This window comes from Melopsittacus undulatus, chromosome 2 (assembly GCF_012275295.1).
Source record: "Melopsittacus undulatus isolate bMelUnd1 chromosome 2, bMelUnd1.mat.Z, whole genome shotgun sequence".
Lineage (NCBI taxonomy): Eukaryota > Metazoa > Chordata > Aves > Psittaciformes > Psittaculidae > Melopsittacus > Melopsittacus undulatus.
In genome coordinates, this window is record NC_047528.1 from 2,624,227 (window position 1) to 2,768,357 (window position 144,131).

The window sequence follows — 144,131 nt, forward strand, 5'->3', positions numbered from 1 at the left end:
ATATCATGAACAGCTCCTGTTTCTCCCTGTTTTCACTCTCTTTGCTCTTTTACTCATGTTTTCTTTCTCTCATGCTCCTCATCCCATCCAGAATAACAGAACTGGCAGGAGTGGTCTCATGTCACTTCTCAGTTGCTTATGCTACTAACAAATCCAAATGAGCCATGCTGTGCTTTACTCCTGAGGTTTATTCCTCGAGAAAGCTGTTTCTGCTCCCAGGGAAGTCAATGGAAGTCTAGTTAGTCCCAGATGTTTAGTAATAACAAGCACTTCCTTTTGGTAGGGCCAAACAAAAGCAGTGTTAAAACCGTTAATTAAATGGGTTTGGCTCTGTCATCAGTTTATTAACTAATTCCAGTCATGGCAGCCAAGCTAGTGCTCAGAAGGAGATATAATCTTGCCATGCTTGACACAAAAGTGAACTCAGTGTGTGGCTAAATTAGCCCACATCTGGGCTCACAGCTCAGCTTGCTTCCATAGGAAAGGCAAAGCTCACCAGCCTCAGTACTGGGCTTCCAACTAATCCCTGGCATTGCTGCTTGTGTAGACTTTCTCCTACAAGAATAAGAGCTGGTGACAATGGGTAACATTGGTTCTTTGTAAATGTTAGATGAGGCTCTATTTCCGCAAATTCTTGCCTATGTCTTCAGTAGAACTTGTTCCCCATTGGTTGCACTCTCAGAGAGAGGCTTGGAGATAAGCTCTCTATGAGAGATCTTATCTCTGTATTCCAGTATTTAAAGGCTGATTACAAAGAAGATGAAGACTCCCTTTTTACAAGGAGTCCCATGGAAAAGCTGAGGGATGATGGGCACAAGTTGCCCCTGGGGAGATTCCCAATGGACACAATAGGAAAATTTTTCACACTGAGAGCAAAAAGCCATTGGAATAATCTCCCCAGGGCATAGTGACGCCCCAGTGTTGGATACAGATAAGATTAGACACTGTTAAGACTGGGCTGGACATGGTGCTGAGCATCTGGTCTAGGCCATGCTTTGCCTGAAGAGTTTGGACCAAATGATCCTTGAGGTCCTTTCTAGCCTGGGAGTCTGTGATTCTATTCTATTATCCTATGATTAAGATATAGAGCATATGTCTCTGCTTTAGAACAAGAAGTTAAAGGTTTAAGGTGGAGTCTGAACACCACAGAAAAATAGAAAGACATAGCTTTTCATCTGTGGAGCATTCCAAGCTGGTGCTTTAATATATTCACAACTCTGTGCTTTTTACAAAATTCAAAGGTGTTTTTATTGTACAAAATTCCACAACGAAAACTACCAGCCAGTTTCTTACATAACTGCTTTAAAAATAGAATTATACACCTTTTTGTAGTGTTAATTTTGACATTCACTAGCTGGAAGAAACAGAAACGAAGCAGCAATTTGAGTTATTTACCTGGACAGGTTTTGGTTTGACTTCTATTTCTCCTATGTGCCTTAATGTAGAGTTCCTGGAATTAACAGAAAACCTGATACAGCTCCTTTCGAAGCCATTGAACCCTGTTAATAGGTCAGGCTCACACTGTTGGTGAGCTCTATTTTTCACTTCAAAAGGGTGAATTTGCTGTCAGAGTAAGGGACATAATATATGTCAGTGTCAGCTTTTAGCAATGCAACAGGTTGGCCAATGTTAAAACCATCACAGAATGAGGATCTGCATAACTTTTCTTGCAGCCAGTCCTCTAGACCATAATAACAGCTTAGGGAAAAACAGTAGACATCTGATCTGATTAATGGCCCAGGTCTAGGTTCCCTGTGTATTGTTTCACACTTGTTTTTCTTTGCTGTTTAACCTCCTGTGACCTTTAAAAACAGATGTATTATTCTCCTGCATTGAAATACAATTGTATGCAGTGAGTTCCCAACGGTTTTCCTTAGAAATACAAACATTTCAGTCCAATGGTAGCTGATTGAAACTCATTCTCCAAGATTTCCCTTTTAAAAAGCCTTCACCCCAGAGATGAATTTCTTCACATTAAACCCAGTTAAATATGTATTGCACACGAGGGGCAAATTTCTCCTCTTTGAGTTAAACTGTGGACCTGTGGCCTTCTGAGCAGATCTGGGTAATGCAGAGTGCAGCTGTTTCATGCCTGAGATTTCTCTTGCATCCCTCGTGGGTATTAAATGCCAAGACCAATTGACCTCATCTACCTCTTGTGTCTTGCCCTGGTGGCTGGAGCAACATGCTACAAGCAAAGGGAGGTATCTAAAGAGATTCTTACCACCAAGGTCTTTGGTTCCCATGGTCAGCCATGGGTTTTCTAAACGGCAGCCACAAACACAACAGACACAAACTGTTATTTCCTTTTTTAGCTAAATTCTTGTTGTTTTGGAACTCCTTGGGAAATTTGCAACCAACTTCAGGGAAGAATTGTCTTTTGGCCTGCCCTGCCATAGGTTTGTTTGATTTCACTTTAGGAAGGACTAGGAGCTAACCGGTTAGGAAAAAGCAAAGCTCAGACCCATTCAAAATAGCTTTATCTCAATAACTTTGAGAAGGGCATTTCTACTCAGCTGAGATCATCAATGACTGTCATAATAACATGATTTGGATACAATGCTCCATTTCCATGAAGTCTTTCTGTAAAGGTGACATCACAAAGCATCTCTGAGCTTAGTGAAAAGCCTCAAGACCTTGGTCTAGTTTAAACTCCGTATCCCTCAAAACACTTTACAGTGGCCTCTTCTACCACTGCATACACTTTTTAAGCAGATCTGCTAGAGCATGAAGCAAGTGCAAAACAGCAAATTCTCCTTCCAGTCCCCACAACCCAGAGCCCTGTAGTGGTGCAGTTGAGGGGCACTTTGAAACCATCTTAAAATCCACAGTTAAAAATCAAAGATGAGAATTTTACCCTTCATTTCTACACAGCGGCAGTGTAGCACCTGATTTCTTCTGTTTTCAAGGCATTTTGTGTTCCTATGCTTTAAAATGATGGCTAAAGTTCTGCCTGCGGAAGCAAAAGAATGAACCCACGCCAATGATAATCACAGATAAAACCAACACAAACGTTAATATGATAAGGAAGTTGATTTTCTTCAGATCCTCTTTTTCACAGTTTTCTGGTCTAATGTTCCCGATGTGCATTTCTTCCTGGTACCCAAAGTTCTGAGTGTACTGGCATGTTAAGTGCTCCACGTTTGGGATCTGGACATTTTTGTTCTGGATCATTGATGAAAGCCAGATGTTTCCACAGCAGTTGAGTGGGTTCCCAGTGAGATACAAGTTTTTAAGTGAATTTTCTAATGCTAAAATATTGCTGTTCTGTAACGTACTAAACCTGTTGTTCCGTAGGTCTAGAACTTCCAATGGAGAGTCACTACCCCACTTAGGCAGCCAGTTCAGCTGATTTTCAGAGAGGTTTAAATGTTTAAGGTGACTAAAGCAAGGCAAGTCAATATTTAAATCTATGAGGCTATTGCCATGTAAATACAAATATTCCAGAGACTTTTCCAGTCCTGATAATGCTTTAGCTTCTATTTTCAGCCCGGGGTTCATGGAGACATCCAAGACGACCAGAGAAGTCTTGTAGAAGGTGTATGCTGGTAGGATGCTCAGCATGTTGTCAGCTAGGTATAAGTACTGAAGATTAGGAGAGTCAACAAATGACACACAACCACTTTCCTCTCCAGCAAGTCTTTGCTTAGCTAATCCTGAGTACATGCTGCAAAGGCTGATATTATTGCTCTGTAGATTAAGCAGTCTGAGGCTATGGAGGCTGGAGAAGATATCAAATTGTAGGGTCTGAAGATGGTTGTTTTGAATGTAAAGCTCCTTCAAATTTGACAGGGTGCCAGCATCTAGGAGAAGGTTGTGCAAAGCATTGTAGCTCAAGTCGAGGACAGTTAGGGAGGTCAATGCACTGTCATAAGTTACTGTAAATGCCTGAAGACAGTTTCTACTGAGATTAAGGGTGTGAAGGGACAGCATTGATTCAAAGAACTCATCTGGAAAGGATTTGATTTCATTATAACTTAAGTCTAAATATATAAGGTGGGATAAATAAAGAGAACTTTTGTTTCTGCTTTGCTTCTGATCAAGAAGATGAAAAGAAGCATCTATCCATTCTTTTTCCATATAATCCATTTTATTATGAGGGGATTCAGCAGTGAGCTGGATTAAATTCTTTGATAAATTCAGAGTTACCAGCTTATTTACCTGGGGGAAGACTGGGAAGTGAAACAGTTTGTTTTCACTCAAATCCAAACATCTTAAGCTATATTCATCATCTGATTTTGTGGTGTGGAAGGTCTCAATGCTATTCCTGCTAAGGTCAAGTATCTCCAGCTGCCTGAGGTTGAAATCAGAGATGCAAGTAATTGAATTCATGGAGAGATTGAGCTTGGAAAGGTTCACTAAAGTTTCAAAAGCACCTTCTTCTATTTCCATGATGATATTACGCTGAAGATCTAGCTCCACAAGACTAGGAGATCCCTGAAACATCTTGTGTGATATCGTTATAATACTGTTGTCTGCCAAGGAGAGATACCGCAGTGCTGGAGCTTGTTTGATGAAGTACTCAGCCATGCCATTGTACAGACTGTTGTGGGACAGGTCCAGTACTTCCACCTTGGGTAAAAGTCCAATCCCTTCTGTCCCATTCTGAGCAAGCTCATATAGGTGATTGTTGGCTAAGTTTATTTCTAGCAAACTCGTCATGTGTGCAAAGACTCCAGGCGTGATGAAGCTGATCTGGTTAGAGCTTAGATCCAGACACTGGAGGGAAGTGTAAAATGATAACGGCATTTCAGGGATGCTTTGGATCAGATTTCCAGACAGATCTATTTTGTTTACATTCGGATACAGCTCATGAGGGATTTGGTGGAGGTCTCTGTTGTGGCAAAATGCCTGTGAGTTTGCCTGCCAGAAAAAGAACAGAGAGAAAAGGGGTTGTCACCTGATAAATGAAGAACATTGTTGCATGAATTATAAAGACTCATCATCCAAGCAGATCCTTCTTATGGAACACCGATAAAGCTACATTCCCTGAACATTCAGACAGCAAGAACAACAACCCTAGTGCTTCTTTGCACTCAATTAATTTTAAAGACATTTCTGACTTACAACAGTAGAGTTTTATCTGCATGTGATACCTACTAAATGTTCTCCCTTTCGTACCTTTCTCCTAGGCTCATTTTAACTGACCCACTGAAGGAATTTTGCTGCTTTCTATTGTAATCTAACATAATTTCCTCACTTTTGTTCTGATGTTTTATTTTCTCAGCTTCATTATTAGATTTTAGTATTAGATTTAGATTTTAGTATTAGATTTAATATTAGATTTTAGTATTAGATTTTGCAAATAGGAAGAAATACATTCAATAGGAAGCAGAACTTAAGAGTTTCACTCTGCTGGCAGCGTAGCTCCCGAATCAAGGAGATGGAGAAGTGTATAAGGATGCTATAGCACAAAAAACATCTATTTCCTTCTAAGTCACACTCTCAGGTATTTGGTTATGCCTTTCTGGCACAGGTTGCCCAGAGTAGCTGTGGCTGCCCCATCCCTGGCAGTGCTCAAGGCCAGGTTGGACACAGGGGCTTGGAGCAGCTGCTCCAGTGGAAGGGGTCCCTGCCATGGCAGGGGTTGGAGCTGGAGGAGCTTTAAGGTCCCTTCCAACCTCAACCATTCTGTGATTCATTCTATGATTCCTTTAGCCATGGCTTAGTTAAGCAATGTGTCTTTACCCACATGGGTCATTCAACAACTGAAACATTTCTGATGCAAATCTCCAAACTTTTCCAGCTTTAACCATCCATGCTTATCCTTTCCCTAAGGCAATAGATCCCTTCTTCTTTGGTATGGGGAGCATGCACCTATACAAGATACCCATGATACAACATGGAAAAACCAAATAATGTAAACCCATCTTTTGAGAGAAAAAAGCTGTGATGTGCAGTGAGGGTCACGACTTTTCAGTCCAATTCTAGCAGCAAAGTAAAGTGTTAAATTCATCTTCTAGGTGCATGTCTGTTTAAGTGCAGCTAGGGCTGAATCTGTATCTAGAGCAAAACCTGGAGTGTGTGCTGATAAGCAAACATGACCATGGCCATCCTTGTATAAATGTCAAGCCGTATTTTGTTATCAAGGAGAACATACAGCAGCGGGAGGAAGTGGAATGCGAAAGGCTTAGGCAGCATTTAATTTATTGGAGGAAAACTCTCGTTATGAATGTATTTGGGTGACTGGGTCATGTACTGTTTGTAGCAAGATCAGAAAGAGAAGAAAGGAAAGAATCTGTTGAATCTTAACTTGTGTGGAGCAGCAGAATCCAGATTCCATGACGCACAGCTTTTCAGACATTAAAGGGACTTTAGAAGTAAAAAATGCTAAAAACCATCTGCTTCATGTGAACTTTGAGGTGGATGAAGTGGCAGGTCTGTTTAGAAGAGGGGTAATAGTCAGCATTTCGTGAATCCCTTTTGCATCATGTGAGCTTTGGAGATGGCACAAAAATGTGCCAGAGAAGTGTAAGTGCTCATCCAAGCTCTAGATACACACAGGCTGCTCCACAGTCCTTCTCATGATACATCTTTCCCAAAGATCCCCAGTAAATGGCCTAATAAAGCCTGAATCCCTTCCTATTTTTCCCCTCCAACTCACTAAATATCAGTACAAAAGTGAAGGGAATTTTCTGGCTTCTCCCTGACATTATCCCTTTCCTGCAAAGTCACTGTACAATTACTCAGTTTGAGCTAAAATGTACAAAGTTGTGTTTAACTCCGAGGCCCAAATAACAGAAAGTCTCTTGTTTGGTTTGTGGAAGAAGGAGAAACCAGCAGGACACAATGAAGAAGCAGCAGCTGCTTTGCAGCCTAAGGGTGATACCAGGTTTCTTCCCACCCTTTGAGTCAACAAGAATGGAGCATCCTCCACTGCCCTCTGGGCACATCTTAGCTAATTCCTGATCCAACTCCCATAGATGCCAGTGGCTGGTTTCCACTGAAGTTAATGTGGGAGAGGTCAGTCTCAGTTCACCATGTATCTTGCAGGATTAGACTTTAAATCTGCATCCACTGAACCCTCCCAGTGATAAAAGGGAGAGATAAAATCTATGCCTCCCACTGTCTGCCATTTGTTCCTATAACATTTTCCCTCCCATATTTTAGCTTTCATTCCTTTCCAGTGACTATTTTCATCCTCACTGTATCTCTTGTCTTGTCTGTTCTGCACCATCTTTTTCTCCCCCGAGGCTCAAACTGCACGAATTCTGTTCTCATTAGCACTTGGAAGAAAAGATGAAGCATTTCTCAGTGGAATGGAGCAAACAGCATCTGTTTGTGTGTATCTCCTCTCCTTCCACCCCATAGCTCAATGGGTTGGCAGCCTGAGGCTGGAAAGGAGATTTTTGCTGGTCTCACATTCTGACTTCATCATCTCTGATGGTGCTGCCACCAGTAGTACTGCAGGATGGGGGCACTTGGTCCCTTGCTGTCTGGTCCCTTCCAGGTGCTGGCAAAAAGTGACCTAACAGTTAATAAGTTGAGCATCATTTGGGTTCTGACTCCACTTCTTCCCTGGTCAGTTGTCACCCACCTTAGCAAGAGCCCCAGCAACAAAGCAGCTGGATTCAAGCCTCTACTTGTGCTCTCCTGTACCAATTCATGAGCATTTGAACAAAAGAATTTGGTCTGGAGCCACATGGCACTGACTTGCACTTGCACAATGTACCTGCATGTTATCTAGAAGAGCTACCCAGCTACATAACCAAACCTTAGCCATTTTCATATCAACTGACCTCTGATAACTGATTATGCACATATTCTTTCATGATCTCAATGCAAAGTGATAAAATTTGCTAAAACCCCATCCCTTATATTAAGTATTTGAAATCTCCTCCTTTGCCAGTTATCATGGATTGACAGAAACACCTTTCTTTCCGGTCGCATCCCCTGTCCTTGGAAGGCAACATGAGTTAGGAAGAACATCCTGACATTGAAGCTGTGCCTTGTTGTCTTGCAAACAGGTAGATTATGCAGTAACTGATTGTATAATCAGTGCAGGGGGCTGGTAGGAACTGCTTATTTCCTAAACCCTCTTCTAGAAGACCTTGGTTCAATGACAGGAGCACCAGCAGTGAGTCAGAGAGGCGCATGGGTTTCTGACTCACGCCTCTTCCATGAGATCTGGGATGAAAGTTTCCATTTCTGAGCCTTTTGCTGTTTTAAAGGTGTCACCACAGGGAAAGTACTGTGTAAAACAGCAAGGCTCTGATGAAAAATGATGCTGTGAAGTAAGCAGGGCTCTCAGTGAACCCCTCAGCTCCTTCAGTAGCTCCATCTTTCTTTAAGCTGTGTTTGGATTTACACTGGACCAAACACTCAGCAAAAGAAGATGATCAACATCGACATCAGTGATGCTGAGCTGTTAATTTGTACCATAAGAGCATCCCAGCCTTTGACTACAGTGTGTTTGCTGTTGGGGCCAAATTTATCCTACCCTGGTTGCATAGAGCCTTGGGTTGTTGGCTTGATAAAAGCAGCTTAGAGGAGTGGTGGAAGCAAGCATTTGTTTATTTCTCAGCAATCAGCCTGATCTGTGACCCACCAAGGAATGGGATGGAATGGATTTGCTTGGATTATTACACCATGTGACTATGATACATGGGACCCAAGCTGTCATGTTTACAGTGGCTTCATCAGTCTTCCCTCCCCAGCCAATGAATTGAGCTACCCAGTCACCTTCCCAAGATCTTTTTATATATACTAGGTCTTAATTTCTCTGGAATTCAGGAAGTGCAGCAATATGGCAGGGTGGGCAGGAATGGAATGAGTCCCATAAGGGCAATGTGTACAGCTAGCAAATTATTTTCTTTCCCTATTTTGGAAATTGTTGAGGATTTGTGCGGAACAGCTTCAACATCCAGGGAAAAAAACCAAGAAGATGAGTATTTTTAAATGTGCTGTTACAGTCAGAAGCACTTGGATGGGGAAGGAAGAAAGTTCAGCTGTGAATAGTGTTTGTACTATACCAGGTGCTTGCAAAACTACAAGGAGCGAATTTCAAGGAGGAAAAGGCTTTGTCACTTCTTCTACCTCCAGCAGAAGTCAGGTACAACTCCCCTGGCAGCAATGCTGTGTCAGGGTAGAGGAGGTCAGTCTCCTGTTGTTACAAAAGGGCTGATGTAGATGTATTTCACAGAAGATGCTTTATTTAAAGCACAAAGAACTTAGGCCTGATATAAAGGAGTTGGTTTTAGGTCTAAATTCTTTCTCTGTTGCAACCACAGAGTCTCTGTACAGTGTTGGGGAAATCAGGTCAAATTTCTTTCAACCACCTCTCCCTTGGAAAAATAAAGAAGATAATGTCCCTTCTTCTCCCAGCTCCCTTGATGTACTCTCACAACAAGGACACAGCCTGAGAACAGCCTGCTGGGCATTCACTGCTGCAGCTAAGCCCACCTCTATCATGGAAACCCCAGTACTTGGAGGGTTTCCCTTCTCAGAGACCATATCTATTTGTGCCTGCAACATGGGGGTCCCAACCTCATCCAGGATGTCAAGGGACCTGAGTATGGAGACAGCCTTACCATCTCGCAGGGCATCATCCCCTCTGTGGATTGATTGTTGGAGGTTCCTCTGTTCACCACTGCCAGGAAGAAGATGATGTACAGTTTCATGGTTCTGCAGGTAAAAGTAATTCTGGTGAGATTTCTGATGTGACACAGTGAAAGATCATCATCTAACACGGAGAAACACTCAGTGCAATAAATTAACCCATCTCTGAGCCTACAGCAGTAACAACCTACCTGCATCCCTTTGAGCCTGCTGGAAACAAGAGGTTCACATGAGGAAGGTCCAAGGTATTTAATGGGATTGCCCCAGTGTGATTTCAGCTGCTACCCAGATGAATACCCAGCCACCCAATGAAGTCCAGATGCTCAAGATAGGCAGTGAGTCTGGCATCATGGAGAAAGACAACCACTGAAGACCCAGTTACCTTCACTCTCCCCATAGAGGCAGCTCAGGTACTTTCAACTGGGCTGGAGATTTGGAGTGCCAAGTCCTGAGCAAAGCAAACGAGTGACACTCGGAGGCATCACACATTGGGAACAGTTTATATTTCCATCCACAGCATTTTCCATTCCTCTCATCTCAGAGTGTCAAAGAGATTTTACATTCTCATCCAGATTTGTTAATATAAACAGCTGAAAGAACAGACTGGGAACTTTTTGTCCAAATGTTCGTTTTCCATTTCATACATCCCAGGTATGGGCAGGCTTTTAAATACATTTGAAGCAGATGCCTTACAAGGAGACAGATATAAAATGGAATGGATTTGTGTGAAATGAAGGATTCATTAGAGTTTAACTGGAAAGCAATCAGGAAAGAGCATAGGAGTAACTACAAAAGGAGCAAAAATACTGGGAAGACTGTCACTAGACAATGGAATTAAAATGCAAAGAAGGCCGAGGGAAAGCATTTGTCCTTAAAATGCCTTGTTTCTAGATGGACACTAATGAGGTGTCTGGCTGAGTTCATCACTGATGTGAGCTCCAGTTATCACTTCCTTATGACAGCCTCTATTGCAAACTTGCTGAGTCGGTGTGTGTTTGTATGGCTTCTTGAGGCAGATCTGAGCTGGTTCTGCCCGCATCTATAGCCACTGAGGCACAGGCCAGCAAGGCACACGCCAGCTCCCAACTGGAAGCTATGCGACAGTACATAGCTAGCACTGCTCTTAAGTCTTTCCAGGCGCAAGCCTGTATCTGCAATCTCCAAGCACACGCCAATCCCATGCACACGTGCCTCCAAGAACAGGCATCAATGTACTGTTACTCAGCGGCTTCCACCCACAGAGCATCAGGAGGCTGGAAACAAAAGAGATGGGATCATTCCCAGCTGGTGGGGATCCCTCCGCTTAGTCACTGTTTGAGGGATGCAGCTGATAGCCATGCTTCCATGCGGTAATTGCAGTTGCTGGACAACAGTGTCAACAGGCTCACTACAGAAACCTGCCTGGTCCCTCCACTTCTGAGCCAGAGAAAAGGGCTGTGTACAAGGAAGAGCAAAACCGGGGAGGCTTAGCCCATGGATGTTCTATTTTCTGATTGTATATTCATTACATCATAGGATGGTTTGGGTTGGAAGGGACCTTAAAGCTCATCCAGCTCCAACCCCTGCCATGGGCAGGGACACCTTCCACTGGAGCAGCTGCTCCAAGCCCCTGTGTCCAACCTGGCCTTGAGCACTGCCAGGGATGGGGCAGCCACAGCTTCTCTGGGCACCCTGTGCCAGCGCCTCAGCACCCTCACAGGGAACAGCTTCTGCCTAAGAGCTCAGCTCAGTCTCCCCTCTCTTGGGCAGGTTCAAGCCATTCCCCTTGGCCTGGCCCTCCAGGCCCTTGTCCCAAGCCCTTCTCCAGCTTTCCTGCAGCCTCTTTAGGTACTGGAAAACTGCTCTAAGGTCTCCTCTGAGACCTTCTATTCCTTCCAGTTCAGGGAAAGAGCTGGTAATGAATGATTATCTGGGACCCCAAGATGAAAGAGTTTGGAATTTGCTTTTGGAGCTTAACATCAGGATCAGAAATCTGCTCCTCTCCCCTCTAAAACAAAGCTCTAAAACATGAATGTTCATTCTTGACCCTTTTAATTACTGTTTGTACAGTACACTGAAGTCATCCTCTAGAAGAGGAATTGCTGACACCATCACCTATAATGTCTCTGTTGTCTCCTGCCTGTTCCTCATTCCCCAGGGCTTAGAGGAGTGAATGCCTCCTATAAGGAGGAAAAAGAGTTTCAGCATTTGGGTATCAGTCTGCAGGAACTGAGATAAAAACCAAACATACCAATGATTACAAAGCTTTATTCAGAGCCCTCCAATAGGAATTGTTTCTGCTTAGATCCAGTTAATCAAGTTGAGGATATCTCCATGGATATTACCCACAACAGGGCACCACCCTGATGGACAGCATGTGTCCCATGTGCTCTGCAATGTCCTTTATTTGACACACTGCCAGTGCAAAGAATTGTCCCTTTGCTCCTTAAATAATAAACCTGACACAGTGCAGGCTCTTGACATGCTTTGAAACTTTCTAAGCTGTAGGCTTATAAAGCAACTGAGAAATGGATGTGTTTGAACACAAATATGTGATTTAATGGCTTGCTGTGTAAGACATATCGGTAGTAAGCAAGGATGTTGTGCCTCAGGGTGTTTCTAAGGTGGGTCTCACATCCTGAAGCACTAGGATGTGGTAGTCTCTTCCAGCATGAGCCCACATGAGCTCTGTCCATAGGATGATAAAGCTGCTTCTCATGGTACAGAGCATGGAGATGCACCTTCCCAAGGTGGCTTTCAGCTCAGCTGCCCAGCTGAGGAGCTTTTCCCACCTAGCTTTTCTCTATACACCCTTTACAACCGCTCAGCAGCACCTAGCATGGCACAGCACCACATTCCCCTCCTTTCTGCCCCCCTCACTACCCTCCCAGTGCAGAGCTCAGGGCTCACAGGACCCGCATTGTGCTGGTGTCAGAGAGCATCACTACTAACCCCTGCCTGCTGGTGCTGGCACGGATGTCTCGAACCACAGCTTATAGAAACAATCCAGGAGCAGCAATAGCAACAACTCACCCTAAAAGAGCTTTTATTGCTCTGATGCTTTCCCAGCTTCGTGCTTGGTGCCACTTTGCTCCCACTGGCAGCTGTGATAAAAATCCCAGCATCCCACAGAGCAGGATTGAGCTCCAAACCCCATTCAATGTCACAGCTTTCCATCACAGTACTTCAAAATCACCCATCCCCATCCCCAGCTGTAAAATATAGGTGATTTCTGTGAATAACACCCCTGAGGAGCCTTATTAAATGGGTCAAATAATTTAGCATCTAGAAAAAGAATAGTACCCAAACCACATCAGCATACCCACTTAATAGATGGGAGGGCAAAGGCAGAGAAGAGCAGTGATTTGCCCCGAAGACACATGGAAAACAATGGTATAATCAGGGTTTAATCCCAGTTTTCCCTGTTTCCCCTTCAGAACAAGTATTTGCCCCCATCTCTATTACAATATTTACCCTAAAACCACTTCATAGATGCTGCTTGTAGCTACCAACAGCAGCACCTTCTAAATTTCCCCCAAAGGTAATTTTTATTACTACTTACACAATTAACAGAGACTTTATCCTGTGCCAAAAAGAGGTTAAATACAAGAGAATACACCAAACACAAACCAAACTCCTGAGGGTCTAATTGCTTTTCACACTAGACCCTTGCTGCTGAGTTGGAGCCTTCAGGGTTAAAAAGAGTGAGTATTTCATGTTTACCTTGTTTCAAGGGTTTTCCGCTTCCCCAAACACTGCTTATCATGTCTTTAAAATGCATATCCAGCTCTTCGAAACCGGTTCAGTCCTGGTACCGATGAGGTTGCCCGTCAGCTTCATGCTCACCCATTCAGGATGCCAAAAAGCTCCCTCTTAACTTCAGAACAGAGGCATTTTCAGGGAAATAACCTTATTTGGGACGGTGTCTGCTTTAAATTATGTTGCTTGTCTTCCTCCGCACTCCTCTCCAGGCTCTTGCTGGGTCCTAGCCACCGCTGTGCTCCGGATGGAGTCAGCTACTGTGTGACATCCTGAAGCCCTTTGCTTGGGGCAGGCGTTGAGAAACAGGGGGATTTCTTGCCAGAGAAACTTGTCAGGATCGGGCCACGGGGAATAAGTGACTTATCATTGCCGATGCTATTGTTTAGCTGCATGTGTGGTGCAAGGCAGAGTGTTTACTTTAGGGTTTTGTGTGTGCGAGTTGCATTCCTGGAGGGTTGCAGCCTCCTCACCCTGTACCTAAATCTCTCTCTGCATCTTTAGGAAAACAGTGTTTGAGGACTGAAGGTTTAAGATTTAGGGATAATAAATACAAAGCCCAGAAATCTGGAAATGTGTCCTGGAAGAAATAACTCTTTGTAGTGATCCCACTGATCTGATTGTGATAACAGTCCGCAGACAGGACAAGCGTCCAGTGCCAGCTACAGTGTACCTGAATTGATGGGTTTTCATCACACAAGGGAGGAATTAGGGACCTTGATAAAGGTAAAGGGGTCTGAAAATCAAGACGAGTTGCTGATTTTTTGGCAGTGAGTACATAGTGCTGAACCGAGCAGACCTACAAGGAAGAATTCCCACTGTAAAAGAGGAGTTTTTATCATGCAGAAGGTGATTCCGGAGTTCAGCCTTTTATTTATTATTTTGTGCTGCCCTCTAGGGCTGGAGCAGCTGTTTAATTGCTGGTTTCCCCACTTCCTTTTCCTAGTTAATCCTGCTTCTGGAAAACCCACCTTTCCATAGATCCCTCCATTGCTCTCTCCCAACCTCACAAGCCTCAACTGCTGCAATGCACTTTTCCCAGGGTTGAAATAACATGCCAAAGATTTGGGCTCTCAGCATCCCTTCTGTTTTGCAATGCATCCTGAAATGGGAGGTGTGAATGGTATGTATGTGTATAAGTATGTGTGGCGGGCATGATTAGGTGCAATGGATGGAAAAATCCATGTTTAACTCTCCAAAGAGCAGTCTGCCAATGAAATTATCACAACTCTGGACATGTTCCCCCTGGCTGGGCTCTCATCAGACTGGTTTTGATCACCTTCCCCTAAGCACATCATGTCTTGAGCTGTTTTTCCCTTTGATCCCTTTGGCACGCTCCCTGGGGTAAGCAGGAAACTTGTGTTGAAGCTGAGGACCCGTGTTGGTGTCCAGAGGTTTAAATGCCTTTGGATGATCTGGATTTGCAGTCCACCTCGTCACCAGTGTGCAATAGTATTTGCAACACACAGATACTTTTGCAAGGAAAACCTCAAATATTTGAGGTCTTCAAGAAAACAGAAGTACTTTATATATATATATATATATATATATATAATAGGATATTTTGATTTGATTTGGAGATTAAATACAAATATCATGCCTATAAAGAAGAGCAGTGAGTGTCCTGCATGATGACAGCTTCACTTATTTCTACACCTGGATGTTCAGAGGACTTTGGGTAAAAATAGCAGGGTTTTTGTTGGTTGTGCTTTTTAGAGCCAGCTCTGTTCCTCAAGCTGTTCCACCGAGTGGCCAAGCAGCTGTGCCAGCTGAACTGTGAAGAGCCTGGACAGAAACAAATGCCAAAGCAGGAGGGAAGGGCATGCACTGATTCTGCTGCTCAGGACTTTGCTTCATTAAAGCCACAACCTTAGAGGACACTGGGAAAGATCAGTGCTGTCCTTATCATCTTTGCCCTTTCCTAAAGTGGATCTGACAGCAAACAGTTCCAAAGATCCTGAAGCATTTGGCTGACTTCCCATTTTCATGTTTTGGGCTACCCAGCAGTTTACTCCTTAAAGTGCTGGTGAAACATCAGCATGATGGATGTGCTTGGGTCACCTCTATACAACACGATTGGATCACCTCCATTGGGCAGACTGGAGAACCGAGGTCTTTTGCCCACCTGCATAGAATAGCAAGGGTTGCCCAATCCTATAGATGCCAAAGAGTTTGTGCCTGCAGCTCAAACAGATCATGACGTTCCTGATTTTCCTGTGGTCTCCTGAGCAATTACTGCCTGCCTGGTTTCTGGATTCCACCCCACATCACCCAAAGCTGATGGCACCTCATCAGACTTCCATTCTCCTCCGAACCCTCTTCCCTGCATGGCCCAGAGCAAGGAAGAAAAGCTAATCTCAGCTTCTGGCTCTCATGAGCTGGTCTGTAATTGTCTGCAGGTTCCCAAAGGGTTTGGATAAACAAGAGTATGTCTTGACGATCATGTGTCTTGAACCTCCAGACCTTTTGGAGTCTGTCCATCCCTAACACTGCTGCTTTCTAAGGCAGTGCTTTTGGGTTGAGCCCAATGAATCAAACTCTCCAGAGAAGTAAACAAAACAAGCTCCCTCCTTAGAAAGTGGGTCTGAACTGCAAGGGCAGGACTGGGAAGAGTCTTGCTCCCTTTCGGCTGGAATAGCTCCCTGGTGATTCATCCCACTGGGAAGCTGGAGACAACATTCATATTAAACAATAAATAACCCATGCCATCCTCAGCCACAGCCTTTGTTCTATCTACTTCTAGAGGTGCAGCTCCAGCTCATGGCACCCATAGCATCTCCAGGAGCTTCTTCTGTCATCAATTGCTCATGTTATCTACACTGTTCTTGGTTTTATGGGCAGATGCAGCCTCCTGCCTCTCTGGCGTCAAGCCCATGCATTAAAATAAGGACTCCTACCTCTCCTGTAATCCCAGCATGGCTTTTGTAATGTCTTTTGAAGCTGCTGCCTTCCTACCTTCTCTCTCCATCGTCTCTCCATGCGCACCTCTATCAGGTGGTCAGCATTTCCCTACCAAAAATTGACATTATTGGACACACAGCATTTAGCCAGTTCCCCTGCTTCATTCACCTTTTGTTCTACTCCTCTCTCCAGGAGAGAAGATGTAAATGAATGAGAATTGCGTGAATCCCACCAGGCTATGGACTTTGTGAGCAAGGAGTGGGCAAAGGGGCAGCAGCAGATGGGAAAATGAAAACACTTCCATCAACAAGAAGTGACACATCCTGGCATTTGCAGTTTAAAGTCTCTGAACTTGAAATACTCTCCCTAGAAAACAAAATTCCTGGAGAAACTCGAATACAGGAACCAAACCAGAATCTTTTCTCACTAACTTTAATCTAAGTGCAGGAAAAAGAGAGAAAACCCAGCTTTTCATTCAGCAATATTTCTTTTATTGACAGTGGAGTCAGTGATTGAGGAAAGGTGTATTCAAATTATATGATCCAACAGGAGATAAAATGAAGTGAGGAAAATGATTTCTGATAGATCTGACTTGCATGATACTGATACCCCCCTTGAATCCATCCATCATTGTATCAGTAAAAGGCCATGCATTAATACAGTCACTAAGCTGTAACCATCTGCTTTAAAAAGAGATGACTAATGGTGAACTTTTGTTATTGAAAACTAAAGGTTTTCAGCATTTTATATTAATCAGGTCATTCTAAAGTTGAAACGATTGCATCTTAGTAAAAAAGCAAATTTCCATTGTTGTGGAAAGCCAAACTTTGGTTCTATTTAAGGCAAATATATTTGTACTTTTATCAAAAATACAACAGGGTTTGGCTTTAGAAAACTGTGTCTTTTTACATAAACCAGGATTTCCTAAAACTTTGTTAATTGCAAATAGCACCAAAACATTAATCCCTCATAGTAACAGCCCAGATGCAGCAAAATACTATCAGTAAGTCATTGTTCACCCAAGGTGACATTCAAGCTGTCAGGCTCTTAAGAGTAGAAAAATAACCCTGCCATCTCACACCTCGTGCTCCAACAGGGAGAGTTCAATGACAGCACTGATAGTAAGAAGAGCAGAGGAGCTAAACGGTATTTTGCCCATTTTACCCCAGGACTGTGTGATTTTCCCAGGGTTATATTAGGATTCAGTGTCGGAGAGCTGGATGAACAGCATTTAGTCAGTGCACAATACTGATCTCTGCAGCACTCGTGGTTCAGAGTGCTATAATGCAGTAATACCATAAATAGACTAAAGTCCTGTGAAGAAAGGAGAAAAAAAACCCCAACCCATCTCCCCATCTTCTATTACTATAAACACAGAGAATAATAACAAAGCAAGCACATGACAACTGTATTGTTATAAACTAACCGGTGCCTCCTTAACGTAAAGGCTCTAACTCGCTGCAGCGCAAGTCCCTGATGGTTTAAATATACAGCTGTGTGGATAAAAGCATCGGCACAGTGTGTTTAGGCAGTTCCTCAGCCTACTCATAAACACTGTATATGTTATTTAGACAGTACCTTCCTCATCTGGGTTATTTATAAAGCCTGCAGCCCTAAGTCACCAGAGCCCCCAGTCCAAAGCTCAACTTTCCAGCAGGCTCCCGGTTTCACACGCGTCTCCACGTACCTGCTCTGTGGCTGGAAGAGGAGGAGGAGGAGGAGGTTTCCCTTCTGCTTGCAGCCTTCTGCCTCCCGGACTCTCCCAGCAGCCTTTCCAGCTCAAGCTGAGGAAGAGTTTCCTTGGGGAAGTCGTACCTCTGTTGCATGCCAGCTGACTAAAACTCTGCGAGCTCCGAGAGAAGTTTGAAGTCACAGGGTAAAAAAATGCTCCCCATAGACTGGTCCTTGAATTCATTCCTTCGCAGTCATGGGCTCTTATATATTCCCAGGCTCCCACGAGCACGTGAATGCATACCTCCGTAATGGCTTTAAAATGTGTGTGTCCTCCGCGCTTCCCTTTAGTTTCCATTTCGTTCACTCAACCTTGGCTTGTTTCCTGCAGTTTCTCAGCTGGTAATTACGCTCTCCTCTCGTATTGACACATGAAACACACTGTGAATGCCACAGAAAATCCCCTCTGCTGGCTACAGGGACACGTGCTTGTCTCTGAAGTTCGCTGTGCCTGTCCCACAGATGTGAGTGAGAGCTTTCAGCCACATGGACCTGCGTGTTCTTGGGGGCAGAACTTACTGGGGTGGGGGTAAATCACAGGGATTGAGCTGGTCCCAAACCCTAAACCCCATTCTGTGCAGGGTAGGGTGTGAAGGAAAAGGGTGTATCAGAGGGCAGCATCGCAGTAGGGCAAACGCATTGTGGTTGATGTCCCAACAGCTCAGGTGTGTCTCAGTGGCTCAGCAGTGGAGTGGCCAATGCAGCCTTGGGGGAAAGGATAAATTCAATTTAATGCTCGAATGGGTAATAATGTAAATGCCTTTTAAAAAGGGCAATGGGATGGAGTTTTATTTGTTTTCCTTGGGTGTGAAACTCCCTTTTATTTCAGAAATTATGCTCCCATGTACATCGGTGGGAGACCTGCATACTGCTGATGTTGTCTTACGCTTAGACATGTCCTGCTACTTGGGCAAGTGTCTGCTAGCTCCATGTGTTCGCTTATACAAGTACAAACCTCTTATAAGGTTTTGCCACCTCCTGAATGGGTGCCTTAGGACCAAACCAACTCTTTGTTTCACCAGGCAGGACCCAGCCTCCCCAGGCCACCTCACCATGATGCTCCCAAAGGCACCAGGGACCACTTCAAGCCTTCCACTTTCTCCCTTTTAGGTGCACCTCCAATGAGCAACCTACCTCTCAGAGGTGAAGCTTGGCTTCAGCATCAGTTATTTCCCCTACTTTAAATCGAGATGTGCAATGACGGCTAATCGTTAGGGACTGTAGTGACAGAACAAGGGGTAACGGGTTAAAACTTAAACAGGGGAAGTTTAGATTGGATATAAGGAAGGAGTTCGTTACTGTGAGGGTGCTGAGGCACTGGAATGGGTTGCCCAGGGAGTTGTGAATGCTCCATCCCTGGCAGTGTTCAAGGCCAGGTTGGACAGAGCCTTGGGTGCCATGGTTTAGTGTGAGGTGTCCCTGCCCATGGCAGGGGGTTGGAACTGGATGATCTTAAGGTCCTTTCCAACCCTAACTATTCTATGATCCTATGACTCCATGATTCTATGTCCTTTGGGAGTTGGAACTAGATGATCTTAAAGTCCTTTCCAACCCTAACCTTTCTGTGATCCTGTATTCCTTTCATACCCTATGTCAAGAAGTCTACAAATGTGAAAGCTGTGGTAAGTTAAACATTGTAGTAAGTATATATACTTTGCACTTGTTGCGATAAGTACATAACAAGGATAATAAATTCAGTGATAATGTGTACATAATGATAAAGTACACAATAATGATTTTATTACTGTGATAGCTATTGCTTGTGTACATGTATAGCTGTAGATGTATATTTATTAAAGCCCAAATGGCTTAACAATTAGTAAATGTATGATTTCTTATTGATTTTTCTTGGCAACAGAAGCAGATCCTATGGATAAGCTTCTTTGTGTGCAGCGGTCTCGAAACCTTATTGATGTTCTTAGAATAGCACTTTTATGTGACATAGGTGGTCTCAAGAATACAAGGAAGTACCAAAGGGTGAGCCTGTGGTCTGAAAGCTGCATAGCCCAAACAAAACCATGTAATAGCTGTCCACTATCTCTCCATCTCATGGCACCATGCCTAGTGAATATGTCTGCACTGTTCGGTTTGGCATTAGGGTTAGCTTGACATTGATGTGTTGATGTGCATCTCCTACCCAAGCCAAAACTCTCCTTGTGGTCCATGGTAGTTTATTTGGCTGGGACTGACCCACAAGGAAGGCTCACCAAGGCACAAGGATGTATTATATCCCCTCCTGTCACCATGCCAGGGCAACCTGATGGCCAACTTGATGTCACAGCAGCCAAGCCTGGAGGATAGCTGTGGATCAGATGCTTGCAGACAGGGGTCCGATTGTATATTCCAAGTGGTGCATGGCTGGCTAAAAGGAAACTGGCCAGAAAGGAGAAGAAGTCTCCCAATAACAAACTTCAGACTCATTTGGAAGCAGAAAGAATTATTCTCATAGATCCTGCTGTTGTTAGACCTCCATCTCTGATGTGTGTGCTGCAGAAGCATTGGGTCCAGCTATGGCTGATCCCCAGTGACAACTGAGTGCTGATGCTTCACCAGTTACACCTCTCCCACTAAAGATGTATCTCCTAGGGAGCGATCCTTGGCCTCATCTGCACAGAACTGGCCCTACTCTAGAGCAGCTTGACCATGTCCAGGCATGCTGACATAAGGTATCCAGATCTGGATGGTGTCCCCACAGCCTTGAGGTCATTGTTTCACTGTGTCATCTCTTTCAGAGTGCTTGAATAACGTGAGGACAAAAAGCCCTCTGAAGTAGTGTAGGAGGACAGCGTGGAGGAGAAGCAGACAAACCTGATGCAGGCCCTGAAGCAACCCCCAGAACTACACCCAGCTTGGAGGGAACAAGCTGGTTTGGTGGGGAAGGATGCCCATGAGAAGAGCTAACCCTCAATGTCGTTGACTGTGGGGAGCCAGGTTATCTGACATTGTGGATGTATCTATGCATACTCCATTAAAGAACCTGAGGACAGTCAAAGGGACAACACACCTTGAAGACTTGTAGCATCATGCCTCCAAAACTGCTTACGAACACCAATCCAGCCACTATTTCTTCTGGTACCTCCAATGCACAAACCCTATATGCATCTACACAGAAGAAGCAGGATGTGGTAATCAGCAAATCCTGCTTCATAGAGAGAGACACAAGTCAGTGCTGGTCACACAAAGTCAATTCTTGGCCGTGTCCTACCCTCCAAGTCTCATAGGATTCCCAGTCTTCCATGGGAGAGGTGAGCAGGCTTGATTGTTGGGGCTGGCATGGAGACAAGTAGAGCAGCATGAATAGAAAGCAAAACTCCCAGCTACTGAAATGCTCCAAGACATCACTGCCAGTATAAGCATCATTATCTTGAGCTGACATTAGCCCAGTTGCTTTTTAGAAATGACACTAAAAGAAAAATAACCAAGAAAGAAACCAGCCAGGAAGAGAAGAACTGGCAGTTTTTAATCACTAGTAAAAGATTAGAGGTTGACCACGTGCTCACCTCACGCTTAAAATAGGTTGTATCATGTCAACAGGATGCCCATCTCTAATTATAAATGATATTTCCCCAGACTAAACAAAGTTTGATATTTATGCTCCATTTCCTCCAGCTCCGATTATAGCCTGTTCTTTTAGAAAAATACATGAGGAACAAGAGGGTCAGGAGCTTTTTTCTGGCCAATCTCTTTCTGTTCCTGCTGCTGATCAGGGAAGTTGGAGGCTGGGAGCACAATGATGCTTTACACGCTGGCATTTTAGCTTGCCTTGGTGCTGATGTTGGTTGTGAGCAGCATGGGGAAGTTGTCCTCATCAACAGGTTAGCTGTGGTTCCTGTCCCATTTCATCCTCATCATATGATGTCTGCAAGTCTGTGTCTTTAGCTTAACTCAAGGAAGATGCTGGGCTTTGCACCTCTCTGGACTAGAACTGGTTTATTCCCTGATACCAGCCATGACCTTCCTCAGGTCCAACTGACTTTGGTCCATGAAGACATTGGCATAGCAAGATGCTCTACTTAAAACTGCAAAAGAGACATTCCTTAGCTAGCTCCAAACCATCTACCAGTAACCCCAATAGCTGTGAAATTCACCCAAAAACAAATGCATAGTGTAAGTAGGTACAAAGGGGTGAAGTTGTGCCCACATTATGATGCAGGGATTTCCAGGATGGGTATAGTTCTGGATTGTCTTGTCACTCTTGGGTGCTTGGTGCCCTTGCTTGAAACTCCCAGTGTGAGCAGGTACCACCACAGGACATAGATTAGGTGACTTTGGTGATAACACAAATACAGTTGAGGAGAAAACAATGGCCAGATGTGGGATTTGCTGGGACATGGGGCAGAGAGACCATGATAGGAAAAGGAAAGGAAAAACTCCCAGGCAAGGAAAAGCATATTGCAGGAGCTGCAGAGAGCCCCATCACTTCTGGGGGTTGAAAAGAGGCAAATGGGATTTGTGTTTGGATTAGTGAGGGGGAAAGCTGTCTCCAGGGTCCTCTGGTTTGTATTTTCCAATGGTTATGGGCCTCAGACTTACACCATAGCCCAGTGAGACTCTGAGCTATGGCTTGCAAGATAAATTGCCAGGTTAGCATCTCAAGAAGACAGAGATAAGGGCAGAGATTTTCTGCCTTGATCTTTGGTGGTCAGAGGCAGCCTGCATCCAACCCAGGTTTAAGTGTCTCTGGGCTTTGTCTGCTCCTCATTCCATCTCCAGTCTTCCAGCCTGTGCTTGAACCATCCCAAGCTTTATCAACAGGCTGAGGAAACCCTGCTCCCTGTGACGAATCTGGTTTATCTTGAAATGCAAACAGGACCAGACTGATGCGGTTTCTCTTGCAAATGTTTCTCCTATCTCTGCCATTGCAACAGCAGGAGGATCTGTGAATCAGGTAGTGTCTAAGTATGTGCTAATGGGGTTAAAGATCGTGCTTCTCTCTTTAGGTCTCCTACTCCATCCATTTATCTTTCTATTCATTTTCTTTAGGGTGAGAGAATCAAGAGGAAAGTTGATCTTTTCCCTTGGTGTTTTCAGTCCCTGTTACTGACTCAGACCTTATGAAAATGACTTTAAGCTATCAACCACCACTGAAATAATCAATTCTCCCTTTTTGTTGCCCATTCTCTTTCCACTTCTTTATCATATTTCCCTTGGGTAGGTGGTGTTTTACTACAAGGAAGCTATAGTGAATGTATTACTGGTATTATATCTGTAAGGCCTTGAAGCTGACCATGAAACATGTAATTTTCAGCTCTTGTGGTAAAGGGTTTCACCACAGTTGTTCAACAGTGTAATCTGCCCTGGCCTTTCATCCTTCTATGCTGGCTTTTTAGGCAAACACTGAAAACCAAGAAGGTTGTAATCATAGAATAGAGTTGGAAAGGACCTTAAGATCATCCAGTTCCAACCCCTGCCATGGGCAGAAACACCTTACTCTAAAGCATATTGCCCAATGCTCCATTCAACCCTGCCTTGAACACCACCAGGGATGGAGAATAATTTTAGGAAGAGAAGAAACGAGTTAAAAATGTTCTATTTTGGTCATGTTCCTTAAACCCTTTGATCCTTCCCATAGACCCTTGATCCATCACTACGTCATCACTTATTGAAAGCAGTTTTTTATAGCCCGCAGCTGGTTTCTGGGTTCTTTCCAAAATGTCTTTGCTTCCTGCGCATGTTTTGGCTTTTCTTGAGTCATTCAACCCCTACCCCCAGTGATGTATTTTGGATTATTTGGCATGAAGGAAAAATGTTGAAACCCTGGGTTAACTCCTGAGCAACATCCTTGTTGTACTGACCCCATCACCGCAGTCCTTGTGTATAGTGCTTCAGGTGGAACATACTCCTGGAGGTGAAAGGTACCTGCACCATATAACAATCTCTTTGGACTAAATAATGAAGCAAGGAGGTACACAGGGGGGCATGGGGGAATGTTAGTGTTATTTCAGTGGGGAGAGCAGGCATAAGGCAACAACCTGAAGGAAACAACACCGTATAATCCTACCCATCAGCTTCTTTGATTTTTCCAAACACTGAAAGTTTAATTTGATCTGAATCATAGAATCATAGAATGGGTTTGGGTTGGAAAGGAACTTGACATCTTCTAGGTTTCAAAGGTGGGATGCATTCAACAAAAACATTGGAGCTATTACACTGGGAAGCTTAGTGCACTGAAATGGTGAAATATGGAGAATACAGAAAGGATGCATAATTATGCTCGAACATATATCATGCCAAGCACAGATAGAAGAAACTACAGCAACAGCACTGTAGAGTAAACTCCTGGTCTCCTTTTTCTTATACACCTTTGTAATCCCAATGATGCCATAGGTGAAAAAGATGAGATATCTCTGATCAAACATAGACATCTGCAAGGTCGGCATCTATCAAATGAACCACTGCTCTTATTATCCTTCACAGCTCATGGAGGGAAATGGAAACCCTTCTTGCTCATGACTCATCTCATTCTCCAGCAGATGAGTCAGCTACAAGGAGCTACTACTTTCTCCTGCGAACACACAGGGAGTGGTGAGTGACTAATGCAGACACAGATTGAAAATCAAAGGAAATGAGTCCTTCCCGCAGTCAGGAAACAACTCGGCTTTTTGCTGGTGGTGGGTATACCTCCTGCTGGTGTAAATCCCAGCATTCCAGCCCAGAATGGGCATATCAATCACGTAAAGTACTTTTTGAGTTTCCTTGGGAAAAGTCACTTGGGAATGGTATTTATGGATGTGTTAGAAGCAATGTGATTCTGCTATTCTGGTGTTGCTTTGAGGGTATGGCACCTATTACCCCCCTGACCAGGATTCCTGTCCTGAGGAGCCTCTGTACCCCTATAAAACAACTCCTTGTATATGATGCAAAGATCTTTGTTAGCAAATTGGGATGCAGTTTATGGGGTTATACTGCACATCCCTTTTCTTCCTCAAGTCAAAGGCACTGGGTTTTAGACAATGACCCTTACGGATCTCATGACCCATCATATCTAGAAGAACTGTCTGTTCCATATCATAAGCATTTCCTGGTTGGTGAGCGTTCTACTTAGGATTTACATTCTGCCTTCAAGACCCCTGTATTTCTATCCTCTTCATAGCATGAGTGAAAAGAACAGAAGCTCTTCTTTGTCATCATATCTTCCCAGAAGGTCCATGCTCCTGCTAACACACCTCACATCCTAATGGATGAAATAAGACATTCCTAGGACTCAGGACTATGAGAATGGTCACATTGCTTATTGGTTCGTATCAACATCACTAGATTTAGATCTCAGTTATTTTCAGTTGTAAGGTGAGACCGTCTTGATAAATAAGACTTTAACATATCCCAGAAGGGACCTTTTACTGTACATCAGAGAATATCCACTGATTGAAGTGGATTAATAATTGTTGATGTCCATTGAAAAGTGGAGGCATCTAGCTCCCACTGACGTTTGCCTCTCTTCAGACATGTGTCAATATCCATTCCTCTTTCAGCTGCAGCACTGAGGAAGCTTCTCACCTTTCACATATCCCTGGCAGTGTTCAAGGCCAGGTTGGACACAGGGGCTTGGAGCAAGCTGCTCTAATTGAAGGGGTCCCTGCAGGTGGCAGTGGTTGGAACTGGATGAGCTGCAAGGTCCCTTCCAACCCAAACCATTTGATGAATCTATGATAATTCTATGATAATTCTATGATACTGGAGCACCTCCCATATGAAGACAGGGTGAGAAAGTTGGAGCTGTTGAGCCTGGGGAAGAGAAGCTGTGTGGAGACCTCAGAGCAGCTTCCAGTATCTGAATGGGCCTATAGGGATGCTGGTGAGGGACTATTCATTAGGGACTGTAGTGATAGGACAAGGGGTAACGGGTTCAAACTGAAACAGGGAAAGTTTAGATTGGAGATAAGGAAGAAGTTCTTTACTATGAGGGTGCTGAGGCACAGGAATGGGTTGTCCAGGGAGGTTGTGAATGCTCCATCCCTGGTTGTGTTCAAGGCCAGGTTGGACAGAGCCTTGGGTGCCATGGTTTAGTGTGAGGTGTCCCTGCCTATGGCAGGGGTTGGAACTGGATTATCTTAAGGTCCTTTCCAACCCTAACTATTCTATGATTCTATGATGCTATGATATGACTCTCCCTGTGCTTACCCCATGATAGGCTGCTATCAGCTCAGCCCATTTCGTCCTTAAAATTGGAGAGAATTTCTAAAGAAACAAACAAACAGCTCATTGTGCAACTTGAGGTTTTCATAAAGGTCAAGGTTCAGGGTAAGAAAGTCATTGGAGATGGTAGAAGAAAATGTTGGTGATACCTTTCTGCCCACAGAATATTATGCTCTTTGACGTGTGCAGGGAACACATAGGACAACCGATTTAGGTATACTTTGCCTGCCCTCTTGTGGTGAATGGCTGCTGCATATTTATATATGCACACGTATATGCACATAAATATGGATGCACATGCACATCTGCATTGATATATATTTCGCAGAAAATGTGTTCATCTGAATTGATTCACCGTGAATCTGAATATAACACATGTAAGTAGTAGATAATTATTGTCATTAGCTGTAGTTGGTCTTTTTAATGCTGCAAATTTCATCCCTTAATATGATTGTGTTAAAGTTTTATTCAGTTAAAATGGTTCAGCGTAAAAATAATAGTATAGCTAAATATTTGCTTCAGCTTGGAGAAACCAGTGAGCTCTTCATGTGTCTTTTTCCTCTCTATATATAAACTCTGCTGAAACTGGGTGAGCTGCACAAAATCAAGACCAAAATGTTTTTCTAGGGCCAGTTCTTAAAGCAAATACAGGACAGCATAAAAATAACCACCACAGCATGGATGTGCTTTTGTCTACACAATGCCAGTCTGGGTTAACAGGGGGGCACAGAGAGAAAGGTAGCCTTGGGCTGAAAGCTTGGAGGAGATAGATTCCTCCAGCCCCATGGTGGGGTTTGTTTTCAGTTCAACAAGGGTTTGACATCATCATTCCATTCATTTCCATTTGTAGCTGCAAAGGACAGAGGGATTTGCCATGCAGCCCTCTGTTATCTCCCGCAGATGTGTCCAGCACCATGAGGTAGTGAGGATAAGCATGTTCAGCATCTCAGGACCTACATAAATGTCAGAGGTATTGCCTAAACATCGTGTTCCAGCCCTTTCTCTTGGGATGACCTATTGCAATAGGAAGGGCATCAAAGGAGGCTTCATGTTGGTAGGGTTTGTCTAAATCTAGAGGGAAATGAACCAGAGAAACTTCTCAACACCCTCATTCACCATTCAGCATTTCCAAGTAGAACTACAGCCTTTCTCCTTTGGGCAAACAGCCTTCAGCCCTTGAGACCTGCAAGCCCTTCTATAGATTATTACCCTGATTCCATAACTGGTTTTGCTTGTCTTTTGAGGTCATGCACAGGGATGAGGACAGACACATGTAGCCTTAGGCAACATGAAGTTGATGTCCCCAGTGTCCAAACCCACCATTTATAGTACACTGTGAAGTGGCTGTGACAGTACTTGTCTGCTTGTCTGTCTCATGGTAACCATCTGAACCAGTGATCTGTTCCTCGGTGCTGGATTCAACTGTTATATTGATGCCACCAGTGATCCCTAGGAAAACAAACACCACCCCAAACAATCTTGGGGCATGTCTGGAGCCATAGTTTGGGTGTTTAGGAGGGGAAGGCAGTTTATTAGCTGGCTCCAGTGCCAAGGGAGTGTGTCAAGTATGTGTTGTTGATCATGCAGGTCTCTCTGTTGCTTTCTGAGGAGCATTCATTTGTGCTTTTCCTTTTTTAAGTCCACAGAAGCACCATACAAGGTTCCTTGCTCTCAATGCTCAGGGACTCCTGTTGTCTCAGATATCATAGAATCATAGAACCAAGGCAGGTTAGTCCTAGCTGAATGAAGCCCTTTTTGTCTTCTAAACTCACCTGGTCAGGAGGTTGTTATTCTTATGTCTCCTGTCCCTCTCCACGTATGCCAGTGTTGGACAGTCTGCACCTTTCCCAATGCTTGTCCATCAGGACAAAGCTACAGCAACAACCATAGGTAGGAGAAGGTTTTCAGGCTCTCCATAGCATGAAAACCAACATTCACTGGATCACCCTGCAGCCAGGACCTGAGGTTTGGACTTTCCATAAGTATTGGGTTGTATTCCCCTCTTTTCCTGATGGTGTTGGAGCCCTGACAGGTTCAGTCAACCAGAGCAGCCTCAATGCCATCTCTCCATCAATAAACTTTGGCACCTTCTTTGGGTAACAACCTATGATCATTTCCTGCAGTGCTTTCTATGGGATGATAGTGTTTGGGGAGTGAGAGTTACAGATTTGGCCAGGCAGACAATCACCTCCGCAGGGAGCCCACACAAGTAGGTTAAACAAAAGCTTTATTTCCACACAGTGTTCTCAGGACACGGTGCCAAGATTTCACAGACTGCTCAAAACAAGGATTGGCAAGGAATGCACTGCTCCTGTGATACTTTCTTATTGCAAACAGCCCTGGGTCACAAAATACACGTTCAGAGCCAAGCCTGAACTTCCTTTAAAATCAGAAGTGTAAAGATTAACCATTTTTAGGTTCTTTAAAGCAATAATGTACCAAGGCAGAGCAGAGGAGCTTAATCGGTTTCTAGAGCTCCAGATTCTCAATACGTGATCTTAAGGTCCTTTCCAACCCAAATTGTTGATTCTATGATTCCATGGTTCCGTGATTCTATGATTAAAGCTGTTGATTGCACTACAATTGCCATCACATATTACTCTGTGCTTCATGATGTTCAGACTTCACATTGCTCCCAGTGAGCAGAGACCTCAAGACTGCAGCTTCTGCCATACAAGAGCATGTTTTCTGCCTCTTCCTGCCCCCAGTTTTCTGACTAGCATGGAGAAAGGTCACTTGGTTTCCTGCAGGATTTCACTATTTTGAAATGCTATTTCAGTTCCAGCTTTTGGACTAAAAAAATAAATAAAGAAGGAAATTAGATGTGGATGTTGGATCCAAGACATCTGCCTCCAGGGCTGCTTTGCAATGAGGCTGGAGTTGGTCACTGAGATAGCCCAGCAGACGGGCAGTGGAGGTGTCTGGCATACAGACTGTTAGGAAACCAGACTGTTTTCCATTGGAAAACTGCAGAACATTTGCAACTTGGCAAATTCTAACAACAATAGCAAAAAACACTCTTTCGATGCTAATAAATGCCTTCTGTTCAAGAGGGCTGGAATTTCATGGATCATATTGTGGCTTCTTTCATTTGGACATGAGGCCTATGTAGATATAACATATTTCAGCATTGCTCCTTGGCCCTATGTCAACTTTTCCTAGGCTTCAGAATTCCAGCTTTATGAAAATGTCTGTATTTGTTTTCAGTCTGTTGTACAGTTCTTTTAACTGTGCCTCCTGTCTGTACTATGTAGTTTGGCTCCCAGACAGGCTGAGAAGAGATAACGGCAAACATGGGATTTAATCCCTTTGATTGGAATGATTTCAATGTGTCAATCAAATTAGTCAATATAAAACAATAAGGCAATATTGTTTTTCTTGACTTTAAGCAGATATCAAACAGGTCCTGTGCAGGAAAGGAGACTATTGCACCAAGTAGTGACAAGGTGAAGGGTGATTGTCATGGATCAAGACTGATGTGGAGGCAGGAAACAAAGGGGAGTATTGCATGATCAGGACTCACTGTACAACAGCAGTTGTGGGTGGTCCTTGCTGTTCCCCTTCAGCTCTGCTTAGCAGAATTTAGAGGTGCTCAGGGATGTTTGTCAGGGAAGGAAGGAGACACAAGGGATACTGACATCTGCATATATCATTAAGTCAGGCTTGGGGAGGGTGATGAGGAACTCCAGTAAATTAAGAGGAAGGTGATGAATGAAATTTAGTATGAACAGCTCTAAGGTGATGAGCATCAGAGGAGAAATGTGAGGTGCTTCTTACACTGCACAGATATGAGATGGTTTCACCAGCTCAGAGGGCCCTCTCCTGTGGTCACTGCAAGAAGACTGCGGGAGTACCCTGGTGTGAGACTAACACAGAAAGCTTCATCTGCTTTCTTAGCTCCTGGTCCAGGAGCATTATGTGCTGCTGCAGGAGGCTGGAGGAGAAGATTGCAGTGACTCAGGGTCTGGAAACCATCCTGAATGCAATGGCTCTTAGTGCATTTTGGGAGGTCTGGCCTAACTCCATGTGCTAACCCAATCTCTCTTTACATCAAGCTCTTTGTCTTGTACAGCTCTGTCCCCACAAGCTGATCTAGCAATCCTATAGGTCTTCACCAGGCTGTTTGGCCTGCAAGAGCTTTACTTAAGGCTGCCATTTCACTTAGAGTCATTTTGACCATGAAGAGCTGTAGTTCCTCTGCCTTCTCCTGCCTATTCCTTCATTCAGACACAGATGAGGTAGGTGATGAGAGTCACAATAGGACAGTCATGACTGAAGGGGAATGAAAGGATGTGTGGTTACAGCAGTAGGAAATCCTTAGCTCACCTTCACCATGATGCTCATGGATTTGCATCCTGTTCCTATATATGAGTGGGTAAGTGGAGCATGGTAGGGGTCTACCTATGCATATGCCATTGCCAGACCATGTTTATTGTAGAAAGGAAGCAGGTTGACCTGGTATCTCCCACTCATTCAACAAAGGGACAAATCCACTGCTGGTGTGAGGATGGAAGGTTGCAGGGAAGGAAGAGCTCCTGCTGCAGTGACCATGGAGCTGTCCCTGACCTCACCACTGAAGGACACATCTCTACAATGCCAAGGTAAATAACCAGAGCTTTGGGGAAGGCAGACGTGTTGATGTTTGTGCGTGAGGGTGTCAGGACAGAGGTGACATAGTTTTCTGAGTTCAAAGAGGGGTAATGCTGCAGAATACTTGCCCTCAGCCCTATTTCTGCCTTCCTGGGGCTGCAGTCCCAAACCCCAGAGGAACATCTTGGTATTCCAATGAGAAATGTATTTGCATATTGTATTGCTCCCTCCCTGCTTTAGTATCCCCTGTCATGGGAAATGTCCCTAGTCATGGATCCTTGCAGCTATATGGACATCCAACCACAATGTAGCTGCTCTATACCTTTCCTGGCTTCCTCTGCATTTCCTTATACCTGACTTTTGTATGATATTTACCCCCTCTGCCTGACTTTTCTGCCGCTGGCTTGTGTATTTTGAGCCCTGACTCTACATTATTGGGTGGAATATGTGAACAGGGGTCTCGAATCTGCACAGAGAGGACTGAAAAGTAAACTGAGAAGTCAGCTGAAAGCAAATATCCAAACAAGAACAAGACTTTCAGGTGGAGGGATAGGTCTCCGAGGATCTTTATTGGCATTTGGTTTTAATTCACTGTTAAAAATGCTGTATGAAACATGAACTCTATTCAGACAGTGTATATTGTGCATATATACATCTTCTACAGCTCTCAGCGGGTTTGCATGATTACACTGAAATCCACCCTATAACATTGGTGGTAAAACCTCCATCATTCACATGGTAGGTTCTTGCTAATAGTGGTTTCTAGAGTGTGGAAATCCACCAAGTGACTTGCCCACAGTCACCTTGGAAGTCTGCTGTGGAGCTACAAAACTTATATTTGCTGCTTCCAGCCCCTACCTTCTTCATCACAACATCCAAACACTAGTTTTAGGAGTGAAATAAGAAGAGCCTGATGCGGTAATCACAGTTAGCATGGGGAGGTATCTCATGAGTAAACTTAAACCTGTCTAAACAGAACAATGCCAGGGAAATAGGAATATATTTTATGGCTTTCTAACAGCAGAGGTTATCACACTCAGGGATGAGTCCTTGGCCTCTTCCTGTTGAAATTAAGAGGGAAAAAATACCCCTGGCTTCAAAGAGAATGAAGAACTATCTGGGGATTACTGAAGTCGTCAGTGATTAGAACTTTGCTTCTCTCCTTCCCTTTCCCACAGATTTACTATTTTATTTCTTTTCTAAATAAATTCCAGGAATGTTGTTTATTTTAGAAGACTACAGGCTGAAGAAAGAATCCCAAAACTGTGGACAGAAGGGCGGATTGAAATCCTCTTGTTTAAATCATCTTCAGCTGGAAAATTTAGGTTTTGGCTACCCAGCATTTTCTTAACATGGTCTTGTTTTGGACTAATAAAAACACTCAAATATTATTTCTTAGTGGTTGTGTATGAAATAAAAAACAAGGTACCTCAACACTGAAATATATATGTACATATGTGTAGATGTTGAAAAGGAGAATATATGTATAGTGGTACACTCAAGAGGTGTGTTGGTTTTGGTTTTGTTGTTAGAAGTATTTAATATATATATCAGAAATAGAAGGCTGCTGTCCCTCCTGCTCACTGTCATATTACCAACTACATGGATCAATGGGAGGTTTTTCAGGGGGCAAATTGCTTCTCACATGTTGTTTTCTGCTCTTCCTTCTTTCCTGAGGGGGTTAACACGTATAGAGAAGCCATGTGGCAGTTTCCAGGCCCAGGGAATAGGTCAGGGAGTCCAGCACCTCCTCTGGAACCTTTGATGATAGCTATATGGGAGTAAGATTCACCCAATTCTACTTTATCCACTCATGATGTAGGTTTCTTCATCTGAGTTGGTCAGTGCAGCTCCTGATAGAGTTGATAGCAAGTGCTTTCACGGTATGGTTCATCCATCTGAATGCAGATATCCAGGAATGGATTCAGTTTTGGGTTAAGACACCCGAAAAGCGTATCTCATTAAAAATACCTGTCCAGTATTAGATCTTAGGGTCTGCTCTCTGGTATCCAGCTCCACTGCAAAAAGAGTGACTTATTTATCAGCTTTGTTGGATGTTGTATGTACTTTGGTGCATCTCCTAATGGCATTAAGAACCTGTGTTTCAGCAGCTGGATTCTATCACAGATATCTCTAGATATCTCTGCATGCATCAGGCTCCCATTGCTTGAACGAAGACTGTGCTTGCCACATGTAGGCACCCATTAGGAGATTAGCTGGGTCATTAGGCTCCTTGGACTTTTTGACTTGATGTCCATGAGCTGGGAGCTGACAAACTCAGCACACACAGAGGTATCCACATGTAAGAGCCTAAGGAATTCTTCATTATGAGGGCTCTGAGGTGCTGGCACAGGGTGCCCAGAGAAGCTGTGGCTGCCCCATCCCTGGCAGTGCTCAAGGCCAGGTTGGACACAGGGGCTTGGAGCAGCTGCTCCAGTGGAAGGGGTCCCTGCCTATGGCAGGGGGTTGGAGCTGGATGAGCTTCAAGGTCCCTTCTTTCTGCCTGCCATATCTTCCAATTCTCTTCAGCCAAAGCATAAGATCAGGAGATTGAACCCACTCCACTTCATAACAGAACAGCACTGATCCATGTTTTTAACATGGAATATACTAGAAAGTACATTAATTTTGCAGGAATTGTTTGATTTTAAACTCACTTTTGCACAGACCAATCCTAATAATGTCCCTCCCTGAAACTGTATATTGAGATATATTGGTGACACAATTGCCTGGCCCAGGTCTCTTCCACAGGGCGTTATTCCTGAATGAATCTGTGAGCAGACAGTGAGCACAGTGCAGAAGGTGAAAGCTTTCCTAAGTCCTGTCTGACAGCCCAAGTGTCATAGAACAAGTATATCTTTTAAGGGCCAACTTCTCCCACCTGGAATATCAACTCTCATCATTAAATAGACAAAAGTTTCTTTCACAAAACCAAGTGCACCAGAGTCAAATCTCATGATTAAAGACCATAGATAAATTTCCCTTCTATTTCTACTTTTCAGTGGCTTATACCCCAAACAGCTCTTCCTTTGACAGCACAACGTGTTTTGTACTTGCTACGGTGAATTAGTGTGAAAATAGTATGTGGATTCTGGCTTGCCTCATTTCATGAAGATATCTGCAACACAAGCAGGCTTGGCAAGTGGTTGTTGGCTCTTAGTCATCATCTGAATGATAACAAATCACTGTATAAGGAAGAAATTCTTTACTGTTAGGGTGGTGAGACGCTGTAATGGGTTGCCCAGGGAAGTTGTGAATGCTCCATCCCTGGCAGTGTTCAAGGTCAGGTTGGACAGAGCTTTGGGTGCCATGGTTTAGTGTGAGGTGTCCCTGGCCATGGTAGGGGGTTGGAACTGGATGATCTTGAGGTCATTTCCAACCCTAAGTATTCTATGATTCTATGATGAGAGGAGTTCAAACTGAGTTTGAGAAAGGTCTCCGTGTTTTCATTGAGCACATTCTGGTGGTGATATTGACTAAACTTGCCATATCTGCTTTCCCCTTCGACCTTGCATAAGATAGAAGAGCAATTCCCAGAAGTTTGTTAGAAGCCAGATGTTGAACAGGAGTAAAACACCTGGAAGAAGAAGTGGCCAACAACAAAAGGATTCAGCCCTGATGAAGTGTGCTGTGTAAAGCCAAGTGCTGTCCCTTTGCAGAAGGGTATTTCTATCCACTGGGATGCTTACTTTGAAGACAAGTGCCTTTGAGACCTTTTGGAGACTGGGGAGGACGAAGAGTGATGTGGTTTAGGCTTTGCACTGCCTAACTGATGTACTTTGTGTTCCCTCAGCCCCACTTTTGCAGGAAAGAAAATTCATCTCCTATTAGTATTACTCAGCTAAATGAACTGCAGAATGTCATTCTCTGCATCTCAGTTTTCCAATATCCCAGTGTTCCATTTTCATCCTTCTTCGGGATGAAAAGCATGAAATGTTTTAGTTATGCTCCATGTGTGTGTAAAGCAAAACAAAATGTTCTTCCAGTTTAGATCTGGAATTGCGAAGATGACATATTTTGACATTTTGAGCAGAATCATTTTGGCATTTGGAAACAAATATTGATTCATACCAAACTGCCTCATTTCCAAACTGTCATTTCAGCTTGAAAATGGCATTAAAATGACATTTGCAGCTGAAATGTCAATTGAAAAGAAAATGTTTCAGCTTAAATTGACATACAGGAACAAAACATTTTGATTCAAAATTTCCCCTTATGGCAGAGTAAAAAGTATTTTTTTGCCATTGTCAAAACCATTTTCTCCTGAATGGCATTGATTTTCATGAAACCAGTTTCCTACAACAGCAGCAACAACCTATTGAATGCAGAACAGTTAAACCCCTTTAACACTTGGCATTGAAATCAGGCCAAAATGCAGCTGGACACTTTTGTGTTGCCATGCAGACCTAGCTAAAGTATTCTTTGAGCTCATCCTTGTATCAGATGCTGATGAAGAGCTGGCACTGCCATCACCATCGCTTTCCTCCCCAATGGACCCCTGCTGAAAATGCACACATGCAGCCCTGTGTGGTGCTCAGTTTCACAAGAGATGATGGTCAGGATCCATCTGCTTGCTGAGGTTCAACCTCTACAAGAGCTAAAAGGCTTCATTGATTGTACTGCTTTTGGCTGGAAGGGAATTAAACGGAGGGTGTGAGCCCTTCTGCTGGGTTGGCTTCAAGGTGTCCATCCTGACTTCATTAGTTCTTTGCTGTGCTCTTCTCAGATGTCTTCCTCTTCACTACTCATTTTGTCCTCCTCTATGCTCCCCATCTCTTTAAGTGTTGCTTTCACCAGTGTCATCTTTGTGATCCTCAGGACAGTTTTGAGTTTCCTGGCCAGTACATCTGGCCACTTGCGGCTGTAGAAGAGAGAAGAGAGGAGGAGTTACCAGCCCTGCTCACTAAGGAATCACCTTTCATTCTGCATCATTTTGTGCCAGACAAAGCAGAAACATTACATGTTCTCAAAGCCACCCAGAGGCATTGGGCAAGTAGGGGTGGTGGTAAAGAGCTGTAGAGCTGTGGTCCCAGTAGGCCATACAGCTGCTGGAGCTAATTGTTGTATAGGTTAATGGGATACATAGAGGTTTCATCCTCATTCAGTTTAGCAATGTTAGTTATATCTACATAAAAACAACCATAGGGCTTCAGCTGCTCCTGAAAAACATTCCTAAACTGTGCATCAGAAGTCTCATAAAGCCCCTAGCTGGTAATAAAAGAGATTCCTTTTTATTATTTATAATAATTTCTTATTTATTAGTATTGTTATTTATTATTTATTATTATCTGTTATTATTCACTATTATTTATTCAACCAGCTGGGCTTTTCTGGGTTTGAGGCTATTCAATGCCACCAATGAGAAATATGAGGGTCCAGCTGCTAGGACAACCCCATGATCTCACCAAGCCCAAGACAGGATGTGCAGAGAGAGCTGACATTCATCTCAGATCCAGGTGTGGTTTTGCTGCCACTGCTCCTGACAGAATGAGCTCTGCTGAGAACCAGGACTTAAGAGCTGGGCTAATTCAGAGACTACATCTATATCCACGTTAGTAAACTGATGTGATGGAGCTGAAGGATATCATTTGCTTTGATGCTTCAAGTGTCCATGATGCCCAGGTTCTACCATCTGTCAGTGTTCATAGATTTATTATGACATAATGGGGTTTCAGACACAAAACGAACATCAAGGATTTGTAAAAGGCCAGAAGCTGAGTGAATGGCAGAGTTTTAGGGAGGTCTGAACTCTGCAGCTGTCCTGTCTACAAAGCATCATATGAAATCAAACTTACTGTGTATAATAGGAGAACTTATTACTGTTGTAAACCAAAATAAAGAACCAAATGCTAACCCATACCACTATTATAGTTATATTAAAAACAAATAGTTGAGAAATTGTTGTGTATACATATATATGAGTTTAAACTGCACTCATCATTGCTGTGTACAATGAACAAACAATTACTATAGAACAAAGTCTGTAGACGACACCAAGTTGGAGTGTTGGTCTGCTTAAGGATGCAAGGCTTTTCAGAGGGATCTGGACAGGCTGGGTCAGTGGGACAAGCCAATTGTATGAGGTTCAACAGGGCTCAGTTCTGGGCCCTGCACTTGGGTTATAACAACCCCATGCAATGTTCCAGGCTTTTGGAAGAGTGACTGGAATCTGCTCATGGGAAAGGAGCTGGAGGTGCTGACTGATGGAGCTGAACATGAGCAGCTCGTGCCCAGGCAGCCCCCAGCATCCTGGCCTGGATCAGCACCAGTGCGGCAGCAGGGCCAGGGCACTGGGGAGGCTGCACCTGGAATCCTGTGCTCAGCTCTGGGCCCCTCACTGCAAGAGAGACCTTGAGGGGCTGGAGTGGGGCCAGAGAAGGGAATGGAGCTGGTGCAGGGCCTGGAGCACAAGGGTGATGGGGAAGGGCTGAGGGAGCTGGGGGGTTCAGATGGAGAAGAGAAGGCTCAGGGGGGACCTGATGGCTCCCTCCAAGTGCCTGCAGGAGGATGGAGCCAGGAGGGGCTGGGCTCTGCTCCCAAGGAACAAGGGATGGGACAAGAGGAACCGGCCTCAAGCTGCACCAGGGCAGCTTTAGATGGAGCTGAGGAACAATTCCTGCCCCACAGGGTGCTCAGGCATTGGAACAGGCAAGGCAAAAAGCAGGAAAAGGATCTAAAGGCAAATTGCTGAATCTTTAGAAATCACCTAAATGTATCAACCCAATGTGATTTAGGATTCAATGGAGGACCCACCCTGAACATTCTTTCATTGAACTTTATAAGAAAGAGCTGATGCCCTTGTCAACAGTTATCCTAAATAGACCATAAGGAAACAAGGAAAATAAGTAAATAATTTGGTTTTGGTTTGGGGGTTTTGTTTGGTTGGTTGTATTTTAGACCTTTCTGGTGTTGGACAAAGATGTCTCTTCCAGTGTGTTGCTGGGAGGTGTCCCTGCATACCAAGAGAGAAGTAGTTGATACAGAGTGGAAGAAAGGAGGAAGAAAAGAAAGGTATAATGGGAAGAAAAAGCAGTGGAAATGAGTGTTTGGTCTCTGCACTTGTGGTTTTAATTTTTGGGGAGATGATGCAGGCAAAATCATCTGAGAGCATCCTTGCAGTGGGGGTGAAGGAGTTTCTGTGGGGGTTTCACCTTTAAGGGCAGAGAGGATCTTAATCAAAACCCCTGTCCTGAATGACTGCTCATCAGTCACACCTTGCTAGTCTATGGCTTGCCCAGCAAGATGCAATGATTTGGGTGTTTGTTTCACAAAGAAGAAAGAACCTGGAGGGATCTCTTGTCATTGAGCTGAGTTCATGGGATAAGAAGCCAGAATAAAGGGAGAGGCAAAGCCTTGATAAGAGAAATAAGAGAAAATAACATTAAAATCTGAGCCTCAGGACTTTAAAGTGATCCCAGACTGGTTCTGTCCATGCAGGACACACAACCTGTATGCTGATACATCTAAAGTCAGCAAAGAGCAATACAGGTGATGCTAAGATCTATACATCCTGGATCCCTCCATAGACACAGCAGCTACCAACCACACTGGGGTGAAATCTCATCCCTTTGAACTCCACAATGAGCTCCAACTGACTACATGGGATCTGTGCCTCATCTCCAAAGTGAGATCACAAGGGATCATTAATATCTCTATGGGAGAGTTCTTTGCTGGATCTTGAAGGAAAGAAAGAAACCCCTTTATCCAGATTGGAAGCACTATAAGATTCTGGGGGTGAGATTCAGGCGCCTGAGGATGCTGTCTACCAGTGTTTGAGATGCTGTGGTTTATCCTATGTGATCTTCATCTGCCAGCCTTGTACTAGTGTTTCTGGTGCTTCAGGCTGAATCCCAGTTGGATGAGTGGTTTAGCAGGTCCATGCTACAGTCATAGATCCTACTGCATGACAGAGTATAAGGCTCACTAGTGGTATAGCCAGGAGTAACTTGAGGTGCACTATGGTGATCCTCATGCTTTGCTGCATGTTTTCATCCAGATCCATTCAGAACCATCATTTCTATTCCAAACCATGTCCACCAAGGATAACAGAGTCCACAGTCATTCACTGAAGGTTAAAGGATTCATTTTCTAAGTATGAGAAGCAGGCTTTCCTCTAGAGTCCAGGCCAGGTGAATACTCCAAAACATATAAATACTCAAAGATGGGTATCCCTATCTTACTATAGACAGCAAGGACCCTGTGAGACTGTTAACAGTTCACAGTCTTAGAGTAATGGGACTGTAAACTGGGTGAATGGACTATATATCACTACATCTGAGCTCCTTGTATAGTGGTTTTTTTATTGCTACCAAGGAAAACAAGGTTATTGATGGCATATTCCCTTTTATTATGAAATGTCTAAGATAGATTAGCTGGAAACACCACTAAACCACCAAGCAGGCATATGGGAATAAGTGGTTGTTGAGGACATAATTGCCTCCATTGGAAGCTTCATGCACACAAGAAGAATTGAACAAGGAGTGTTGAAAAGCTCCAGGTATAAAATGCCTTATTGATTTTTCTGCTATTTCCCCATGAATCGAGCCAAGTGGGCTAATGAGGACCTTCTGCTCTCCATAATGTACTGCTAACCAGCTTTGCTTCAGTGCAAAAGTCTATGCTATGTGTGTGGGTGATATACATCCTACATATTTTCTGTATGTGCATTCTTTGTCAAGCAGGGCTAACCCAACTGAGAGATCCTCTTTGTCTCTGGCCTTGGAGGAGCTCCTTGAAGGAGATCTTAGGTGTAGATCTCAGGGTGTTCTTCTGTGCCTTGGAGCTTACGTTTAACACTGAGTGCTCACATATGGTAATGCTTATGCAGGTCTCTGCACAGTGTGTCCCATATTTAAATCTTTTTATAAAAAATAAGGAATTTCTGCCCAGTTTCTAGAACAGGGAGAGCCTCAGACAAATATTTAAGGATCTCTTAAGGGAGATAAAACAGCCTAGTAACACCCCCTGAATCTTTAACAGTTGTGGCTGGGAAAGAGGAACACAGCCAAACGTTCTCTGCTGGGTTTTATCCTTGTGAGAAAACAGGATGGAGCTTTAGAGTAATCTATCAGCTGGATATGGTGTATCTTAGGGGAATGTAACCAGCCTGTATCTCAGCACTCTGGGCTTTCAACCACCTCTGCCTACATCTAAGAAGGTGGAAGCTGAGTAGAAGTTGGTTCAGAGATGTAGAGCAGAAACATTAATGCTCCTTTCAGAAATATTATGTAAAAGCCCCCAGCCATAGAGCACTTTGATGGGACATCAGACCCTCTCTATGCATCTGTGCATCTGCTTGTTTATATTCCAGCCTTGTTCTGGTAACACCTATTAGATCAGGTACCCTATCTCATGCTGTTATACTCCATGTAACTTCTGAATTCCAACCAAATCATCCTAAATCCACATTTATTTCTTGTACCACAGGAACCAGAGTGATGAATAACAGAGCTGCATCTTGTTTCATGTCATGAGATACGGAATTACACTAGGCAGGGGATAGGCATTGCAAGAAAGCAGCAACAGACAATTTGGATTCTTTCAGGCTTTATCTCTGTGTTTACCATGGACTAGGCTCATCCTGGTACAGTGCACATAGACATCCAGTGGATTGATAATACACTGCAGGTGAACACAGTAAGACTGTATGTCTTTCAGGAATGAATGTGGTAATAGGTCATAAATTTGATAGGAGATCACCCAATAAGGTTACTATTATCTTTAGGCAGCTTTGCTGCTGTTCTGAGCATCTTTCCAAGGAGACACTTTAAAAGAATAATACATATTTTTGGCCAAATAAATAGAAAAATAAAGCATGACACTAAAACCAGCAAAATGCAGACAAACAACACATAAGCAGGCTCTAAATAGCAGCGCTACATTGGGACTGTCCTACAGCTACTACCTCAGATCTAGGCCCTTTTGCCAATGAGTTTTGCAGCTTTCCTCCTTTTGAACTCTGCAATTTCTTCCAAGGGTAAGCCATGGGCTTTAGACCTGCAGTGAACATGTAGGCCATTAGAGAAAGAACCAGTTCAGTTTCATCTGCAATAAAGAACAGACTGTAACGGAGACTGATTGAAAGGGAAGTGTCTTCTGGTGTGAAAAAGGAAAACAAGTATTGGGTCTGGTTCTGATTTTTATTTATTCCCCTCCCGTTTCACTTCATCTTGATTTATAGCAAAGGGTGAGATGAGCTAATTTAATTTCTATTGTCCCAAAGTGAAGTGCCTGCTCTGAGACAAGCATCTTTTGCAATCTGTATAGCCAGGCGCATCCAGAGGGCTCATCTTAGACACTTCTCCCAGGATGAGATGGATGACTTTGTTGATTGAGGAGCACAAACTACATATCTATCATGGATGTGTCCAGAATCCATTAGACAAGATTATTTTGTTATTCCTCTGATCCTCTCCCTCATTCATCAAAGGGAATAACAGAACAAAACTGCTGTGAAGATCTTGCCTTCGGTTAGTTCAGCTCCCACCTCTGTGCCTCTTGGTCTTCCAGGGGTGTTGCTTTCAGAAGCTCTCAGCTCTCAAAGCTATGGGCACATTTCCAAATGGAAATCCTATTTAACTGTCCTTAGGGACAGGCAGTTTTCGCTGAAAGCTTAGCACAGATTTAACAGCCTTGCCCTAGGGAGATCAGAATCAACTTTCAGCTCTTTTGCCAACTCTGTCCTGCATATGGAAGCATCTCACCAAGCTGTCCTTCCACACCTTACTTAATCCTCAGCAATGGGAATACCTTTCCTTTCTATAGAAACATTGCTCCCTGCTTATAAACCTTCCTGTGAGTGCTGGAGCCTTTAGGGATAGGTCCTAAAGACAGGGAAGCCGTGAGGCTATAATCCTGATGGGCTGAAGGAGGAATAGATTCCACAGGGAATCTACAGCTCAGGTGGGGTTCATCTCCCTGAAATTTAGATACCTGCAGCAGAGATGTCTCCATCTGAGCCAAATTCCTTGGGCACTCTTCTGAGCCAGTGGAAGGAAGCAGGCACTGCTGGGCTGTAGATGGGGCCTATCCCAATGTAGATGTCCTTTGTGGGGCAGAAGAACTGCACCTAGATGTGCCTGCTTCTCTGCACTGACTCTGATGTGTAAATGAGCAGCTCATATGGAGGTGTCGATGCTATCTTTTAATAGGATTAAATCCAAGGAGTTGGAGAGGGAAGAGGAATGTTTTTTCTCATCCCTCTTTATGCAAGCAGCAGCAAAATTCAGCCACAAATGGGTAACCATGAAAGTCTTGTTTTTTGAGTGCACCCAGCAGGACTTCATCTAAAAGGGAGTGGAGGAAATTGCTGCCTATTTTCGCACAATAATGCAGCAGGTTTGACCTGATGGTGGCTTGAGGTTTATTATAAGACAATCAATCAGATGTGTTCTCTCAGCAGCTTCAGAAATATCAGCAGGGGTTATTATCACAGGGCCATGAGTATTAACCCAATCACATAATGAAATACTTCATGTTTTCAAGTTTGCTGAAGTTTGGCTTCTGCATATAAACTCACTTTTGTAAGGTCAAGGACAGCTCCCCATGTCTAGGGTGCTAAGACTACGGCAAGCACAATAGGATAATGAAGCTTGATTTATCCTTCTATGAACAGCTCTATGAGCTACTTAATCATAGACCAGCTCATGACTGCCTATCAGAGCTGGAAAATTGCCTTCACATGCCAAGAAATCCTCCTGCTAAGCGCTGTGTTTGCAGCTTTGATTGGCTGATGGGTTTTAGGTCATGGGAAATAATAAGAAGCTAGCACTGTTTTCTAATGTTACCTGCTGTCTTTGCCATAAAACACTGCATTGAAGGCCTGAAAAACTAAGTATTTCAAGGGCTATGACTGGAACTGGATGATCTTAAGGTCCTTTCCAACCCTAACTATTCTATGATTCTATGGTCATGGCAGTATGGAGCATTAACAGAAAGTTAATGAAAGTAAGCTCATCAAGTTGTCCATATGAGATAACTCATAACAGATACAGATATTTTTATTAAGATTAAATCCTTATTAGATTAAATTTTCCTTAGGGCACCTTTGACCCCTTTCTCCACACAGCATACCCACCCATAGTATCTGACCCTTAAATCCATGGCCAATAGGTTTGTTTCTCCAGTACAGCCAGGAGGCCAAGCACTATTTATTAACCTTCTCTTATTAAGCATCACCTCTCAGCAAGACCACCACAACTGCCCATGTTTAGGCCACTCAAGTCACAAAATAAAGCATGACAAAAAAGCAAACCCTCATAGACCTCATGTAAAGGAAAGACCTAAATAGAAGATGAGTTGCTTCAGGACAGGATGAAAAGATGAGTAGAAGAGGAATTTATTTAGTACCTCCTTCTTCATCTCAAGAGCTTATAGATGTGGAAATTCCTATAGAAGTATGAAGCAGTGACTTGAATCTACCACACTGGCCCATATGAAACAACCTTCAGCCTCTCATAATCTGGCACAAAACTGAACTATCAAGATAAGGCTGGAAAAACAGTACATAATGTTTGATATCTACCCGATAATAGCACAGCATATGCATGAGGCAATTCCCAAATATTTGCTTTGCTTGAACATCCAGTTAGTTCTCTCTGCCTTTTGACATATGACTTCCATGCAGTAGCTTTCATTTTGGCCCTTCATTAGGTTTCAGTTTCATGTTTCCCTCTGATTACTTTCACATTTGTTCAACTGCTGTATGATGAGCTATGGGAACAGCAATACTGCAAAAGAACAGTGAAGATCAGGGCCTTGGGATAAGAGCAGACACCTCCCTCTCTGCAGTGTTACTGGTGGGTTCTTTTGAGGTTACACAAGGATGCTTAAGATTCCCTGATCCTGGGTACATAGGAAAACTCTTTTCCTCCTCTTATTGTCCATGTGGACCTGATGTATTGTCTGTCATTTACAATCCATGCTTAGAAACAGCTCTGATATAGCTCTGCATAGATCTGATTTTGGCACAAGTATCCAGAGGATAGGATCTTTGAGGATTATTGAAAGAACCTCAGCAGTCAGCAGAGGCCTAATACATGACTTTTAGATGGTAAAATCAGCATGAGAAAAGCCTGCTCTCAGGGTAGAAGTCTGGGTGCTTCCTTGGCTGCATGGTGAGGCAATCCACCTTGGTAATCTGGCAAAACTCCTCCCAGTTTCATATTCACCATGAATAATGCATCTGTGATCTCAACACACATTACTCAATAGCTCATTTCCATCAAGGCCTCCAGGCTTAAGAAATACTGTGCCTCAAAATTATCTTGCAGTAACCTTCTATCTTCCAGTCTGATTGACACCCAAATAGCTTTAAAGTTATGGCCCCAAATACTGCTAATTCCATTCTACTCCAGGAAAGCTCTGGGAGGGCTCTGAGCACATGGACTGCCCTGTATTCAACTGCCCAAGTAGTTAACCATGATCTGCAAAGGAAGATTAAAACCATTTCCATTTTACTAAGAAGAAATGAGGCAAAACATAGAACAAGATTGCTAAGGGAAAGTCAAAGTGAAAACAGAGCCTGTTTGCTGTCAGACATCTGTCTCTGAGCTAGTCTTTACAGTCAACAAAACTGGCATCTTGTCAGGATAATTCATCTTAGGATACAGATGTCTAAGCAAGCAAGTCAAATCAGACCCCTGCACATATATTTCTCTTTGTTGACTACAAAGGGAGTCAAGGTTGAGTAGCTTTAATATGGATGACCACACTGTTCCTGTCAAACAAATCTCACTCCTGCTTTTTATGGCCTGACCACAACATCCTTTCCAGGCATACAGAATGTGAGTATTCCGTTTGCAAAGCCAAGCACTGCAAAGCTACTGAATGGCTTAATGAATTTCAAGTGCTCAGTCTTTGCTTACCACCACTGGTATGGAAACGACATTTTTGTGTCTTTAGTTGCCTAATGGTGATGTATTTTTGCAACACAAAGTGTACTTATTGTTCTGTTCAAATGAACAATGTTAGAGGGAAGAAATGTGTTTATATAGTGAATGAGGTTGGTGTTTTCTGCAGGAGAAAACGCCTTTAGATGGAAGAAGAGAAAAATCTGAGTGTCACCTATATACAGATGACACCAGAGACCTGAAAGTGTCCCTGCTTGTACATCCCCTATACTCATGCAGAGCAGGAAGGGGATTCAGGGCAATATAGGAGGGAGGCAGCAAGTTTCCATGCTACTTCTTGGGAACTGTGATTAAGGAGAGGAACTGAAGAAAACACACTTCTGAGTGTATTACGCCTGAAAATGTAAGTTATCTAAAGAAAATGATGTAGACTCTGCAAACAGGTAACTTTGAAAGACAAATATTCAGCCTGTGAACTCCAACCTTTTAATGAATGTATTGAACGGTGAGGAAGTCACACTTACCCTGGCTTCATTTCAGGAGGTTTAGGCAGGGGCTTCAGAAAGCCTTTTTTCCCAACTAACCAATATGTGTCTTCTACTCCTTTGCCCTAAAATGAAAACAAAAATCCAGATAAAGAGCAGCTTTCTGACCACCCTCTGCTCAATACATAACCACCTCATTGGGCTTCGTATACATCCAGAGACAGAGCATGTCTGGAAACCTTGGGTTCTCCCTCATAATGGCTGAGATGATTCGAATTTCACTGTCCTAAAAGAGGCTCAAACTATCATAAAATCCCTCAATTAATGATGTTTGTTCTACCAAATAAGATGGTTATGGATGAAAGGCATCTGATGAACTACAAACTCTGATATCAATGATCCTTGAAGGGAGAAGTGGAGGAAAACAGACACTTCTTGAGTGACATTCACCTTCACATAAACTGGACCCTAAAAGTCAGGTTAATAATTTCCTAAAGTGCCAATTCATCTCCACTATGTAAAGGTTTCTTTCCATTGACTAAACTAGGAAACTACCTGTTATCTCCATTTGCAGACATATGCAATCAGTTGAGATGATTTCACTCATCATGAAAGATCATTGTGGAACCTGAGGTCATATTCAGCCCTCCTACTCTAAGTGTTTAAGGCAAAGATCCTACTGCTATTGGCTATGTAAGGGGAGAAGTGATATTTTGTTTCGACACTGAAAAGTAGCAGCTTCTATCAAAGGTGGGTTAAATAGAGTCCTAAATAAATAGATCCAGCATATGCAGCTGATTCCTCGATCCCACAGTCTTTCAATAATTACCTTATGTATTGAAACAACGGATGGGGACAACTTGGGAAGGATCCAAAGGTAGATTGCTGTTTGAAGGCCAAACAAGAGCACAACAGGCAAATTCCTCAAGCCAGAAGATTCCCATGTGTGAAGTATTTCACACAGCCCTGGCCTTCTTACCTTGAGCTCTGTTTTTCCCCTAGGAACAATTTCATAGCCTTCATTCAGACTCCGAAGCGTATCCACTGTACTTTGGCTGACATGAATTCTGTAAGCTGGGAATGGAAAGCAAAACAGCTGGATCACTATACTGCACTCACATGCAAAGTGTAGAAGTCCAGCTCCTAGTAAAGATGGCAAGTGGTTTCTCATCAACATTATCAGCTGGAATCAAGAATGCTGTTTTTATCTACTGCCATAGAGTAACTAGAGAGTAGGGAAGAAGAGAAAGATAACCAGCTATTCTGATCCAGACATCCAACGTCATTTGAAAGTGATTTGAAGAGATGGAGGTCACAAGAGGACATAACAAAAATGTGGATGTTCATCTAAAGCCATCTTGGTTTTTCAGTAACTGGTTCCACCCATAAGCTGCCATTAACAGTCTATGAACAAAGAGGGTAAAATTCCCATCTCCCCCAGTTTGTTTCACAACCATTGCTGGAACTCACTGGAATTTGTTGGTTTTCTGCTGATGTGGACAAACTAAGGGATGTTTCTAAACATTTTGCCACAAAATAGTTTTATTTATGGTTGTTTTCTTTGAACTTCTATTTCAAATGCATCAATGACATTCCCTTCCCCCTTGAAGGATGGGAGGTGAACCAAATTATTCAGAGGAAGACCAGACAGCTCTGAGTTACATTTCTGGGACACCAACCTACAGTCCTCCTATTACTGTGTATCTATATACATGACTTTCTATATGCACTTCTATCAATGTATAAAGGTGCTTTTGTATTTGCAGTGCTCCTGCTGTCTCCAGTCTCAGTGGGACTTCAAGGGTCTAAACCTCAGGGTTCTTCATGTATAGAACCATAGAATCATAGAATAGTTAGGGTTGGAAAGGACCTTAAGATCACCCAGTTCCAACCCCCCTGCCATGGGCACAGACACCTCACACTAAAAACGTGTATGTGTCTTGCCATTAGAAATCTGCTTTCAAAGTATTTCCTCTTTTCCATTGCCTTCCAAATGCAGTGCATGCTTCTTAAAATGAGCCAGCCATAATCACAAAAAAGGCAATTTTCCTTAATTAATGATTAGCCTGATTATTAGTCTTTATTAGTCTAATCAAAATCACCAGAGCCAGAAATGTGGCTATTGTATGGAAGAGTGGAAAAGTTCCAATGTGGCACATATGCTGCAATGTGTTTCTAACCTGGCAAGACCTCAAGATATTAATACTGAGTATCCCAGGCTTTGTGTAGCTTGAAAACCAGACACAATGGGTAATTTCTTAGAGCTGTTGAAAATACCAGAGATCAAGGATGAAAATGTATGAGACGTTGCCTTTGGAAGCCAACTTGTACCAATAGCTTGAACATCAAAAGGGAATTCAGAACACATTCAGGGCTCTGGCACTGCTGTCACTAGCTGTCCAATGTACCATCCACAGTTCAACCACTGTGGTTTGCATATCCATTAGCCAAGGATAGCAAAGCAACAAACAGTAGATCTGTGTACACATATGACTGAAAAACAGGTAAATGCTCCTTCCCCACCAGCTTTTTTTATATGTCTACAAGTCTCCAGCCATGGGACAATAAGAACTGGCTGGGAGATGGTAGTGTCTTATCTGCTGCAACTATTGGCTCTGTGCATGTAAGACTTGTTTTTACAACTGGAAGCCTCAGTAAAACAAAGGTAAGACCTTCAGGGGAAAGTAGTCTGAACATCAACCCATCAAGAAAGACATCAAGAAAAACCAAAGAGGAAGGAAAGCTTAAGGATTTTGTTAGGACCTTCCGACACTTGTTCATGGAATTGTTATCATTGATTGTGAAAGCTATCACAAGTGATGTCTTTCATGTTGTAGGACCTGGTTGCATGTGATCTGCTTTCCTCCCCCTCCAGCACAATGGAAGCAGTGCCCACATGTGCTTCAACCCTTGCCTTGTCCTAACCATGACAGGCAAGTGCCTCATTTTACTGCGCAAGAACAGCTCTGAATTAAGGGTTTTCAGCACTGAAAGCAAGACCCAACCCATGTAGGAGAAATCTAGGGCAATATCCATGTTGATTTTGGTTGATGGGATCCAAATCAGAGGACTGTACCTGGAAGGCAGGGTCTTCAATGCAGACCCACAATGTCAAAGATGATGCCTTCCTTTCAGGCTGCTTTGAATCTTGTTGTTTCACTTACCACTTCCTCAACAGCTGATTCAGTTGTGATGCTTATAACCAAATAATGCTCTCTATAACATCTCTTCATCCCTCTTGAGAAGTTCCTTTAACCACCCACCCCAGGGGCTGTCCCAGATACTCACGCAGGCCCGTGGACTCCATTCGTGATGCAGTGTTCACTGTGTCTCCAAAGAGGCAATACCGTGGCATGGTGAGCCCCACCACGCCTGCCACACAAGGCCCTGAAAGACATGTGTCATCTCTATAACCCAGATGGTACTGCATGAATCAAGGGATGCATCAACAAACACATCTCATCCTCCCCTCTGATATTCAAAACCCACTTAGGAATATAGGAGAACGAGTGTTAAAGATCTCATTGGCCTTGGTGCTTGCTAGAGATGAATAGAAATTAAGCATTTCTATCTATTGCACAGTGGTGTTTTATGCTTGAGAAAGGTCTTGTGTGGTAGGACCTCAGTTCACCGTCATCTAGGAGAAATTTGTTCAGAATTCATAGAAGCCCAAGAACTGTCACAATCTCATTTTAAAAAGACCTCATTTTCCATCCAAGAAAACTAAAGTTCAGATCTTATGACATGCCCTGTATCCCAATGAAACAGGATTGATAATCAGCCTTGGAAGTCCAGAGATGCTGGCAGCATGCTGGACCACCCTGTGACCCCTCCTTGGAAAGAAGGCATATTAGCTTGTCTGTCTAGCCAAAAACTTGATTTTCCCTGTTTCTCATTCCATAGACAAGATCCACTCCCTTTCAAAGTAGCTCCCAAAGAACTGGTGCCAAGTTCTTGGGGAGAGGTATGTGTGCAGGATTTACATGAACATAAAACATACATGGAGATAATATGTGACAGCCAAACAGCACAGGCAATTGTCATCTGGGGCACTGGCCTTAGCTGATGTTTGGACTGTGGATGAGATGAGGATGAGATGCTAAATTTCATCACCCACAATTAGAGATATCAGGATTGCAAAAGGAATGCAAAAGAGAAAAAGATAAAAAGTGAGTGCTCTCAGCAATATAAAGGAGGCTGCCTGCAGAGAAAAGGCTATGCCTTCCATTGGATGTATTTATGCCATATATCTCTTTAGGCTCTGCCTGCTTTTTCAGTGTCATAATCCTTCTGGATTAAGATCTGGCAAAGCTGACAACAAGGAAAACTTTTCCCATGCAAGCTTACAAGAGATGTGAACGTAGTACAACATCAACAGTATCTGAAATGATGGTATAGATAAGGTTTTTAAATGAAAAAAGATGTAGGTCAAAATGTTGGTTTTAAAATAGTAATAATATTGTTAATAACAATAATACTAACAACAGCCTAATTTAGAAGTGATCATGGAATCATAGAATGGTTTGGGTTGGAAAGCACCTCAAGATCATTCAGTTCCAACCCCTTGCCATGGGCAGGGACACCTCCCACTAAACCATGGCACCCGAGGCTCTGTCCAACCTGGCCTTGAACACTGCCAGGGATGGAGCATTCACAACCTCCCTGGGCAACCCATTCCAGTGCCTCAGCACCCTCACAGTAAAGAATTTCTTCCTTATAACCAATCTAAACCTCTGCTGTTTAAGTTTCAACACATTACCCCTTGTCCTGTCACTGCAGTCACTAATGAATAGTCCCTCACCAGCATCCCTGTAGGCCCCCTTCAAATACTGGAAGGCTGCTCTGAGGTCTCTATGCAGCTTCTCTTCTCCAGGCTGAACAGCCCCAACAAAGCTTCTTCTGTAATAGGTGTTGCAAACACACAAAGAAGTGGTTCTTGTCAAAAAACCAGCCCTCAACGAGGAGGATTTAATTTCAGTTAAGAAGCACAAATACAGGCAGCTGAGCTCCTACGTAGTCATAGAATTACAGAATGGTTTGTATTGGAAGGGACATTACAGCTCATCCAGTTCCAGCCCCCTGCCACGGGCAGGGACACCTTCCACTAGAGCAGCTTGCTCCAGCCCTCACAGCGTCTCCGTGGCCTCCTCTAGACTTGCTCCAGCAGGTTGTGGATGGTGTGGAAACAGCTGAGTCAATTGTGTTTTTAGTTTGGGAGCCCCAGCCAACAGTTGGTGGAGGCCAAGTCAATGCAATCAACTGAGCCATGAGACCCTTTCCACTCCTGCATCTGAAGAGCTCTCCAGGGTCCACTTCAATGTCTACCAGATCTCCATCAACCACAAAATGAATTCATTCTCCCTAACCCTCCTGGAAACACCTCCATTGGGGTGCCTGAGTTTAGGTTTCCTATTTAGTCAATACAATCATCCAGTCATTGAATCACAGAATGATTTGGGTTGAAAAGAACCTCAAGATCATCGAGTTCCAACCCCTCTGCCATAGGCAGAAATCATACCTGCAAAACTGATGGCAAGATTCTTTGAGTGAGATACAATCATTCTAGAGTACAGCTTTTAAGCCTGTCCTTCTGCTGCACAAAGTTATTAGTCCAAAAGCAACCTTGCAGTGTAAGCATTCCCAAAGGACTTCTCCATGTTGAAAGCATCCAGGAGTTCATTCACTTGCTGCCTTCACTGCCTGTGTGTGTTCTTTATTGTCTAGACAGCTCCAGCAAACGGCTATCAAAAGCTTCCAGCCATAAATCTCTCACAGCAGCAAGTTACAGAGGAAACCAGATACCCCATGATGGGAACATTATGGCCTCGTTGTTTAATCATACAGGTTAGTTGGTTTGTTTTGGAATGGCCCTTTTGGAATGGCCCTTTGCCAGCGTTTGCAGGGTCAGTTAATGAGTGGTGCTGGGCTAAGACTACAGCAACCATCAGTGGTGCCATGGAGGTTCATAAACTCAATTGGAGTGTGGGGCTGCTTGCTACAGAGCCTGACTGATAAACAGATCCTTTAAGGCTCCGGAAAAGCTTGTTTTCTCACCACTGCTCTCCCTGAGTGTTATTCTCCATCCCACACATGGATGGCGTGGAAACAGCTGAGTCAGCTGAGTTTTGCTGGACATGGAGTTAAATCCAGAGAGGAGAGCCAAGACTCCAGGGTCAGTTTAAAGCAGGGCAGAAACTGCAGAGCAAACACTGTTCTTTTTGTCCTCTTTGTCTTACTGATGTATTACCACAAGTGGGCTATGGACATGGACCAGCAGAAGCTCCCAGGGGTGCAGCTTTCCATTGAGTTGGAGGGACATGGGCAGCCTATGCCCAAATGGCATTTATTGCTTTATCAGAGAGGGAATCACAAGCTGTTTGTGACACCAGTTTCCAGAGAGCAGCTGGACAACAAAACTGGTGTTCACACCCATTCTCCATCCTTTCCAGGGCAGTGAAAGTGTTAGCAAAGCCCTCCTCTCCCCAGGCGAATCTTCAATGCCTTCATGATGCTGGTGATTCCCTCTTCATGCTTCTTTCCTCAGGAGAAACGGGGTCCAGGGTTAATCAAACTCTGCTGTCAGCTCAACGGCTTGGAGATCTGGTTTGTTTTGGAGCATACATTTCTCACTGCTCCCATGAGAGAATGAAGTTGCCAGATCTGTGCAAAACATGATCTGACTTCTGCTTCTTTAGAAAGAAAACCCCAATTCCTTCCCCTCTTCCTCTTACACACCACACAACAGCTCATTGCAACACTGCTTTCCAGATACCCAGAGTTCATGAAACCAAGAAGGAATGTAACTAGCTCCCATACACATCACCTAGGGATAGATTTTTGGCTGGGTGCATGGAAGACACATTGCAGAACTGCTGTCAACAGGCAGCAGCAGATGTTGTGCACTGAATTCCTCTCTTTCCATGTTGAAAATGTGCTGCTTGTGCTCCTGCTCTGGGTGAGACAAGCTGGGGCCATAGCCTCATCTAATTTCTGCCAGAGTATAAAACCCAGTGTTCCTGCAATCAGTCCTTAGCCCTTTAGGCTTCTGTGAATGGGCAGCTAAGACCCCTAAACTGCAAAGAAAACAGTAGGGATAATAGTTTTCAGAGGTAACCCCAAAAGAAGAATATATATGGTCTAGGAGATATGAAATATCAACCTTTAATATGGGATATGAAACGTCAACCTTTGATATGAGGTATGAAATGTCAGAGGTTGCACCAGATGATCCTCAAGGTCCTTTCCAACCTGTTATTCTATGAAATAGTGATTTTATCTCTGCTCTGGGTGAGATGTTTCCTTTTCTCTGCTCTTGTTTCCCCATGTGTACAACAGGAACTGGGATATTGACTTCTGTAAAACGCTTGCATTCCAAAGCTGCCAAAATGTGGGCATTATTAGATAGGCAGAAGGATAAAACCCCCTCGTAACATTAAATCAGACTCCTGGACAATCTTACTCAACGTTTGGCTTCCCACTACGGGCAAGTACCTGGTGCTTTAGAGGAAGACAGAAGAACTCTGGTGATGTACAGCTAGGAAAAATGCATTAATGAATGACTATGGTATAAAAATATGAAGGTTCATATCTTGTCTAAAAATAATGATTCTATCATAACAGCAGATGTCTTTTTTATTAAGATCCCAGTCATGCTTTCACTTACATGATGCAGTCCTCCTGTCTTTGTTTTGGTTTGTTTGGGAATTTAATTACACTTTGTATAAAGAAAAGAACTTCCTCTTTTCTTTGTAAGGAAGCCACTTTCATGTTAATTGAATAGATGATGACTTCTACATTAGAGATAATTTACTTACTTTACAACATAACTTCTTAATAGCTGTATCACATACCCTTCAAGTTATGTCCTGCCTGTAATAAATCTCCACAAACTTTCATTCTTTCACTCTATGTGTCTGCTTTTCTGTGCTTTTTTATTTCATAACAGAGTTACAAAGGCATCACTGGAAGTCCCCATATCACACCAGTGAAGATCCTGTGGCACATCAAAGAGCCACCCTTTCAACAAAACCCTTGTGACTAATGTGTCTGATGTAGTTCCTGACTGGGACAGAATGCACAATCTCACCCCCAGATGACACTGAGCCATTTTCCTCCTCAGGGTTTTGTGTTTCCATTTTAATGCCTTTGTTGCTATGGAAGACTTTAAAGCATCTTCTAGGGGTGCTTGTTTTGGGGCAGGCAAGGTGAAAGCATTCAAAGCTGGAAATGCATTTGCAGAGTTCTTTGATGTTCAGGCGCTTACCTGTGTGCAGCCCAATCCGTATCCTGAGGGGAATGTCTGGCATGTGTCTCATTTTGAATGACCCCACCGAGCTGAGGATGTCCAAGGACATATTTGCTATCTCAGCTGCGTGCTTGTTTCCATTCCGTTTTGGGAGCCCTGAGGCAACCATATAGGCATCACCAATTGTCTCCACCTAGCAAACACCATTAGATTAATAAATAGGGGGGGGAAAGATGGAAAAGAGACATAGAATAAAACTACAAGTGTATTTGACTCATAGACAGTTTGATTCTCACCTTGTAAACATCATGGTTTCCAAGAACAGCATCAAACAGAGTGTAAAGATCATTCAGGAGGTCAACTACTTCGATGGGTTCACTGAGGGCTGAAATGGTTGTGAAGCCCACGATGTCACTGAAGTAGATGCTCACCTGGTCAAAATACTCTGGCTCCACAGTGCCACCAGTCTTGAGGGCTTCTGCCACTGATCTGTAATAGAATCATAGAATAGTTAGGATTGGAAAGGACCTCAAGATCATCCAGTTCCAACCCCCTGCCATGGGCAGGGACACCTCACACTAAACCATGGCACCCAAGGCTTCATCCAACCTGGTCTTGAACACTGCCAGGGATGGAGCATTCACTATAACACAAGCAAAGATGGCAGGGCACAAACCCCTTTGTAGTACATGCTCAAGAGCTCAGACACTCTTGCCCCACTGTGTTTAAAAGGTTTGCCACTAAATAGAAGGTTCTATATGGCTGTAATAAGCATTGATTGAAGTTTCTTACTTTGATTGGAAGGTGCTTGCCAAAACTGGAGGTCAGCCCTGCAATCCTGCTCACTTCTGGAGAGCAGTTCTGTCCAGTTTAGCTATGGGTTTGGTTTATTTTTACCATCTAAAGTACCAGTACTTACGGGGGGAGCATCTGTGACAACAGTTTCTCTGTCTTCTGTTTTTCAATCTCTAGCTCTTCAGTTCGCTCCCTGATTAAATCTTCCAGGTTGCTCGAATACTGCTCAAGCATCCTGAGCATTGAGTCAATGATATTGGTCTTCTTCCCTCTGTTGATGGTTTTGAACTGGAAAATCAAACTGGAGAGTTATTTCTCCATCTCATCACACCGTTGTAGCACAGTAAGTTTGGAAAGGAACAAAACACAAACACTTATTTCAAAGGGACAATGCTAAAGACTGGCTTTGTAAGTGGCAGGAGTTCAACAATAAAGGTTGAAAGGTTGGATAGAGGGTGAATTTACATCAATGACTATGGAAGCTGCCCAGGAGCATGTTGCTCATGTATGAACTTCCAGTGAGGGTGAAGTGAAACGCTCTAGTTGTTATGGAGTCCTATCATGCTGCAGATTTGCACTCTGCTTTATCCAATTACCAACCTTTAGGGTAACTTGCAGCCATTCATGTGCAGATGTGCAAATTGCAGGGAAGTAACAATACTTACAACCTATTTATGTGTTACTGGCCTTAAATCCATCTTTGTACAGTGGCATGTACGTGTACTGCCACCTCCCATCCCTAATTCTTCGTTGAGTTTAGCTCTCACCTCTTGACCTGAAGATGAGCCTCTGGACCACATGGAGAATCTATGGCTTTAGAAGCTGCCATAGACTCAACAGTGGAGTCATATGGGTGTAAAATTATTCACAATTTCTTAGAACAAAAAGGTAAAAATCATTATTATTGGTTTACCTACTTTGGTCTTATAAGAACATAGGAACAGTAGCACTGGATCAGGCAAGGGGTTTATTTTGTCAGTCCATGAGATTGGCCATGAGATTTTCCCAGATATGTCTGGGAAAGCTGTTGGAACAGGGCTCAGGTATAGCCATGTTTCTCTGGAATATGCTTTCAGTCTTCACCAATCTACAGTTCAGAAACTTCATATGCCAAATAGCTATATCTTTGTGTTTAAAAGCCTTTGGTGAATTTTCCTTTTAAATTAATCACCTTTTAAATACCTTAGAAGATCAAAAACTATATTAATCTGAAGGTGCTATCATAATTTACAGATCTCGGATCTCCACCAGATCATCGGTGCAAGGTACGCTGCAATTGTGAAGACACCATCCCATGTTCAGTCTGCTTCACACCCCAGGACAAGGTGTAAACCAGACATCATGACCCATAAAATAACCCAGTAACAAAGGCAAAACGAGAGCTCTGGGACTTCTTCAGCCATTTCTTAAGGGCTCACTTGAAGGAATAAAACAATTCCCTGCCAACTTCAAGCAAAGGATTGAACCTGCTGCTTTGTTCACTGACCTTAAGAAATACCTCCTCAAAGGTTGGACGTCGTTCGGGGGCTTCACCCCAGCATTCCTTCATTACCTGGATGCACCTCAGGGGGGCCAACTCAGGGGCTATGTTTGGACGGCACAGGGGAGGGGGTTTCTTCACTTTCCTGATGATTTCTGTGACAAAGAGAATGGGAAGCACATTGTGAGATGCAGGGTCCTGGTGGGGGTAAAGGACATGGATCTTTGCACCTATCCCTTGCTCGCTCCATCACTCATCACTGTTATTCCTCACCATCCAATGGCTGGTTCTGCTTTCCACTTCCAGGAGTCTCTTGGAGGATTTAAAAGACAAGAGATTCATCTGCCACCTTGTTCCCTGAGAACCAGGTTATGAGCAATAAAGTGGTTGGATGGGGAAAGGATATGTGACAGATGAATGGGTGACAGACAACACTGCAGGGTTGTGTTTAATGAAATTGCCTCTGACTCTCTTTATTAGGATCTGCAGTCCTCTAAGAGAGCAGAGGGATGTGGCTGAACCCAGACAGGAAGGACAACAGCCTGTGATGCTCCATTGTTACTGGGAACCAGTATGTAGGAGGTTGATGGGAATAGAAACAGTGGAAAGTATTTTAATGGGGAGAGTTTGGGATCATAACAATGTCTGGGAAGTTACTCCCTATCCAGAGGTAAAATAAAGACTAACAAGGAACAGGGCTTGAGCTTTTAGACCTTAAGAAGTCAGTCCTTGAATCTGCAGCTTTTAGATAAAACATCATTACAGAGAAGGAGTAAAGCTGCAGGTTTCATTGACAGCTGAAGGATGGAGGATTGTGATGTCTGAACCCAACCCTGACTTTAATTTAGGTATTTCTTACTAAGAATATCCTGGAGGAAAAGTGTTTTTTATACAGTAGAACTATACTTTCCTGCTTAAAATAAAAACTCCAAGTGATTGTATTTGAAGGTTTCATTTTGTGTAGTGCAGAGCAGTTAAATGGAGTGAAAACCACCCTGTTTCTGGCAAGAACCCTGCATTTCCACAGCTGTTACTGTGAGGACCCAAAGCTTTTCAGTGTTGACAGTTTACTATAAAGCTCTTTGGCTCATCCCACCAATCTCCACCAAATAAACTAAACTAAGCACCTGGCCCAGATATTTCCAACGGGCTGCCAAGGGGAAATGCCTTCCCCAGTCAGTTTTAAGGTTCATGCCATGAGTGAAAGCTCCTTGAGGATTAGAATGCAGTGAGGAGAAATTCATCATTTTATCAGGTCAACATGATGCTCAACATGGGCTGGAGGTTCCTCAGGGAGAATAGGTAGGGAGACACCTGCTAATTACATCATAGGCTACATTAAAGGTCCAACTCTGAATTACAGAGTGGGTTAACCATCATCATCATCAATCATAATCATGATTGTCATTGCATTGCTGCAGCTGCTTGGCCCCAGTTTTTCAGGCAGATGCTGAATAGCCATATCCCACCTACTGACTGTCCAGTTTAAAACATATTGAGAATGGGCTTTCACTGAAATCAGCTCTTTTTTGATCATTATCATTCCCTCCCTGTTCAAGTGCCTGTGACATGACCCTGACCACAGTGTGTTTGCCCTTCCTATGTATGCACAACATGGTTTGAAGTAAGGAGATTGTACCATGAGCAGTTCCTAAGGAGTGCACCTATTTCCTGTTTCCAATACAAGCCACCTTATATAGAAGTCAGTGATGGATCACTTTGGATACATCAAGATACATAAAGAAAAATCGATGGACAGATGGATGAAATAAGATGCTAATGAGGGGTCCAGCTCAAAACTCACAACCTCTATGACATAGAGAAAAGGGCTGAAGAACGGGAAGCCAAGGAGTTTCCAACATGTGGGAAGCCAAGGAGTTTTCAAGATGTGGGAAGCCCAGGAGTTTCCAAGCTATGGGAAATTCAGCCATCAGATTCCACTCCATACTGTGATGAAAAGTCAAAGTTTGGACTGGGAACTGGTGTGGCTGCAGTGGGTTCAGTGCTGGCCAGATCTGAAGCATCTTAGGGGTACCCAGAGCCCGAACCCCATTGATAGCACTGATGAGTCAGTGTAAAAAAACTACTCATTTTGATGTTTATTTTGGATGTTTTGTTGCAAACAGAATTCTGTCACTGAGAAAGGTCATGAGATTGGGACATTATTCCCACTCTAATGTTTTACCAAAGGGGCTTGGCCAGAACCTTTATGAGCACTCAGTGTAAAGCCTTACAAATGTACCGAAATGATTGCCTACCTTCAGCTGAGAGTTCTGACATGCAGTATGGTGGACCACGAACAACCACTTCTTGTAGGATGATGGCAAAGCTGTAAATGTCCCCTTTGAACGTGCCCTTTCTGCGCATGTCCGGGTCCCTCAGCAACTCAGGAGCTGTCCAGAGCAACTCTAAAAGATGCAGGAGCATCAGGTTTCTTACACGCGAGTTCAGACTATGGCAAATTGGGTGCTTAAATGAACACTTCATTTCAGTCATATGAGGAAAGGTTGGAACATACTTCATTATTTACTGGATCAAGTCCTCTATTTCTTGTGAGGTCTTAGAAATACTAAACAACCATCCTGACAAAACATTTGGATTTTCCAAATTTCATTCTATGTTCTAGAAATTTATTGATATACAACAACTTATATCCTATAACATCAGCCCTGAACTTCAACATAAAACATCTTCTCACCATTGCCAAAGGCTTCAACACCTTTTATTGCTTGAAAACATCACTCAGACAGAACTTTGGCACTGAAGCCTGGATTTCTTGCCCCTGTTGTTGCTCTTCCACAAAGCAACACTTCATAAAATATGTTCTGTAGCTCTTCTTAGATGGAAGTGGTTTCTGTAAAAGCAGTTTGTGGCAGTCTGAAGCACAATCAGTCTTTATAATCCCATAGTTCAAGTGGTGAAAGGCACGGTTGTAAAACATACCCAGCTTCATCAAGAAATAAATCTGCTTCAGACTGGGATATTGTTACCCAGTGCATTGTGAGTAATGGGAATAAGGAACATTTCAGCTACTGCAATATATATCACTTATGTAAAGGGGGAGGAGAAAGTCTTCTGGCAGTTGTCCTATCTGAGACACTGGAAATGTGTAGGAATGAAATCATGAGACAGAGGGATTGGAACACTACATACTACTTGAAACCAGGTTTCAAGAATGAACTGGGATACCAGAGGAACCCCAAGGCAATATACAGGTGAAAGAAATCCTGTCCAATTCTCCAAACCTGGTGCCATGAAATGCTGTCTTAAGTGGTGGGAATGTCATGTGGCAGCCTTCAGTGACTGGCATTGGACCTACTTCAAAGAGACTTGTATCATCTTGAGTCTCAGCTTAATTTTACAAAACAAAGATCTTTGTATTTAGGTTAACCTAAAACTTCAAATACAGATTTGGGGTTAAGGATGTAAAGCCAGTTCTACCAGTCACAGACATTCAGGACTGATCAGGACTGTGACCTCACTTGGAGCATTGTGTGCAGTTCTGATGTCCTCAACATAAAAAGGACATGGAACTGTTGGAACAAGTCCAGAGGAGGCCATGAGGATGAGCAGGGGCTGGAGCAGCTCCTGTATGGAGCCAGGCTGAGAACATTGGGGCTGTTGAGCCTGGAGAAGAGAAGCTGCATGGAGACCTCAGAGCAGCTTCCAGTGTGTGAAGGGGGCTCCAAGGATGCTGGAGAGGGGCTCTTCATCAGGGACTGCAGTGATAGGACAAGGGGTGATGGGTTCAGACTGAAACAGGGGAAGTTTGGGTTGGATATAAAGAAGAAATCCCTTACTGTGAGGGTGCTGAGGCACTGGAATGGGTTGCCCAGGGAGGCTGTGAATGCTCCATCCCTGGCAGTGTTCAAGGCCAGGTTGGACAGAGCCTTGGGTGCCATGGTTTAGTGTGAGGTGTCCCTGCCCATGTCAGGGGGGTTGGAACTGGATGATCTTAAGGTCCTTTCCAACCCAAACCATTCTATGATTCTATGATCAGATTCCAGGGGCTCTTCAGTTCTTTTCCAACTGCAACAAGCTGAAGTTCTGTCACTGCTTGCAATAAAATCCTTTTTCCTTGCCATGACACTCTGCTATTCACTCCACTTTCAGGAAGTCCGAAAAAAGCTTTGCTTATCCTTTCCTGTAACAATGCATTTTATACAGGTAACTACATGTTGTGAGATATATTGAGGACATAAATCCTTATTTGGCCACTGGCCTGCAATTGCATTAGGACATGTTAAATCAATAGATAAATGTATCTAAAACAAATATTTCATTATGGCACCTACCTTCTGGGGGTGGCTGAATATATGGGCATTTCTGTGCTTCTAAGAGCTCATTATAACCATAGTCAGTTATCTTCAACACAAAGCGGCCATCCACAACACAGTTACGAGACTTGAGACGTCCATGGGCAAAGTCTTGGTGATGCAAATACCTAATTCCCTATGAAACACAGAAAAGATCAAGGCTAGTCCTTAAGAATTACATTAGCCATCTATCCATCAGCATTCAGAGACAGAAGACCAAATTATCACCCTATACAGCATCAGAAACAGCATTGGCTCTGTCATATGCAGTCCTGATCAATGCAAGAAATTATGGGAAAAGGTCAGAAGTGAATTAGGAATGAGAATTAGGATCACTGCACCCTAAAGTAATACTGGAAAGGACTTGAGGAATAGTTAAATGTCTTCTGTATAGCCCTAGGACTCATTGCACTTGAAAGTTGTACTTTGAGGCAAGCTTAAGAAGGTGGGCACAAGTGGTACTTAATGGTTAGGTCAAGGGAAGCCATTAGGAGCCCTTACCCAGATCACTTAAGGAGGATCAGAAGGTTCATCATGGGCTGTAAGAATGATGCTGGCAGTCTACCCTCTGTAGGCCACCTGTCCCAGATTGGTAGTTCACCATTAGGGGGATAACAACATGGGAGATGACTGGAAGTGTGTGAACACTCTTTTAAAGAGGCTGTATGTGCAGCCATCCTGTTGCAGCGGATGGATATGATTTGGTTCTATGCTGGATGTATTTTTTATTTATTACAAGAAGGAGCCCTTGGTACTTATGAATTTGTCACCAGTTTCACTGTTCAAAGTGATCACTTCTAGCCTGATGTGTAATTTTAACCACTTATCCTGCTGCATAGATGTAGTCCTATTACCCCAAATAGTGCTATCTCAGATGGAAGCAAAAGAGGAGCAAGAGGTCTGCATTAAAGACCCTGTATACCAGTATAATTACATTCACACTGTTTTTTCCTGCATTACTATAACAATCCCAAAGTTGTGGATAAAATAGCTATGAGAATGTTAAAGTCACATGCAGGTCATGCCTCAGAAGCAGCAATGAGTTTACTTTGATTAGATCCATGACGAGAGAGGACTTGAACATCCAATCCAGCTTCATATCTTCATTCCTCAGCAAGTCCTCCAGGCTTCCTCGGGAGCAATACTCTGTCACTATGGCAAAGATGCCACAGTCAGAGAAAAAGCCCAGGAACAGATTCACATTTTCATGACGCAGATGTTTCATCTGAAACAAGACAAGGGATCCCAGCAAGACTGAGCCACACAGATACCTTTTGTTCTTAATATCTAGTTCTTTATAACGTTAGATGTCCTTATCATTGTACTACCAAACAGTTGTGCACACAATGGAGAAGAAAATGTCTCTGCTGCTTACTTTCAACTATCTTACATCTAAGCTTTCCTTTTCTTAGTCTATCTATTAAGACAGAGAAAGCAAGACAGCAAAAGCAAACTGAAGACAAATTTGTTTAAGACAAGCTGGATTGGATCTTCCACTAGGACAAAATGGCTTCAACTGGGGTAAATTGAGTTCAGCACATAGAGTCTTGCTCTAGTTTTGATATGGTCTGGAAAGCAACACCATGCCCGGAGGATCCAAAGGCATCCATCAGTATATATTTATATATACTGATCCATCAAATATATTTATATACATAAAAATGCCACTCCTGTGTTAGCAGTAGCTGCCAATGACTAATGGTCTTGAATCTGGAAAATGAGTATATTTGCCTGTCATTTAGTGATAATAATCAAATTAAAGACTAAAAGTAAAACTTCTAAGAGGCGTCTTAGCTGAAGACACAAAAATCCCAGAGAAATGCACAACCATGTTTGTGCCACATTGGTAACTAAGAGCACATGAAAATAGGCACCAGTGCATCACCCTGCCCTGACACAGGCAGGGATGATGCCCTCCAAACTGCTGTGCTTTCATAGACAAGGTCACTTAAAGAACTCCTTGTCCATTCAGCATTGCACCAGCTTTGACATGGGTAGGTCCACTGCAAGCTGCTGCCTCTGACACATGGGTCATTGGTAAGTCAAATGCAATCATGCATGGTCTGTTCCACCATACTTAACTGGGCAAGACTCGCTGACAGCCATGACCTTTGATTCAGTGAATAAACAGCAGATAAGCAGAATAACAACGTGCTTCAATCACCAAAAGTCGAGTCCAAGGTCAGGCTGGGCAGACCCTTGGGCGATATGGTCTAGTGTGAGGTGTCTCTGCCCATAGCAGGAAGCTGGAACTGGATGAGCTGAAGGTCCTTTCTAACTCAAACCATTCTATGAGAAGTCCCCCAAACAACCTTCCCTTCACACCCCACAATCCCCTGTTCCTACCTTCCTCAAGATGCTGGTGGAGCTTTGCCGCGGATGGTGAACTGCTCCCATCTTGAACTTTTTCAGCCATACCCAGTCTCCCTGTCCACAATACAATGGGTGAATGATAGAGAAAGTCTTTGAGCAACAGTTAATACTGGGATTTGGGTCTGAATTCCAAATCCTTCACTTTGAAAGTGGTTGGGGATTTTCAATGTTCTTGGCAGTGGATGCTTTCTATACTGCACCCAAATAAGAATATCCACAGGAAACCCTCAAAAAATGGGCAAGCCAGGACCTTCATCAGGATTAGAACTTCATACCTGGAAGGTGCATTTGCATCTCATAAGCAATGATAAACTGACTAAAAGGTTTCCCAGAGAAGCTGTGGCTGCCCCATCCCTGGCAGTGTTCAAGGCCAGGTTGGACACAGGGGTTGGAGCAAGCAGTGGAAGGGGTCCCTGCCCGTGGCAGGGGTTGGAACTGAATGAGCTTTAAGGTCCCTTCCAACCCAAACCAGCCTGGAATCCTATGATCAAGGAAAGTAACTCTCTCCAGAGCTTCTCTCTGACATCAATGATCCAGTTTATTTTGCTCTTTTTCAGGAAAAATTGACAAGCCTTTTTTTCCAAAAGCTGCATTTTTAAGAAAGAACTGATGGATGGGGTGAGTTTCCTTGGCCATTGCCTCTGCTTGAACACTTTACAGTCCTATTGGCACAAAGGGGAATTTGCTACCCTTTATTCTGTGTGTTTGGATCTTTGCCTTGTAAGAAAGGTCCTTGTTGGAGATGTTACCACCTAAAGGCTGTTTTGTAAGAAAGATTCTTCATGGGGTCTTTAGGTGGTGATACCTCTAATAGGGACCAGACCTGGAAATGCTACATATGGATGCTGAATACCATCACCCCACATGCCTCCAGGTATGAGGGTGAGGGTTGAAGTAGAGTCACCTTAAACAGTGCTTGAGAGTAACTTGTTTTCACCCTTAAGGTCCATCAGCAGCATTCCCATGCTGGGACCTACAGTACTGCAGCCCAAGACTTCCCTCCCTTGAGTAGCTCAGTGGACAGTACTGGTGGGAGGAGGCTTCCTGAGGTCCTTACCTACCTCATACAGAGCCACGTTGGAGGTTTCATAGGTGGCAGCTTCACTCTTCAAGGAGGAAGAACGGGTTATGGATTTCAGGCTTCTGCCATCTGTTGCTACACTGTTTGCTTCAGTCAGACTGTCCAAAGTCATCCTCTGGAAGGCAGGAAAAGCAGGTGTAGGACAGTTATCACCTTTGGTTGTAACCCTCTCCTCCAGCTCTGCCTCTGGCCATACATTCACCCATGTTAGCAGCCTCCCAAACTTCCCATCTCACCCCTCTCAGTACCTTTGCAGGTCAACCCTATGAGGCTGAAACACTATAGCAGCACTTCAGGTGATGGAAATGCTGTGGATTGAGGGAAACAGCAGACAAGGCAGGTGTCCCTCTGAATAAGGCACAGGGAAGTGTTTCCTTTGGCATAGGCAAGGAGCCTGAATCTGTGCCAGTGACCTAGGCAAAGGGATTGCTCCACAGCAGTCCATATCATTGGCATGGTCCTTGTCTATGCCAAGTAACACCCTCCCAGGAGATCCCCAGCTATGGGCAGGAGCCAGCACAGGCCAGGAATGGTTCCCAATAAGTGGTTCAGATGCAGACACTTTATAGGGCAAGATGGTTTGGTTGTATGGACATGAACTATGCTGCACCATCCAACCTCAAGAACAAAGAATAGGGCCTGGCTGCTGGAATAAAAGCAACCAAGGGTATTTTACATCATCATAGCAGCTCTGACATTGCATGTGCATCTAATCTGAGACTCAAAAGCACTCTGCATATAGGAAATCTTGTGATATGCAGGTAAAAAAGAGACATGGAGAAGTGAAGAACTTTGCCAGAGCTTCTTAGGTATGAAAATAGCAAAGAGCAAACCTGGTTTTGAGGGTCCCACCAGGTTCCTTACAGGAGTGGAAGGACTTACCTTTTTCTGTAGCTCAGGGTTGATGAAGATGAGGTCATCCAAGGTCAGTATGATCTTGTTGGGTCCCCTGAATAGCTGGCTGTTCAAGATACTGTGCCTGCAAGAATTGGAGAGTCTCAGTTAACATTTGTAGGTAGCGACCAGTTTACACCACCTCTAAGTCTCCCACATCTGCCTTCCCTCAGTATTCAGGGGCAGTGGGGATGGGCATGGGTGAAAGCAATGGGCAAATTATGATGCCCTAACTTGGACCAAATCCCTCTGAGTGAAGGGTTGTCCAATTCACAGACTACAAAAGCTATCATCTCAAAGGGTCAAATAGATGCTTTGAGTTATTGTGGATGCAAATATGAATTAGATGTGTAGGTCATGTTTACTTTGCTTTGCTCAGTTGTATTTTTCCTAACCCAAATTATTCTCCATTAGGAAAGAATAATAAGTTTTATTAGAGCAGCCAATGTGTCTGGTGAGCAAACAGCTCTCAGGCACACCAGCTTTTCTTAGGAACTGAAACTGAACCACAGATAACTTATAAAAGGTGCCTGAACACGTTACCATCAAAATATGCTGGTTAAATCTCTATATTGTAGCATGGTAAAGTAATGCACACAGCAAAATACCTCTTTGTCATGACTGTGAGCTCATAAAAAGGGAAAGCTATAGGGGATGAGCAGTTTGGTGTGCATAGTATAGTGCAATGCAGCCTGGAGGTCTTAGAAGCAGTATTGATGAACCAGTGCTGTTTGTCTTGGTCAGGAGTAATTAGATCAATAAGACTGTGCTGATTCAGACCTACTTCTTCCAGGACCTGAGCCAGATGGGATGTCTACCACGCACTGTGTAACACAGGACAAATGTGCTCCTGGCATCTCCACAGGATGCTGTGCCCATTTTCCAAGGGATGACTCTCTGCATTCCTTGATAGACTATTGGATTTGCAGAATTGCCACAGGCAAGAGAGAAAGTTCAGTATAGTCATCAGACCACCAAAGACACAACCTGTTCCTTAACTGCATCCTTCTACTTTCTCGGCTTCCCTTTCATTGGCAAGGCAAAAGAAACCACAAGGAATGGTGTGTTGTCAAGGACTACATTCACAGCATGGTTTAAACAGACTGATGTCCACTTCATGCAAATCATTATGGAACATTCCAGAGTTCCTGTGTTAGTTTTTAGCTGGGATACATCTGACATTAATACCCAGCACATGGCTACTTTAGGGACTCATGGAAAGTCAGAATTCACACACCATCATTCTGAACCCACTGTTTCAATGGATGTCAAGGTTTAACACAGAACACAAAGCACACTACATGTATTAGACAGTCAGAAACTCATTAGGCAGGAAGAGAGAAGGCAAATGAAAGCTCCCCCATTGCTCTCAACGTCATTTTCTTCTTTAAGGAACTTTGGTCACAGTATAGTACATCTGATCTGCACACACCTAAGATTTTTCCTGATGAAAAGGGTGCCTTTTGCTAGCTGCTGTAGAGGTAATCCAGTAAAATATCCATACATCACCACAATTCACTTTTGGAATGCAGGTGTCACTCTGGGCATTTTATAAGAGCACAGACAGCTTTTTGGAGTCCATCATAATCATAATCCATAATAAACTCATCATTTATGTACCTTTCACCTATCCACCTGAAAACCTTGCTTGGTCAATCACATCATCTCCCCCAAACGTGGAGGAAAACATCCCTCTGCTGAAAGCAAAGCACAGATTGCAGAGCAATTCATTTAAGGTCATACAGCAGATCCCTGGCAGACCTAAGACCAGAGCTCCCACATTTGAACTCAGACCATGCTGTGGTTTAAATTTAGTTCCAGACATGCCTTTCCCTCACATAAATCATTGTCTGAGTCATGCTAGACTTCTTTTCTTCCCTCGCAGACAGCCATACATCTTTATTTACTACTGAGCCTTCCCAAGAACAGTCTGGTACTTGTGGAACAGCTTACAAGTAAAGTAGGCAGAAAGATTGTCTTCTATTTACTTAATTGTAGAGGCTGGTAGCCAAAGGAATAGAGCAGGGTTTTAAAGCGCAGATGGATGGAGCAACCTCCTCAGTGTCAGCAATTAAAAGATACCAAAAGCAGCTGTGTGTCATAAGGGAGAAAGCTGTTTGGGGTGTTGCTTGCTGGGTGGCCTGATATCATCTGGGTTAGGAGGGATGATTCAGAAGTGGAAGGAAAACACATTCTGGGAAGATCTGAGAGGCAAAGCTGTATGGGACAGTCCAGGAGCTTTGTTCTGCTGAACTCAGTGCTGCTGAGTAAATATGCCTCCTAATTTCAGTCTAATTTCACTCTAATTTCAGTTGTGTACCATGTAGACATCAATAATGAGAGACAGATTACTCCAAAGCCTATTTTGGAGCAGATTACTTTAGGTTATGGCCATAGTGTCCCTGCTAAAGAGCAACCCATAGCTCCTGGACCAGCTAGGTCATGCTGGATTATGTCTGCCTTGGGTACAGAGTGAGGACACAGATGTGACCTATGCAATTATTTGAAACTGTCCCTTCCCAAGCTTCATTTGCTCCATAGATCACATGCCCAGAATAATATAGATACAATGTGGATGACCAGGGAGCTGGATTCCAGACCATAACAGGGAGTGAATCAGCTTGGTAACAAAGAGGTATTCTAATTAATTGCTCCAAACCCTCTCTAGAGATGTTCTCTTTCTCCTTAATACATGAAGAGGAGAAAGTAAAGAGGGTCAGCATAGGTGCTTCATGGAAAACAGGATTTTATTAGGGACAGAAATCCAAGCAAAAATGATCTGGGTAAGGAAAAGACATTTAACACAGCAGCTCACTCAGTTTCTACCCCAATATTCTCAAAGCAGATTCCTGTCTTTGATTTGTGTGGCATACTTTGCACTTCCAAAGTGATAGCCACCTTCTTAATGCTTCAGAGCCATCATCTAGCCAGTCCTCCCAGCAACAGACTGCAATCCTCTTCCAAACCTGAACTGGTTTAAGGCTACAGTGGCTGCTCCTGAGACTACAGAACCAATTCCCACAGTGCTCAGGCCACTATCACTTAATAAAGTTGAATTGAGTTTGTGCTTGGAGCAGAGGAAGAGTGTGAGGATCCTCCCCTGGGGAGGAAGGGACTGCAAAGACAATGTGTGATGAACTGATCATAATCGTGTCCCCCTGCACCACTGATGGGGAGGAGGTAGAGAATTCAGGAGTGGAATTGAGCCCAGAAAGAGGGAAAGGTTGGGAGAAGGTGTTTTAACATTTGGTTTTATTTCTCATTATCCTACTCTGATTTGATTGGCAATGAATTAAACTAACTTCCCCAGTGACCACAGCCAAGCCTGCTATGTGTTCACAGACTAAACTGCTGGCTAAAGCCTCCTGCAGAAACTAGAAGTGACACCAAACCAAAGAGGTCTTGCAATTCTCACCTGATAAGAGAAGCCAGGCCCATAGCAAGAAGCACCAGGGCAAATATCGCCATTACTCCCAAAATGATGACTGTAGGCTCAATTCCTGTGCAAAAAGGGGGAAAAGAAACAGTGAATTAGAAAATCCCTTTCACTTAGGCAATAATTTTACAAATACATCAGTATCAGACCATTTGACTACAAAGTCAAATATTCAGCCAGAAGAATTATAGAAAATAGGTGTTTTGATGAGAACTTTTACATGAGAAGGACATGGAGCTGTTGGAGCAAATCCAGAGGAGGGCAAGAGGATGATCAGGGACTGGAGCACTTCCCTTATGGAGACAGGTTGAGAACATTGGGGCTGTTGAGCCTGGAGAAGAGAAACTGCATGGAGACCTCAGAGCAGCTTCCAGTGTCTGAACGGGACCTATAGGGATGCTGGAGAGGGACTCTTCATTAGGGACTGCAGTGATAGGGCAAGGAGTGATGGGTTCAAACTGAAACAGGGGAAGTTCAGGATGGATATAAGGAAGTTCTTTACTGTGAGGGTGTTGAGGCACTGGAATGGGTTGCCCAGGGAGGTTGTGAATGCTCCATCCCTGGCAGTGTTCAAGGCCAGGTTGGACAGAGCCTTGGGTGCCATGGTTTAGTGTGAGGTGTCCCTGCCCATGGCAGGGGGTTGGAACTGGATGATCTTAAGGTCCTTTCCAACCCAAACCATTCTGTGATTCTATGACTTCAAGTACTGTAATTATGTGTCTCCATGAGCTCTTTACTATACCAGCCCTGGAGCCCTGAATCAGTGGGAAAACTAAAGCCTGTTCTCACAGGGAAGTATTTTGCTTTAGAGGCAGCTTCTGCAAAGTTCATAACTCCTCAACATTTGACCCTCTTCTCTCCAGGAACTGAAAGGCAGAAAAATCTTTATCATGTGAGTCACCAGCCCATCTGGGGTTTTTCATTCCCTGCCACACATTTCTAATGCTGGAAAGAGCAGAAAAGGAGGAGGAGAAGGTCGATGTTTTCCTCAATGGGCCCATCGATAGAGAGCACTGGAGATTGATAGTTTGCTTATGAGTGTCTTTGTTAGAGAGCTAAGGAATGCCGACATCAGTGGATGAGCTAAATTTCTATGGGAATTCTTTGCTCTCTCTGCCTCTTCTGTCTTCTTATTTTTCTATTTTTGTCTGTATTCAGAGATTCTTAAACACAAGTGAGCATGGAGAAATTTGGGTTGATAAAAGGTTCATAACTCTATGTCACACTTGTACCTGAATCACATGCCCTTCATTCAATCATAGAATCATAGAATAGTTAGGGTTGGAAAGGACTTTATGATCATCTAGTTCCAACCCCCCTGCTATGTGCAGGGACACTTCACACTAAGCACTGAAACCTAGAGCTCCCAAGCAGAAAAAAAAAATGCATTTTTGAAAGTATGTGTCCATTTCAGGGAAAAAAAGAGATTTTTAGCTGATTTTTTTCTGCCTGCTTTGGACAAACTTTGTGCTTCAGCCCAAGGCCCCAGTCCCTGGTTGTTCTCACACATACACTGGCACAGGGTGCCCAGAGAAGCTGTGGCTGCCTCATCCCTGGCAGTGTTCAAGGCCAGGTTGGACACAGGGGCTTGGAGCAGCTGCTCCAGTGGAAGGGGTCCCTGCCCATGGCAGGGGTTGGAGCTGAATAAGCTTTAAGGTCCCTTCCAACACAAACCAGGCTGGGATTCTGTGATACTAAGATTCAAGATAAGAAGTCACTGCTTTCGTGCTCTGGCCTGTGTAGTGCTGTATACCTCCTTCTGGGAAGAAATCTGGGCATAGTAGGGTAGATACTTCACACCCATTTCTCAGCCTCCCAGACAATGTGGATGTGTGTCCTGGGTTCAGCAGTAGCAGTCATTTTCTTCCTTTTTAGTATCTGGTGCAGTGCTGTGGTTTTGACTTTCAGCCTGGGACCAGCGCTGATAACACTGATGTTTTTAGTTGTTGCTCAGTAATGTTTACTCTGACCAAAGACTTTGTGAGACTCATGCTCTGCCAGGGAGGAGGGGAAGCTGGGAGGAAGCAGAGACAGGACACCTGACCTAAACTAACCAAAGAGGTATTCCATACCAGAGCATGTCATGCCCACTGTATAAACTGGGGGCAGTTACCTGGAAGGGTTAGATCACTGCTCTGGTCAGGCTGGGTATAGGTAGGCAGGTGGTGAGTGGTTGTATTCTCTTCCATTGTTATTTCTCTTATCATTATTATTGGTGGCAGCAGTAGTGATTTGTGTTATAGTTGCTGGACTGTTCTTATCTCAACCCGTGGGGGTTACATTCTTTCCATTCTCCTCCCCATCCCTCTGGGAGCGAGGGGAAGAAGGGGCTGGATGAGCAAGGGACTGCGTGGATCCATGTTGCCAACTGGGCTTAAACCATGACGACGTGGAACAAGGATTCACTTCATCAAAGTGCAATGAAGACACAACCAGTTTTCTCCAGGAATAGCTTTCACCTTGAACACAGGAATGAGCAACACCACACCAAGGTGGCCTGGAAGACATGGTTTATCCTTCATCCATGGAGAATGTCAAGTGTTGCTGTCCGCATAAGAGCAAGTGATAGCAACCTAATGTTCACCCCTAGGAGGCAAGGGAGCTGGCAAATATGTGCTCCCCTCCAACAGGACTGGTGTGAGTATGAAGCTAGAACACAACCCATAAAGGTCTTGCACAGTGTTAAATCCTTGGAAAAGTAGGGACTGGATCAGTTTGGGGGAGATTTGCAGGAAACTTAGTGCTCTGGCTCTGTGGTTGTCTGTTTCTTGCTAGGAAATCTGTTATTAAAGAGAGAATGAACTTAGAATAGTCAATTCGCAATGGCATACATTGGTTTATTTGCTGGACCAAGAAGCAGATGCCTCCTGGACAAACCAGTGACGAAGTGCAGGGGTATGAAAGTCCCATTTCACATCTCTGCATGGCCTTCTAACACTTTCATAGAGAATCTGTAAACCAGATCACAATGTGGTAGGAATAATATGGAGTTTGTTAATGCTCCCTTCTGTATTCAACCAGGGTTTTTTACTGGTCCTTCTTCTAAGCTTCCTCAGGTAGCCCCAGGGACCCACTGTCTGAACAAACCTCCTTTGAGAAAGAGCCTGGGAGAAATTCTGCTTATTCCCATTGCATATGATAAGCCACAAGAGTCTGGCCACACTTTAGAGCACTCTAAGGCAATGTGGTACTTGAAAGGCAGTGCAGAAACACAAGGAATAGCAAATGGTGTCTGAGCATGTCCTTTGCTGAAGTAGGGGCACAGTTACACATCAGGATATGAGGAAACACAGATGGAAAACGTCCAAACTCCATCCAATTCCATTCAGTGACACAGCATCTGATAAACTGAGATTGAGAGCTGGCTGGAGCACAGCATTCACTGGGATGAATGAGAAACAGTAAAAGGACAAGAGGAGCAAATAAATAAACACACTGATAAGCAAACCTGAAGGAATAGGATATAGTGAAGACAATACCAAAGACTACAGAGCTCATGCAAGTGATGGATAGGCCATTGCAGAGACCATGCAGAGCCTTGAGGAAGCTCCACAAGAACTTCATAGCTAATTAGAAGGGAAAGGAAGGTTATCATGGGCTCATGGGATAGAGCAAACTTACAGCAGACTTGAGGGCACTTGTGGAATGGTGTTAAACTCATGAGGGGATGCTTTAAGTGAACTGTAGGAAGGAGACTTCCTCTAAACCTCCCATAAGAAGTATGTGAAAATTCTTCCAGGACTTTTAGAGGAAAAGATGAAAATGGGGAAAGGGAGGGATATAGGTAGGTTGGGAATGCTGAAGTATGGGATACTGGAGATGATGTGGATGCTGGTCACATATATGTTGTGCATTTTTGCATCCGATCCATGTATCTGATCATGGCAGTCTGCCCTACCTTCTTCTTGATCCCTATCCCTATTTCTTGCTCTGTGTGATTGTGTTTATTGCCTGTGTGTGATGTTTGTAGACTTCATATCAACCTAGCCAACAGGTAAGATAAGGAGTTCTGAAGCCTTTGACCCATCAGAGACCACAAGACTGGAGACCAGCTCCTGCAGAGACCAAAGGGATTGAGAGCTGGCCATGGGGGAATTACAGGTTTGGACCATCTACCAATGGTATGTACATCTACATCCATATGTACATAGGAGCTGGGGTTGTAAGATATGGAAGCAAGCCTGGAGCCAGATTGAGTGGTGTATAAGAACAGGATCATGCCATTTGCATTATCCATGTCTCAGCAATGATGTCTGTGTGTGGTGGTGGTTCCATATGTTGCTTTCCTGTATATGTTACTCTGCTGGGGATTGACTTCGTTGTACATGTACTGGAAACAACCTGCTCAGCCATGCTCCTGATGGACTTTGGGTCAGGAACCACAGCAGCCTGCCAGCCACTCTCCAACCTAACTCCATACAAAAGGCAGGCTGAGGCCTGGATTTAAGTCTAGTCATAAAATTCAGTCTCTGAAATATTAGTAATAATAATAAATTACCACTCCACTGAAAATGCCTCAAGCTTTATGCTTCTGTAAAAATGTGACCATAAAATCTGATCTCTAAAAAGCAGTGATTTTTCCATAGACAGCAATGGGATGATAAATCACTAATCCAGTCCTAGTTGTAGTGCAAAATTAGATATACGATAGCATCGTATTTGTCTCTCCTATAGCTTGCCAGCTGCTGTGAAATCAGTGTATCTCCACCTTTCATGGAGCAATGCTGATTTAAACCAGTTATGGCTGAGCCAAGGGGAATGATTTTCGCAGTTGCTGCATTGAATATTGTGTAGATGTGGTTAATTTTCTCTGTTTAAGTCATATCCTCGAGCAGTAGGAGTAAATGCTTAGCATTATATGTAAATATGTCAAATGGAGGCTAAGTATCCTACCCTGAGATGCTGGGTTCCCTGTGGACTTTAAAACTGCATCATAGTAACCTCAGATTAAAAGCAGTGAGTAAAACCAATGCCCAGCCTTGCAAACCTAGGAGGAAGCAGTTATCTCTGCCCTTAGGTCTTCAATTACTACCTCTGTTATCTACAAGTAACTCACATTATTTTGAGTAATGATCATCATCTTGATAGGTGAGCTCTGATGATCCTTAAAGCTGCAGAGCTGACTGGGTAAAGAAGCTGGGGTTAAGCAGGAGAGATGGTGAGAGCATCTGCTGCTGTGCAGCTCTTAGGCTGTCTTCAAATCCTCTTAGTGCCCTATCCCTCAGAAGGACATGGATACAGTGCTGGGTGGAGGCTTTGGCATGTATTGATTGCTATCAACATATCCAGATGTTGATTGTCAGACCTGGAAAGCCCTTTCAAGCACAAACCAGTGGCAACAACCTTGTAGAATCATAGAAACGGGTTGGAACTTAAACAGCAGAGGTTTAGATTGGATATAAGGAAGAAATTCTTTACTGTGAGGGTGGTGAGGCACTGGAATGGGTTACCCAGGGAGGTTGTGAATGCTCCATCCCTGGCAGTGTTCAAGGCCAGGTTGGACAGAGCCTTGGGTGCCATGGTTTAGTGTGAGGTGTCCCTGCCCATGGCAGGGGGTTGGAACTGGATGATCATAAGGTCTTTCCAACCCTAACTATTCTATGATTCTATGAATATGGACCTAACAAGCAATACGAGAGTCTGGTGGATCAACAGTGTGATCTCTGCATAAAACTCCCATTACAAACAGCATGATGACTGGTCATCTTTATGGTAATTCATTGAGTTCAGATGTTTCTCTTTGGGGAGCTCTAATTTAAAGGGGTTATAAGAGACAAAGATAAAAGAAATAAGCAGCATAGACCCAATGACATTCAACCCTGCTTTTATGTCTTGCTTACCTCCAGTGCAGAGAACATCTGGATCAAACCAACAGCTGGAGTCTGGCTTGGGTAGAGTTCCTCTGGGAAAGTGGATGTCCCGACCTAAGGACATCAGAGAGTCTGAAGACATATTCAGCAAGTGGGTTGGGAAGAGCTGGTTGCCATGACCATCTGTGTCCAGTATCACGTAGTTGCTCAGCCCCTTCCCACAGTGGTCTGTCTCTACCTGGTGACTAAATCCAGGGAAACTCAAGTTTTTTGTGTGCTGAGCAATGTTAGCTCCTGAGATTCTGGCTCCTTTCCTCCGAGCACTGTCAATAGCCGTTGCCATGAAGTAAAAGCCATCATAGATTGTCCCAAAAAGAGGAGAAACCTGGAAATACAGGAGAAATTGAGGTCAGGATATACTGTTGACAGCCACAGATTTGTGGCAAAATAACATCCCACTGGTTAAGCTGTAAACTCAAGAGCTGAGACCTCTGAGCATTAAGAGCTCACAGAGTAAAGGGTTTGAAGAATCTTAGGTTGAAGGTAGCTTTTGGGAGCTATTGGGGTTAACCTATCTAAGTGTGACTTTGAATAGCTGTCTTTTCTTATGGTTGCTTCCCAAAATAGGATTTCAAACTGTTTTTAAACCCATGTAAAATTGCTTTATCAAGGGAAGAACTAAGACTCTGAACTTGGTGATCACCTGGCATTTTAGCACAACCTGCCTCAAAGAACTATGTTAAAACATCTTCTACAGATAGATCAGAGGCTCGCCTCCCTACCCAGGTATGTAAGGTGTCATACCCAAAGGATTGGTCCTCTTTGCCAGCACATTGTTTATTCCTAAGGTGTAGAAATCACAAAGCAGATCCACAGCAAACTGGTTCTCTGGGGTACCACAGCCTTTTCTCCTTATATTACTCCTTTCCATGCTGGATTTGATTTAGGAACCTATAACTTTCCCCTCTAAAACACATGCACGGTGGCCTTTCCAATCACATGGCCATTCACAGTTGGTAGACGAACATTGATTACAGCCATATACTCATGATATAATGAGGATTGCTGTTGGAAGCCATAGAATTTGACATCCGTGGTGGGATTCATTGATCAGATGTAGACACCTTTAATGAAGAACCCTACACTCAATATAGTTAATCAGGGCTGTCATTATAGTGAAGGAGAAGAAATTAATGTTTTCAAGGCATGATTCATCTCCTCCTAAAGTAGACATCTATACAGATCTCATAAATCATGCCTTAAAAATACTTGGAATATTTAAAAGAGCATAATGAGATTTAGCTCAGCTAAATCTTTCCTCAGATTCCCCAATTCTTGTAATGCCTATAAGGTAGCAACTGATTTGTTTTTTTATAGGATTCTAATGACATTTTGATAATTGTGCTGACAAAGCATAACTTTGACAATAGTGCTAAGGAGAATAAGGCAGCAATGATCCTAACCATTTCCCTCAAAAGTATCCAGTATTCCATTTGTCTATTGCATCCTCCCAGATTCTCAAGCATATGGACATCTAATTTGGCGCCTTACAGAGTCTATGGTCTTTATCCACCTTAGGAGACACCCCTTCAGCTTGGGCCTACAGAGGTTAGTATGTAGTAAACCAAATAACTGTGTCAGAATGTCAGGTATCCAGAAATATCCTTCCAAATGAACTCAGATTACATCCAAATTTCACCATATTCCCAAAACAGAAGCATAGAGACTGGGTTATCTCTCTCCTGTACTTCCTCTATAACTATTGCTTGTTCTATGTCTCCTGTTGTCAGGTCCCAGAATAAAACAGAGAGAAAGAATATTTACCTGGGTAGCTTCCAAATCCCTGGTTATTTCACCACTGATTTTGGCTTCTCTGAATGCATCATAGAAAGTCCTTTCTCCAGACTCCAGTGTGACAGTCAACACAGCATCATATGCTTCCTGGAGCTTCTCGTCATTATCAAAGATGCTGAATGAGTTGTTCTGATAAGGAAGACTGTACAGCAAAGTGTCGTATGGAACAAAGACATATCTTCCGTCTGCTAGTCCCATTTCCAGTGCTTTTGTGAGTAGAGTGGCCTGTTCCTCCCCTCCAATGAGCACAGAATGCATGCACAGGATTATAACTGAAACACAAGGATCACAAACAGTGTTGTTAATCCATTTGAGGTTTTCAATGCAAAATAGCTCTGTATCTTCCAGGTAAAAGAGCTGATTGTACTGCTTATCAGGTCAGACTCTAGTGGTCCCTCACCAATGTTATGTGCTGAGGAAGTTGGGAGCTACACCACTTTTGTTCAACCTCTGGAGGACTGAAACATCTAGCAAGGGAGGCTGTGAGCATCACCCATTCCTGGAGCCATATATAAGGATAAAGGAAGAGAGATTTTGACAAAGGTGAGGCAAAGGCTAACACAGAATCAATCATAGAATCATAGAATGGTTTGGGTTGGAAAGGACCTTATAGTCACCTAGTTCTTACTCTGTGGCATGGGCAGGGATGCCTCACATGATGGGTAATTGTGGTCTTTGTTGTCATGGACTGAGAGACATGAGCTTTCCCTTTGTGTGCCCTGAGCTGGCAGACCCCACACAGTTGCTAATACACAAGCTCCACTCACTCACCTTGTCACCATATGTACATAACACAGGACACTGTGTTATGTTTCAACATCTGGTCCATGCTTGGCTGTCCCAGAGTCTGTGTCATGGAGCCAGTGTCTCCATGTCTGGTGGGGAGATAATGGGTGACTACAAAGATGGAGACTCCCATTTTAATAAGGAGTCCCATGGAAAAGCCAAGGGGTGATGGGCACAAGTTACTCCTGGGGAGATTCCCACTGGGCACAAGAGGAAATTTTTCCCAAAGAAGACAATCAGCCCTGGAATAATCTCCCCATGGAAGTGGTGACTCCTTAGCTTTGGACACTGTTAAGACTGGGTTGGACAGGGGGCTGGGCCATCCAGTCTAGGTCATGCTTTGCCAAGAAAGGTTGGACCAGATGATCCATGAGATCCCTTCCAACCTGGTGTTCTCTGATTCTGTGATCTGAAATACAGGTCTATCATTTAACAGGCTTTTCACTGGCCCTTCATGAATGGAATCACTCCTGATCTTTCATCCAAGACAGCATTTTGTATCACAGTCAGTGAAAGGAGCAAAGTAGGGTAATGATGGGAAGAGAAGTTGCAAAAGAAACCTGCCTGCTACTAAACCAGGAGGGAGCAGGGTCTCTAGAGTAGCTGTGGTCTCTCCTTAGGAGAAAAACAATCCTTGGCAAAGCAGAAGCTGAAGCAAACAGGGCTACTTTCAAGTTGCTGAATTACAGGTACTTTTAGGCAGTGATTCACCCCATGCTATAGCAGAGAGCTTAAGCTGGTCAGACAAATCATGTTTGAAGGGGAACTTGTTCTCTCCATCGATTATGAAAGGAGTTTATCATCCCTAATTCACATGGAAACTGTGATGCTGATGAACCCACACAAGATGGATTTGGTCTCAAACATAGATTTGAGCACTGATACAACTCCGAGTTAGACAACACCTTGCTACCTTTGTTTATCATTGACATGGAATTCATAAAGTCTTGGCTAAAATGCATCCTCATCTAGATTCACAGTGCTGCAGAGGTACACCCAGGATCAGAGCTCCATCACAGACTTCCTAACAAGGCTCTGAACCAGAAAAACATGTTTTCTCCCTTACATTTTCTCAAGAGAAGGTCATTCTTTACTATTTGATGTAGATCAGCAAGGGCCCTTCCACTGCTTTAGTATGTGCTGTATGGCAGTGGATTTCACTTCTGATACCGTCATGGTACACAGGTAGCAAGAGCACAGCATCAAAGCTTGACATTTTGTACAATCCATAATCCAAAAAGCATAAATATAAACCTTTCTCTAAACCCCTCTTTACACTTGGTAGGGTCAAGAGCAGACACTTGGCTATCAAATACTATTTTTTAAAGCTGAACCCAGTCTTTCATGTTGTAGAAGACTACTTTGCCCTATCTCCATCGCATACAAAATGCCCAGCATTCTTTTACTTGAAGCCCTGGCTCTGTTAAGGTCAGAGATAAAGATCTTGCTTGACTTAAATGACTTCAAAACTTCATTCTCTAAGCTCTGCCCATTGGATAACAACGCAGTCCTACCCTGGAGGAAAGAAAACGTGAAAGGAAGAAGACTCAAAACACTTACTTTTAATGCTGTCAATTTCTTTAACCTTGTTCCAAGTGTCTTCAATGCCTTTTTCTCCTTTACGTATGGATGTGACAATGCCTACAGGGAGCCCCTGGTTCCTGAGTGCATTCGCTAGCTTGTTGGCAGTGTCCACCCATATATCCTCATTGGAAGCAATGATGCCAACATGAGCCCAGCTAAAATGTTTCATTATTGTAAACAAAACTCGGGTTGGAGAGGGCAGGGTCCTTGCAAATGTAGGGTGTTGGGTGGTGGAATCCAGCTTATAATTGACGCACATCCATGAGAAGATGGCTTTATTCCAGTTTTCCCCTAAAAGCGTGGCCACCTCACAGAAGCCAGGGTTCAGAGGGCCTATGAAAGCTGAGGAAAGCTTTCCAAAGTCAATGAATCTAACCAGAGCTCTCGAGGTCTCACATCCTTCTTCCAGGACCACATAATCCAGCCTGTGGCCAAGATCTAGTGAAGGATCTTTGGTTATTCGTTCCACTGCTAACCTGGCAGCCACGTGGGGCAAGGCTTTGGAAAAGAAGGGGTCACAGTTCCAGGGTCCAAGCAGTCCAATTTTAAAGACAGAACAATGTGCTGGTGAGCAAAGCAGGGTTATTCCCAACAGCAGCCAACAGAGAGCCCGTGAATATGTCTTGGATGAATTACCAGTGTTGAACTTATGCCATCTGATGTGTCTTGACCAAAGCAAGACGTTAGGACACAGTGGGAGAAATGACATTGTTTTACAGGTGGGTAGAGCAGCACTGAGTTCTTCGGGAAGCCAGGTAGTGCATTACCAGCAGCTGGAAGAAAAGTAGATTACATTTGCCTTCCTGCATAGGTATTTGTCCAGGGTATGTACATACAGCTGAGTCAGCCCAAATTACGCAACAGTTCTCAAGGTGCAAGTCCATGTGCCAAAACCCTGCACAGACATGTGGACATGCACTACATAGGCAAGTGTCCATCCAGTGTCAGTTAAGCATAGCATAGCCCTTAAATGCACACTTATAGAGACTTCTTAAAGGGCTTTGCAATACACTCTGAAACCAGGCAGTGAAGAGTGAGTCTGCTTTGACTGCAACAGTAAAAACAACCTATGGATGCACTATGGTTTTGGTTCTTTGGAAGGATAATTCCCAAATCACACAGGGAAAAAATGAACACAAGAAAAGAAATAGGTGAAATGCTCCAAGTCAGCATCTTTTGCCAATCCAAAATCCTCAGTGACTTTGGAACATGAATCAGAGCCCATACATACATAAATACACACATCCATATAGAACCATATGTACATATACTTAAAGATACATAGAATCACAGAATGGTTTGGGTTGGAAGGGGTCTTAAAACTCATCCAGTTCCAAGCCCCTGCTGCAGGCAGGGATACCTTCCACTAGACCATGTTGCTCAAAGCCCCATCCATCCTGAATCCTCCTATTCCATAATACTTGGAGTAAATCTATGTAAATCCATATGATTTTAAAACAGTCTGAAAAGGTTGTTTTGGGGACAATTTGTAGCAAAGTCTCTTAAACCTGGTAAAATGAAAGGTGGATAAACAGGCAATCACAGAACGAGGGGAAAGGAGGATTATGATTTGCATTTAGATTAAGAAATGTTAAATAACCATCAGGGTAAAAGCTTTTTGTTAAGATAGCCTTGATTAAAGACTCGGAGCCATAGGGGTATGGGGGGATAACAACATCACCCTTTACAGCCAGGCAAACAATTGCACACCCACAACAGCCTCCTGCCATCTGCAGTGTCACCCTGTGGCTTAGGAAAGCTGCTGATCCAAGCAGGTTTGTGCTCTAAGATTAGCAGACCCTTTACACCAGTTTACCTGTTCATCACTGGAGAAGCATTTTGTCCTGGATCCTCAGCCACTGAGATACACAACACTGAGCACTGCAATGCAGTGTGTGCTGTAAATGCACACACAGGTCCTCTATCCTGATGGAGAGAGGCCTTCAGAAGGGGCAACCCACCCGTGGAGCAGCTTCTCACCAGTGGCAGTGGCTGTCCTCTGATATGGGTCCCACCTTAAGGATAGGCGATGCATGGTCAGAGTCCCCTGCAAGTGCTCTTGGATGCCCACCTCCTTCAACTTCTTGCTTGCATGGGCCACTCCAACTGGGTGGGTGCTCTGGAGCCCTCCATGCTGTGTCAAAAGCTTCCTATGTCCCTTTTGGTTAGGGCCATCCTTCTCCTTCAGGGTTTCTTGACTTCAGGTACACCCTCCCAAGCCCTTAGTTCCTCAGTGAAGGTCTCACAGAGCTCCTGGCTGCTGCACTCTGAACTGTCTCAGTGCAGAGATGTACTCACATCTAACAAAGTAATTGTAGGGATGGCATCTTAAAGCTCTGCCCTTGGATTAGTGGGATTTAGCTCCTGGGATCTGCCCCTGCAGAACAGCTCCTTAAGTCTCTCTGCACCACAGAAAGGATAGCTCCTCTTCAGCCCTATGAGCAGCAAAGACAAGAGCCATTTTAGGTTTGAGGTAAGCAGAATACTTGATTTTGGGCTGTATCATCCTGCTGGTGTGTTACATTCTCCTTTTCCCTTTTTCTTCCTTGTACCCATCATGACACACACACAGCTTTTTACATATCTTATTCCCCTGGATCTTCTAGATACCTCCCTATCCCCCAATAACCCTCTCCATACTCCCAGACACCTTCTTTCCCTAGTAATAAAACTCATGTGGAAAGACCTCACATATCTCAATGCCTGTCTTAGCTAGGAAGCCCCTTGCCATAGTTTAGCTGAGGCCACAGAAGTGCTTGTGACCTAGAAGGAACCATTTGTAATTCATCATTTTAGCAGTATTAACTTCAAATACATCATATAAATTATACACATCTCATTGCTGTATGTTCAGGAGCAGTTCTTCATGACTAATGGTTGAGAGAAGCCACAAAGACTTTCAGATGCAGTGGGAAAGCAGCTCTTGCCATTCATCACATTAATTTCCTCCCATTCATTCATTTCCTTGCAGAGCCCAGATCCAGGATGCTTCCTGAACACGTGATTCATTGAAGACTGGTACAGCTCAAGATACCTACCAGGAATTACCAAATAGCTTCACATTTGGAAAGTGACTCAAAGACACGTTAACATCGAGCTTAGAACACTGCTTTGCATGCTGTGAGTGTATTAGGTTTTGACACTGGCCTTTAATCAAACCATGACATGCAATAAAGTTTCTGGAGTCTGTTTTTGTTTATTTGCACTTAAAAGTTTGATTTATCCATACACAAATATACCTACATCTCTATCTATATGTCATATGCTCACTGCTATCTCATTTCTCTTGGTATTGACAGAGGTGCTGTACAGTTTAATCCACTCAGAGTCAGCAATGACAAGGTCTCCTAGAGTAGCTGCAAACCTCACTTCTATGGGAGCGTGTGGTGTCCCTGCCCATGGCAGGGGGTTGGAACTGGATGATTTTAAGGTCATTTCCAACCCAAACGATCCTTTGATTCTATGATTCGATGTTCATAACATCAAAATCTCCTCTGTTGAAAAAGATGAGGGTCAGGTACTCAGCAATGAAAGATTAGAAAATAACCAACTTGGAGGTCTATTTATCAGGGTAACTATTCTGACCCTTAGCAATCCATACTTTTCCATAGCCAAGTGGGTTGAAACCTTTATCATTCCCTCCCTTCTGCTTCTTGTTTGACAGGGCAAGAAAAGACCCTCCTGCAATCAGGTAATGATAGTGTCAGGAATCCACCCTCCAAAGGAAAAGCTGGTTATTCCAAATAGCTCCAAATGTCTGTCCCATGCTCAGGCTGTGCAGGACTGGGAATAACATTCCTCCTTTTGCAATAGGAGTCCTGGCACTGCCTGATTTGCCTCATTAATAACAAGCAAGGTAAATCAAGCAGCCGAGGCATAGAATAAAAGGTGTTATTAAGGTAATTCATCTGGCTGGAATTAGCATTAAGGTTTAAAACCTTGTGTATGCCTCCAAACCTTGCTTTTTTCTCACCTCTTCAGCTCATCTTTCCAGCCACAACCGCATCTCTTTGTAATCCCATGTTATTTGCACACCATCCGATCAATTCCCAGGGCTCTGCTGTATTCACTGGAGTGGGAGATGTGCGTGTCTGTATAGACATAACATTTCCCATGGGCAGGTTAAGCCACAGCTGTATCGCTTTGCCTTAATGTTTTAGGGCAGAAGAGGGTGCTCTAATCTCTCGGTCTGACCTCCCACATCAGCCGGGCCAAAGAGCTGCTGCTGCTCCCGAAGCATCCTGGAAATGAAATGTGTTTTGTAATGGATTATACCAGAGGGTACGGCTGAGTAAAGCTGATTTGTCTGGAAACCCTCTGCAGCCAGCAGAGAGAGACAGGGAAAAGGCTTGGCTCCTGTTCTGCCTCTTCCTGCATAACGGTCTCATGTCTCCATTGATGAATAGAGAAAACCAAGGGAGAGCAGCATGGCAACACTTTGTGTTAACCTCTCTTCACGTCCTCTGAGCCTTAATTAAAAGCTCCAGCCTTGGAGGGGTCAACCAGGTTCCCACATCTATTGTTCCAACTGTTAATTACCCTCAACGTGAGTAATACCCACTAAACATCTAGTGTGTCTGGCTTCAGCATCCTGCAATGGGCTCTCCCTCCCCTTTGCCTGCGAAGCAGAGCACCAGAAAGCACAATAAATACCACCTCCCTGCAGACATTTGCAAACCATAATTAGCTCACATCCCAGTCATCCTCTGAGTAAAAGAAATAAACAGCTCCACCAGGCTTTTGCTATAGAGCTGCTGTCAGGATTGCATCCTTGCGCTGCTCTTTTGACATTCATTTTTCATTTCCCTTCCCATTGCTTAATTAAAAGCAGTAGTGAGCCTTGCTCTTCAATGCTGGATATTGATGTGATGGCATCTTTTATCACCTATTTGATTTTTCTCCGCTTCAGTTCTATGGCTCAGATGAACACAGATGCGGCATCACTGTTTTCGAGCCTGTCTCTGCTTTCCCTCATGCAAACATCTGCCTTGGAAGCGGGGTGTGAATTCTCTGTTCCCATTTGTATACAAACCCGTCTGCTTTTAGTTTAGAGGATCCTTTTCAAATCTGCCCATTTAATGACCAATCTGCAAGTCGTAGGAATAATGATTTTTCTGTTTCTTCCAGGTAATGTGATACAGATATTGAACAGCACTGGAAAAGAATGAGGTCCCAGAGGCTCTGCTGGAAAACACCACTAAAGGAGGCTCCCCATCTACTATTTTATTTCAAAGTAGCCATTAATCACATTTATTTTCCTTATGACGCAGACACATTGACTGCAGAGCACTGATCTTCTCTCTCAAGATCACCTTTCAGCAGGGTGACAACGTGTAGGCATTCAAGACAACATCACCACTTGACTTTACATGCTAGACCTGTGACTCCGTCACAGCAATTATGTAAAGTCAGCCTGTCAGGATTCATTATCTCTCCAGCCTCACTACCTCGCATTAGTTAACCTCCATCCTTTAATTCTTTACAAGTTCCTCTCCATTTTGTCCTTCCTATGACTTTGATTTGCTTGATGTTACCCCAATCTGACATCAGTTTCTTGGTCATGCAGCACAGTTGGATATCTCATGGTATTAGAGGGGCTGTTTTTTGGGTGAAAGAGTGTCCTGCTGTGCCATATTATCCTGTTTTCAAGTTACAGTCCAGCATGCAGAATGCCTTTTCCTCCAGATGGTCTGGTTTTCATCAGAGCAGCTACATGTCTTTGCATCAGAGCAGTTGTATGGCAGCCCTGAAGAGTCCTGCAGAGTCAAGTTCAAGCGAGTCCACTTCTTTCCCAAAATGCCCAGATTTATTTGATTTTCTTGGAATCTGATTTTGCAGCCTGTGAGATCTGAAGTCTCTGGCACTGGTGTTAGTGGAATATATGACGCTGCATGTAGTTTGGATAGTCAATATTAGAGCTGGCAGGAAACAGTCTCATAACACTAGATGAGATATTTATACATTTATTTATTTAGGCATCAAGACCTGAGTGCTTGACAGCCTTGTCTCCAGAAGCTCATTATATAGCAACACATAGAGAAACACTCCTTTTCCAGGGGACATTTCCAAACCTCTTAGAATCTAGCTACGATTCAACCTAAGAAGTGGCTACTGTTCATCATTTCCTCTACATGAAGCTTAGAGAGGCTGCACTTTAAATAAGCGAGTTAAAACCAGATCCTGAAGGAAATGGAGCATCTCATGGTGTTAACCAAAAAAGCACTTGCCCAATATGGCTCAAAACGTTCTTGAAATACATCAGATTGAAAAACACTTCAGATATGTCTGGATCTATGTCTGGAGGCCTTAGAAACTGCAGGTGTCTTATCTGGGAATAAAGATATCAAGTAAGTCTGTCTCATAAGCAAGGAAGCTGAAAGCAGATGAGTGTTTTATACACACTTTGCAAGCTTGGTCCTCATGGAAAAGCCTAGAAACCAGACACAGCAGCTCATTGACAATGACAAATTCATTGATGGCCTTAACAGTAAACCTGAGGGGAACAGCAAACCCACCCAGCGCTTGTAAAGCTCAGGAAGCTTGTACTTCCTTGGACATTTAACAAATAAATCGCTTCATTGCAGTGAAGAAAACAAGAAAAGGGGTGAAAAAAAGGAGTAAGGAAAGAAAATATCACACTGAATCTCCTGGCAGACAAAGAACGATGGGTTTTGGCCAACTCTGTTCATGGTGAATGGTAACAAGGCTTCCAAATGCGTCAATGGACTCATGAATGGCTGGCTGACGTTCTGGATGATGCTTACCCTGTGCTATGTTGCACACTTTCCTGCAACCGCATAACCTCACTGAAGCATTCACCAGGTCCTGCCAGATCTGATAAATGGCATTTATGCCTAAAATAAAGCTTGATCATGATATTGAGTTGCATTTTCTTTACACCATGGCTTTAAAAACCCTACAGAGTAAATATTCCCAGATCATTTTCTGTCCCAGTAGGTCTCTCGTAGCCACTGGCATCTTTGACAGCTTGAAGAAAATAACCAGTTTACAACCTTATCTAGACATCTGATCTTTCAACTCTCTGCTGGAGAGACTTCAGCTCAAATACTGAACCACAGCACAAGCCATACAGTACTGGTGTTATATCTTCCTCCAGCTCTCACCTTGTCTATAACAACATATACCTTTGTCCCCTGTTATCAGGCTACATAAACATCTAGGCAATATTTGGTAGAACAGCATCATTAGCATCATTTAAAGGCTTAGAAACTGAGGAGAGACAGAGTTTAGCTATCTAACCTGTGCTGCATAAGAAATGCATGTACTAGACCCAAAACCTTATGTTCTTTTTAGTATGGAATGAAACAAGACCCAAGAGGTATATTGCCTTTGTTATGCCTGTAGACTTCTATCATGTAGGCCAGCATTTTCAAGGCAAGGTCTCTGCATGATTTGCCAGATGTTACATGTAAGATCATACAGGAGCAGGGAAAAACACTACCCCAGGCTCTGAGCTGCATGTGCCTGTAGTCCTAAATCTTTTCTCTGATAGCATCTCAGCTCCCCAACACCCAGCATCTACTGCATAAGAGCATTCCTGTCACAGCATGCTTTATTAGCTTACCAGCTGCATACACAATAACTTTTTATATCCCCATTTTCTAACAGCACTTCATCATAATGAGGAGCTATAATACATAAATAAACTTATTAAGTAATATAAAACATGATTTAGGTATGAACTTTTTTCGATAGGCAGAAGGTATAGTGGGCAGCAGCCTCCAGCAACCTGATGCTTCGGTTACATGTATACATTAACTTTCACATATATATATATGTGTGTATATATATGCTATACACACACACCCACATATATATATATTTATATGTATATATATCTTCTGGGCTGCCCTGGCAGCTGCTTTGCATTGCAGCATGGCAGGAGAGTCCCCCCTGGCTGCAGCCTGCTTCTGCTGACTCCCTATAGAGCCCATGGTCTGCCCGAGCCTTACCACTAATCCCCTCTGGGCCCACAGGGTTGTGCAAGTGCTCAATTTACTGGTAATTAACTGGTTTTATTTCAGGCTGGCAGATCTGCAGGAATTCCTACTGACCTTCTCTTTTAAACTGTATTTAAATCCTTTCCGAAGGAAATATTTTGACCTCACTTCATTTCCAGAGCCTGAACAAAACTTAATGAGGGTCAATGGACCAAGTTTCAGAGCACCTATTTATTAGCACCCTTTAATTGTCATACGTAAATGAGAGCTGACTATTTGCCAGGGACATTTGAGCCACACGGACTGTTGCAGATGGTTATCTTGTCACGCTGCTCAAATCAGTTAACCCAGCTAGAGCGACACATCTGTTAAACAGGTTAAATGATAAAGAGTTAAAGCTTTTCCATAAAGCTAAGATAACAGAACAAAACATGTTCTTTCTTTGTCTCCTGGGGGTAGAGAAACAATCAGTCCTAATTGCCATCCAGGCATCAAAATAACCAGCAATACCTGCAATTCAACTAACCACAGAAGGGGGAAATAGAAATGAAATAATCAATTGTTCTTATCCACCTCCATGCCAACCATGTGGGTTTTTCCAAAAGGAATTATAATTCAATGGAGATGTTGCACAAAGAATAAGTCCCACGGTAAACACTGTTGTATTTCATACCCAGACTCTGCAGGAGTCCCAAACAAGCCTCTAGATACTAATCCTGTCATCTGAAACATGCACATCCAGGCTAACGCCTCCCTAAGTCCCCATTATCTGTTGCTGCACAGTGTGGTATCCTATAGCAGGGCAAGCGCTGCATGCCCTAAGAGAGGAGACAAAAAAGAGACCAAAACTATCAGTGCAAACAAGCACTAACCCAGAAGAATCATGCAATGGTTTGGGTTGGAAATGACCTTCAGGCCATCCAGTTCCAGCCCCTGCCATGGGCATGGATATCGTGGCATTTGAGCATAGCAGCAGCCTACTGTGTTCTGGTACAGATGTTTAGGGTGGCCGTCACAAAGGGTCCTTTCCAGACTGGTGAGAGAAGAAACAGCACATTCCTTATGGAAAAGGAATCCTTCAGTGAAATTTAGCCATCAAAGTACCCCTGAGGCTGAAGAGATGGGATGATCAGCAGTTAGGGATCAGCACAGCATCACTGTGGTTCATGGAGCAATATGTGAACAGAGGAAGAGTCCCAAGAGCTGCAGCTCAGCTCTTCTGGTGCCTGTTTAAAGGAATTGATAACATCTTTGTCTCTTGGGGTGTGAAAGTGTCTCTGCTAATGGAAATTCCCTGAAGACCTATATATCCTAAGCTGATAATGATAAGCCTCTCAGGCTGTGTGTTGGTCTATTACCTCCAGTGCTGCTGTGGATGGATAGCAGGTGAGATCTGAGAGCTCTGCATGTCACAGTGGAAATCTTGGATGCTTAGAGCCATGGAAGGAAAAGGCAAGAGCAACATCCAGGTCTGGGGAAGCAGTGAATCTGCCTATGGTGAGGGCAGGCTGCATGAATGTCTGCAGGGACCTGAAGAGAGAGCTACAGGGAGGTTTATCATAGGGGGGGGGGGGGGGGGGGGGGGGGGGTAGGAAAGCCCCTTCCTAAACTATCCTTGGCTGTAATGGACTGGTTCTCACTTTCCAGCTTCATTGGCCTTTGATCCCTATCAGAGACCAAGAAGTCCCTCATCTGATCCGAGCCCAGACTCCAACCCTGGAGCAGCCAGTTCTCATTTGACCTTTCAGATTGATGTCAGAGCACTTCTGTGAGGCTTGCAATGCTCAGAGGTGGGCAGAGAGAGAGATCTGATGAGAAAACCCCTTCCCAGGTTCTAAGACTGCCTCCTTCTCAGATGTATTTAGTAGGGGCAGGACAAAGGGGAGGGCAGCTCATCTTTTCCTACTAGCACTGACAGCTTCATGCTGTGAAAAGGAGAGCCAGTCATTGCCTTTTCTCTTCTATCACTTCACCTCCTGCATCTGTCTCTAAAGCAGACCACGTTGTCTTATACAATAAGACACTGGAGCCTGGATTACCTTCTCCTGTGTTTTAAAGAGAACAAAACACTTCCAAGCCTGAATCTGGATCAGCATCACTGCTGAAATACTGAGTAGATAATGCAGCAGAAGAGCTGTCACTTCCACTTCTCCCCCAGGACCACAGGCACATATGCAAGCCATGTTTTACCCCATACTGGGCAATTAATGTTGCTTTTCCTGAGCACTTGACTGCTTAGATGAGGATCTGCCAAAAGCATTCAGATCTGGCTGATATACAGGGAGGATCTCAAGAATTAGTGTAAATATTCCCTCAGGTATTCAGCTGATGGAATGAAGATGCTCATCCACAGAAGCATTAAAGTCTGGTTCTGGGCCTATCTGAATCTCTAAGCATTAGCTTTTGAGTGGAAAGGCCAAGGAGGATCTCTCCTGGGCTGGGAGGAACTTCAATGAAGTCCATAAGGATAACTGTAAGAATTAACATTAGTTCAGGTCTATGTATTGAATCTGGGCTGGAAAAGGCTCTATCTGCCTTCTTGGGGTTTTCTGTTGGCTGTTCTAGCTTGTGAAAGCTTCTGTGTTGTGAGATGAAATGGGCATGATTATGTAGATGCAATGGGGATGATTATGTAGATGCAATGCATACGTGTATGTTATTCAATGTATACCAAGGCAGGTCCAAAGAGGTGGCAGGTACTCCAGGAGGTGGGAGAACTGGTTTCAGGGGTTTCTGCTCATCACAAGCCTTGTGTAAGACCACAGGAAAATCATTTCCCCCACACAGCAAAGATAAAGCTTCAAGGAAGGAGGAAGCATGAATCAGCCTTGCGCAAACCATCACGTATCAATCAACAGCCTCTTCTTCCCATCCATCATCTGCATTTCTTATTCCTCCTTGTGTTCACCACCTTCTCACCACCATGGGCAGAAGAACACCATCTAATACTGCCTTGTCCTGCTTCCATCCTCAGGTGCTGGCTGCTTTGCCAAAGCCATGTTGTAACATAGAGCAAACCCAGCATGTCTATGCCTTATGGTGAGTTGTCCACATGCCTCTGCAGTTCATAGCCCCCAGCCAGTGGCATCACATCTTGGACCTTCCCTTTCATCTCAGCTGGCCTTAAGCAGCACAGTGGGTATTAAGTGTCTCTGATACTGATGGGGCTTATTTACCTTCCTTCTTCCTTGCTTCTTCATAAAGATCAAAACAGCCCAACATCTGGTTGCACTTTACTGCCCTGCTGGCTTATGTCATGTCTTCCTTCCACAGCCTTTGTTTGCTTTATTAATCACCTCTGAGCCAACTTAGCTGACACATGGAGTGCTTGTAGCCCACGAGAGAGCGCTCCCTTGCTGGAACACTGCATGCTTTCCAACTGGCTAAGCCAGAAAGCAACTTCGATGGGGTTCCTTGATCCATTGGGATGCCCTTTTAGCCTCCACTCACACCCAAATCCCACCAAAGTCCCACCCTGGGAAGCAGACATAATGCATCAGCATCTGGTCTGGCAAAGGATGGGGGTTTTATACAGGAAAGGGATTTCTGTGGGGCACAAGCACAGGAGAGCATGACAAAAGGGGTTTATTCTCCCAGCCACACATGTTACTGAGTGCAAAAGTGATTTTCCAGTTCATCATCCAGACTAAACTGTCACCAGCAGGGTTTTGACCCTTAAAGTGAGCTGAAATCAGTGCTGGTAAAACACATTTCACCACCCTCAGCTTTTGCTTTCATAGCTGGGGACCTCCTGTTCTAAAGAGCCTCGGATGCTCCACTAAGGCACTGAGCACTGTTTGTTTCTGCCATTAAGCAGTGAGAGAAGAGAGGTGAACCTCTGTCAGTGCTTCATTTTAATTAAGCTTCCCTCATGGTGAACGTCTGAGGATGACAGGCAGTTCAGAGGACTCCCCGAATGCCACACTTACATCCACTCCTGATTTGATGCTATTCTAAGGCTCTTTTCCCTGCTCGAATGATCACTGGGTCTCATCGAGCCATGTGCATAAGAGTCCTTGTGTTAATCAGCACATCAGAGCTGCAGCCCCCTTGCTTACCCCACCCTGCAGCTGCAAAGTAATGCTATAAAAACACTTAATGAAGCTGAATGCCTGGAAAACACCCAGCTCATTCTGCAAGGGAATGGGAATGCCCTCAGCTGTGATTAAAGTGATGCTCAGAGCCAGTGGCAGGGCAGAGGGTGGTGTTGTCTGCTTGGTGTGGTGTGTGTCTCACACATGGCTCTGTGTTGGATAGAAGTGGAGGCTGTGATTTATCCGTCATCCCGATGCAGTACGAGAGGGTAAAAAAGGCTGTTGTCTCCATTGCAGTAAGGCCAAGGTATCATAGAATCATTCTATGTGGACCATAGAATCATCAAATCAACTACACTGGAAAAGACCTTCAAGATCATCCAGTCCAACTGTTACCCCAGGACTATCAAATCCATCACTAAATCATGGCAAGGTAAAGCCCCTGCTTTAAAACTGGGAGAGATGAGTGGTCTAGCACCCTAGCAATGGGGTTGGGGAGTGTCCAATGGGGTGGTCTCTTTGGATGAACAGCAATGGACATGGGTTGAGAAGCTGGGACCTCCAAAAATGCCTTGGACATTGAGTTTGTCCCTTCTTTCCCAACATCCTTTGAAACTTCCTTTCCTCCCAGCACAGCCCTTCAGCTGTAAGAAACAACATCCCAGTTGTTCCTGGTGGCAGACGCATCCCCTACAGCAGCACTGGTGTGGGTCTGAGCCCTCCAACTGATGCCATGATGTTTCCATGTCCACAGGGTACCCAAGCTCCTGCACCAGTTAATGTTATTAGAGCCATCAGGGAAAATAGTAACTCAGCTCTCCCTAAAACACTGGAGCAGCTCAATGGAATTATTCACCCCAGGCTATATAGTGACATATATGATATCCTCTGGGTCTAACACGTCAGCATGGTGCCAGATGAGCCTCAAGTAGGAGTTGTATGCTCTGCTGGAGCTGCAATGCCCTAAATCATCTCCTGTTCCACTAAATACCCATGTGTGGCCATATAAATCATCCTTCCCTCTTTCCCTAGCACCCTTTGAGGTCCCCAAGGTGTCCCATCTGCTCTCTTATTGACTTCTCAAAACAAGCAGGGGTTTCCCATAGGCTGTGTCATATCTATCATCAACACCATGCAGATGTCTCGGATACCCCAGGGCATCTCAAACTGTACATGGGCAGCTCATCTGAACCCAGATGTGCTCCTTCCCCTCTTCCAGCCTATTAAGAGGCAAGATCCAAGCCAATGGCTATGATGCTTAAATCTCTCAGGAGCCTGAAAGTGCCTTGTGTGCCTGCAAAGTGAAGGATGAACGGCACCACAGCTCAATGGGAATTAAGCAGCACCTGCAGATGACAGCCTGTGCAGAGCACTGAAGTGGATGGACAGACATCCACACCATTCACACTGTAATTGGCATCCCCAGGAAACTGCTGAGCAGACTGCGGAGATGAGCTATGGGCTTGTCACTCTTCATTAGTGAGGGAAGGAGGGGGAGAAAAGGCATTTTATCCCATTATCCTGGTAGATAAGAGGGGAAGGCAATAGGGGAGGGAGCACTGATCTGCCCAAATGAAGGCCGGCTGATACCATTGCTCTGGTTTGCATGCTCCAGCAGCACAGCAGTGACCAGAGAGCACCAATGAGGGTTGGGAATGGGATGGGTAGGATGGCAGAGACACTGGTCAGAGAGGAAAACCACTCAGGAGGACTGTGGTCAGATGCAGTGGACAAGCACAGAGAAGCAAGAAGAGACCAAGCATGGTCTTGAAAGGGAAAACCAGAAGGAGATGGCTTCGTTCTGGATGGTCCTCCCTGTGCTGTGATGTAGAAAACCTGGGTCCCTGCACTGGGATGCAGCCTGCCACCCTGCCAGGGTGAGTGATCAGACACAGTCCTCATATCCCAATGTAAATACTGAATTCCTAGGAACAGGGGTATAAATGAGAGATTCCTTCTGGAAATTAAAACTGTTAGCAGCCCAGATATATTCTAGGGGAATCATCATCAGATTTTACCCAAACCATCGTGGAAAAACCCCAAAAAGATGGGGAAAAATGCTGATTACTGAGGTTTGGATGGCATGGAGATGGACACTGAGAGACTTACTTTAATATCTTGCTCATACAATGCATTATCTTGATGTTGAAAAGCTGAGGCACCATCACTTTAATTATGGTGATCAGTGTTCAGTGACATGGGGATGAGTTGGGAGAGCTGCCCAGGAAGAAGGGGCTTAAAAGGAAGCTCCTACCACACCTCAGCTTGAGCAGGTAGGAGCTGATGGGAGCTAATGGGAGAGATACCACCACAAGTTAACCCCCCTGAGATGCCTCCAGGTCCAAGTAGGCAGGCATGTGGGTACCACTGTATCTGAGCAATCAGGGATGTCTAAGAGGGATTGCTTTGGATCAGTATTCAACTTTGTGATCTTCTACAGACTTCTTAGCATCCTCTGGCCAAGCCTTGCTCTCTTAAGCACTGTATTTAAAGACTCTATTAACTGGTAAAACATGTTACATCTGCAATTCCCTATCATACTGAGCAGGGAGACACTGGGACATGGCAAGGTTGAGATGCTGGTGCCTGGCTCCTTGCTGTGGACCAGGGTGTCAAAATGAGCCCACCACATTGATTAGGGGCTGAAAGAGGGGGATGAAAACACCTTTTGCGATGCCTCATTCCCCATAACATGTAGACAATACCTTCTCAACTCACAGAATATGTGAAAATGGTGAAGCACTCATTGCTATGGCAACAGGAAACGTTGGATTATGGGTGGATGGAGTCAAGTAGGAAAGATAATGGAAATGCATTTGCGTCTCCTGCTTGCTGGAGATCTTTATTCACTGGTGTTCCTGCCATGCACTCATCCAGGCATGGAGCACAAAAGGCAGTCACCACTCACTGACCACAGGGCATGGTGTCCCGCAAGGGTTTTATGTACCTTTATCAGGCTTCTTTATTTCTAAGGTCTTGTAAGATATATACATCTCCTCCAGAGTTTGTTTAGCTGGAACTGGCTTGTTACAAACATCCAAAGATGGGCACTTTAACCCCTATTATTTCATTGTCTGGCAGAAAAACGGGTAAATAAAGGGAAAGTAAATCATTCCCCTGAGTGGACCTCTGTGCTGATGCTCCCAGCAAGAAATACAGGAAGGGTCATGCTCTGCAGTGAGTTAACGTTTGCAGTAGGAGAGAGGACTGCATTAAAGCATCTATTGTGCACAGAACTCATCCAAGCCCTCACCCTTGGAGCTGAACCCTCCAGCTGGATGGACACCTCTGTTCACAGCATCCATCTCTTCACAGGGAAGCCTTATTCCAGGGCAGAAAGCACTTTAGAGGGAAATGAACCCCTGACACCAAGCAGTGACTAAGCAAAGACAAAGCATAGTTGTGAAGGAGGATAAAGTTATTGCAAGACAGATTTCCGTGTGTTCCACCACAGGGTCAAAAAGCTGTGTGTTTAAACTCATTTAGCTTAGTGACACTGCTAGTTTACTTTAAAGAGAGACTGGGAGAGAGGACAATGGGCAAAATAAATGTCTTCACAAACCATGCAGCCTGGAGCTCTGTAATGTTGGTTTAGAACTCTGTGCTACATGAACGTGATGCATGAAGCCAGACACATCAGGCTGAGGTCTTTGGGTCTTTTGGAAGGCAACAAAGGCAGATTGCTGTCCAGGCTTCCCAGGAAATTGAGGTTTGATTAAGGGCTAGAACGTGGCACACTCCAGATACAAGAAATAGAGGAAGAAGGCGAAGTGAAAGGATGTGGTTAGACTCTTTTCCCAAGGAACAAGGGATGGGACAAGAGGAACCGGCCTCAAGCTGCACCAGGGCAGGTTTAGATGGAGCTGAGGAAGAATTCCTGCCCCACAGGGTGCTCAGGCATTGGAACAGGCTGCCCAGGGCAGGGCTGCAGGCACCGGCCCTGCAAGGGTTCACAGCCCATGGAGATGAGGCCTCAGTGCCATGGGGCAGGGGTAGAATGGGCAGTGATGGGGAAGGGTTGGACTGGATGAGCTTAAAGGGCTTTTCCAATCTGGTTGATTCCGTGATTCTAAGGCAGAAACAAAGCCGGAAAAGGGGGATTTGGGGCTGCTCTGCATTGCTGTCTTGTTTCCTTTGACAGTCTATTATTGTACATAACTGACAGATACACTTTGAGCAGCTGACCTCAGCAGCTGGTCTCTATGACTTACATAGACTTATCAGGTTTGGTCTGCATCAATCCCAACAGTATAACCATGCCAGGGCATGGTCTCTAGCACAGTTCTGCAGTTGCCCAGTTCATTTCAGTGTTGACACAGAATCCCAGACTGGTTTGTGTTGGAAGGGACCTTAAAGCTCCTCCAGCTCCAACCCCTGCCACAGGCAGGGACACCTTCCACTGGAGCAGCTGCTCCAAGCCCCTGTGTCCAACCTGGCCTTGAGCACTGCCAGGGATGGGGCAGCCACAGCTTCTCTGGGCACCCTGTGCCAGCGCCTCAGCACCCTCCCAGGGAACAGCTTCTGCCTGATGTCTAATCTAAATCTGAATTGTTGTTTCATGCAGTGAACAGATGAGGCAATGCCCAAGAAGTCTGGAGGACAGCACAGGGCAAAGGCTGTTCCCATGAAGCAGCTAGGAGGGGAACACTCAGTTCTGGAATCATAGAATCATAGAACAGTTAGGGTTGGAAAGGACTTTAGATGATCTTAAGGTCCTTTCCAACCCTAACTATTCTATGATTCTATGATCCCAGAATCATAGAATGAGATATACAAGTTGTGTGACACAGTCTGAGCAACATTATTTGGCCCCAGAGCTAGGGAATATCTGCTAACAGAAAAGATGAAGCCACATAGTCCAGAGAAGTTCATGGAAAACCACCAAGAGGGTGTCAGACCTTCCCAGAAACCTATAGAAAACTCAAAACCTTTATCAGAAAAGGCCAAAAGCCACAAGAACTATAAAGTCATATAGTGAGAAAGCAGAAAGAATAAAGGATGTGCATAAATGTAGGTACCAGGCACTGATTATGTTTTCTAACTCATCCCATTGTCTTTATCAGTGGTTGGATTTCCATTTCATGGTAGTTAAAGTGGGTCACATCTCCAAAGAGCAAGGTATCAATGCCTTCTCCTGGCTGTCATTGCCCCACGCCAAGAGCTGCTTTACAGGCAGCGTAAACCTCTGCAGCAATTTGCTATGAAGTGAACACTTATGCTTACCTTTGAAGCAGTGTAGTCCTCCATATATATATAGAATATATGCAGGAGATCATTAAATTTTTATTGTGCAATTCTGGATGGAAAATAACCTAAACCAAACCCAAGCTAGCAAGCAAGATTTAGACTATAGATGGGATGTGCTTACCTCCCATGTGCTTTTTGGACTGGAGATGAAGTGGAGGTGCTTTGGAGCTGTTCACCCAAAAAAGCTTTGCTTGAGAGGAAAAAGGTGGAATCTCAGAGGTCTTTGTCAACATCCTTACCATAGAGTCATAGAATGGTTTGGGTTGGAAAGGACCTTAAGATCATCCAATTCCAACCCCTGCCATGGCCAGGGATGGCTCATACTAGACCATGTTGCCTGAGGTTCTGTCCCTTGATGGATAACTTTCCAGATGCTTCTAATAAGCCACAAAACACCTAATGGACACAGTTCTACAATAACACCATCAGCATTATCAGAATGCTTCATCAGTTTTGGTCTGATCCTTTTTCCTATGAACACAGGGAGAAGGAGGTAGAGCATAACAGCAGTAACGAATAACAGAGGTGGAAACACGACAGCAACTGGAGCTCACATCAAGTATTGAGCAACACGAAGGGTTGGCGTGATTGGATTTGGTTTTGTGGCTTGGTCCATTATAAACAGAGGGGTTATTTGCAAAGCTTCAGTGTGGGATTAGATTTCCCAGCTCTTCAAAGCCTGAGGGTTGCTTGGATGGAGAGCAAGGGTTTGGGCTATTTGCTAAATAATAGCAGCAGCTTTTAGTTGCTATGTTTGACCCAAATATTTCCTTGGAAACAAAGCACAGCAGAAGCTTTTGCCAAGTCAGATGAAGCTGATTTGAAACTACAATCAAAACTTAAGTAACAACAATCATTCAGAGGGGAAGAGAGTTACAAAATCCCAGTTAGGTAACATGCAGGTGAATTTACCTACCTGGGCTGCTTTTAGATCATGAGCAGTGCAACCATGAGCAGTGCAGGGAAAGGATTATTCACTGTTTGGTGATGTAGACATTCTTGCTGTCATGTTTAAAGCAAACAGAAATCGTATTTCTGTTTGCACTTGTTTCTTTTTGACTTGGTGCATGGATAAGAGAAGCTGCATGGAGACTTCAGAGCAGCTTCCAGTGTCTAAAAGGGACCTACAGGGATGCTGGGGGGAGACTCATCATTAGTGACTGTAGTGATAGGACAAGGGGTGATGGGTTCAGACTGAAACAGGGGAAGTGCAGGTTGGAGATAAGGAAGAAGTTCTTTACTGTGAGGGTGCTGAGGCACTGGAATGGGTTGCCCAGGGAAGCTGTGAATGCTCCATCCCTGGCAGTGTTCAAGGCCAGGTTGAACAGAGCCTTGGGTGCCATGGTTTAGTGTGAGGTGTCCCTGCCCATGGCAGGGGGTTGGAACTGGATGATCTTGAGGTCCTTTCCAACCCAAACCATTCTGTGATTCTATGATTCTAAGTGTAGTCCATATCCAAGCTCTAGCTCAGCAGGTCTCTAAATCCCTTGTTATTAAAAGCTGAAGAGGTCTGTTAAGAAAGATTCTCTTTATGTTCATCCATTACACCCTTTTCTACAGGTTCTTAATCAGATACACCAGAGACTAGACACTGTTTAGCTCAGAAAAAAAAAAAAAACTTGTATTTTATTATGAGCTTTTAAATTTCATTAATTCACAGATCTTTTTTGTCCCAATCACTACTGCAATTATAAGAATTTAAACCCGTTTCTCTGGGATATGAGCCTGCGTCTGATGAATACAGTGTCCTAAGAGCTGGTATTCCAGCCAGTATGTGTCATTCTGTGTCACAGCGGTTATGTCTGAGAACTCTGCCAAAATGAAACAGGATGGGAAGATCTGACCCTGATAGAGAATTGCCAAGACATGGGAGGATGAAACTGCAGTTAACAGATGTAGCAATGATTTTGGTAATTATTAGCTTCCTTTATGAGTCTGCATTTCATACTTTAAAGTGAGTAGGGCTGACATGGTAGGAAAGAAACAATGAGCAGGCATGTCTTCAGCTGCAATCAGATATGACATCTTGGTGTGAATGGCTAGCAAAACCAGGTTCTGGCTCACTCTTCTAGATCATCACATCCCCAAATGAACCCACATAATCCTTACTTTTGTCTTTTAGATTGTCTGCCAACATGTACTTATCCTATTGTGCACACTGTGTCTTGTGTTGAATTAGATACTGGTGTAATCGGTGATTATTATTAATGATGGCCATATGTTTACAGCAGCAAAGCCAGCAAATAAATCATGTTCTCTGCAGTGAAATGGCCACAGGGTATTCTGAGCCTGGTGGTACCCAAGCCTGGTATGGTTAAAACATGGTGTTCCCTTTAGCCCAGAGCATCCATGGGTGCTCTTGCCAGGCTATTGACACCTACCCCACTACTGCCCCAAATAATCAATGTGCAGCAATAGGCAGTTAACCAAAGTTCAGCATGTTTCTAGACCAGAATTACAGCTGTGAGCACTGCTGGGAGTTGCTCTGTTTGCTTTAAGGCTTTGCTGCTGTCTGAGACGGTTTTGTTTGCACATGATGGATATGTGCTTCTTGCCTTAACTTGTGTCTTACTGAAGAGCATCTTCTTCAGCCCTAACCTATAAGTGAGTCTGTGATGCTTTGGCTTGCTGTGTGACAGATCCTGTGTTTCCTGAAGACATCAGGCTTAGTTCTCAGTGTATCAGCAAGGGTGGTGTCTATTTTAGGCTTTCTCATCTATCTCAGCTTACTGGTGCCTTAGCTCATAGAGGAAGGATCCTTACACATGTTGTCCTTATGAGAAGGCTGTCCCAGGTACCTGAATGTACAAAGCTCAAAGCTGGTCAATATTGGGCCCTCAACATAAGAATGTGGACCTGTTGGAGCATGTCCAGAGGAGGCCATGAAGATGCTCAGGGGGCTGGAGCACTTCTGTTATGCAGACAGGCTGAGAGAGTTGGTTCTTCCTGTTAATGTGGCACTCAAAATGTTTCTTCAGTCCTATAGGTAAGGAGTGACTTATTGCCTGCTGTTGGCTAAGGAAGATGTAGGACTAGATAGTTTATTGCACAGATGTTTATGACAAGCAAACTGGCATGTAACAGAGCCAGAATATATCCCACTATAACATACCTTCTTTCCAAGGAAGGACTCTCCATTACATCATTTCTGGTACCCTGGCATCCCTTTTAGCATGCTCAGCTCTGCTTAGTTTCTTGTGATCTGCCAAGCTGCCAGGTTGCACAGTGATTCCTGGAACTGATGTGGGGCAATGCTGTGAAATCCCTCTGCTCTCGTGAGACCTCACCTGGAGCACTGTGTGCAGTTCTGGTGTTCTCAGCATAAAAAGGACATGGAACTGTTGGAACAAGTTCAGAGGAGGCCACGAGGATGAGCAGGGGCTGGAGCAGCTCCTGTATGGAGCCAGGCTGAGAACATTGGGGCTGTTGAGCCTGGAGAAGAGAAGCTGCGTGGAGACCTCAGAGCAGCTTCCAGTGTCTGAAGGGGGCTCCAAGGATGCTGGAGAGGGGCTCTTCATCAGGGACTGCAGTGATGGGACAAGGGGTGATGGGGTCAGACTGAAACAGGGGAAATTTAGACTGGATATAAGGAAGAAATTCTTTCTTGTGAGGGTGCTGAGGCACTGGAATGGGTTGCCCAGGGAGGTTGTGAATGCTCCATCCCTGGCAGTGTTCAAGGCCAGGTTGGACAGAGCTTTTGGTGCCATGGTTTAGTGTGAGGTGTCCCTGTCCATGGCAGTGGGGTTAGAACTGGATGATCTTAAGGTCCTTGCCAACCCTAACTGTTCTATGATTCTATGGTTCTGTGATTTGCTGGTTACATCACCTGCCCAATCTTATTTTTTTAGGCCATGATCCTGTTGCTTCACCCTGTGAAGGTAGAAGTCTCAATGCAAACACCTTCAGATTCACCCAGACCATAATACAAACCTTATTTAATGCTTATTTTGTTTTGCACTGAAGTGAAAACAAAATGCCAAGATTAGATGGCAATTGTTAGAGGAGATTGGAAATGATTATCTGGGAAATGATTTCCCAGCTTCTCATTATTTTGTGTGTTTCAAAAAGCACTTTTCTATCATTATTATCTGGGAAGTTTAGATAGACATAGGTCCCCTGTTACTGGGGATTTCATCTCCTGTTCAGCATCAGATGTCAGTGTGGTTACTACAGCAGTGGCTCTTTGATGTTTGCAGACTGAAGATGGCAATGCACAGCAGGATATAATCAAAAGCAATGATAATGCTGTTTGCCCTAGTTTCCTAGGGACATGAGTACTGTGCAATGATGCTACCTTTGCTGTTGCCTCCCTGTGTCTTTACCTGCCTAACCATTCAGTCTTCTTGTTTCCCCAGATAGTTTTGGATGTGCTGTCCAATTTCAATCACTTTTGACAGAAAGGTGGAGACCTTGGAGGTATTCTATATCTAAAGGTATATTCTATATCTAAAGGTTCATAGTCAATGGAGAAAACCTTTACTGGTTGTCCAGAGGGAAAGTCTATAGCAAAACCTCAACTCTTACGAGGTATTAAGGAATCAACCACAAGACATGGACATTTAGAAAGGCAGGTTATGGTAAACCTATTGCTCTGAGCCTACATGTAAGAGTGAGCTACTACTGCAATGAATATGGATGAGGGAAAGAAGTGCAGGGGGATTTGTCTCCACTGGGAAAATGGTATTTTCAAGTTAACTCACTTCATACAAAGCTCAGCAGTTTGCAGACATACTTGTCCATTTTGGTTAAGGGACTTTTTTATATGGATGTGTAAGGCTTTCCAGAGGAGACAAAACTGGAGCTGGAGGTGTATGGAGGACCTTCACCCGTTGCTTATTATCTGTGTTGTGATAGTTGTAACAAACCCTACTATCCTGAGAGAAATGTGGTAGAAAGAAGAGAACTGACAGACTTTGGGCAAAAGGGAGGAGGTGAATACTACAGAGAAAGAATATATTAGCTTGTAGCTGCCCTGGCCAGCACGAAGCAGGTTGCTTATAATGCACTTTGAGACTTTGGTTTGACTTCCATTGAGCAAGTTAATGCCTGCCTAACTATGATGTCTTGACTAACTCCAGCCTTCAGGGACAGTGGTGAGTTTTACTCTCAATGAGCTATTTGCAGGGAGAGCATGAACCTCCAAAGGTGGATCTTCCTATTACATCTTACTCTTGAGAGTATTGTGTTGCTGTTCTCCTTACCCCATGCATCAGGTCATGGACAGAAGAAGCGGATCATGTGGCAGAAGGATATCCATAAGGACACTGGCCAGAAGCGTGTCCAAGGGTTGCCTTCTAACAACAATCCTTTAAGTCCTCTTGGAGCCCCCATCCTGCATAGGAAACTCTTGTCATGGTTACTGCCTGCTCTGTGACCCCACAGCCCACTCCAGCTCTTTGCATAGCCCTTGCTTTGTGTCCTCACAGCATCTCTCCTTTCTTAGGAATATCCAATATCTTTTTGTGACACCCATCCAACCAGCTGTAAGCTCCAAAGAGTTGTGAGACATCTAAAGAGAGTCATTCTAGTGCTTGCATCTGCAATACCAGCCTGAATCCTCCTTCATTAGGCCTGGCATATCTCTGTCCTGGGCTTTGCCTGCGCACACAAGGCATTAAGTGGTGTGTTGATATAACCTCCCCAGTACACCCTCACAAGGCCTTCTGACGTGTTCCTCTTCCAGGATAACTCAGCAATGACAAGTCCCATGCAAAAGATATGATTGCACACTGGAAAAGGAGGGGTTGTTAGGAAGTGCTTGATGTAATTTCACTAAGTAAGATAAGGCAAAACAGCTCATAGAAAATCAAAGAGGAAACAACATTTTCCACCCAAGAAGCCTTGTTCAATGTGATGGAGAGGATTTGACATCAGCCTTTTTAAATTTCCTTTTCTGATGGTTTTGAAGAGCTTGGATAAAACTTTTCTCATCTCCCAAGCGATGTCCTAAGAGATCCTTTCTAGGAAAATGCTTATGTGTGGTACCTGAGTCCTCAGCCACACAGCCTGTATTAGCCCTGGGCTATGGTGAGTTAACTGTAGGAAGAAGCCAAGGGACCAGGCACAAAAGCTGAAGCTATGACCCTTTTCCCATAGCAGGCTGACCCAGTGTAATTAGCCCCAGGCCATCTCCAACATGCCAAAGCAAAGGAGCAGAGGTGAGCTGTACTTCTTCACCTTCATGCAAAGCAGATGTGTTCGTGCTATAGCAGAAAGAAAGTGGGGACACAGGTGTTTTGAACCCACATTTCTTGCCCATTCCACTGAGACATCATTGCTCTAAGAAGCTCCATGGATTCTGGTCCATAAATATGATTTTCTGAGGTTGTTTAAACACCCACAGTGTGGACCAGAGGAACATGCTGCATTAAAGGGCTCTTGACCATCTCCTGGGGCATAAAACAGTGATGGCATTGACTCACAGAGAGGGCTCTTCTGCTCCCTGCAGCCACACTGACTCAGGATCAGGGGATTTTCAGGCTCATAGTCCCTACAGCAGAAGAGCAGAGCTTCTTTGGTTGAATTCCTGTCCACCCTTACACTGAACAGTCCCCTTCAGGCAATGCAACCTGCAGACCTCCTGCAGTCCCACCAGGATCAGAGCTCACTGGAGCCAGATCCTGAGACTATCCCAAGCCCTCATCTATGTGCCTGACAGGTTCCTTTGACAGCCAGGCCCAAGGATTTGGCTCCAGGTAGACAGTTTCTGTAGAGCCCTTTGAGGAAACCAGTCTGCCATCTGTCTGTGTCTACCTATGGCAGCTTAATGGAGAGTAATGACCCTCCATGAATCCTTTAAATGAAAGCCATTAACTGATCTGAGGAGGGAAATTGAATTATTGTCTCAAACAATACTTCCAATTCAAATGCCAGTTCGTTTTGTCCAATACACGATGAATACAGATGTAGTCTCTGTTGGTCACTAGGTTGCAGGCACAAAGAGATCCTTCTTTCTGGCTACCTGGGAATGTTAATATCATAGAATCAGTTTGAGTTGGAAGGGACCTTAAAGATCATCCAGTTCCAACCCCTGCCACAGGCAGGGACCCCTTCCACTGGAGCAGCTGCTCCAAGCCCCTGTGTCCAACCTGGCCTTGAACACTGCCAGGGATGGGGCAGCCACAGCTTCTCTGGGCACCCTGTGCCAGCGCCTCAGCACCCTCACAGGGAACAGCTTCTGCCTCAGAGCTCAGCTCAGTCTCCCCTCTCTTGGGCAGGTTCAAGCCATTCCCCTTGGCCTGGCCCTCCAGGCCCTTGTCCCAAGCCCCTCTCCAGGTTTCCTGCAGCCCCTTTAGGCACTGGAGCTGCTCTCAGCTCTCCCCTTCAGGAGCCTTCTCTTGTCCAGGCTGCCCCAGCCCAGCTCTCTCAGCCTGGCTCCAGAGCAGAGCTGCTCCAGCCCTCCCAGTATCCACATGGCCTCCTCTGGCCTCACTCCAACATCTCCATGTTCTAGCAAAGTCCTGGGTCAGTTTCTGACAGATTCTTATAACTGACATTTTCTCCATGTATCTGAACTGATTTGAGGTCATTTTTCCTTGTTTTCACTGACAGGAGATGTGTCCATGAGCTGCTTTACCCCAAGCTAAGCCTGCCCCTGGACCATGCTGAAGGTGCAGTATCAATGGTCACAGACCCACTGAGTGAACCTGAGACTTCCAGGGAAACCAAGTGTATTGTCTATACAAACACTAAACATGAAAACACAAAGATAAAGATGAATATGTGGCTTCAAGGATGCATAACATCAGGGACTCTAAACATTCCCAACACTTAGCATGACCTCAATGCCCTGACAGGCAGAATAGCAGACTGGAAAGGAGACCTTACATTGATATTTTCTGGTTTGAGGCAATATCTAACAAATTAGCATCCTTAAAACTGGAGTACTTGGAAGCTGATTTGGTGTCCAGAGTACAGGGGTGCTTTGTGATGGCTTCCTGCAATATGTAGAGGACATAGAGTAACTCATCAATGTGCTAGAACACATATTTCTTTCTTACTCATCCTGCATCCAGCTATGGGCAAAGGGGACATTCTGTCCTTGATGATGTTTGATGAAGTAGGTTTAATCATACAGGACACTGGCCCTGATATCGTAGTGTCAGCCCATCTATTACGCAGGTTTTGTATCTGCTGGTCCTTGGATTTGTGTGTCTCCTGGATTTTCTTCCCTGTTCATCCTATTTGGTTTCATGGTCAATAACGTTGTGCTTGGTGTGTGCAAATCTCATAACATTTTGATCTAACAGAAAATGTCAGCTTGCATGGATCTCCAGGAATGATAGATATCCTGCATCTGGAAACGGCAGGGCCACAAATGGGACCTCTCTGCAAGTATGAAGTTAACACAGTGTATTTGTATAGTAAAACTAAAACCACCCCACACAACACACCTTTATCCTTTGTTTCTGTAAAAGCACAGCAATACATGGAAAACAGCAGTAAAGGAGAGAATAACTTAGGGATGATCTAAGAAAGAGCACAAGGATAAAACCTTTGATTTGACTCTTTTGGTTGGACAGAGCCTTGGGTGCCATGGTTTAGTGTAAGGTGTCCCTGCCCATGGCAGGGGGGTTGTAACTGGATGATCTTAAGGTCCTTTCCAACCCAAACCATTCTATGATTCTATGACTCCTGTTCTTGTTTTGTGGTCTTGCTGAGAGCCCATTTTAAACATCTCTTTTCTATGTTGCTGCTTTTCTGCCTCTTCTTCCTCACCTTTCACTCTGAATGTATGCTGAGCTCCTTCCAGCCTCCTAAAACAGTATAGACACCATTAAAGGAAAGGACACTAATCTTCAAATACCCTCTTTTGCACTGCTGCCTGTCTCCTCCAGTTGTCTTAACCCAGCAAAGACCTTCTGTTGGGGTTGCTTGTGCACTTAAAGGTTCTTCAACTGGGGGCTGAGGCCATCAGAAGACCCAAAGGAGACAACCAACCCTGAGAACACACAATGCCTTCCACAAAGCTCAGCCTGCATTCCCAGACACTGTACAGAGCTCCTTGAAGACAACATTTCAATTTTTATTTAGTGAAAATGACATTATCTGGGGTATTTTTGATGTGTTTTCTCTTTCTATAGGAGGTTTTCTGATGTTGTAGTGGCTGGAAAGGCTCTTGGTGCAATCTTGTGCTGGAAACCGTGCCCTATATAATATGTGCTGCTGTTGACAGAACTTACAGATGACTGAAGCTCATCAACAGTAGCAAACAGCTGGTGTTAGTCAAGATGCAAATTAGTTTTCCATGGCAGGCAGCAAGGCACAAATAATCATCCCAAAACATAGCAATGAAGACCTACTTCTGTCAGTTAGGATCGTATGTGACACCAGGACATAAAACCTTCTGGCCATATGGGAATGTCTCACTGGAAACAACAGCTCAACTATGATCTCTTTGGGTCTAGGGTTCTTTCTATTGGTTCCCACAATTAGGATGGGGATGCACATTGGTCCATACAATTAGGATGAGGCTAAATCAGTAAAACTGAATCACACATGTCTGTAGAGCATAAATGGTTTATTTACTGCCTGAAGCAAGTGTTTCAATGTTCATTGGCCTTTTTGGTTCAGATGCCATTGGAAGGCAGAGCTGGTCCCTAATTATAGACATCTGTGAGTAATGCATTTCACAGCTGTTGTGCTATAACAGGCATGGAGAAGCTCGAAGCTCGGACAACAGCCAGTGTTGTCACTGAGTGCTGGATGCTTGTTGCTAGGTCTCTGCTTGGCAAAGAGCCTGAGGGCTGCAGCTGCTCAGGCTGGGAGGCAGGAAGGATGCAGGTCCATGGGACAGCCCAGTGCTTGTAGAAGGACCAGCTGTACCTGGAATGAGATGACTCTGTTTTCTACACCTGTGCCAAAGGAAGGTTCCTCCCATAGGGATATAACAGCTGATGTCTCCAGAAGCTGCAGAATTGTGTAGAGGATAAATTTAGCCTGAAAATTCCTGAATTAGAGTGAATTTACCTGGAGTCCTGATCCAGCTCTGGGGCAGCAGCACAAGAGAGACCTGGAGCTATTGGAGCTCATCCAGAGGAGGACACAGAGATGCTGTGAGGGCTGGAGCAGCTCTGCTCTGGAGCCAAGCTGAGAGAGCTGGGCTGGGGCAGCCTGGACAAGAGAAGGCTCCTGAAGGGGAGAGCTGAGAGCAGCTCCAGTGCCTAAAGGGGCTGCAGGAAAGCTGGAGAGGGGCTTGGGACAAGGGCCTGTAGGGCCAGGCCAAGGGGAATGGCTTGAACCTGCCCAAGAGAGGGGAGACTGAGCTGAGCTCTGAGGCAGAAGCTGTTCCCTGGGAGGGTGCTGAGGTGCTGGCACAGGGTGCCCAGAGAAGCTGTGGCTGCCCCATCCCTGGCAGTGCTCAAGGCCAGGTTGGACACAGGGGCTTGGAGCAGCTGCTCCAGTGGAAGGGGTCCCTGCCTGTGACAGGGGTTGGAGCTGGATGAGCTTTAAGTTTGTTCCAATCCAAACCAGTCTGGGATTCTATGAAATAAGAAGCCAGGAGACAGAAAGAAGAATACTGCAAGAAGGAGATGTTCCTCTCATTATCACTATGACCAGTCTGTAAACCCCACAAGGCAGGAATGCCTGTATGTATCACACAGATGGAAACACTCTCTAGTAAGTCAGTGATGGTTCTGAGATACCCTGTGCCCTGCCTGCCCTCTCCATCTCTCTTTTGTGTCAGGCATTCTCTTCTTTTGTCCTTGCAGTTGTCACTCTTCAAACATCCCTGGCTCCCTGTGACTCTGGAAATGGTGATGCCTCCCAAATGTAACTCTGCAGGGTCAGAAATAGGTGCAGGCTATAAATAGTGTGATAACAACCTGCAGATAAACTGAAGGGCCTGGCTGTATGGCAGGGGGGCTGTCACCATGTGTGCAAGATGTTGCTTTCATTGCTGCTGGCAAACCATGAGCAGCGGCCGCGAGCCACCCATGGAAAGCATCCAAGTCACCATGTGCTGAGATGAGGAAGAATTCAAGCTCAGGCCCCCATTCCCCACAGCCTCTGCTATTTCAGTCTCCCTTCTGTGTGTGTGTTTTAAATAGATTGGATCTTTATATAGTAACAACTTCAGAGGGTAGTTTTCAAGTCAAACTAAATGATGGGCTGTGGTCTCCAGGCTTTCGAGTCCATATTGACAGTGACTGTGGGCCTGAGGCAGAGCCTGGCCTTTCATCACAACCTTTGTCTTGATCCAGCTGGATCAAAACCAAGACACTCCAAATACAGCACCTGAATTATTTGGTGCTGGGCTTTGTTTTGAACTGAGTGGCTGGATTACAAAGCTGTTCGTAGTTCTGCCCATGCAGATGATGAGCATCACTTGGATGAAGCACATCCCCGTTCTTCAGGGCACCTGGAATGGACTCAGGCACTAAAACTCTCACTAGCACGGTGTCTGGATGGAGACAATGGGCAACAAAAGGTTAACAAAGCAGAACTTGCCTTCTGGTTTCAAACACAAAGGATGGATAATAGTGTTTGTGGTATTTTACAGTTTGGATCAAGAATGTCCATTGCTCCAGCAGCTTTCACCTGGTTGTAATTGCCAGATTACCCTTAACCAAAACTTCCTCTGGAGAAACCTCCTCTGTCAGCAAGAGCTGATCTGTTCATAGGAGATCTGACCACATTTGTACTCTTGAGTTAAAACTGAGTTTGTTAAACAGGCCAGGTCTGAGTCTCAATAATCAGTCTGTTCCTGCAACCATAAAACAGGGACAAGAGGGAAGGACCAGCAGTTCCTTGAAAGTAAAGCTACTCTTCTGCCAGACTGTTTCTGAGTTGCAGAACCTGCTTCTCCCTGTAAGCATCTTCCAACATCATTGTAAGCCACTGAAAACACATTCAAAACAAAAAGACAACTCATAAACTCTGTTAGCTTTGTTAACCAGGACATTGAGTGATTCAGAAGCTGAATTAAGGGATGGAAGCTGGCTTTGAATGTTGCAAAACATTAACATAATGTTAAAAACATTTGCAGTTTGGTGCTCTGAAGGAAGGAGGATCCAGATTTTCTGGACAGGGCATGATGCTGACTAGTCTCAAAGCAAACATTGTGATGTGCAATGTTATCCAACACAATGAAGTGCTTTGCTCCCCATGCACCAAGTACACTGAGCACAGGCTGACGCATCTTTCTCCGACACAACCAGTCTTCACTATTGCTAGAAGTAGGTTTTGGACTGGAACAACATCCATAAATTCCACGGGACTAGCTGCTTGGATTGGCTTGACTGTGTCCCTCCAGGGCTGATGCAACAGTCTGATTCCTTCAGACTTGGTGTGGAGATGGGAACCCATGACAAGTCTCCCTGCTAGGGTGGAGCAAGCACATAGTTTTTAGATGATAACTAAGCAAACGCAGTCCTCTGGTAATTCATAAAACAGGGACAGTGCAAGAAGTCCTGAAATTCTTGCCTTCTGGCAGAAACACTGGATAGCATCATGCTGCGTAACTTTATACGGCAACCACACCTTATCCCAGCTTCCCTATGGGAATAGCTGCTAAGGATGGTATGGGAATGGATAGATACCTTTTAAGGATGGTATGTTAGCAACCAGGGGTGGATACTGGGGTTCAGCATCTTTTCCACATAAGGTGCATGAGAGCAGATGTGTGCCTGTCTATCTGCACATTGGTTCCCCTTCACAGGCAAAAACCTGGTTCTCCAGGGCATGTATGTGCCTGAGGGTGCAATCAGCTAGTTACTGTTACACTGGCAATGCAAAGCAGGTGAACAAGTCCATTCAATCCCACCAGCATTTCCCTGTTCCTCACACATCAGCACCTTATTGGCACCAGAGGTTTCTTCCACTTCTGACAAGGGAATGTATTGGGTTTAATCATTGCTTCCAAGAAATGAGCAGATGTGGGAAACGATTCACATCACCTCCTTTCCAGGATGGGCACTGCCCTATGCTCAGCTTGGAGAGGAAATGAGGATCATGAACAATCATATTCCACAATCAAGGAATGAAACATTCTCCCCTCTTGCACTAGAGAACTGAAAGGAATTAATAAGGCAACAAGTGTAGGACATGTCAAAGCTTTCAGCTCTCCCATAGCTCCTGTAGAGCTGCACGCCCTGCTCTGCAGACACATGATGGAGAGATACATGATCTTAAGGTCCTTTCCAACACTAAACCTTCAATGATTCTCTAAACAGAGACATCTGGCCCCCAGCATGGGGTGGCATTGGAAATCCTTCTCCTTGAGGAGAATACCAGCTCCACTCAATTAAATAACTCCTGCTACCTAATGCTGCATAGAATTGAAAGCCTCCCCCCCTGACTTCCCCCTCCTCAGGTCCCATATCCTGTGTTGCTGGGGCCCCTCTGGTGTCTCATTAGGTTCCTTTTATTAAGGCTTGATGTACAATGAAGGACTTTGTATTGAAGTGACAGAGGGCAGCCAGTTCATGTGGGACTCTTTGTCTCAGGTTTTGCAAGAGCTGGTATTGTGAAAGCATTTGACATGCCCACCGACACAAATATAAAGGCAATTTAATGACATATTATATTTAATTGGGGGTGTGGAGGGGGAAAATAAAGAAGAAAGCATTTGGCTCAATGGGGGCCAGAGGGCTCAGGTGGGAATTTATTGTAGTGGCTCCAAGTGCCCATAGCAACGTATTGTGTAGGAACCCAGCATCCACTGCTGAGGTGATTAAAGGTCCAGAGATGAAGGTGGAAGAGTGGTTGAATGGGTTGGGGAGGGAATAACAGCTCCAGGTGGGCTCGAATTCATATAGGTATCTTGAAGGGGAATTCTGTAGGACATCAGAGCAGGTTATGGAGGAGTAGAGGTTTTGATGCTCCATCACTGAATGTTTGGTCTGCAAAAATCATGAAGCAGCTTTAAAGTACCTCTAAAATCATAGAATCATAGAATGGTTTGGGTTGGAAAGGACCTTAAGATCATCCAGTTCCAACCCCGTGCCATGGGCAGGGACATCTTCCACTAGAGCAGGATGCTCCAAGCTCTGTCCAACCTGGCCTTGAACCCTGCCAGGACTCTTCAGCTTTATAAAGCACAAAACCACTACTGATCTTATGCTGGCCAACACATAAGAAGCCAAAAGGTGTGAATCAATCTCTGGACTTCATCTATGCTGTGGGTGCAGTGGAAGTTTAAGATATGAGATGGGGAATATAATTTGGGAAATCCAGTTGGATGCTCAGGATCCTCTCTTCCAGCCCTAAACCTGTGGTCCTGAATGTGACAAAGCACTGTGGTGGCCTTGCACGGGCAGAGCCTCAAGCAGAGGAAAATTGTCTGAGAGGGACTCTTCATAAGGGACTGTAGTGATAGGACAAAGGGTGATGGGTTCAGACTGAAACAGGGGAAGTTCAGGCTGGAGATAAGGAAGTTTTCCCCTGTGAGGGTGCTGAGGCGCTGGCACAGGGTGCCCAGAGAAGTGGTAAATGTCCCATTCCTGGCAGTGTTCAAGGCCAGGTTGGATGTGACTTGGAGCAAACTGCTCTAGTGTAAAGTGTTCCTGTCCATGGCAGGGGTTGGAACTGGATGAGCTTTAAGGTCCTTTCCAACCCAAATCACTCTGTGATTCTATGGTTCTATAATAATACACAATAAAACCACAGCCTTCGTCCAAGGCAGGTCTTGTGCCAATGGTGGTTGCTGTGCAGGGAGATTCCCAGGAAAGCAAACATGTCTCTCCCGGGTGCTTCTTGAAATAGAGGTGGTTGATAGGTGTGAAATGATCATTACTTGCCTAAAAGGAAACATGTATTGGATGAGACAAAGCAGAAAACAAGACATTATTTAGAATCATAGAATAGTTAGGGTTGGAAAGTACCTTAAGATCATCCAGTTCCAAACCCTTGCCATGGGCAGGGACACCTCACACTAAACCATGGCACCCAAGGCTCTGTCCAACCTGGCCTTGAACACTGCCAGGGATGGAGCATTCACAACCTCCCTGGGCAACCCATTCCAGTGCCTCAGCACCCTCACAGTAAAGAACTTCTTAATTCCTGCTTCTCCTTTCTGCCCTTGAAAACAAGTTTCCTGTGACTTCATTTCAAGCTCGGGAAGGGAAACAGCTTTAAAACCATCATCCTGGGAGGTCCCGATGCTGTCAGAGCAGGCAGGCAGTTGCCCTCCTGATTTGAAATCCAGCTAATTAGCTCCAAAACACAGCACTTCAGATCTGAGCAGGGCTCAAAGCTGCTGAGCTTGGTATTTCCAGGCCTGTCAGCCCAGGCATTAGAAAAGCAAAGAGCTCAATTGCAGAGAGGGAGCACTGGGCTTAATGAGGCACCCTAGGGGAATTTGGCAGAGCCAGGAAAGAGACCGCCTTGATGGCAAAGCCTTCCTCATCCGGCCTCCTGGTGGGAGACTGGGATGCAGAGCAGTGCTAACAAGGGAGTAATTCCTCCTCCCAGGGTCCTCGCAGGGATTCCTGAAGGCTGGAAGCAGATAGCAGCACCAAGAAGGCTTCTGAAGGAGCACAGCTGCAGAGCCAGGGCATCATCTTGAAGCAGTAGCATCTTCCCAGCATCCAAGGGCTTTGAGCTGCAAGAGGATGTGATGGTATAGTCTTTTAGGGATGCAAAGCCAAGCACAGATATTGTCCCTGATTCTTATGCTGGGCTTGGGATAGCATCAGCATCATTTGGAGGCCCTTCTCTGAAGCTACCTGGATGTAAACCCCTGGACCAAGTCAAAACCTGTGTTAAATAGTGCCTGAAACCAGGGCAAAAGCTGCATTAAGGGGTGTCGATACACTTACAAGGTTCTCCTGTCTCTAAGTTTAGCAAGGCACCTGCCAACTGACTACCATTGACTGAGCTCAACGTAAGACAAAGGATCATGGGGACATACAATGGGTGTAGGACATCTACCCATACAGAAAGGACTGAGGGATTGAGTTTTTCTAAGATACAAATGGGAACTGGTCTAGAAACCAGGCACCTAAGTCCCATTTGAGTTCCAGATTTCTCCAGCATAGAGTTTATCACACCTTGAATAAAGATGTGTAAAGGTCTTCCATATCTGTAAAAGATGTGCTACCTCTACCCAAGGCAGGCATAGGAAAGCAGTCCTGAATGTGACCAGACTACAGGCAATTCATACTAGGACGGTGTGGCAGAGAGCATCCTCTTTGTTCTCTTGCATGAGATTGCTTGCATGGCCATTTCCTATTTCAAACACTCCCTAAATCAGTGCAAGGGATCTTGGTGCCAGGCATGGGAGAAACATTCCCTCTGGGACCTCATCTTGTCCTTGCAAAACAAGTCATGACCATAAAACCTATTTTTTATCCCTTAGCTCCAAAGAAGGAGATAAAACAGAGGAATGGGAGAGGGTGTTTATTGTGAAAATCACTACAATAGGGGCCATCAAGGAGTGATTTTCACTTCAATGCCTTACTGGAGGTACCTCAGCTCAAAGAAAGGTCTTAACCAAAAGAAGGAGGAAGGCAATATTAAACAGGTAATCTAAGGCATAAGAAGTTTACATGGGTGGGTGAGAAAGCTGTTTTCACATGGCTGAGGGTATTGCACAGCTCACTGGCTGCATCCTGGGAAGAGTCTCATCTTCCCAATGAGCAGTTGCTATCTGAGAAGATGGGATTAAGCAGAACAATGGTCTGACTGGACCACTGGATTGTAAGAACTGGCTTTGTTTGAGTACCCATTCTCTTCCTTTGCCTCCCCTTTGAAAACACACATCAAGACAAATCACAGCTCTCTGTTCTACCCAATGTGCCACTGCTTGCATTAAATGATAGGGCATGTACAAGCAAGTGCCAGAAGTGCTGGACCTTGCTTCAGTTGGATGTTTGCACTGCTGTAAGTTGTGATACTCAGTACAGCTACCAAACTAGATAAGAGACAGAAAGGAAGCCCTTATCTCAGAAAAGCAATGAAAGGCACCCATGTGCTGGTTCTGCAGTTTAAACTCAGCCTGCCACTTTGGGGGCAGGCTTTGTATTAAGACAAAGTGGTACTCTTCAGATTGAATAGTGCAGTCCTATACCTTTGGTCAGAAACAGTCTCTGCCTTGGCTTTTGCTTTGAAGCAACTCCTAAACATCAGGCCAGCAAAACATTCAAACATATTCTTGATTGCAATCATGTACAACTAGTTTTCATTTTCCTTTAAGCTGTTTTCCTTTCTCTGCCATCAAATCCACACTAAAAACAACTTCCAGGGTGTCCTGTCACCACCACAACTGCTGTTTAACATGTCCTGTCCTGTTCCTATCTTGCTCCTTCTAGAAGCTATACACCTTGTTGATAGGGGGTAAATATTGCCTTGCAAGATTGTGGGGAGGGAGCATCCCTTTCATTAGGCCAACTGCTTCAGCTTGAAAAACAACAGAGGAATATCAAACATTTGACTTGATGGTGGATTCAAACTGAGTCGCCAACACCACATTGCAGAAGCAGAGGCAAACTCTGACCTATCCAAGAGCATTCAAACAAGAAAGATGTGGACCAACACATGGAATCATCACAGATTTAAGATCTGGGTAGACCAAAGACAGTTGATCTTTGCAAGTACTTCCAGTGTGATTTCAGCATCACTACTCTCCCAGTACTTTCTGCTCTATATGACTTAGCTGAAAACATCTGTTATTCCATTTTGGATAACATGAATATCCAAAGGATCTCCTAAGCTTTGCGCCCTCCCAGCCATCAAATAACCCTGTCCAAGCAGGTCACCTCCCACAGCAGCCTTGTCTTAGGAGCATCTCCCTGCCCTTGCTCTTTGCAACCAGCTTTCCATATGCTTTTGCATGATGAGCACCTTCTGGAGACCAGATTCCATCCAGTAAAGGATTAGCAGCAATTAAGTAGTGTTTGTCGACTGGTCCTAACTGGACCTCCCCTGAGCTGAACAGGAGCCACACTGGATTTTGCCTCTTTCCATTTCTGGAGCTAATTATTGCCAGCTAAACAGCACCAGGCTTTCCCTTTCTTCTCTTTGCTATGCTTGTTAGCATTGTTCCTTCCATCAGCTTTTCATCCCAATGGAGGCAATTGTGCCTGGCTGACGTTTTAATTCTTTCCAGCAGCATCTGAACAACATGACATGAACTAAGTGGAAGGGTTTAGGGAAGAGGGAGAAGGAAGCTGCCAGCCCCATTGTCTGTCCCACAGGGAGGGTTTTGTGCTCAGTGGAGGAGATGCTCAGAAGATGCCACAGAGAAAGGTTTTCATGCCATGCTGACACCATGGTCTGGTCCTGAGGATGGATGGAGCACCTCTCCTATGAGGAAGGGCTGAAGAGTTGGGGTTGTTCAGTCTGGAGAAGAGAAGGCTTCAGGGAGATCTTGTTGTGGCCTTTTAGGTCTTAAAACAGGTGTATAACAAAGATGGGGAGAGACTTTTCAGCAGGGTTTGTGACAGGACGAGGGGTGATGGTTTTAAACTAAAAGAAGGGGGATTCAGGCTGGATGTGAGGGAAAAACTCTTTACAATGAGGGTGGCAAAACACTGGCACAGGCTGCCCAGAGAGGTGGTGGATGCCCCATCCCTTGACACATTCAAGGCTGGGCTGGATGTGCTTCTGAGCAACCTGATCTAGTTGAGGATGTCCCTGCTCATTGCAAGGGATTGGACTGGATAAGCTCTGGAGGTTCCTTCCTACACAAACCATTCTACAGTTCTATGATTCTATGCTTCCATGATGATTCAATGATTCTATGCTGTGTTGCAGCAACACTACCCCTCTGGACCTCTTCCCTTGAAAGATGCAGTGGGGAAACAGAGGTGAAGGACTTGCAGGGTCTCACAGCAGAGCAGTGGCACACATATGCCTTTACTTAGGTAAAGTTTCCAAGGCAATCTGTTGCCGTGGGCCAATACTTTGGTTTAAGGTCCCTTGCACCCAAATAAATGAAGCTGAGTGAGCTCCTGCCCTCCCTATGAAGGGTCTGCAGCTGATCTATGCTGGTTAAAGACAGATATAGAGAACGCACTGCCGAGTTGTGGATCTGCTTAGCAATACATAGAAATCCCAGCCACGAACTAAGATCTCTCTGGGTGAGACATTGCATAAATACAGACTAGAATGCCTGCTTATACCCCTAACATTATTAAGAAGACCAAAGAGGTGGACTAAAATAGTGCATTTAAATATTGCTGGTTTTACATCTTAGGGTGCTTTAGAGAGCCTGAAGTTACACATTTCAGAAGCTGAGCCCTTTCACCTAAGCTAGGAGAGGAAGAGATGTCAAAAGAAGAATTAAAAGCAAAAAAATCTTATCAGCTGCTATTAACCACAGGGAACAAGCTCAGACTGGTTCAGTAAACCACAGGACAACACAATTAGGCTGGTGCTGGATTAAGCCTGCCCTGAAACCAGAAACTGGAGATGTTTGCTTGCCATACTTGTGTTACTGCATCCTCATATTAGAGAGCAGGGATAGAAAAGGGTTTGGCCTTTCAGTGGTTCCTCATTCTAGCACCACACTCATGGTCACAGCTTCAACACAATGGGAGTCTTGCCTCCTTGCTTGCTGTTCGGACACCTCCCCATAATGTTGGCCTTGCTTTTCACATTTAGGAAGTACTCATTTTAAGCAGCTTCTTTCTTTGTGCTACACTTGGATGGATTTTCTTGCAATGCCTGATATTCATAGTCCTTGGTTGTTGTTTCACATCAAATATATTAAAGCCCAGCTCCTGAGCAAGGAGCCTGTGCTATGGTCTGAAGATGCAGCTGCAGTGGTCACCAGAACTAGCATGAGACTACCTGGCTCAGACACCAGTAGCACTGTAAATGCATGGGCTGGGTAATCCAACATATCCATGAGCTTCCCATTTCAGCACGTAACAGGAGACAGGAGCTGGTGCAGGAGGTGGTCAGAAATTGGAGATGATGGGAAGTGCAATGGACCACAGGGAAATCAGATGTGGGAGATGAAGAAAGAAGGTGGAATAGAAGTGATGGACACAGACACAGTCCCCAGTGAGATGATTGTCATCACCTGAAGTGCCTGTGCTTCCTTTTCCCCAGCCTCCAAAAAGGTAACACTATTGGGTCTGGAGAGCCCATCCCAACACCAGACATCAAACCAAAGTGCCTACATAGGGAACTGAATTGTTTAAGGTTGTGCTACAGAGTGGGGCAGCTCAGAGACACTCCTGAAAGGTGATTTGGACCTGAGCAGCCCCAGATCAGTTCCTGGAGGTACCTATTTCTCCTTATTAACCAGAGAATCATAGCACCATTTAGGTTGGAAAAGACCCTTAAGGTCATCAAGCCCAACCATTAACCAAGTCCACCACTAAACCATGTCCCTAAGTGCCACGTCTACACGACTTCTAAATACCTTCAGACTCAAGCACGTCTGAGGTCCCAAACCCACATGCCTCAGGAATTTGAGCTGCTTTTAGTGGCAAAAGAAGGGAGGACCATGCCAGTGAAGAAGTGAAGATGTTTTCCATAAAGCCTTAGTGCTAAATTTTTCAGCTGCTTTAGAAACTAATGGGAACAGCAGACTTGCAAAAACCACCTTTGTGCCTTTCTTCCCTGTGGAGTGCAAGACTCACTTTTATAGGCGATGAGGGATGCTTTCAGGTGGTGGAGTTGGTGTCACCAGCACCAAGATCAATGTGATTCTGGCAGGTACTCAAAGCACCCATCCTGACATGTGAGGAAGTGCCACTGGGATGTGCTGAACTGAGAAACCAGGGGGGAAAAGGCTGTTTCCAGCCTTTCCCATTATGTTCTCTTTCTTTAAAGACGTATTTGAACAGCTCTCAGCAGGGGTTGGAGCTATGAACGCTGCCAGGCCTTCATTCTGCTGCACAGCTTACGGTGTCTCCATGAATCCATGCAGATCTTGCAATCAAAACTGAGCTTCAGGGCACTTACTGCGCTATTCTGCATCCCTGTACATCCTTATGACTATAGCTTTGAAAGGAAGAGGCACAGAAAGGAGCAGAGGGTGAAGGAGATAATAAGCATTTCCTGATGTATAAAGAACTGTTTGTTTGGGCTTTTTCCCTTGCAGAAAGGATCCCTGTCCAGTGAGTCAGATTCCTTGGGGGATTTAAAGGAATGTGACACTACCCCTCTGTTATTTCACTTAGAGGCCTTGCACCTCAGGCTGTGGTTTCATGATACGTTTTCTTTTGCAGCAACAGCAGCTTAAACAATTGCCTCCCAGCCCTTTTCCTTTACTCCTTCCCAAGTGTTTGTTCCTGCCATATCATGATGTAGTGCTGCAGAGCTATTGATGGATAGGGTAGGATAAAAAGAATCAGGGAAGCAACTGATTCCCCCCAAAAAACCCTGTTTTGGCTATGCTGCTTTGTTGGATCCATTCCCTGGACCAGCTCTCGGCAGAGCAGTTGTGCTGGCAGGGGAGAAGCAATGGCATGCAGCAGCAGGAATGAGAGGCAACAGAGGAAGAGAGAGCTGAAAAACCACCAAAGACAATGTACCTTGAAGCTTAAGACTCAATTAATGGCTTTTCATGCAGCTGCTCCATGAGAAATGGTAAATCACAGGTGCTGCATCCTCCCCAGTATGCTGCCATGCTTGGAGCATCTGTGGTGTTGATGCAGAGCTCTGCCCCACCTTAGGGACCCTGAAGGAGAGGAGGGAGGACCAGAGCACCTGAGATCTACATAAGAAGAAGGTTTGGAAAGACTCATCTCAAGATCTGCACCTTTAAGCCATACCTGTGTATTTGTAAGCCCTGGGTCTAAGGAGGGTTTTGCAATGTATGGAAAGGGGAATAGGGTGAGCATTGCAACACCTCTGGAAATGTCTCCAAGCTCCTGAAGTCAGTGTAGAAGTAGTGTTGGTTATTCAAACAGACCAGCAAGGTGGAGATAAATGGGTGGTTGGAGGCGCTCATGATGCTACCATGCACTCCCATGAAGGGCACCAATGGAGGGGATGGGACAGAGTGAAAAACAACAGTGTGCAGCAAGCACAGGGGCAGTTCTGATTTAGGTGCCAAGATGAATGAGGCAGTGGTGGAGCTGAGTAGAGGAAGGACTTTCTGCCTGTCTTTTGGTGAGGAACAGAAGGGGCTGGAGGGGGAATGGAGCACAGCTTTGCAGGATGGAGGCGGAGGTGATGCTGCTTGATCTAGAGCTGAATGTGCTTAAGGGACCCTCCAGGGATGATCAGTCAAAATGACTTTCAGAAAGCACCACTGGGACACTTCAGGCTCTGCAAAGCACAATACATCTTCACACAGTGAGATTGACAAGTGGGTGATGAATGTCAACAGTGCAGGAATTCTCTTTAAGGGCAGAAAGGCAATTAACTTTGGAAACAAGGATTGGGGCTGAATGTACTCGGGTATGTTGTGTGCAGGGCTGGATTCAAAAGGAGTTGGATGGGATGGGTGTGCAGCACCTGTGGATGTGTCTCCCCATTGGGTGTGAGCTGAGGGTGGCTGACTGTCCCAAAGCTTGATGGGACAAGCCATTACAGGAAGTAATGAAGTCCCCAGAGTCACATTTCTGACCCCAGGAATGAAATGTCGAGGCAGAAGTTGGGCCTTAACTTCAGGCTCAAGCGCTGAATGTGCAAAGGACTCACAGGGGAGAGAGGCTCAGCATGGCAAAGGTGAAACTGCTGCATGTCTATTGGAAGAACCATGTCTGTGCCTTATGGTCTTACTATCATAGGGACATGGAACTGTTGAAACAAGTCCAGAGGAGGCCACGAGGATGAGCAGGGGCTGGAGCAGCTCCTGTATGGAGCCAGGCTGAGAACATTGGGGCTGTGGAGCCTGGAGAAGAGAAGCTGCGTGGAGACCTCAGAGCAGCTTCCAGTATCTGAAGGGGGTACAAGGATGCTGGGGAGGGACTCTTCATTAGGGACTGCAGTGATAGGACAAGGGGTGATGGGTTCAGACTGAAACAGGGGAAGTTCAGGTTGGAGATAAGGCAGAAGCTGTTCCCTAGGAGGGTGCTGAGGCACTGGAATGGGTTGCCCAGGGAGGTTGTGAATGCTCCATCCCTGGCAGTGTTCAAAGCCAGGTTGGACAGAGCCTTGGGTGTCATGGTTTCGTGTGAGGTGTGCCTGCCTATGGCAGGGGTTGGAACTGGATGATCTTAAGGTCCTTTCCAACCCAAACCATTCTATGATTCTACTATGAGGGTGTGTTTTGCAGTTAGCACTTCCCTACTTAATACACATGAATACAAAGAAAAGGAAAACACATAAAGCCCTATCACTTTACGGGAAAGCCAGCCAGACACGCTGGTTGTCTGGTGGGCTCTCCAAGCTATCTTGCATATTTAGGCATAGCTAAGGCTGCCAGTGCAAGGTTTGTGCCTATGTAAAGAGTAGGCAAACCTCCTGCAGCCTTTACCACACTGTATCAGTTTGGTTTTGAGACTTTACTTCAGCTGCAGCACCACCCCTGTTTCAATCCCAAACCTTTTTGCTTCCCAAATCATTTTGTTTCCAAGACCAGTTTGTTATGCTAAGCAACAGCAATATCCACACACTTACTGGGAGGTCCTTCACAAAACACAAGCATTTATCCAAATAAGTAAGAATAACCTAAGGTCTTTCCCTACCACTTCAGAACACATTGTTCCCATTAAACACCAAGGAGGATGCTTCACTGTGATGCAGCATCATGGGGGGAGAGTTAAAAAAGGCTTACTGGGGAAAAGCATAGCAAATTTTATTCCAGGGTTCATATTTTAACATCTTATAACTCAAAAATGCCTTCATTGTTTTCAGGTTGTTTTGGCACATGGTTTCCCTTTGCCTTCTGTTTTGACCCCAAATTGATTTTGAAGCCAAAGCTGCATCAAAAGTACTATTACTGAAAGGCAATTACACCTCTACTCAGGGGATGCTGTTGCCTGTTCAAGATTCTTGGCTGGTTTTGGCAGCAGCCCTGACATTCGTGTTGGTGGGTGGACGTGAAGGAAGACACTGCTCCCATGTGAACAATGAAGATTAATGTCTGTCATGACAGCCCTATTCACTACACCTATTGTCAAGCCAGCTCATGTTCCTGCTCTGAACTGCCTTCTGTTGGGGTTTCTCACTGTCAATACTTTGCGTGACTGCACTCATGATCTGAGCTAAGGTCCTGAAGGGTTCCCAGGGAAGGTTTTGCCTATCTGTACCTGCAGGACTCAAAGGCAGTCTCTTGGCTCATGCCCTGGAGAGTTCCCCTTGTTTCCTGCAGTCTCTGTTGGTTATCTGAATAGATGCCAGATGATTCATGTCACCTAAGTCTACAGGTTTAAAACAGATCAACGTTTAGTCCAACTATTCTCTCTATAGGCAAGGGAAAGAGATTTCCAGAGCATAATTCAGCCAATCCAACTGGGATACATACACTAGGGTAGTTTGAATCAATCTGCACAAGCGCCTTTCTCTTTCCACCCACTAGAAAAGAAGCCTTGGACACTTGGGCTTCCAAAGACAAAGCTATTTTCTCTTCTGGTATTGTACATTTCCACAGATCTTTATTTCCTGTGAGTGCTTAGAAAGTTATTACATTACCTTTCAGTGTAATTCTGCTATCCAATTTATCTGTTCATAAATGAAGATAGGGTTTTTTTAATGATGGGCCAGCAAAGGAAAGAATTTAAAGAAACAGCAGGAGGTTTGGTTTAGGAATATGAACAATATAATAGATTTTCATGGCTTGGAGCATTGCTGCAGTTAAACTTCTGTTTTTGTCAGCTTTCTGTTATGTAGTTCATCATTTGGAATTCATTTGGAATTTGCCTTAGAGAGAGAGTGACCAAACTATGGATTATAGTTCTGAATCTTCACTTGATTCAACCTCTTTCTGAAGGCTGAAGCAGTTTATATCAAGGAGTCCACCTCAGATACCTCAACTAGAAACCCATGACAAGCAGGATAAACTTGGGCCTTGCTGACTGGATTATCCCCAAAGAGTTCAACACAAGCCCATCAGAAGAAGCTGATAAGAAATGTGGCTGAGGTTGAAAGCCCTGTGCTGGTCTGTAAAGTGGTACCTCCCCTCTCCATAGCTTAAAGAAATGAATAACAGGACTGCAGGGGGTCAATGCCGTCAAAGTCTATGGAGCTGTCAGCAGAACATCCCAGCATTGACAGAAAAGCCAAATTCCATCATTCTATCCTGATATCTTGGTCATCTCAGATGAGCTTGCATCTCAGATAGATGAAGATGGGATTTCAAACTTCAAAGCTTGACTCTCTGGTGCCTGAAAACAACTTGAGCAGGAAGTGATTCATTTAGGTTCATCCATCTCTGGATGCCTATCCTCCTGGGAATGGAAGCAGAGCCCTCTGTTAGCTTGGGTTATTCTGGTCTGAACTTGGAGTGACACCAACGTTACTGGTGTAAAAGAGATGAGGCTCTGGTCAGATCCTCATAGTTTCTCAAGAGGATCCACCTGTATTGCCCTAGTGGTAAGAAAACGAGACCCATCTCCTTAAGAGAGTCCTCATCCAGTGTGGCCTCTTGTTGCAGCACCATGTTTAATGAGTTCAACACCACTTTCATTGCAAGTTCAACACTGGGATCACACCCTCCTCTTCATGAAGAACCAAAGCCCATCACATGCTCCACATGGTGCAGCTGCACCTTTATCTTCACCCCTGGACCTTCACCCTCAGTCCTACACCATGAAGTTGTTTAGTTGTCCACTTCTTATTCATTTCAGCCACTTGTGTGGCTGATTCTGAACTGTGGATACTTATTATTTCCTGGAAACTGTTTGAGACCTCCTACTTTCAGAGCACCCAAGATCAAACCAACATCCTCCAAGGCTACATAAAACAAATAGAATCGTAGAATCCCACTCTGGTTTGGGTTGGAAGGGACCTTAAAGCTCATCCAGTTCCAACCCCTGCCATGAGCAAGGGCACCTTCCAGTAGAGCAGGTTGTTCCAAGCCCCATCCAACCTGGCCTTGAACACTGCCAGGGATAGGGCAGCCACAGCTTCTCTGGGCAGCCTGTTCCATATACATAATATATGTATATAATATAAATAATATACATAATTGTAAGTTATTAGTTCTGTTGGTGGAGGCTTCTTTTGTCTGTAAATCCTTAATTTTGAGTTAAAGAATCAGCTTTTCCAGGCAACCCTGTGTACCTACACCCTCTGTGGGTAAGCAGGCACATACCACATAGAGCAAGGACTCTCCATGCCCTTGGAAGAGAGAAACAGCAAGGACCACACACATCTTCCATTGAACCCTGCAGCATCCAGGTATGAAAGGGACAGGGCAGGGGGCACTGGGCTTTCCATGTGGCCAGCGTTGAATGGATGGAGCTGGCAAAGCCGGGTTTCACCAAGGCAGGCGCTTACAAGCAGCAGCTACTTTTGTTTATCAAGTTCCTTGCAACCGTGTGAATTAGAGACTGGATCATTAGCTTCACAATGAACCAGAATGCTGATTTATTTAATGAATGTAAATGGTCTTTTGTTAGCTAATTAAATTAGGGAAATGAGAAGTATTCATTATAAAATGGATAGCAAGGAGGGGAAAAGCTTCTGTACTCCAGTGACAGCTGTAATGCCAGTCTTCCCATGCCCATGCCTCTCTGTCAAAGCTTCCAATCAAGTTTCTGTCCTTGAGGGCAGGCTATTACTATCCTGAATACAGAATCATCTGTACTCAGCCGTGGGTTACTGGGGGTCTGTTAAAGGTCCTGAACCAAGAAAAGTGAGGAACTAGGCTTCATTTTCGAGTTACTCCTGTGTGCATCCAGACTAAGCTGAGTGGTCTCCTTGAATTCCTATCAGTGTAAATGCAATCATTTGCATAATTAGTAGTGCAATGAGCTATTTGCAATCATTTTCACTTGCATCTACCACGAGTCAGTTGCTCAATGCTTTGCAAATTCCCTGGCTTGAAAGCTTCTGTTCCAAACTACTTGCTTATGAAAACACACCATGGTCCTTTACCAGTAAAGACCAGTATCTAGTAAGTCCAGTCCTAATGTTGTAATACTTAATCCAGAGACAAAAAACATTGCCTTCACACAAAGGCTAACAAAAGTGGTCCCCAGCCATGGGTTTCAGGACTGTAAAAGAGCTAGAACCATAGCAAGAATGGATTCTGCTCCTGTTGTAGCAGTGTTATGAGCTTGCGTGCTTTGCAACAACACTGTAAAGGACCTAAAGGTTTCAAAGACACTGAAGTCTCTCTCACATTAAACAATATTTGTCAATATTTCAGCTTCACAATGCTGGATTCCCAGTGAATTCCTTACTCCATAGATCAGGAACCCCTTCTCCCAAGTAACACAATGGCTTTTAGGTACCACAACGGCCAAATGTTAGGCAATAAATCTAAACAATTCCTTTCAGATGAGGTATGTTTAAGATAATACAGCTCATAGAGGAATGGCATTTATTTCATGCCAAAGCGCATGACTAAAAACCAAAGTGTCTTTTGACAGGTTTATCATCCACCTATGCGTTGCCATCCACGTAGGTCATACATTAGTCAAGCCATATATTACTCAAGACTCCTCTTAATAAGCAACTTAAAGGCTTTCAACAGCCTTTTGGTAGACTATTAGCAAGTAAAACAATAACAGCAATATCACAAGCCACTGTCTATCCAGAGCATCAACAAGATGATCTCTATTCTCAGGAAATAAATCAAATATAAGACTTTAAGCTTCAGGGAAATAAATTACATCAATTAAACCATGTAAATGACCAAGGTTTTCAAATCAAATAACTCATCACAAAAGGCCACTCCTTGCCCAGGGGTTATGGAGGAAGTAGCCACATCTATAACTATTATTAACAGGCATAAATCTGTGAAGATTTAGATCTATGCTTGAGTTCTCAGGGTTGTATGTCTACATGTGAGGCAGTAATTAGAAAGCAGTGATGATTAATACGCCCTATTAACTGCACTATTAGAAGACAGGCAATGCAATTACAGAGCCTTTCGGACATGCATGATCCTCCACTCCATCACCAACTGAATAAAACAAACACAAACAGAATCAATCAAATGAAACAGGAAAACCGAGTTCAAGGGAATGCATGGAAAATGTCAAGGACAGCTCCATTCTGGGTCGCTCTAATATCAACAACTGAAGTGTAAAATTAAAAAGCTGAAGGAGATAAATGAGGCATCTAATCAAATCAAGGGAATCTCCCAGCACAGGCTCTTACAGTTCCCTTTGGTCTTCAGCCTGTGTTGTGTTGTGTTGTGGAGGGAATCATAGAGTGGTTTAGGTTGGAAAGGACCTTAAGATCATCCAGTTCCAACCCCTCTGCCATAGACAGGGACACCTCACACTAAACCATGGCACCCAAGGCTCTGTCCAACCTGGCCTTGAACACTGCCAGGGATGGAGCATTCACAACCTCCCTGGGCAACCCATTCCAGTGCCTCAGCACCCTCCTAGGGAAGAGATTTTTCCTTAGATCTAACCTGGACTTCCCCTGTTTAAGTTTCAACCCATCACCCCTTGTCCTATCACTGCAGTCCCTGATGAAGAGCCACTTTCCAGCATCCTTGGAGCCCCCTTCAGACATTGAAGCTGCTCTGAGGTCTCCACGCAGCTTCTCTTCTCCAGGCTCAACAGCCCCAATGTTCTCAGCCTGGCTCCATACAGGAGCTGCTCCAGGCCCTGAGCATCCTCGTGGCCTCCTCTGGACTTGTTCCAACAGCTCCGTGTCTTTCTCATGTACAAAGGTGATAAAGCCGTACTTGAGTGATCTTAAATGAGACCCACCTGATAAAGAGCCCTTTTCTCTGACTCCTCCTTTCCTTCCAATGCCTGAGATCAGAGATGCTCGTGAACTAACTGCCAGAACTAGGCACTTGCTGATCCTTAGGATGGGTATTGAGAAAGCCAAACACAGTGAGAAGAATCTGCAGACTAAGCAGAAATCCCCCATCTTCCAAATAGAACAAGGTTGTTGGATGGAGCAGGTCTTCAATTTCATGATCTTAAGAATCAGAATTTCCCACTCATGGTTTTGTTGTTTATAACTGAAGATGAACACATGAACCTCTTGCAGCTGGGGAAGTGAAACCAAAAAGCAGCTGGTGTATGGCTTGTTCCAGATAACACAAGCAGTCAGCATTGGAGCCTGGAGAGCCCACACTGCTAAGATGATCAATGTCCCTATAGCAGTGTCCTTGGACAGTTGTATTATGGGTGAGGAAGCCTTTCACCAGTATAACTGGCATTCATGAAATTCCTTAAATGCTTTGAAATGCCTTAGATACTTGCATATTGCTCTCTAGCCTTGCTTAACCATGCAGTAAACAGGAAGATGGGCTCCTGTTGATATCTGAGCTTGATCTGGAAGGATATTGTGATACTAATCATCCAGGGCATTGTCCCAAAAGATTATGCTGAGCCAAGCAAATTGGGACTTTTCCCATCCCATAGCCATTCAGGCTGAATCAGCCCAAAATTTCCCTGACCGTAACGTTTTACCACATGCTGTGTGGGGATAGCTGTGCCAACACTGCCTTTCCCCTTCCCCAGGCTGGATATAAAAGCAATCCAAGCCAAGGAACTCTGGCTCCTTGGAATAAATGGGAAACACTTTCTAAATATGGGAAATGGATGTACTAAGAGGAGTGCAGCTGGGTTAAATATTGTGCGTGATGCAACAGTACAAGCAAGGCTGAGGAAAAGGAAGGGAAATAAGAGCCATTCATATGGAAGGAAATTGCTTGCTGCTGGCAGGCGTATGTCAAAGGAGCTCTCTGTTTAAAGGCCTGAAGAAGCTGTGCAATTGTAAGACCCTGTTCCTAAAGAGGAGAATTTGTTTTAACCAACACTGATGAAACAGGGAGGGGTTTTAGCATTGAAAATGGGGTTTTCTCCTCCTTGTCTAGCACCCCTCTGGAGCTGGGCTATGGTTTGTTGTGCTCAGGCTCCTCTCTGCAGGGATATGGTACTTCCTGAGCTCTCACCATTCCCACAATGTTCTCACAGTCACGTTCTTTCTGTGGTTTTGGTACAGGAGTATTAAACCATTCACTTATAGGCTAGAAAGCAATGACAGGGAGGGTCACACGTCTGTAGGCTCGAGTCCAAGCTTCCAGCTAATGACTGGAACAGAGGTAGAGCAGTTAGGAGAGGTCCCTTGGAGACTGATGCTGGAACAGCAGTGGTGTTTTGCTGGGAAATCAAAGGTGTGAGACTCTAGTCGAAATCCATTGTGGTCAACCCCAGTAAGCAGGCACTTAGCTATGAAGCAAAGGAGCCAAAGGTGTTATATTGCCCATCCAGCATCTCCATATGTTCTTGGCTACTTTTTGTCCCTTAAGGGCTTACTCTTGGAAGTTGTATTTGAGAAGGACATTTGGTTGCACAAGAAAGGTCTGCTGATCTAATAGGAAAGAGTGCACTGACCTGAAGGTGGAGGCAGAGGTAACAGAGAAGTGATTTACTCTTGGAACAGATGATCTTTTGCTTTTGGAAATCAAAAATTGATGTTTTCTCTGAAAATATGCTTAGGCCAATTACAATTTACTGGGCTCTGTTCAGAAGTAAGGGCAAGAGAGAATCATAGAATCATAGAATGGTTTGGGTTGGAAAGGACCTTAAGTTCATCCAGTTCCAACCCCCTGCCATGGGCAGGGATGCCTCACACTAGACCATGTCGCCCAAGGCTCTCTCCAACCTGCCATTGCCTAATGAATTCCTCTGAGATGACATGTAGGAAATCTGGGTCTTGTCTGTTTTCCTGGTATTCCACATTAAAGATCCAAGGAAGTGTCTGATCTTGCTCACCTGAAGGACGGCAACTGCCAAAGGATGGGGACAAGCCTAGATGGCCATGAACGAAGATGGAGATGAGGAGGAAAGGAGCACTGCAATGAGTTCCTTCTCATAAGTACCACAAGGATGCAGGCCAGATGTTATAGAGAGGAAAGGGCAGCTCAAGTTAAGTTCTGGACCCTTTAACACAACATTATGGGACCATACCCAGCAGCCATAAGGTTAAAACCTAACCCCGCTCCAAGTTCTTCCCACTGCATTTAAAACAAGCAGCTCTCTCACACCCCAGGGATGTGAGATGTGTGGCTGGTCCAGCACAATTCACAGTCAGCAAGGGCTTGATTTTGCTCTAACCAGAGCTTTCTCACACAATGAATCCTTTGACCTCACTGTGCTCCATGACGTGTGCCTCGGCAGTTTACGAGGCCTCAGCCAAGAGCTTGGGAAAGCTGATGCTCCCCTCAAGGGCATTCCTACATAGGAAGACCAAGGGGCATTGAATGCTACAAGAAGGCCACACTTTTAACGCAGTGATTAAAGCCTCTGTCGTCAAAGAGCTCTCTGACACCTCAGGGCTTTGCTGTGAAATGAAGGGCTTTGTCAGGACAGATAGTGTAGATCTGTCCCTTTTTATTTCCCTGAGTCCCCACTGGGGAGATTTCATTAAAGCAATGTTAGACCATGGGTGTTAGCTGTGTTTGCAGCATATAATTAGCTGGGAAGGCTGAAAGGAAGATATCTGCTGTAACCTTGGCCACTGGGCTGCAAGTGGCTGTGAGCAATTTTAAGGGAGATGCTGCACAGGCTGTGGAAATAATGATTTTCTCCCTTGAGAGCCTATGGAAGCTGTTCTTTGCTTGCACAAGGACTTCTGGAGCTGACGGGTCTTTAATTAGCAGATCCCTGATTGGGATCTCACTATTTCACAGCACTGTGGGCTGCTGTATGACCGATGGTTAAGTAAAGGGAAAACAAGGGGCTGCTCCTAGGGACATTCCCACTGACCCCACAGTGAGGACAGGAGCCCTAATTGGAAGCTGAGAAGATTTAAGACCTGAGGGCATGAACGCCTTTGGTCTGTATTCAGGGCACACATTTGGAAACCAATTATTCTTGACAGGCATGGGTAATTCAGACCAAACTATCTCAGTCTGCAGACTGGAGTGAAGCTAGTGCCAGCCATGAACACTTGGAAAGGTGATTTTAGGGCATATCCACAAGCTTCTGTCCATCCCTGTTTGGAGCAGCAGGCTGGACTGCTACCTCCTAAGGTCCCTTCCACCCCAAGTTATCCTATCATAGAATCACAGAATACCAGGTTGGAAGGGACCTCGGGGATCATCTGGTTCAACCTCTCCAGGCAAAGCATGACCTAGACTGGATGCCCAGCACCCTGTCCAGCCCAATCTTAACAGTGTCAAGCGCTGGGGAATCACCACTTCCCTAGGGAGATTATTCCAAAGGCTGATTGTTCTCAATGGGAAAATGTTCTCAAGTGGGAATTGCCTCAGGAGTATCTTTTGCCCATCACCCCTCAGCTTTTCTATATGACTCCTTGTCAAAAAGGAGTCTCCATCTTCTTTGTAGCTACCCTTCAACCACTGGCACATGGAGATCGGGTCTTCCTGAGCCTTCTGTTTTCCAGGCTAAACATTCCCAGCTCTCTCACCCTTTCCTCACACACTGTCCAGTCTTTGGATCATCTTTGTGGCCCTTCTCTGGACCTTCTCCAGCCCATCCACAGCTTTTCTGTACAGTAGGACCCAAACTGACCCCATATTCCAGGGGTGGCCTGACAAGGGAAGAGCAGAGTGGGACAGTGACATCCTTGTCTCTGCTGTGATGTTCCCCAGCACCCTGCTGGCTATCCTTGCTCCAGCTGCTCACTCTTCACTCCTATGGAGCTTGTGTCCCCCATGATCCTGAGGTCCCTTTTCCAGAGCTGCTCCAGCTGGACAGATCCCAGCCTGGGCTGCGCTTGGGATTGTGTTTTCCTAAGTACAAGGCTTTACACTTATGCTTATCCACTTATCCACTTATGCACTTATCCACTATACATTTATCTCCATCAGATTCTTGTCTGCCCACGTGAGCCTATGGAGGGTGGTAACCTCAAGGTCAGTTTCTCCCCTACATGCAGACAGTCAGTAGGAGCTAGGCATGTCCCAAAGACACCAGGGAGGGCAACTGGCATTGCCTTGTGTCAGCACTATACAGTGAGTCAGCAAGCCTGCACAGGCACTGATTGCTGCTGCTGGCTATAGAAAGGGCATGAGATGACATCTCTTTATGGCCTCAAAGGCAGTTTGCATTCTGTACTGCACATGTACATTACACAGAACATAAGGCAAAGCCCTTTTGTGCTCCTCAGGCTATTGGGTCTCCAGATATGGGCTCCTGCAGGATCAGGACTTGCATGGACATTGGACATCCTCTGATGTTTCATTATGTCCCATTTTAGGTGCACCTTGTCTTAAGGATCTTTAAAAGAGGACACTATTTTTTGGCAAAATATTCCCTCTGATGCACCTCATTTTCCTACACAAAATAGAAGCAATTTCCACTAAAAGCCACTGTAGTTTCTCAGTTTATTGCAGGTGGTCAAAGAGCTCTTGGTGCATTGGCGTCACTAGCTGCAAATGTGTTATTCACCTTTAAACTGAAACTTGGCCTCAGTTTTCCCTTTGGATTCCAGAGAGGAACACAGTCTGAACTCCAGTGGTACGCTCCGGGTGAACTCTCCTGACACAGCAGCTGATGGTTAAACAAACAGGGCTCCCCAGCATGAACTTTGCATTTACCCACCAAGATAAAAGGAGTTGTGAACTTTCCTGACTCCTTGTCCCACCACTGAATCAGCAGAGCTGTCTAGTATAAAACACCCCACGTGCTCAGACCAGCCTTGCTCAAGATGCTGTGTTACAGCTGCTGTCTTCTCACCATAGCCTTAGAAATAGGATTGTTTGATACTCGGATGTGTCATTGGCCTATCAATATATTAGCTTGTAGTCAGTAGAAGGTGCTTCTCAGCAAAGAGAAATAGATGCTGCCCATGCCAAGCACCAACCAAAATCATTTTGATGTTAATTTGGAGACTGCTCCTTTTCATAGAATCATAGAATGGTTTGGGTTGGAAAGGACCTTAAGATCGTCCAGTTCCAACCCCCTGCCATGGGCAGGGACACCTCACACTAAACCATGGCACCCAAGGCTCTGTCCAACCTGGCCTTGAACACTGCCAGGGATGGAGCATCCATAACCTCCCTGGGCAACCCATTCCAGTGCCTCAGCACCCTCACTAAAGAACTTCCTCCTTATATCTAACCTGAACTTCCCCTGCTTCAGTCTGAACCCATCACCCCTTGTCCTATCACTGCAGTCCCTGATGAAGAGCCCCTCTCCAGCATCCTTGGAGCCCCCTTCAGACACTGGAAGCTGCCCTGAGGTCTCCACGCAGCTTCTCTTCTCCATGCTCAACAGCCCCAACTTTCTCAGCTGGCCCCATACAGGAGCTGCTCCAGTCCCTGCTCATCCTCACGTCCCTCAATCAAACCCTGTTTATGTCTTCACAGCTTCTAAGGGAGGTGTTGCTCAGTGTGACTAACACAAACTGACCTTTAATGTGCTCAGCTGTGTCTGGGAGTGAAGCAAAGTCTTGATCAGGATGGTGCTTTTCAAATAAAGCTTTGATTTCTTTAGTTTTGTGAATGAATTGAATGGGCATCTTCAGTGAGAGTATGTGTGCTCCAATCCAGGTCAGTCAACCTGAGCACTTGCAGGGGATGTTTGGGCATGTGTCCCTTCTCCCAGTAAGCCCCAGTGTCCCACAGTTCACGTTATAAACACTCCCTCTTTACTCTTTTCACCCAGAGTAGGAGATTTTCATCTACATCTCACTTGGCATCTTGATGTACGAGGTCATAAGAGCAAAGGCTGAAGATTGACAGGGGTTAACTCCAGTTGTCTGAACACAGTTCAAGGCAAACAAAGGGCATGAAACTTCAGGACAGCTGATCCAAACCTGGTCTGCAATAAAAACACTGTCTTATTTATTACCTACCTGATAAACCTGGAGTTAGTAAGCATGATGTTGGGTGTGCCAGCTTCTCTAGGGCAAAAGTGAGAGCACCAAACCTTGAGAACAAGCCTGTTGCACTTAACTAGACTTGAACCTCTCACTTGTAGGGTAGAGGTGATGCAAGTGAAGGGGGAAAAGGTGCTTATTTCCAAGTGACAGGGAACGAAAATGATACATGGAGAGGAAAGCTGAGACCATGCTCACATCCCAGTTTAACAATGCCTGTTGGACTGGTAGAGCAGCTGGTGTTGCACGAAGCAGCATGACTGGACAAGACATATTTTCACTGGAAAGAATAAACCTTGCTCATTCATTACTTCATTTCCTTCACTCTGAAGCCTTGCTTGCCCAAGAGCCGAGGCTGTGACAGCAGCATTTCCTTATCATCCAGCTTTGTAAGCCAGTCTAAGTGTTGGTACATCTCCGTACCTACGTTTTGTTCCCCCTCTCACAACTATTCCATGACCTTTATTCTCCTATTATGTAAGTATTTTGCAAGTATTTACAAACCCAATGACAGCAGAATTTTATCTTGGCAAAGGGGGAGCCGCAGCAGTGATTTTTTGCCTTTATCAGCTGATTCCAGCCTAGAAACTTCGCAGCCCAGGGTTAATCTTGCATCTCATGAACTTCATAATCTACAGGTCAGGAAAGTTCACAACTCTTTTTATCTGTGTGGGTAAATGCAAAGTTCACTACCAGACAAACAAAAGAGCGCTCAAGTAGAGTAGATGCAACAAAACTAGACTCACCGGGGCTTCTTTGGGAGTGTTTGGATGCATTGGAAAGGATAGGCAGCATTTGCACACCAGCTTTTCTGCTTTTACCGACTGTGTGATGAGCCTGAAGGACTCATTGTCACAGGAATCACTCAAGAATAGCTACTACATGGGGAAAACTCGCTGGGTTCAAAGTAGGATTAGGCATTTCTAAGGGGAATGAGAAGTGACAGAAGTAGAAGGATTTAATAGGGCAAAAAGAGAGATCAGAGAGGTGCAGAAACTAAATGAAACGGTGAAAAGTTCACAAGCACCAGAGATGCTGACATGCTTTGACCACCCGTAGCTGCCTCTGTGCTGCAGGATCTGCCCTCAGGGTGGGCTGCTCTGGGATTATACCTTGGAGCAAAGCCCTGCACATCCCCTGCTTTGACTGAAGGCATCAGGGTTTAGGTGTTATCCAGGACACAGGACAAGGCAAAGAAGTAAATCTGCTCTCTTATGGCAACTGCTTTGTTAATGTATGTGGGGCCAAGCTTTGTCCTGACACTGAGATCTTCAAAAAGGCCAAAAGCTTTTCCTTGAGGAAGAAGGACCTCCTTGAAGAGGAGGGCCTTTGTCTCCAGGTATTGATTCATTCAGGTATCCCATGGTCTTCAAGACTCGAAGGCCCCAACCTTCTGTTGGCACCTTAAAGATGTTCAAGACATACCCTTAACCTCAATAATGGCATTTAAGAGGAAACCACAGAGAGGTTCTGTGCTCCCTGCAGTGATCTTCATGACTTCAACATGCCACCTATCTTAAGGAGATGGGGTTGAATTCCCACTCCCAGCATCTTGCCCAGTGGCATTTCATTTTCCACTGGGGCCTCCAGAGATTTTCCATGCTATAAATAATAACAGAGCTTCATACTTGCAGATCCAGTGCTGTCTCACTGGCCTGAGTGATGTGTGTATTCCCACTGCATCTGCAAGGATGTGTAATTACCCCTGAGTAATTTTTCCTGCGGGTATTTTGGAAGTAAAGTCATGGTCCCACCTTAAGCTTCTTTCCTTTGGGCAAATTCCCACATATTTCAAAGGGAGAAGGGGGAAAATATCAAGGAGAGACTGTTATTTGTTTAATGAATCTGCAGAATTGCATTTCTTTCTGGGAATCTTATTAAAAGTCCCTTCCTCATGGAAATGTGGCTGGAGAAGTAGGTACTTTGTCAAGTCGAAAGGAAAAGAGAACAGATCGGAAGTCTAATCACATTGAAACCATATGTGCAGCATATGTCAGCAGTTACAGAGGGCTTTAGAGGAAAACAACTACAAAACCTCAGCCTCTGACTTCAAAGGGGTTTTAAAAGGGCCAAAATTCTGATCACTGAATTTCGGCCCATTAGGGGAAAGTCTTGGGGGTTTTAGGGCTTTTTTCCCCCCCTCTGTGTCTGTTATGAATAGTTCTGCTACAGAAAACTACGCAGACATCCCTACCATACAAAAGAAATCCTATCAGCGCTGGCTTCCTCCCTGGGACCCTGCAGATCCCAGCACACACTGAGTCAATCTTTTCACAAGCCACGGCTGTTTTAAAGCCCAGTCCTGCCTTTGAAAAGTGGCTTTATTCAACAACAGCACCATGGGGCTCCATGTTTCCTGCCTCCCTGAGTTCCAATATGACATGTTCCTTGTTTGCTGTTCCAAAGGGGAATGGTCTTTCCAGTCGAGACCAAAAACTCATTGTGGGTTGGAGGAGTTAACACAGGCGCTTTCCCTTTTCATCTACAGCACTTACAAGGTGTTCTCCCCCAACCCATCAGTGTGTAGGTTGGCTGTAACACCCCCTTCACGACCTTGATCTTCTTTATTGATGTGGAGTATCTTTATTGCAGGAAGGCATGAGTGCTGTGCACAAACTGAAGTTGTTGAACTAGGTCCTGCACAAACACCCTTGAGCTAAATGCTTGGAGATCTAAAGGCAATCTGTAAAGCAAATGGGGGCAAACTCTCCTTAGCTCCTAGCTTAGCACCCACCATATGTGTCTGCAGCAGCCTTTGGTGATAAGTGTCAGGGTTAAGTCCTCCATGGGAGCCTTTGCAGTGCTAAAGACACAGCGCTCAAGCATGGGCAGATCCCAGCTTTCCCATCACCTACAAGCTTTCTCAGGGAGGAGACAAACCCCCTTCCCAACAGGGTTTGGGGATAGCACAGACATGACAGACACAGGAATGTGCCAGCAGGGAGGTGTTAAATCCCAGCAGGATGCAAGTCATTGGGGAAACTGGTTCTACTGGGATGGTGCAATCAGCTGAGCTCAAACACAGCCCTTCTTCCTCCCACTCACTCCCACCATGAGGCTCTGTGGGCCAGTTGCATGGGTCTGTGAGCTGGAAAGTAGCAATTAGAAACCTCTTGGAAAGGAGATAGTGAAGGAATCAGTTCAGGGGAGGTAAGGCAGATACCTGGAGTCTGTAGGAAGCAGGGTTGTGCGGGTATGTGGACTCTGCATCATGGAGCTATGGGAAAGGACACATTTGGGAGGGCACACTGGAACAGACAGGATGAACAGGGAACAGGAATGGGCCTCTCATCTAGTCCCAAGTCCACTGAGACGTTTGGCTGACCCCATATCCTGATGCTCCTGCTGCTCTGTTGAGTTAGAAGATAGAGGCACAACTCAAGACAGGGTTCCTAAAGATGCCTGGTGTTGCAGACATCACACTTTGAGAAGCAAAGCTCAAGGGCAGACTTGGGGACCAACCTGAACATGTGGTCCCTGTACAGCCAATGTACCTGTGGCCAAGGATTATGGAAGGGGCCAACTGAGGGGAAGTTCCTATTAGACATTGTGAATAGAAACTGCATTTTATGCAGACCCCATTGGTGGCAGAAGGGTGCAGGGAAAGATCAGATTCTCTTGGTGGACAGGGGCTGGGAGCAGAGCTCCTGCCCTTTCTCAAGTGGAAGTTCTCCAGCAAGCCCCATGCACCATCCCCTCCTCATCTGATGGCTGTCAAATATGAATCCATCCTGATGTCCCAGATAACTTCCCCTAGAATGCACCTTTTAAATCCCTACTCAGCACACACCATAGGAGAACCCCACCTGATGCTTGCTTCACTTAACCCTCAGCTTTGCTCCTCTCTAGCACCAAGCTCCAGCAGATACACCTAAGGGTCATGATGTCCTACAGCCCAAAATACAGCTCAGTGATTCTGGATTTCCTCTGCTGCTGTTTTCAAGGCCCATGGGAAAGGCTTCAAGTTCAGAATCCATATGGAAATGTCCCTGACTTCTACTGATTCTTTGAGGCAAGGTACACACCAAAAGTGTAAATTCAAGCTGGTGGGAGACCAGAAGGGGACAAAGACCTCCCTTTTAGTTTGTATTATGACTTGTCACTGTTGTTATCCTTATGCTTGCTGTGTTCCAGCAGTGCCAATTCATCCAGTAAAATGAATGCCATTTCATTTAAAGATCCAGATTCTTGATCATCTGCAAACCTTCCAGTTAGAGAATGAAGGAGATATCAACCATTGAAAGCCATATACCTTCTATTTAGAGAATGAAGGAGTTATCAACCATTGAAAGCCACTGACAAAAGTTTAAAGGACACATTCAATGCTCAAAATCCAGGCGAAGTTTTAAAAAACATTTCTTCTTTTTACATTTCTGGTGTTTTTTTAAGGAAAAGCTGTTTTCTGGTAGCCTGACTCACGAGTTCAATGCACTTGGAAGCTGAACACGCTTCAGCTTTGGACTGCAGATTGGTTCTGCAAGATTACAGAGAGAGTTCAAACAAGTCCAAGGAAAACGAGTTAAGGATGCTGTCTGTGACTCATAGGAGCCCTATGAAGTAATGCTGCATATATGACCTAGAGAAATAAGAGCAGATAACTCCATACAATTGCTTCATGCATTGAGCCATAAGCACAGGGAGAAAGGCTGTGCGGGTTTGCCGCGGTGGATAGAGCAAGGAAAGGGGAGATTAAATTTAGCTGGCTATTAGGAACAATTTCCTGAGAGTGAAGACAATTAGGCAGTGGAACTGTTTTGCCTAGTGAGGTAATTACTGCACAAACACTAGATGGACGCCAGCCAAGATGAGATAAGTATAGTGGAAAATGTAGTACAAGGTCTCCTCTGATGAGCCCACAGGGGCTGGCTTTGCTGGCAGCACGCCCGGCTGAGCTGCTGGAGGAATGGAATGGCTCGACACAGCAAGGGCTTTGCTAGGGAAGGGAATGCAGGACCAGCGCTGGCTGTCTCGGCAGGGCAGAGACCAATGCATCAACACCCCCTGCCATAAAAGCCTGCAAAGGAGCTGAGTCAGGAAATGAGAGTTGAAATTAAAATACCCCTAAATAGTGGCTTTTTGGGGAGCGGCAACTCTTAGAATCATAGAATCCGGGTTGGAAAAGCCCTTTAAGCTCATCCAGTCCAACCATTCCCACCCCTGCCCCATGGCACTGAGGCCTCGTCTCCACAGGCTGTGAACCCTTGCAGGGCCGGTGCCTGCAGCCCTGCCCTGGGCAGCCTGTTCCAATGCCTGAGCACCCTGTGGGGCAGGAATTGTTCCTCAGCTCCATCTAAACCTGCCCTGGTGCAGCTTGAGGCCGGTTCCTCTTGTCCCATCCCTTGTTCCTTGGGAGCAGAGCCCAGCCCCTCCTGGCTCCATCCTCCTGCAGGCACTTGGAGGGAGCCATCAGGTCCCCCCTGAGCCTTCTCTTCTCCATCTGAACCCCCCAGCTCCCTCAGCTGTTCCCCATCACACTGTGCTCCAGGCCCTGCTCCAGCTCCATTGCCCTTTTCTGGACCTCTTGTTTAGGTTCCTTAAAGCCCCTTGTTGTTCCTAATGGGGCTTGGGTGTTTCTGCAGCTGTTGAACGTGCTGTTCACTGACACATGTGGAGTGTTTGCAGACTCTGGAGCCAGCAGAGCTCCCAGAGCAAAGGGACAGGTTTTTGGAAGAGGTCACAGTGCTGGGAGCTGAGCATGGAACATCTGGGCTGCTGCAATGTCTCCTGAGAGGAGGAAACGTGGCTAATCCGCATTATGGCAATATGAGTGCTGTTCCCCGCAGTGATGTAAGCACTAACACATCAGGGACAGAGACCTTAAACTAATATTCACACTCACCATGGAACTTGCCTGCCTATGACAGCACCAGTACATTCCAGTCCTCCAACATGCCTAATAAAACAAAACCTACAGCTCTCCCCATTTGTCCATATGTTTCACCTCTGTAATAGATGTTTTTCTATGTCAAAATGAAAGTGTCCATAGGACCATGCTATTAGAGGGGTTTCCTAGCAGGGAACAACCTGCCTTTAATAGCTCCATCTCCACCTTTTCCAGTAACTCATGGAATGGGGACAACCCTATTGCATGAGCAACTCTTGCTCATGATACTCCTTTTCCTCTGCTTGCTGGAAGTGTATCATTGACATTGATTCCCAGCCTGCACCATTAGGTTTAATGTCCTCTTGTAAGCAGAGTGAGGGGATGGGAGAGGGACCCTACCCCATTGACAGACAAGGCTTCATCTTAGCAGAAACCCCAAAAGTGCCTCTGTACCATGGCTTAAGTCTGAAAGGGAAAGGCAGTCTGGAGAAAAGAGCAAGCAGGTCACTTTGGGCTGGAAATACAACATCATGGAGGCACAGAGTGATGCTTTTGGGGTACACAGGAACCCATCTGGGTACCACACGTGCTACCTAGCACCGGGGCTGAACTTAGTCTTGGGTGTCCCTGGTAAGTCCCAGTATGGCAGCTCATGGTTCAGCAGCTACTCTGCTCATACAGGGCCATCCTGGGCCTCACACTCATATAACCCAGTAAGAGGTTGTCCGAGCTCAAACAGCTGCCTGTGTAAAAGGGGATGAAAGACAGTGGACAAGATGCAGGTATAGGACGAGGACACCTACCTATCACTGCACAGAAAGGATGGGAGCAGAGCAATGCTCAGTCTCAGCCCTGGGTTTTATGTGTCACGTACTCTTCTTAATGTATTATTATATATAATATAATAATATATATAATATATATATTATATATATATAATACAATATATTATTGTAAGGTGCTTTCCACTGGAAATCAGGCCACTTAATCAAACTGCTGTGTTGTCCAAAGGTTTGTACAGCAGTATATTTACCTGCTGTATCAGTAGGCAAGCACCTTTATTTATTTACCTGTCTCTAAATAGGTTCAACCCTTCCCAGGGAGGGGACAGAGGTGATCATTCCCACCATCACCATTGCTGTTTATAGGGAAACTCCCCAATGGGGATAAAGCCACCACTGAACAAACACTAGGATAAAGGATGCTTAAAATCCTAGCACCACCTTGCCCTTATCCCTCCACGTTTGACATGGAGTCAGGAAGCAGAGAAGCTGAAGCCCATAAGATGTGACTGGAGTGAGCATTATGTGCAGGAGGTTGCAGCAGAGCTTTTCCCCATAGGAGCAAAGTGAGGACCATGTGTGCCCATGGAACATCCTCTCATCCCCTGCACCTGAGATCTTCCTCCTGCTCCTCAGCTACCCCAGTGTGCTTTGCACAGCAGATGGGTCATAGATGGTGAAGGAAGAAGCAGTCCACAAACCCTCAATGTTGTTGTATAGGTCGGGCTTTGCAGGCAAACCAAGGAGCAAAGGAGCTGCCATTGTCCATGCCAGTCTGATGATCAGGAGGGACCTTGCTTGTATCAGCTGCTCCTGCTTTCCACCAGGTTGCAGGAACCACAATAGGAAAGACAAGGTAATAATCCTCTGGGAAGCACCATTATACATCCTGAGACCACACAAGTGACATCTGTCAATAATGATTTGGCTCCTTGTCTCAATGGGGTTCCCCACTTGAAGGACCTTTCTTGGCTTCCAGCTCTACCAGGAGGACAGAGACAGGACTTGCCCCATTCTGCTATGGTATAAACCAGGGAAAACATCTCCTTTTGGTGGAATAGGGCCAGAGAAGGGAATGGAGCTGGAGCAGGGCCTGGAGCCCAAGGGTGATGGGGAACGGCTGAGGGAGCTGGGGGTTCAGATGGAGAAGAGAAGGCTCAGGGGGGACCTGATGGCTCCCTCCAAGTGCCTGCAGGAGGATGGAGCCAGGAGGGGCTGGGCTCTGCTCCCAAGGAACAAGGGATGGGACAAGAGGAACCGGCCTCAAGCTGCACCAAGGCAGGTTTAGATGGAGCTGAGGAACAATTCCTGCCCCACAGGGTGCTCAGGCATTGGAACAGGCTGCCCAGGGCAGGGCTGCAGGCACCGGCCCTGCAAGGGTTCACAGCCCATGGAGACGAGGCCTCAGTGCCATGGGGCAGGGGTGGGAATGGTTGGACTGGATGAGCTTTAAGGGCTTTTCCAACCCAACTGATTCCATGATTCTATGGTTCAATTCAGTGAATTTCCTTCACTGCCATGTTTAAGCAGACTTTTGCATTCATTTATTCGAAGCAAAGTCCACCATGGAACACTATACTGCTATATTTTTCATGCAGTAGCATCCAAAGACTTGCACATGGGCAATATCCATCCTTTGACTGGAGCTTCATTTGGGCAGCCTTCAGGTTAGCTTGCCAAAGGCTAATCTCCCTCACCCCTGGCAGTGCAGGTTAAAGCAGCACCATGCTACTGACTATATCTAACTCCAAAGGATGCTGTCTCCCACATCCTGACACTCCTTTATCCTCCACCTCAAGTTCAGAAAAAGATGGAGCTTCCTGTCATTGCCTATGGTGCATTCACACCAAAGTTCCCGGGATGGGGAATGGCTCTTCCAAGCAGGATCTAACCAGTGCTGCCTAAGGCAGCTTCCACCAAGCATTTAATATACACTGTGCTGCCCTAGGAATGCAATCCAACCTCATCCCTGCTGGCTCTTCTGTTCCTAACTATGGTCTGTTCAGGCATTTCAGGGATATTTTTACCATGATCCCACATTCCTTCCTTGGCTAGGAGCCTGCTTCTGACCTTCTTGCTGTAAAGCAGATGTTTCCCTCTTGAGTGCTCTACTTCCAGCTGTTTGGGGGCTGGATTCATTCTGTTTCTCTGTGTTGGCCTTGTGGGGTGTGCTCCTCTTGAAAGTAATGATCACAGAATTCCAGAGTGGTTTGGGTTGGAAGGGACCTTAAAGCTCATCCAGCTCCAACCCCTGCCATGGGCAGGGACCCCTTCCACTGGAGCAGCTGCTCCAAGCCCCTGTGTCCAACCTGGCCTTGAACACTGCCAGGGATGGGGCAGCCACAGCTTCTCTGGGCACCCTGTGCCAGCGCCTCAGCACCCTCACAGGGAACAGCTTTATTGCTCCTCTTTAAGCTGTTCAAACAAGTGAGGATTATGTGAGTTAAATCAGGTTCAACAACCCAGCTTAAAGTGCCAGGATAATTGGAGCTCAACTCACAGCCCCTCAAAACCCACAAGGAACCTTGTCCATCATTCCTGACGTCTCACTCCTGCCCATGATCCTGCCATCCCCTGCTTGGGTACCCATGAAGGAACCACATGAAAGGTCCAAAGGGCTCCCCAGTCAGCTCCATTCTGCTCCAGCTCACTGCACAACCCACCACCCTACATGGAGAAAGGGACCTGCAAGACCTGAGGTTGTTCTTTAACCATTGCCTCATAAACCTGTGATTGATTTCACTCATATGACCCCCATCATATAACCCTATCCCTTATGCACCCCTTTGGGACATGGTGATGCCTTGGTCAGGCATCACTAAGGCAAAACCAAGAAGCAAAGATGCTTCAAAACACTACAAAGTCACCCTGAAATCGCCTATGGAAGGAAGCAAGAAGTACTTGTTCACTGTGGGCCCCATTCATCTGTATTGCCTCAGCTCTTGCTAATCTACAACCCAGGAAGGCTGGATCAGGCAGGTTAAGGGAGTTCATGCTGTGAACTGCTACCTAAGCAAATATAGGCTGTGATGAATAATTAACAGGAGCTGTAATATTGAACTGTCCCTCGAAGGGTGGAAAGGAGCAGGGATAATAAAGAGAGGATATCAGGCTTATAAAAACCCAGTATTTTCTGACTTCGACTTTAAGCCTGGACTCTACCTGTTCTGCTCATACAAGCAGAAGCCAAAGCTCTCCTACCAGGGTTATCATTAGAAGAGAGAGACAGAAAGGGGTTTTTTGTGACAAGCTTTGTAGGGCATCCAGTGTGGTCTGCATACACCCTGGTTTGCCTTATGCAAAGAGACACAAAAATGGGGTGTAAGGATGCTCAAACCTGAATTAGGTACCCAGCGTCCCATGTATTGACTGCTGGTGGGGCTGAATCCCCCTTTTATTCCTCTAGAGAGCTTTTCCCCAGGGCTGAAGATCCTGTCAGGGTATTGCTAGGAGGTGCCTGCTAAAACCAGCTCTGAAAGGCCATTGGCATGAGGGAAACACTCTCTGCTTGAGCCAAAACCACTGAGAGGAATGTTTTCCCATTGTGTGCATCGTGACTTTGCTCCATTGACTCAGAGACATGTTTCCTGCCCCAGTGGAAAGGAAGATTAGGATAGGATAGGATAGGATAGGATAGGATAGGATAGGATAGGATAGGATAGGATAGGAGTCTTCAAATACCAAAAGGAGCTACAAGAAACCTGGAGAGGGGCTTTGGACAAGGGCCTGTAGGTTCCTGAGATTTATCCAAGGTTCTAAACCAAACCCATTGCTGTTGGTTGGGTGAAGCTCTGTCTCATGGGAAGTCCTCCAGCCTTGGGTTTGAGGAGTTCCTGTGCCTCTCTGATATCCTGTTCCCTGGGTAATTTCCGTCGTTCTTCTTATTTCTCTCCAGTCTGTATTTCTCAAGTTTCACTTTGGCAATCTACACTCCTTAGGCAAGAGCAACAGCTTGTTGGGATTGAGATCAGTTTACACAGAGGTGCTGGGTCATAGATCCACATCTTTTCCAGTACTGGAAACAACAAGGACCGGTTCATGAGAGGGGTCAAGGCAGTGTCTTAGGGAGGAAAGATGGACATTGGCTTCTTTTTCTTTCTCTCAGTGAGCAATAGCACTTGAAGGAGTCAGTGAGGGAAGATGTGATCCGATACATTTCTCTCTTCATCAGGGACTGTGGTGATAGGACAAAGGATTCAATTTGAAACAGGGGAAGTTCAGATTGGATATAAGGAAGAAGTTCTTCCCTGTGAGGGTGCTGAGGCACTGGAATGGGTTGCCCAGGGAAGCTGTGAATGCTCCATCCCTGGCAGTGTTCAAGGCCAGGTTGGACAGAGCCTTGGGTGCCATGGTTTAGTGTGAGGTGTCCCTGCCCATGGCAGGGGGGTTGGAACTGGATGATCTTAAGGTCCTTTCAAACCCAAACCATTCTATGATCCTATGACTGTTCTATGTGTGTGCAGAGAGTTGCACCAAACTTGGAGATAGAGCTGAGGAGCATCCGAGGTGTCAAGCCTGAGGGACCTGGGCTCTGTCTGTAATCAGTGCTTGGCTCTGGAGCTTGGTTTTGGCATGGGATCCAGCTCTTACTCAGACACAACTTAGGGATGGGAACCACCAGAGAGACCTAGTAGTTATCTTCCCATCCCAGCTGATCTCCCCTTCTCTCTTCTGTCGTCTGTTGGTATCGAAGCTCTTCCTATTGCAGATCTTCCCATCTCTTCCTCCTAAATCTGGAGCAAAGGATGGAGAAGGCAGAGGAGAGCAGTGGTGGGAATGATATCAGTAATGCGATGCACTGGTGTGGGAGGGGAGTGAAGACCTAAAGCTCTTTTAGCCCTCTCTAGCACACAGTGATTTAAGAGGTGCTTTCTACCACTGGTAGCTCTGGACCCAAGGCACGAGCTGTCTGGATTGAATAATGCATAACCTCTGCCCATCTGGGCTTTTCTCCATGCATGTCTCCAGAATGCCAATAGACACATCTGGTTTGCCTACAGGGCGCTGGGGCTTTGGTAGGGATATGTTTTGTTCCTGCTTTTTTTCCCTAGGGCATGATGAGGGAAGGTCAGCAGGACATGGAGCAGCATGTGATGAGTCAAGGATGGGGTAAGAAGCAGAGAGGACAAGGAGTGTTAGGGAACACACAAGGAATTCTTTGTAAACTGAGGAATTTTGTGGTTTCAAAAGCAAAATGTCTTTGCATTTGCCTTGCAAACAAATTATATATGTGCCTGTTTCTCCTTTATTCCTGATTTGGTGTCTAGCGGCAGCTCTGGCTCTGTGGAAAGCTGGGAGCAGTATTACTGCTCCTGGTATGTGAAGATGAACTTGTGGTCGAGGGCCAGACCAAGGAATCTGGCTCCTCTGCCAAGCCCTGCAGTGGGTTGGCTGCTTTGGATACATAGCATTGCAATGAGCATCCCTGGGGCTCAACACATTCAACCATCAAGCAGTGTCCAAGGGCATCTGGCTCCAAGGAGAGTGAGAAGAGGGGAAGTACAACATGCCCCTGCCAGTTTGGAAAATGTTGTGGAATGGCTGGAAAAAAGCATTTTCCTGGTGAGTTGGATGCTTTTTTGTGCTGAGGATTCACAGCATCTTCTATCAAGGTCTTATCCAGAATATAGGCTGAGACTTTGAGCATCCTTAAATTGAAGAGAAGAGCCTCTCTCAGCTCTCTCTAAGGAGGTAAGAGCCTAAGTGCAGTCAGACACATCAGATACCTCATTCTTTAGGCTCATCCATCATTCCCTGGGTGTCCTGGTTGCATCGTGGTGCTCCAGAGCTGAACCAGACCCTCTGCCATGTGGCTCATGAGCTCTCACCTCCATCATCTTTAATGAGGAGATGAGATGATAGCACATGATGAGATCACAGGTTAGTGTATTTTAGCTGGTAGCCCCTGTATTGTACTTCATGCATGTGTTGATGTGTCATGTTTTGTCATGTTAATGCTTGCAAAGCCCTTGAGATCCTCAGGAGTAGAAAGGATTTGGGGATCAGGTAACTGCACACATTGCATATATCCATTTGCTGAGTGGGAAATGGACTTCAGCCCATGTTTAAAGGAATTTTAGTCTTAAATGCATCCTGGATATATCCCAGTTTGTTGCTTTTATCCATTTCAGCTATGACAGCACCTGCTGTAGTATTATTCACTGCTTTATTCATACCAAAAGGTAGGAGATCCCCCATATCTGCAGAGTAATACAAGGTAGTATTTTCCTTCTGGTTTCTGGTTTGATTCCTCCCACCTTCCACAAGCTGTTACATGTGGGCTGTAAGCTGCAGGCTGCCTGCCTTGCTGAAGGCATCCCTGCTATTCCAGGTGGAGTTTTCCTTCCATACCCTCCATTTCTATTCCATATCAGCAGCTGGGTTAATTCTGAAGGACTGGATCTGCAGGAGGATGAAAGGAGGCAGCCACAAAAACAGGGAGGCTTCTGAGCCTGGCAAGCCAAAGTGATCTCTCCTTTCTGTATGTGTTCCCATGGTTTTATTGTCTGCACTGGTCTTGCTTTCCAGCTGCAAGTTTTTATTATCCCAAGAATAATGGTTTGGCTAACAGAGACCTCTCCCTGCAGACAGAGGGAAGGAACAAGCCAAATTGATGCTGCAGATGGAGCTTCACTTGGATCTGCTCACAATACCAAAGGAAAATAGAGAAAGAAAGGAGTTTCTTAACAGAAGCATCTATTTTTTCCCCCACACAGTTGACCTTTTCCTTCTCTCAAAATAAGAGACAACATAAGTGGAAGAAAAGGAACATAAGTGGATAACTCCATAACTGTAAGAAAAGCAGCAGAAGGACAGACCTTCAAGTCCCATAAAAGGCACATTCAAATCCAGTGGTTTATAGCCTATGTGGGTTAGGCCCTTTGGAAGAAATGGAAAAGTTACCCAAGAGAGGCATCTACAACACCCAGTTACCATGGGCTGTTGTGAGACCTGGGATGGCTGAATGGCTCCTCACTCATTGAGCAGAAAAGGGGATCTGAAAATGACCATTTTGCCCCAGTTCCTCAGCCATCAGATAGGAGTCATCACCAACACAACTATGGGCATAGGAGGTAGGGAAGGCACCAGTTATTATGGTAGTTAAGTGATATGGGTGACCAGGACTGACAATGAGAGATATTCTAGATATAGAAACATGATTTGGTCTTGTTTGTCTTTGGTCAACTGTCTGGGTTTGCTGATCAGATTCGTCCACTTCACTGTGCAAGCATTAATCCAGAGCAGCAATGCTTCCCTGCATGGTGCACAGCCAGACTACTGCAGTTGTATTGGGGTGCATAATGCATAGAATCATAGAATCATAGCATAGTTATGGTTCAAAAGGACCTTAAGATCACCCAGTTCCAACCCCATGCCATGTCCAAAGTACAATGCCTGTTGGCCCCAAACAGGCTACTCTGCCTGCAAAACCACCCAAAACTTCCCTTTTCCTGGATCAGTCTCCAGTGCTGAGGTCTGCAGTGCTTGATCCTGAGTTATTGTGCTAATACAAACTCTACGCTTCACCCCCAGATCCCAATTCCTCCTTACAAAGGATCCAGATGTATTCCTAGGCTCCACACATTCACTTTTCCACAGTCACAGCTGCATGACTCAGTGCTGTGCAGCAGTTTTCATTTCCAAAGTGTTTCGCAAACACAAAGCTGACTAAGCCTTGCCAGACCCCATCCTTTGCCAATTGGATTGAAGGGGCCTCTGAGGAGCACGGCTGCAGAGGTGCAGTTTCATTTTCAATTGCATAAGCCTTTGGGGGGAGGTTGAGAGACAAAGGAAATTGTTCTTCTGTCGCTGCTAAGATTTGCTGCCTATTTCTAAGGAGTATTTGTAATGTCTCTTTGTTTGG

General features: G+C 44.8%; 2 protein-coding genes across 3 annotated transcripts; both read right to left on the reverse strand.

The window, feature by feature from the left end:
• Nucleotides 1–2,642: 2,642 nt before the first annotated feature.
• On the reverse strand, nt 2,643–18,088 carry LRRC32 (leucine rich repeat containing 32). Of its 2 annotated transcripts, none has more exons than XM_034060169.1 (3): nt 17,885–18,088; nt 9,531–9,624; nt 2,643–4,863 (listed from the first exon to the last, which is right to left on the reverse strand). In XM_034060169.1, exons 2-3 carry the CDS (start codon nt 9,618–9,620, stop codon nt 2,923–2,925), a joined length of 2,031 nt encoding a protein of 676 aa, XP_033916060.1. In that variant the 5' UTR covers nt 9,621–9,624; nt 17,885–18,088; the 3' UTR covers nt 2,643–2,922. The 2 variants fall into 2 exon arrangements, with proteins under 2 accessions (XP_033916060.1, XP_005139480.2); XM_005139423.3 differs by lacking the exon at nt 17,885–18,088 and adding an exon at nt 13,261–13,562.
• Nucleotides 18,089–35,376: 17,288 nt separating this feature from the next.
• Nucleotides 35,377–78,352, reverse strand: LOC101875416 (retinal guanylyl cyclase 2). Its single transcript, XM_034072804.1, has 18 exons — nt 77,620–78,352; nt 75,244–75,545; nt 73,450–73,804; nt 67,589–67,673; nt 64,162–64,258; nt 63,260–63,394; nt 62,172–62,252; nt 60,874–61,050; nt 59,805–59,961; nt 57,768–57,917; nt 55,516–55,664; nt 54,154–54,317; nt 53,531–53,723; nt 53,253–53,427; nt 48,278–48,376; nt 45,969–46,063; nt 45,029–45,114; nt 35,377–35,515 (listed from the first exon to the last, which is right to left on the reverse strand). The coding sequence occupies exons 1-18, from the start codon at nt 78,350–78,352 to the stop codon at nt 35,377–35,379; spliced, it is 3,372 nt and encodes a 1,123-aa protein (XP_033928695.1).
• Nucleotides 78,353–144,131: the final 65,779 nt, after the last annotated feature.

Excerpts from the sequence above, each read along its gene's own strand:
- LRRC32 (XM_034060169.1), bottom strand. The coding sequence starts at position 9,620 with ATGAAACTGTACATCATCTTCTTCCTGGCAGTGGTGAACAGAGGAACC. Across the intron at positions 4,864-9,530 it reads GGATGATGCCCTGCGAGATG|GCAAACTCACAGGCATTTTG; the intron begins GTAAGGCTGTCT and ends TTTTTCTGGCAG.
- LOC101875416 (XM_034072804.1), bottom strand. The coding sequence starts at position 78,352 with ATGTCATTTCTCCCACTGTGTCCTAACGTCTTGCTTTGGTCAAGACAC. Across the intron at positions 53,428-53,530 it reads GAAACCATGATGTTTACAAG|GTGGAGACAATTGGTGATGC; the intron begins GTGAGAATCAAA and ends GGTGTTTGCTAG. Across the intron at positions 45,115-45,968 it reads GGGGAAAAACAGAGCTCAAG|GGCAAAGGAGTAGAAGACAC; the intron begins GTAAGAAGGCCA and ends TTTTCATTTTAG.